Genomic DNA, 121896 nt, shown 5'->3' on the forward strand with positions numbered 1-121896 from the left:
TATTGCTAGCCGAGTTTGCATATAAAAACACCCTCCATGCGTCGAATCAACACACACCATTCTTTTTCAACTACGGGTATCATCCGAAGCTTGATTTATTGAGTCTGTCAACAAATAACAATCCAGCAACTGAAGGATTTGTAAAACAACTATCAGAGCTTCAAAATACATTGAAGCTTCAATTACAATCCGCTCAAAAATCCTACAAGGCGTCTACAGATAGATTTCGAAATCAAGCACCCACTTTCAAAATTGGAGATAAAGTATGGCTTCTTCGACGGAATATCAAGACCAAGCGACCATGTGATAAGTTGGACTATCGAAGATTGGGACCATTTATCATCCAGAAGCAAATCAATCTAGTGGCGTACCATCTGGAATTATCGGCTTCTATGAAGGTACATCCAGTCTTTCATGTTTCTCTGTTGGAGCGTTATCGAGAGTCATCTTTTCTTGGAAGAGTACAATGTCCGCCACCTAGTATTGAGATCAAGAACCACGAGGAATACGAGGTTGAAAAGGTGTTAGATTCACGACGAAGGTGGGACAAGTTGGAGTATCTTGTTCATTGGTGCGGCTATGACATTAATGAGCGAACGTAGGAGCCAGCTGAAAATCTCGCCAATGCGCCGCAAAAGGTACAGGAGTTTTATCAACAACATCCTCATAAACCTAAGCCGGTTCAACGATAGCTTCCTTCTAAAGCTTGCTCATCTAAGAATATAAGAAAGGAAGAGAGCACCACCAAAATTCGTAGTTGATGTAGTTATTTTCTCTAAGATAAAGTAGAATTTTTTCAGTAAGCCATAGTTTGGTCTTCTGATATGGATAGCCAAGAGATAGATACTATGTCAGTCAGATTATCTTAACCAATTAGCTCACGAAGGCGACCCCGACATGAAGAACTGCCTACACCACAATGACGACGGAGGATACCAAGTAACCGATCATTGGTGATTGTATTTGAGTTTGAACCTGCTTACAATGGTCAGCCAGAAGGCATGTTTGCAAGACAATTTCACAATGAGGATATGGAAGTTCATGCTTGGTCAAAAGTCGAAGGCGTGGGCTACTACCGTTGGCTTCAAGGGCCAATGAACCACTTGCCTTGTGAACAACAGTTGGAGTTCATAGCAGACGTTATGCGAAATATCTTCATTTTCTTGCATTGGTACTGATTAATAACAACATTACTTCTTAGAGACCTCAAAGCTAAAAGAAGGGATGATGTTAGGGACATAGTCCTTAGGACCTTCTAGAGACAAGTTTCTAGAACCTTTTAGAAGCTTCCTAGTGGTAGGGACAAAGTCCTTAGAACCTTTTAGAGACAAGTTTCTAAAACCTTCTAGAAGCAAGTCTCTCGAACCTTCTAGAAGCTTCCTAGTTAGTAGAAGTCACTTGAGAAGCTTCCTAAATAGGAGTATATATTAGAATCGAGGTTGAAGAGTTCTTCAGTCTCGACAACACATCTCTTGGAGCTCTAACTCACCTCTTTGGTGTTGTTCTTGTATTCATCTGATTAATCTAGTTCTTGCCAGTTCTTCTTGAACTTCTTATTAGATCTCGAGTCTGTATTTCTGTGTCCCTGACATAGAGGCCTTGGCTATAGAATAATATAATGTGTTTAATAAAGCAACGTAATCAATGTTAGTATTTAAAGGAGGTATAAGAAACTTATTTCTAAGGTCCTTACAAATTCCTATGAGAAGAAAAAGTGGAAGTACCATCCCTATATAAAGTTTATGTTACAAGTATTAATCTTGGATTTAGAAGCCAAAAGAAGAAGAAAAAATTAAATAATATCATGTAATATGGCATTTGGTGCCAAATCATGTCAAATATACTTAATTTGGTTTGATTAGTGATTTTTTATCCATTGATAGTTTTTCTATTAGTTAACTTTGTTCATGTCAATTAGAATTGGAATACTGAAGTAGAGAAAAAAATTTGATTCGACATTCTTGTCTAATCAATTCTTATAAGTGATTTTAAGAGTGAAGAAATTTGTTATAAAGATTTACTTAGCTATGGTGTTTTAATCATTTTAGTAAAGCTTTAGGATTTTTTTTTTTTAATTTCTATATTTGCATTCTTGAATTTTTCTTGTATGGTATGAAAGATAGCTTGATTTAATTTAATATAGATTTCTAATCTTTTACTTCACAAGAATCTCTTTTTTTCTTTAATTTGTGGTATAACAGCTTAGAATGAAGTAAATTAAAAAATAAAATAAATTAAAATAAAATAAAACATGTTATCCAAAATCCTTATATGTCAAGTTTAGAAGCTCACTTCAAGTACATATAAAGTCCAAATTTGATTATTTTTTAGTCAATTTTATATAGAAGAAGTCCAAAGAATACATTGGCATACTCAATTTTTAGAATGGAGGTTACTTGGAGCATTGAAGTGGCATTTATTAAATATTAACTGCTTTTTAAGTGAGTTTTTGATTTTCTGTGACTTCTCCTTAATTTATTTTATTATATTATCTTTTATTGTCATAGATTCTATGATTTTTGACCATCAACTATAGGTAGATGCCAATTTATTTGGTTTACTTTTGATTTTGGCTTATGTGTTGTTAAAAATGAGGATCTAATGTGGATTTTTAGATTTTATTTTTGATACCTTTTTTTAGTTATAGATATTATTTGTAGAGGTTTTCTATGATTATTCCAATTTGTATTTATACTACTTTATGTTGATAGGCATGTTGTAAGAATGAGATTGGATTGATGGCCAGCAAGATCCTTCTATTCATGGATATGTTAGATTTGTAGTGATTTAGAGGTGATTCCTAGTGAACTACAAAGCTTGCTAGTTTTGTAGGCACAAGTTGCCTTTTTAGTTTTAAGATAGTTACAAGTACCCAAGTAGTGCTTTTATGGTACATATTAGGAGTTGATATTATCAATCTCCTTCACTAGAAAACTTAGATAGTGACCATAACAAGAATTTCAGGCTATGAGTGGATACTAACAAGACTTTTCAGTCTATTTTAGTATTAGATACTACTCAAAGGCTTTAGATCCCAAGGATAAATACATTTTATGAAATGGAAGATGATCATCATGATATAATGAAGGATAAATTTTTAAGAAGAGTTGAAGGTATTTCTTTGCCAAATTCAAAACTTAGATTTTAAACATGGATGAAGGATAATTACTAAAGTTCTCTTACTTTCAATGAGTGGTATTCCTTGGACTTTTATTATAATACTTGAAGCATGAGGTACTCCAAATTTATGGAAAATAGAATAAAGAATATTCATTTGATTTGCATGAAATAGACTATTATTAAGAGACTTGCTATCATAGTAGAAAATAGTATAATATATCAAAATAATATAAAATTTTATAAAAGTTTGAATTATAATTAAAAATATAACTTAAAAAATATAAAAATATATAAAAAATAAACTATTTATCTAATTTATTTAAATTTATAGTTTAAATTTATAATTAAAATAAAAATTATAAGATTTATTAATAAAGAATTTTGAAGGACTTTGATATCAAAAGTATAATATTTTGACTCTCAAACCATCTTATGTAGGTAGATAATATAAGCAATGGAGGATTTCATTTTTATTGATTGAATGTTATATCTAATAGGCTTCAAGATTTTGTTTGAGACCACGGTAGAATTTGGGACGATTTTAGGATATTACATTCAAGGCAAAGTACACTATTCAAGGCAAGGTAATTCATCCAAATTTTGAAAGTTGATTTTAGAAAGCTTATGTTGTGGACTAGAAGTTGGGTAAAAAAAATATGATTTGGATTTTTGATGAAAGAGATATAGTTGTTTGTAGATAGGATGTGAATTTGGTACTTATTATCATATAGAGAGTTGTAAGAAGACATTTAATAATTAAAAAATGAGATTTGAAAGCTGACTTAAAGAACTATATTTTATATAAAGAATTTGATACATTTCAATCTAGAATAAAGGAAAAAGAGTTGTTGGAAGTTAATGCTTCAAAACTAAAATTTATAAGTGAGTTTTTTTTCATGGAGCTTTTGATTTGGACCATATCTTGAATTTTTAGCTGAATTTTTGGCTCATAATTAATATCTTTAATACCTTCTAGAAATTAAATAATATTATATTATGTCTATTCTTACTTGAGAATGCACCAAGCACCTAGTTATAGAAGGTAAATAACAATGCAACAACAATTTACTAAGTGTCAAGGACATGAACTAAAAAAAGATGCATAAACTTGAAAAATTTGTGTCAAAAGAAAAGTGGCAAAATATAAATAAAGTAGTATGTATATTAAAAGAAAATTGGAATAGCTATTGCCAAATGACAAGAAAACTAGAGACTCTTATATCTAGATTAGAAGGAAGAAAAAAGTTGACAAGAGTGAAGAGGGCTTCACTTTTGCCTTTATATATATTATCTAACTAAGAGCTAGGAGGTGATATTCTATAGGACTTCTTACATTTGTTGACTTTGCAAGACACATGCCTTAACTTACAAGGCAAGTTTTCTATGTGTAGGCCATATAATTAGCTTGTTCTTCAAGCTACCAACATGTGTGGCACATGGCCAACTTGTTGACCATGTTTCTAACCTAAAAAGTCAATAAAGACATCTATAAAGTCAAAGCAGCATCTATAAAGCTTCTAAGAAACTTCTATAGAAGATAATATGGAATTGAATTACTTTTACCTATTATAATCTAAATCATATAAATAATTATTGATTTACATATATATATTCGTGACATTACCTCCTCTTCTAGGGATAAGTTCCATGAAGAGTAGTCTTCATATGTTGAGAAAATCTAAAATATAACGAATTATATTTGTAATATACCTCAATCTTTATTTTCTTCAAAGATAATTGATGGGCCTTCTCAGTCCTTGATAGTGTCCATATCAGGGCAAGAAGACCACCTTATTATTTACTCATTGTTTAGGCCCCCATAACTTTCTTCAAATAAAATATTTAAAATATTATCAGGAATTGTTTCTACCTCTAATAAAATTATCAAACATCGAGAGTCTCTTCTAAGGTCATGTTACCAAACACATTGTATCTTGTCATCTATTTGAAGAAAGACATGTCATTCTTGAGGATCTTCATCTCGAATTCATTGTCTTGAAGGTTGAAACAATCATAATGTCTCATTTGATAAGTCTGCAAATTAAAGCTCTTGAGTTAAATCTGTTGGTTGTTGATTTTTTATTTCTTCAGCATTACAAATACATAGAAGCTACAATAAAAATAAAAAATTGAATGCAATCTTTCTTGGACCTTGTTTTTTTTACAACAAAGACTTACTATTCTTCATCTTAATTTAAATAGATGTCGTCAATGAAAAGCTTCCATTGCCATTGCTGCATTTGCAAGATTCTTTATTGGCTCTTATGTACATTCACTAATAACATATCTATGCCAATGGATAAGATATTTTAATTTATTTTAACGTTGCCTTGAGTCTAAAACTTCTTCTATTGCAAACTCTTCATTATTATCCACTTCTATAGGAGGAGGTAGAGCTTGTCTTCTTTTTATTATATTCATGGTCATATATGGTTCAAGAAGAGATATGTAGAAGACAAGATAGATCTTCATTGCTTCTTGTAAATGTAATTAATAAGCAACTAGATTCATTTGTCTACAAATAGAAAAAGGTCCAAGCTTGTGGTCGTCAAACTTATCTGGAGGACAAATAGTCTTGATATTATAATGAAGCAACCATATCTTATGACTTACATTGAATTATGATTGTTCCTTTTGATATGCATCCGTATTGTTTTTTTGTCGTTCTTGAGTTTTTTTTTTTAATTGCACCTTCATTGTTGCATGTAGCTCTGACAAACGATTTGCCAAACCTTCTGTCATAGGATTATTAATTTTTAAAAAGTCAAAAGTATCAAGTTATGAATGGTAACCATAATTACCAAAAAAATGTGTTTGTTACATAAAAAAATGCATCGTATTATTATAAGCAAACTCTGTCAATGGTAAGAGGGTTCTCCAATTGTCTTGTTGATAATTGATGGTACACCTTAAGTATTGCTCCAAAACTTGGTTTGCGCACTCTGTTTGTCCATCAATTTGAGGATTAAAGGTCGAAAAAAGCTTAATGTCCATCTTTGAAAGAATTCTCCAAAATCTTGATACAAATTAAGTCCCCCTATCTAATATAGTATCTTTTAGCAATCCATGATATCAATAGATATTGTTAAAGAAAAGCTTGGCAGTTTCTTCACTTGTGATAGATTTTGTATATATTACAAAATGTGCCATTTTGATAAAACGATCTACTATCACAAATATAGAATCACACAATCCTGAGACTGAAAGATCTGTAATAAAATCCATAGAGATAGAAGACCATGGTTGTTTTAGAATAGGTAATAGTTGAAAAAGTCCATAAGGTCGATATTAAGGAGTTTTTGACCTTGAAAAAATGTCAGATGATTGAACCAAGTCTTTTATAGCCTTCTATATTTGTGGCCACCAAAAAAAACTAGATATTAGCTTTAGAGTCTCATTATATCCAAAATGTTCTGCTATTGAAAAGTCATGATATCCTTGAAGAATACATAAACGTGTTTCTCCTTCTAGTACATATAGGCATCTTTCAAAATAAAGTAGGTTGTTCTTGAATTCGAACTTAAAAGTATCACAAGACTTAGAAGAAATATTCTTCATATCATGAACATGAGGATCAAAGAACATACTTGATTGAATTCGTTTGAAAAAAATTGAATCAATAGTCAATGTTGATTTCAATGCTCAAAAATGAAATTATTCTTGCTTCAATAAAATAGTCTTTTGTTGATCAAAAGTTGCATCTTTTTCTTTAGGTACAAGATAAGAACATCTAAAAAGAGCATTAAACAAATCTTGTTGTTTTCTTGATCGATAAGTGATATTGAACTCAAATCTTGACAAAGACATGCTCCAACGAGCTTGGCTATGATTCAAAATACGAGTTGACATGAAATACTTGAGGTTCTTGTCATCCATATATATGGTGATTAGAATAGAAGTAATTTTTAGATAATGATGCTATTTTTAGAAAGAATCTATAATTACAAGAAGCTCTTTGTTACAAATCTCATAATTAATCTCAACTGTTGAAAATTTCTTGAAATAAAAAGCTATTGAGTGAAGTTTATTATTTATTCCCATTTTTAATAATATGGCATCCAAAGCAAAGTCCAATTTTTTTTTTTATAAAAAATATCTTTAAAAAGTCAATACGATATAAGATTGGTACAAAAACAAAGGTTATCTTTAAAGCTTCAGATACTGCTTCCGCTTCTTAATTCCATTGAATTTTGTCTTTGCAAGTCAAACGTGTAAGTAAAACTACAATTTGAAAGAAGTCTTTGATAAAGATCTAATAGTAATTGGCAAATTTCAAAAAACATTGGACATCTCAAACCATTTTAGGAATCTTTTAATCCATAATTGTTTGAATTTTCTTAGGATCTATCATAAGTCCATTGTTTGAAATGGTGTAACATAAGAAGCCAACTTGAGTAGTGTGGAATATATACTTTTCTATCTTTACATAGAATCTTGCATCTCTTAATTTTTGTAAGATACGACGAATATAAAGTTTATGTCTTTTATATTTTTAGTATAGATTAAGATGTCATCTAGATAACAAACAACAAAATTATCCATAAACTCTCAAAAAATATCATTTATAAGATATTGAAAAGCTGTTGGTATATTTGTAAGTCTAAAAGGCATGATATTATATTCAAAATTTCCATACTTAGTTCAAAATGCAGACTTCCATGTATCTCTTTCTTTGATGCGTACTAGATTATATCCTCCTCATAGATCTATTTATGTATAGATCTTAGCTTGATTCAATTGATGAAAAAAATCCATATATTAACAATAGTGGATACTTGTTCTTAATAGTGATTTTGTTGAGTCTTTGATAATCAACACACATTCACAATGATCCATCTTTTTTCTTTACAAATAGATTTGGAACTCTTGGTGGAGATTTGAAATGGCATATGAAGTTCTTGGCTAGATTCTTTTTAATATACTCCTTGAGTTTGGCCAATTTATTTTGTGATAAATTGTAGATTGGTCCAAATATCGATTGTACTCCTTTTTGAAGGTCAATTGAATTGTTATAGAGATGATGTTTTGGAAGACTATGTGCATTTTTTTTCTCAAATACATCTTCAAAATCTTGATATTGACTTAGAATACCACTTGAAGTCTTTGCACCATTAGAAATGAATGTGACATAAATGACACAATGTGATCCTTCTTTTGTAGCATACAAGAAGCTCTTACATGTACAAACATAGGTTTAATTGTACTAGACTTGGAATTTTCTACTTCATTAGTTACACTCTTAGTTATACTTTTAGAAAAATCAAGACTACGAGAAATCCAATCTACTCAAAAATTATATTTTTTAACCACAATAAATGTAAAACGATTGAATTAGAGAGAGATCTAATGATATTAAATATCAATAAGCTATTATGACTATTAATTATTACTTCTATGGAAAGGATTTTGTGAGTAATATCTCTAAAGGACAATGGACGACCATCTATGATTCCTATGTGAATAGGTTTAGTTTTCTTTACTAAAGATATGTTAAGTCTTTTAGCTAATTCTTCATCTAAGAAATACATTGAGGCTTCTAAATCTAACAAAGCAAAGGCTTTGTAATATATAGGTTCTAAAATAATATTTAATATAAAATAAAGAGAGGGTTTTGAGAAGAGATATGGACCTTTATTGGATATTGTATAAGGTTCCAACCACATAATCTTTATTATAGCTGGACGAACTTGGTTTTCAATATATTATCTTCTTTGAAATTTGTATTTGTCATTTTAGAATTACGTCGCTTCTTTGGACAATGTTGAGAAGTGTATTTAGGTTCTCTACAATATATGCTCAATCCTTCTTGATGGCGACGAGTCTTTTCTTACTCAATAAGAAGTTTGAAACATATTGCATCAATTTACATATCCTCTATTTTTAAATATATGTATTGAAGAGGCGTTGGTATTGTCATTGAATTATAGTAATGTTGAGGCCTACTTGTCCAACTCTTAGATCAAAATTTGAAAAATTGATTGTTACACTTCACATCAAAGTCAATTGTTTGACTCAATATTAGAGGATTAGGTAAGTTGAGCATCAATTTTTTTACCTCATACTATAATCCATAGAAAAATTAGCTAATAAATATAGCATCATTCTACTTGATATCAGTTACAAGTTGTCAAAATTGTGAAGAATATAATACTACAGATCAATTGTCTTGTCATAAAATATGAATCTTATTAGTTACAACATGAGATGCATCATGTTCTCCATACATGGATTAAAAATTTCTAAAAAAAACCTCTAAATTATCCAATATTAAATCTCGTCATTCAAAAAAAGATGAAAACCACGATAATGTTGAACCGGAAAGAAGTATATCAATGAATCTAACTTGTGATCTTAGAGTTGGATAACTTTAGAGTTTAAATTCAATCACAAGTTATATTTGATTGATAAATCCTCAAAATTTGGATCTTGTACCATCAAATTTTTTAAATAAGACAACTCTTGGTTCTCTAGTATCAAAAAGATGTTCCAACATAGGAAAAGAGATATGATTAGGTGCAAATATTAAAGCAACTCCAATCATAGCTATGTCTTCACTTCCTACCATTCTTGTTGCTCCTTATGGTTGTAAGCTGAGTTGATGCATCATAAGCATTAATTCTTTCAATTGCTCTTGTATTTGTACCATTGCATTCTTCATTTCAAGAAGCTCTGCCATGATAATACTTAGAAAATAAATATCAAATATTGCTCAAGATAAGCAGAAGAGGGAACTTGAGAACAAAGAAGATAATAAGAAGAATATTAGTTTAAAAGAGGGTAATCCATAACTTCTAATACGCTTATGTCTTATCAAGAATAAGGAGTAATCCACTTTTAATCAAGAGAAGATAAAGCTCTAATATTATAAGTATACTCTTGTTAATCTATCAAAGATATGAAGTAGAAGAAGATGCATAAACTTAGAAAATTAGTGTCAAAAGAAAAGTGGCAAAATAGAAATAAAGTAGTATGTATTTTAAAAGGAAACTGAAATGGCTATTACCAAATAAGAAGGAAATTAGAAACTCTTAAATCTAGACTAGAAGCAACAAAAGAGTTGACAAGAGTGAAGAGGGCTTCACTCTTCCCTCTATACATATTAGCTAATAAGGGGCTATGTGGCGATGTTCTATAGGACTTCTAATATGTGTTGACTTTGCAAGACACATGCCTTAACTTACAAGGCAAGTTTTCTACATGTAGGCCATGTAATTAGCTTGTTCTTCAAGCTACCAACATGTATGGCATATGGTCAACTTGTTTACTACGTTTTTAATCTAAAAAGTCAATTAAAGACACCTATAAAATCAAAACAACATCTGTAAAGCTCCTAAGAAGCTTTTATAGAAGATATTATATCATTGACCTACTTTTAACTATTATAATCTAAATCATGTAAGTAATTATTGATTTACATGTGTATGTCCGTGACACTAAGTCTAATATTATTTTAGATAAACTTCAAGTAATTCCTAATAATCTAATCAAATTTTAACCTATTAAAATAAATTTAAAAGAAATTATAAAAATACAAAAAATATTAAAAATATAAATCTTAATATGATCCTAATTAAAATCCTAATTGAATCTTAATCAAATTTTACGTCAAATCTTAATTAAAATCCTAATCAAATCTTAATCAAATCTAGATCAAATCCTATGAAATCCTAATGAAATCCTAAATTCTAAAGAAATCCTTGAAAAGTTCTAAATCAAATCTTATACCAAATCCTAATCAAATCTTAGATCTTAAACAAACTCTTAAAAAAAATTATTGAAAAATAGAACGTCAACAACAAATAATCAAACTATTAATATCAATTCAAAATTTGCATACTTATTAATGTCTTAGTTGGAAACAAGTATAAGAAAGATGAAATCAATTGCACCTACCAATTGAGAAAATAGAAGATAATCCAATTAGATGTTGAGCGGCCTCCTACTCCAACCTAAATGCTAAACTTTTAATATCAATATCTTCTTTTTGATTCGTTGAATTGCTCTTAAATTTCATTTAAATATTGGAAATTAAGTCTAATATTCATACAAAAAAAAGTTAATCCAATTCAATTGATCAATTATTAAAGATCATAGAAACAAATACTAACTTTCATATTCTAATTTCTAAGATCTCAATCCATAAAAATCTACATATATTTCAATCTAATTATTTGATTGACCTCAAAATTTGCATACACATTCATAACTAGTACAACAATATATTGCTCAAATTTTACTTATACACACACCACAAAACTTAAGAAATCCTCAAATTTTTAGACATATTTTTATTTTTTAAATCCTAATTCCACTCAAAATATTATTAATTTTGAATTTTTTTCAAAACCTCAATATTGATCTAAATGACATGAAATTAATGTCTAAAAATCTTTTTTAAAGTCTACTTTCAAATCTACTTCTTAGATCTACCAAAGAATCCTAGAGTTACTATAGGTGCACGGTTTTGTGCCTCACAATTTGATTTTGACCCAGGTTGACAATCGATCCTCTCTAGGTATCAATTCTTAACTTCTTAAGATAAATTTTACTAAAATATACTCTTAATTTTTTTCCTACACATGCTTATATTATTTAATTTTCTAAAATAATTTTTTTATCTTATTTATGGACTTTCAAAATAAGAAGAAGCTTATTTTATAAAAAGGTAGTATTTGAATTTTTTTTTTTTACTATCTTTTCGACTATTATTTATATTCTAAAGATAATTTTCTATAATATCTTAAAATAAGATCTTCTATTAAATAATATTTTCTTCTCTCTTTTATTTATTAGCTAAGTTATATCATGACAATAATATCCAAAGACTTGTACTAAATTTATGGTTGAACTTTTTTTTTGTAAAGGTAGTTAAAGATATGAGGTAACTTGTAGAGAAGTTTGGATCCAACTGGATAGTTAGATTAGAAGTTATTAAATGATACATATATGGAAGAAATTTCTATAGGAGTAGAAGTGTTTTTAAGATATTTAGTCACATCTTGGAAATTCTTATATATCTTAGACTTTTGTACTTGATATAATTATCTTCTTGAAGATAAGTTATAAATAATATTTGTGTTTTATAAACTTGTAATTTGTTTAAGTGATTAGAAGCAATTAGAGGCTCAATGCTTTTTTGAAGTAAACTCTTCTTACTACTATATTTGATATTTCTATTGAAAGAATCCTATGGCACCAATTTCTCAATAAGTTAAGATGAAGGATATAAAACAAAGAGACTCAAATAATTGAAGTAGTCAAAATCTTACAAATAAATTTTTGAAGGCCATGCAAATATTTATGGGCCAACAAGTTACTAATGCAACTTTGCAAGAGCCACTAAAGTATTGATGGATGTTATTGGTAAGATGGAGAGATTTGATGGGAAATATATCACTAAAGTTTTGAGGGTCTATACTTATAAAATAAAAATCTATTAAATTCTAAAAGATAAGATAATTGAGCTCTTTGATTTAGTAGTTGTCATAAAAATGAAAGAAATGGTGAAATAGCTATATGGAAGCATCGATGTGAACATATGGACTAGATTTGAGGAGAGACTGAGAAGTAAATACTTTGATGAAGATAGTGAAAGGATGACTAAGAGACATTTCCTTGATTTGGTAGAGTAGCAACCAAGCAAACATATGGTACTAAACAAGCTATTGAAGGAGTTTGAAAACGATTTGAACAACTTTCATTATTTGAAAAGTAGCTTCTAGAAGTGAAAAAATTAGAGTTATTTTTATAAGCTATAAATAAATAATTAGAGGATAGATTGTTTTTTTTTCTTCAAGGTAGAGTAAGAGAAGGTGATTTTATCACCAATTGAAGAAGATTGAAAGAAGCAATGAGCCTCATCGCTAAGTAATAATGTGTGAAGTCTAAAAGATTTGGAGCAAGAATAGAAATAATACCAATAATAGCTGTAAAGGCTCTAGCAATAACTTTGCTCACTTCTATTTTATCAAGCTTTTTAAGAAATAAGAATGTAGATGAAGAAATTCTTGATGAATTGATGAGAGACATGAGAGAATTAAAAGTAAAAATGAATTCTTTGAAAAAATGTACAAAGTCAAATACTTCACAATCAATTAAAGAATCAAAGGGGTTTGTAGTGAAATACATTTAGTGTGATGCTTCAAATTACAAATATGGTGACTATGGATTACATAAAGATGCCATTAAGAATAGCATTACTATCTTCAAAAAAGACAAAATCAAAGATGTTAGAATGGATCAACCTCTAAAAACTAACATTAGAAGAAGAGTTATGAAAAAATTGATGGAGAATAGATTCGAGAAGAATAGCTCTTTAGGTAATAAGAAAGTAAAGACTTATACCATTGAAGTTGAGTATATCAAATTATAGAAACCTCTTCATATATATCTAGAGAAGTAATAATAAAGGTAGCTCAAGTTATTAGAAGACTGACTAAATGGAATGATTCAATTTATTTAATTATCATCATGGCCTATTTAGTAAATAAATATGGTATTGTATTACATGCTGTCTTTTTTGGAAATGCATTAGGCACTTGGGTGTAGAAGGTGAAGTCATGTTTTATAAATATTCAAAAAACCCTAATAGATTTTACTCATATAAGAAGAATGTAATTCGAATTTTAATTTAAAAGTCCTTAAAGCTAGTACAAAATGTTCAAAAATACTCTTCTTAATAACTTCAATTATACATAAATCCCAATTGTCTTATTACTTTCATAATTAGATAATTTTTATTTTTTCTTGTAAGCCCTAATTCTAGTCAGTGAGCTTTGGTCAGCTTTAACTTCTAATCTGAATATTCACTTGGTACAAAATCTTGCAAAAAATTCCACTATAAGCCTTCTATATATTTGAAAAAAATTCAATTCAATCCAACTTATAAATTGTGAGAAAAAATCCAAAAACCACATTTATGTCACTTAGCTATAAACTTCAAAGTTGATACAAATGTTCTAGTAGCAATTTCTCTTTCTCCAACTATTAACTTCAATTTCAAATTTATGAATATTTTGATATTAAAGTCTTCTAATACCATGCCAAATTTCACTTTGATCCAACAAGTAGATCTTCAAATATCATAAAAACTCTTTTTAACTCCAAATTGCCAACTTCTAATACCCTCTTGTATCAAAATCCAAATATCTCTCAATTGCACCATTAAATTGACAAAATAATTTATATACACTTAGCACACTCAATTAATTAAGTATTATTAAATTTTGAATTATAGATGTAATACCAATTGCACAAACTAGCTGGGAGTGCTAGTCCTAATTGTATTGCATAAAAACCAAATCACTAAAATAAATTATAAATTTGAACAACAATTGCAAAGTCACTCGAAAATCTATGAAAATAAGCCTTATGTTTTTGCAATTAATCTAAATCTAGCTCACCAATCTTAATTTTTGATCTTCAAATGCCTCCCTATTTTATCCTAGGTAGTCGTTTTAATAGCTGGAGGTCCAATTTTAATCTTGTGGCACAAATTGTCAATTCTTAGGTATCAATCTAATATATCCTAGGAGTTTTTTAGTCCAATCCTATCCTCAATTTAATTCTAATATCAACCATGATAATCATTTATCTCTTTTGATCAAATTTTACTAATTTATGGCTTTTTTAAGACAATAAAAGAATTTCTATAGTCCCAAAGGTGAAATTATTAACCAACTTTAAATCTAGTAGCTATTACGACAAGAAAATAAAATAAGAGGCTTTTATAAAATCCATGTTTAAATATCTTGAATTATTATTGAATTGAGATGATTAAATATTAATTAGAAATTTATTTTTGATTATATTTTCATCATATAGTTGTATTACAATATGACAATGGAGAGAAGGAATCCTATGATGTATCAGTAAAAATCAAAAAAGACACAACTAGTATAGAAAAAGGAGTAGAAGAATCAACTAACAAGAAAAAGGTCCTAAGTGGTAGATATACTACTCTAGAAGAATGATCAATAAACAACTCAAGGCAAAAGCAAGAGGCAAGGCCATTTGCTTTACATCCATGGTTTTTATGAGCTCATCATTGATGTTATTTAGAAGAAGATGAAAATAACAACTAAAATAGTGATGGCAAGAGCATTAAATACTTTGATGACTAAGAAAGAAGAAGAGGAGATTGGATAAGTACTTGCTTTAATACATAATAATGTTGGCAGTGGTGATTAAAGTAAAAAGTATAGAGTCATTTATAATAAGATTATGAACACTAAAATTAAAGTTATGAAAGAAGTTTTATTTGATGAAATTGAAGATATACTATAAATATTTTTATATAATGGAATAGTCAATATTAAGGTGGAAGCCAATACTAGTAAGAATTAAGAAGAAGAAGTTATAATAGAAGCTAAAATATCTCAATGTGATGCTAAAAAGAAATCAATGAGTAAAAGAGAAGCTTTGATAGTTTATAGAAATCCATTTTGAACAAAAGCTAGTATAGAGATATGTGTGAAGGTTAGAAGTATTGAAAAACCAATCCTAGCATTGATAAATTATAGCTCTAAAATCAACATCTTGTTTAAAAAGATTTATAAGAATGGCAAGTAGCTAATTGATATCAACCATGGATGAATGTTGAAAGCTGTTAATGACAAAAGAACTAGCCTTTATAGAGTATGTCCAATATTTGGCATCAAAATTAATAATGTTAAAATAGAGCAAAACTTCTTTGTATAAAAATCAAGAAACTTATTCAATTATTTTGGAACAACCATATATCACTGCAACAAGGATAGAGACTAAGGTGTTGGATGATGGTTCATACTATGCTAAGATTTGTAGCCATGATTGCAAGATGTCAGCCCAATTTCTCACAATAAGACCAAAATCATAAGAGGCATAGAAATCAATTCAAAGAAACTCCTATGGACCATGAGTGTGATGATTTTTTGGATTTTTAGACTATACATGTAGAGCATGGGGTGTTGCAAGTACAAAGAAATCATCTACTATAACATGCCTTAATATATAGAGGAGAAATTGTAAGATTTGAAGATTGACAAGGGATGGATTTATGAAGTTTTAAAAGATTAAAGATATAGATTTTATATATTGGAGGTTAATTAAGAATATTAAAAAAATAAAACAAAATAAAATGAAATAAGTCGATGTGATATTTTACAATGAGTTTGTTTCTAGAATTATTGAAAAAAATAAATAAATAAATAAAATCAAATCAAATCAAATGATATTTTACAAGTTTTAGAGACTTTGTAAATAGAAGATATTTCACTAATTGATATAATAGTGGAGATTCATTCAAGAAAATTATATGAAGAAATATTAAAGATAGTTACTAATATAAAATTGATTGAGAATTATGGTTTAAAGACTAAAAAAAAAGTGAATATCAAGTATAAAATCATAGCAAAGAAGATGATACCAATGGCAATAGAATTGCTTCTAGACTCTATATATCATATTAAAAAGACTAAAAAAAATTTGGACTAAAAGATAAAAGAAAGATTCGACACAATTTCACAAAGGAAAGATTGGCCAAGCTAAAGATTGGAAGGAGTGAGTTCTTGTCAAGGATATGAATCTCAAAGAAAGAAAATCCTCAATACACTCTTGTGTTATTAAAGAGAACTAGAATTGTCACTCAAAAGGTGATGTAATATTAAACTAGAATAGCTATTGCTAAAAACAAAAAGATTGCAAAGTCTTGAAACAAGACTAAAGACTTGAAAGGCATTGACAAGAATAAAGAAGGTTTCACTCTAGCCTTCATATATACTCTTAATTAGGAGCTACGTGGCAATATCCTACAAGACTTGTAAAAGATGTTGATTTTGCTAGCCACATGTCTTAACTTGTAAGACAAGTTATCTATGTATGCGCCACATAGTTAGCTTATTCTACAAGCTATCAATATATGGTTAATTTGTTGGCCAAGTTTTTATCCTATAAATACATTTAAAGTCAAAACGACATTTTTGAAACTTTTAAGAAGCTTCTCTAGAAGACTTTATGAAATTAATTTATATTTACCTAATTCTACCTAATCATATAAGTGACTATTGGGATAAATGTATATGTCCATGACATTACCTCCCCTTCTAGGAATGAGTTCCACAAGGAGCGGTCATCATCTTTCATGGATCTTTGCAATTTTTTATCTTGGTTTTGATAGATGTTGTCAATGAAAGGCCTCAACTTTCTTTATTGCATTTGTAAGATTCTTTGTTGGCTCCCATATATGTTTGTTAATATCATATCTATCCCAATGAATAAGATATTTTAACCAATTTTGACGCTGCCTTGAATCTAAGACTTCTTCCACCTCAAACTCTGGATTATTATCTACTATTATAGGATGAGGTGGCATTTATCTTCTTCTGGAGATATTCATTGTCTTATACAGCTCAAAAAGGGATACGTGAAATACAAGAGGGATCTTCTTAAACTTTAATAGATGTAATTAATAAGCAACAAGATTGATTTGTTCATATATAAGAAAAAGTTTCAACCTACAATAGTTCAACTTATCACAAGGATGAGTAGTCTTGATATTACAATGAAGTAACCATACCTTATTACATACGTTGAATTATGATTGGTCCTTGCGATAGGCATCTGCGTTGGTCTTTTATTGTTCTTAAGCTTTCTTTAATTGTGTCTTCATTCTTGCATATAGCTCTGATAAATGATTTGCTAAGTCTTCCACTTTAGGATTATCAAATTTTCAAAAGCCAAAAGTATCAAGTCATAGATGATAATCATAATTGGCAAAGAAAGATATTTGTTGTGTAGAAGAATGTATTGAATTATTGTATGTAAACTTAGCAATGGCAAAAGAGTTGTCCAATCATCTTGATGATAGTTGATGGTACACCTCAAATATTAATCCAAAATTTGATTCACTTCTTTCATTTGCCTATCAATTTGAAAATGAAAAGCCAAAGAGAGATTTATATCCACTTTTAGAATCTTAAATAGGATTTTCTAAAATCTTGATACAAATTGAGTCTCCTTATCTAATATAATATCCTTTGTCAATCTATATTAGCAATAGATATTATCAATGAAAAGCTTAGTTGTTTCTTCACTTGAAATAGATTTTTTATACAGTACAAAATATACCATTTAGGTGAAGTGATCTACAATTACGAATATAGAGTCATATGAATTTGAACTTGAAAGATCTGTAACAAAATCTATAGAAATGAAAGATCATAATTGTTTGGATATAGAAAATAGTTGGAAAAGTTTATAGGATCAATGATGAAGAGTTTTTGATCTTGAACAAATTTCACATGACTAAACAAAGCCTTTTATTGTCTTCTACATTTGTTGACACCAAAAATCTTTAGATATAAACTCTAAAGTCTTCTTTTATCCAAAATGTCCTACTATTGGAATGTTATGACATGCTTGAAGAACATGTAAATGTCTTCTTCTTTCTAAAACATATAGGCGTCTTTCGAAATAGAGAAGGTTGTTCTTGAACTTGAACTTTGAAACATCATAAGACTTAGAAGAAAGATTCTTGATATCATAAACAAGAAGTTCAGAGGACATACTTGATTGATTTGTTTAACAAAGGTCAAATCAATAATCAATGTTGATTTTATTGCTTGAAGATGAAAATACTCTAATTTCAAGAGGATTATTCTATGTTGATCAAAAGATATGTCTCCTTCTTTTGATCAAGATAAGAGTATCTAAAAAAAGCATCTAATAAATCTTGTTGATTTTTAGGTTGATATGTGATCTTGAAATCAAATCTTGATAATAATATGCTTCAACGGACTTGGCAACAATTCAAAATATGTGCCAACATAAAATACTTGAGGTTCTTGTGATATGTATATACTGTGACTAGATTTTAAGCGCCTTCTAGATAATGGTGCCATTCTTGAAATGAATCCATAATTGCAAGAAGTTCTTTGTCATGGATCTTATAGTTAATTTCAACTACTAAAAATTTTTTAGAATAAAAAGCTACTAGATGGAATTTGTCATCTATTCCCATTTGTGACAATACTGCACCCAAGACAAAGTTTGATGCATGTGTTTCTATAAAGAATACCTTAATAAAGTTGATGCAATGTAAAGTTGGTGCAGAAATAAATTCTTTCTTCAAAGCAATAAATGATGCTTCAGCTACTTTTTTCACTCAAGTTTGTCTTTACAAGTCAAACGTATAAGTAGTGCTCCAACTTGAGAAAAGTTTTTCATAAAGATTCAGTAATAATTGACAAAGTCTAAAAAGTATTGCACATCTTTTATTGTTCATAGCATCTTCCAACCTATGACAATTTGGACCTTCTTTGGATCCAACATAAGGCCTTCATTGGAAATGATGTAATCCAAAAAGTCAACTTAAATAGTGTAGAATATACACTTTTTTATCTTCGTATATAATCTTGCATCTCTTAATTTTTATAACACATGACAAATATGAACTTCATGTTCTTCTGTGTTCTTAGAATAGATTAAAATATTGTCCAAAAAAATAGATGACAAAATCATCAAGAAACTTACAAAAGACATCATTCATTTGATATTAAAAAAGAGTTGGTGCATTTGTGAGTCCAAAAGGCATGACATTATATTCAAAATGTCCATACTTAATTCAAAAAACAACCTTCCATTTATCTCTTTTTTTGATGCGGACCAAGTTATATGTTCCTTGTAGATCTATTTTTGTATAGATCTTTGCTTGATTTAGTTGATCAAGAAGTCCTAAAATCAAAGGTAGAGGATACTTATTCTTGATGGTAATCTTATTAAATCCTCGATAATTCACATACGTCTACAGAGATCCATCTTTTTTCTTCACAAATAAGATAGGTGCCCCAGCTGGAGATTTAAAATGGCATATAAAGTTCTAAGCCAAGTTCGCATCAATATACTCTTTGAGTGCAGCCAACTCATTTTGTGATAGGCTAGGTGTGCATTTGTATTTGATTTAAATTACATACTTTATGATTGACTTGTAGCACTTGATGAATTATTTGTAAAAATCTTTGGTTATATGACAATAATGAAGAAGGATATGGTAGAAAAAATCTAGTACCTCTAAGACTTGGTAGATTCAAAGTTTTATGATAAAGATAAGAAGTTCTAAAGAAATGTATACAAGTGAGACTACCTAAGCTATGCAAAGAAGTATATCCAAATTGTAGTGATCTAAATATATTCTTTATTAAAGATACCAAAAATAAGTACAAAAATTATTAATGCATAATTATAAAAGAAGATAATAGTCTTACAGTAAATAAAGAAGAATGCAATGTTGATCAAGATGTAGAATTATTCTTCAATAATATAGATTTTTATTAAATATGTAAATGAAAAATTTGGCATTTAATATAAAGATTTGATTTGATAATATTTTATAGTCATATTTACCATTATAAGTAATAATGACATGTTTTAATAATGGTTTTTACAAACACACTATCATAGTAATTGCATTTATTTTAATAATAAAACTATTTTAATATATGGTGCTTATAGATAATATTTTATGATTTGAAAAATAATTTAAAAAAAAAAAAAAAAAAAAAAAAAAAAAAAAACTATATAATATTTTATATCAAAATAATATTTTAAAGAGAAAATTAATTAAATATTTTTTAATTTTTAATTAAAATATAATGATAAAAATTTATTATATTTTTTATAAAGCATGAATAAATTAAATATTTATTATAAAAATGAAACAAACCAAAATATAGCTGATCTATTTTTTATTTCTTGTATAAAAAAAATAATCAATATTAAATCCTTGTTTATAAAATATCTACTTTTGAGAAAAAATTAATCAATAAATTTTTTGAATTAGAAAAATTCTTTCTAAAACAAAAGTATCATGTACATTAAGTGTTGTTATATATGCCATCTAAAAATTATTCTTTGAAGCAAGAGTGATGGTTAAAAATTGGAATTCATAAGCAACCTCTAAATAAATGTTATCACTAAGGTGAATGCAAATTCATATAAGCAAGGAGTAGAATATAGATTAGTGTAGATCCAATGAAGAAGCGATTTTGGGTTCCAAACATGCTCTCCTCTAAATTGCTCGCCTTCCAATCTCCTTGCCCTCTTAGTTCTTCTATATTCCCTCCTTCCATTCTCAAAAATCTAATTAACAATTGAAATTAAATCTAAGCATAAACTATGATCCAATAGCCTACAATGGTAGAGCCAATTAATTGAATTGGAAGGTTTCTATGATATAATTCTATAAGAGAGGACAAAGATTGGAAATAATGAATGAGAGATAAAAAGATAGAGATGTTGGAATAGAGAACTGTCGAGAGAGAATAAAAATGGAAAAGTTGGAAATTGGAATATGGAATGGAAATAAGGAATTAATCACGAGATATCAATGGAGATGTGGCATTAATAAAATAGAGATATAGCTTTAATAGCTCTTTATTTATAAACCAAATAATGTATGTAATATTCCTAAATTCTAGACATATAATATAATTGGATATTATATAATACAATAGATTATAAAATTCTTACATTCTAATTTTAAAACATACATTTCTAACATGACTATTATTATTATAATAATAATAGTATTGAATAAAAATAATATTTTAATAAATTGATAAAATTATATATATTAAAAATAAATAATTTTAAATAATTTTAATTATTATCAAATATATTAAAATATATAAATTTTTAAATTTATATATATATCATTTTATTTTGAAAAAGTAATTGTAAATTTTAAAACACAAATAGAATTCTAAAATAATATTTAAAATTTTGTGATATTTTATTAAAAAAAAAAAAAAAAAAAAAAAAAAAAAAAAAAAACTAAACTAAACTTATATTAACAAAAACCTACGTTATTGGAAATTATCTCATTTTGAAGAATTGTTGATAAACTTAAAAACACCAAAGAAATAACATATGTCTTAATTACTTAAATAAACATAAATAAATAAAAGTAAGCAAAGATAAAGAGAATATGTTAGGTACATAATATCTTATTTAAGAAACTTGAAAGAATTTTGCAGATGTAAGTTAGATCTTTAGATTTTTATAGATATACCATGTAACTATCAAAACTTGTCTTGCAAATTTCTTAATTTTAAAAAGCAGCATTGGAAGCAATTTACAACTTGGTTCTTAGACCATAAATTATGTGATCTTTAAGAAACTTCTATAAGGTCCTTAGTAATAGTATATATAAGGATAAACCCAATCCCATTGTTAATCTTGTCAATGCCTTTCTCTTATTCTAATCTTGGTTCAAGACTCTCTAGCTTCTTTGTATTTGACATAGCCATTTTAGTTCTTTTATTTCTTATATCTATTTCTTTTCTCTTTACTTTCTTCCCTCTTTAGTGATACATGAGTGCATTATTTTTTAAGTTTTGTCTAGATTCATATATTTTAAAAATGGTAATAATAACTACAAATAATAATGTGACTTAATTCCTTAAAAAATTTCAAATCTTTAGCGGTACAAAAATTTATTGTAGTTAATTTTTATTGGATAAATGAACAACTTCTTGGTATCTATGTAATGAGCAAAATAAGTTTTTTAGAAGTTTTACTAATTAATAAAATAATAATAATAATAATAATAATTTTTAATATATGTTTATATATATATATATATATATATGCTTTAAAATAAATATTATAATAATCATAATCTACATAAAAGAAAGAAGAAATAAGATATAGATAAAGACTTCAAAAAATAATATAAGAGTGATATTATTAATTTTTGTTCATTTAAATATCCGAAAAAAATCCATTCAAATAAAAATATAATGAGACTATTGTTAAAATATTATTGTTAATGACTTTGACACATGCTCGAAAATAGATGATGATGCAATGTTAATATGGGAATACATTGAGTCTCAATCAACAATGAATAGCAATGGCACGAAAGATGTTTCTAACTTACCTCCATGATTGTATATTTGATTTTAAAACCACCGCACAAAGTTATAAACTATTATTGATGATAAATAACAGAGTAAGAAGATGAGTGGAATTCCACGTCTAATTGTAAGTATGATATGCATTAATATTAAAATATATACATACTTAAATAATATTTTAATAACAATTGATGAAATTAAAATGCTACATAAGCCTTGAATTTACACATGCACATAACAATATTTAAATTACTGATGTGTTGTAAATAAAAGTTGCAAGACTTAAAAACAAATTTGTAAGTAAATGAAATTTTAATTTTTTTTTATTTTCTTAGAAAATGGCATATTCAATGTAATAGAATTACATTTTACAAAAAAATATAATATTTTTTGGTATCCAAGTTATTATTTGTGAATTTCAAACTATATTAACCTTCAACCAAAAAGAATCTTTCAGAATTAATATAAACTCTAACTTGAATATTAAAAACAAACTACATATACATTTGAAGTAAAAGAAGATGCATCCCAAATTGTTTTTATGTAGAGATATTCAATAAAATCTACTCAAAGTAAAAATAATAAGAATAATAATAATAACTTTTTAAAAACGTGTTTTAATGTATTCAGCAAGTCATACAATTATTACTTTTGAAGTGATACATGATTTCTTTGTACTTTTGTAATTATAAGCTTTGCTGATTGACAAAACCATCATCCATGTCACATTCTAAAAATTCAGTAGTACACATATAAAATGACCTCAAGGTCTTAACATACGAAGAAAAGACATAACTGTCCCAGTAAAAATGTTCGATATGAAGGTTGATAGTCACTAAATGCAAAGAAAAATTAAGATTGCACCAATAACCGCCCATTGCAGTTTTTACGTAAATTAAACTGGCAAAGGACTAATACAAGAACTGTGTAATTTGCAATTCCGAGAATAGGCATTGTCTATTCAATTTCTCAAAATGGACTGAACCAGAGAAACTGAGAAAAGAAATATTCAGTCTTACCCACACACATGCACACTCACCGCTATTTTATTTCCGTGGAAAATGACTGATCATTGAGTGGACATTCGTTTGTTTAATTCCATTCATGGATTTAAATAGAAGGAAATCTACCTCAGCTATGCAATGGGTAACCCCATCAAATGCTACACTTCATAATATAAATAAGATTAATTTCTCTCTACTCTTCCAACACAATCTTGAACTAAAATTATCTGTGTAACCTACAAATTCAAGTGAAGAGACTCTAAAGACCTTAGAAATCACAACACATCCATGACCAACTCTCATGATCGTTTCCTAAATCATGATGGCAATGATCTGCATGCAAATTATTACACAAGTAAATTAGAGGAGATGTATTCATTACTCCTACATGGAACTCCACAAAATGAACACTGAAAACAAGTATCCGCTCTACGCTGTTGCCTTTCGCTTATCCTGCTTCCGGAAGCATATTCGCCTAGCAGCCCGAATCACATCATCGATCTGCAGAAACAAGAGCAAAACATGTCATCTAATCCATTCCTGAATCAGAGGGTGCCATTCAGAAAAAAGCCTCATCAAACTAGTCATAGGCGTAAAACTCCTACCAATGGTCAGGATATACACCATTTATATCACCGATGTGTGCTGATAATATATACCATTCATCTCATTCCAAAAAATAATTATGGCACTGGGAGTAATTACCTGAGGCACTGCGAGTCGCTCTAAGTTGGCCGCATACGGCATAGGTACATCAGCACCACATATCCGCTCCACTGGAGCGTCCAAGTAATAAAAGCTTTCCTCGACAACGCTCGCACTGTAAAACATTCCAACCCTCACTGTCATCATGAGTTACAAAATCCACGCTATATTCGCGACAGCTAAGAACCGTGTAAATCTTAAGGACATGCATTCGTGTATAAAACTACGCGAACCATACCAAATCTCAGCGCAAACTCCATGCTGAGGCCATCCTTCCTCAAGACATAACAACCTTGAGGTCTTGCGCACTGATGCGTTGATTGTTTCTCTGTCAAGAGGTCGGATTGACCTCAAGTTGACCACCTACAAAAACAGAAACAAAGAGCCCATTCAACATCCGGCAGAACAATTCATTTCAGGGATTTCCGGAAAATCTGTTGACAATCCTCCGTAAGCTTAATGTGCTCGAACAGTTCCACAGAGAGTCTAACCTCTACGCTTATGCCTTCTTTCGCAAGTTCATCAGCAGCCTGCACATCAGAGTGACCTGTTTGGTTAATCTCTATGTTCCGCAAAGTCTTCATTCGTCAAGGCAGAAATAAAGATAGCAACTCACTCATGAGCATCGGCGAGGCTGATGATTTAACAAAGGCGTATTTAAAATAGTATGTTGGATTCCAAATATTTAAAAATATTTAAAACATCTTTTATGGTAAAAGAGATTAGTAAATTCTTAAAACAATATGTACCCACACCTAAAAACACACAGCTGAGTACGGATATTGAGGACGCACCTTCAAAGCATACCCAACCATCTTCGAGAATGTCACAATGGTAAGGTCACTCCCTTCCCTCATTATCTGCAAAGCACGACAATACGTAGTTGACATACAGTGATCTCCACTCACAGTCAAAGCTGCATTGTTGACCAACTAGGCACATCAGAAAACAACCAACTGTGCACGAGCCGGATGATTAACCATCAAAGTATGGATCTAATCAAGTGCAAACATTTCATTTTGTTAGTTCCAACAGTTCACTTTAGCTGAACCCGAAACAGTGACTTACCTTAGCCTTTCCAATTGGGAGCGTGAAGCTAGGGTCAAGCACCTCCTTCGATACTGGGAAAGATTCTCCATACCTGTCATAAGTCGACAACAAAATGTCAAAATAATCGTTCCATTTGTTCGCATATCACACACATCTTTTTCAGAACGTTCAGGACATCGTGGCTATGTTTCCATCCATTTCAAACAAAACTCTATCACAGAACCATTTCAATGAGTAGGATACAGGACGGAATCCATAACGTCAGAAAACAACCACAAGCCCTAAAACTAGGGCAAACAACTAACAAAGCTAGAGAAAAAGTCGAGGACTCGCACAATAGTTCGTTCTCTAGAAAAACAACGGGATCTGGATCCCGAATAGCAGCCTTCATGAGTCCGCGGGCATCTTCAGCGTCGTAAGGAACCAAGACCTTGAGCCCAGGAACTTGGCCGTACCATGCAGCAAAGCACTGCAAAAATGAACAGGTAAGATTTGATTGAAGACATGTATCGGTTAAAAACAAGGCAGCAGAATGTGCATAATCCTCCAATAGTCACGAGCAAGCAAGCGCGCAAAAGATCAACCAACCCAGTAAATGAAGCTGTCATGTCAAACCAATCCAAATGTAAGAAACTACCTAATTACCTGAGAATGTTGAGCGGCGACACCTGCAGCTGCTCCGTTAGGGCCCCGGAACACTATGGGAACATTAATCGTCCCACCAGACATGTAGTTCGTCTTAGCTGCTGAATTGATGAGATGATCGATGGCCTGTCAACAACCATCCAATAATACATTGTTACTTACAAATCAAGCCAGATCACTTCATTTCAACCAAAACAACGCAACATTCATACGACTTAAGCATCTTCAAAGAAACAATTCTTTTCCCCAAGAATCCACGCACTCATGCCAATATGCACACTGCCTTAAACCACAGCAAGAAGAAAGAACATGAGTATCAACTGACCTGCATGGCGAAGTTAAAGGTCATGAACTCCACGATGGGCTTCAAGCCGTACATTGCAGCTCCAACACCAAGTCCAGTGAAACCAGCCTGTACACAAGACCATAATGCCCAAACCATCAAACCGACTCCTAATACCACAAAAAATCCGACCCCAACCACTCCGGCAAACACTGTGAGTGTGTGTGATAAAAATAAAACCCAAACTATACCGCAGGAGACGGAGCAGAAAAGGAGAATCTCAGGAGGTAGAAGGTAAAAGAGAAGGGGAAGTCGAAAATATACAAACCTCCGTAATAGGAGTATCCAAAACACGGTCTGGTCCAAATTTCTGCAAGAGACCCTTTGTGACCTGCCAACACCCCCAACCAAACATGCTACGTTGAGCTCACCCAAATTGCAAATTGCTTCCACATGAATTGCATTGGCTGCACTCAAGCTTTGCACTCGCACATGAATTCCTATATTATGCACAATGAAAACAATACAAATGAAGAGTACATTTTCATATACAAAAACCATCAAACGTAAAAGCGCATAGTTGTACCTTGTATGCCCCTTGATATTCTCCAACCTAAAAGAAAACAAGCACGCCGTGAGAAAAACTTCTCCAAAGTGGGAAAATAACGAAGTGCTGGCCTAAGCTGTAAGGAATTCCGACTCGTATAACCGCTGCAGACAGCGCAACCGTCACTAACCTCCCTCATTATTGCAATTCTGGTTTACGCCCAGTTTTTTCATAACAACCTATAAGTATGAAACGTCGCTGTCATACGATGATTTCCCACATCCAACGCATTTTCACAGGACCTAACCAGCGCCTAAATTGTAGGAATGAATCTTGCGGGGAGGGATTCCTACCTCTTCACCCATAACAAAGACCTTGGAGTCCGCTGTCATCTCCTCATCGATGGCAGAGTTCAAAGCCTCTCGAACGGTGATCTGTGCAAAATCGAATCAACCTTCGCATTAATTCCGACATTCATACAAAGATCGCAGGTTTATACTCAAAGATGCCGCGGAAGTTTCCACAACACGATTCGAAACACTCCATTCCACTCCAGACTCATCACCCCTGTCCAATCCTTTACCAATGCTGAGAGAACAGACAATTGGGCAAGAAACCATAGTCCCTATCTATGGACATATGTTTTTACATTCGACAGCAAATCGAATCGGTGATCTTGTATCCTCCTTGCTAATCCAACACCTGATTTATCATAGAATTCCTGACGTGCCATATGAATATCACCAAACATGGACGATAGAATATCCTGTTTCTAAGGATGGTAGAAACATCAATGAATGCCCTCAACGATCAGCTAATGGATTTATGAAACAACCGCCAACTTCCGTTACCTACAAGACCAATCATGAACAGGCAACAGACAAAGCCGATGCAATCACGATACACGTCAATCACCAAAAACCATACAGCACGTAATCCTCACTCCATTCCACAACCAAGCAATCCAAAGATCCAGCCCGGGGCACTAACCGAATCTCCCGACGCCGACATGAACCTCTTGGAAACCGCCCAGACCGCAGCCGCGGAAGCTCCATCACCGCCATTACCCCCTCTCTGCACAAAGCACCAATGCCAACAACCACTCAACAAATTTCGATCGCCAAAATTCAGCAAACCCTCTGTATCCACACTCCACCGCTATGAACGCGAATCCAGGCAACAGGTTCCAGGGCTCGTCCGCGAAGCCCCGGCTACTCCAAGACATCACTCCTCTGGCTAACCAATCCGGCTCCACAAATTACACGCAGAACCAAACTAACACCGATTAAAAAGAAAAAGAACAAAAACTCCGCAGAGAGAATCGCCTCACAGACGCACCAAGAGAGAGGAGACAAGCGCGCGATTCTTCCCGAAAGCTGCCAACATGGCTGCAAGCCACAACCACGCTCACACAACAATGCAGCACCACCACCACCACTCTCCCCTTCGTCACCGCAACGAGAGAAAGCTCTGCGGAGATGCGACGGAGAATGGCGATGGAGCATCGCAAAGGTGCACTCCCCATGCCCCCCACCGGCTCTGCGCCGAAGCTGCCCCGAAGCTGCTTCCCCTTGGGCCCAGTCCTAGCCAGGCCCGGCCATGCTCAGCGATGCACGGCCACCCGGCATCACCGAAGGGCCCCACTCTAGGGGGAAGGGCCCCCATGCTAGGGTTTATCGTTTGGCTCCTCTCCCCATAAATATCTAAGGCAGGTCTTGCCCCTTTCCATCCTTTGCCCCCTTTCACTGTTCTCATGTCGAGGGTGCTGCTCTTCATTCATCAATAAATTCATCCTCCATCTCCCTGACTTCATCCAACTGTTTTGTTGTGAAAGGTGAGAACTCAAAGAGTGAGTAAGAATTCAACACAGCAACAGAAACTGGATAGATGAAGATATGGATGTATTCATCCATCCGTTTTGGTGCACAAGGGCGTGGTGTTCGCCATCGCCGTCGAAGCTTTTTGCGAGGATTCCTTTTGGAATTGCTTTCTCTCACTTTTCGCCATAGCTGAGCTGAGCTGAGCTGAGCGGGGTCCATGCCTTCCTTCTGCTGGAAAAGCCCATCTGTGCACACATGCTTGTGAGAGGGAGAGGGTCGATGGCATAGGATTCTAGGTATATAGCGATGTTTTCACGTCAATCGGAACTTCTTTCTGGCGCTCTGTCTCATCTCGTTGGAGTTCTAGCTCAGACCTAGACGGCACCCTGGAATGAGACCGTAGTTCCTTTGAAGCTTCTTCTGCAGTATCTTAATTGCTGCGATAGCTGTAGTTCTTCTTCTTGGTTTCGGAATCCGTTGGGACGAATTGAGATTTTTTTCGGGTCTAGTTTGTGATTATTATTATTATTTCACGGTTTTTTTTTTTTTTTTTTTTTTTTTTTTTTTTTTTTTTTTTTTGTAGTTTTAGTTTTGTAATTCCTAGTAGGCGAGTGTGATTCTCGTAAGGAATCGGCTACTGGATCAGGTTTTCCGAGTTCGACGAAAGATGTTGATGGATTGAGCAGGGATTAGGATTTACGTTTGGAATAAGGTTGCGCCCGCGCTGATCCGTGGAAGCTGTTGGAAGCCGTAGATACATTCTCTCTTGATCGTGTCGAGGAATGTGCACGGGTGTTTGTGATCTAGTGGTGATTGTTTGGAATGAAAGCAGTAGAAGGAGAGGTGTGGAGAGAGTGTATTTAAGGTTGCATAGTTGGAGATCGAAAGGGTACCTACTGCGGTAAAGGTCGTCGTAGGGGGGGACTGTGGCAAGCGGGGGGGGGGGGGGGGGGGGAGATGATGACGAGGAGATTTTGGAGCCCAGGATCCTATGTTTTAATTTTCCTGGTGCTGGTCTTGGGTTCAAGCAGTTTCATGGCACATGCGGTACGTCACCTGCCCCTCTAACATTTTTATTTATTTATTATTTTTTACTGTTTATTTATTTATTTCTCCCAATGATAATCAACTACTTTTTGAGAAATCAAGCTCATAATTGGGTTGATTACCATTGTTATGTCATGTTTATGGTTTTATGGTTGTATGGTTGTATGTATGTTTTTTTTTCTCTCTCGCTTTCTCTCTTTAGGTCAGTCAGGCAAGGTTGTTTCAGTATGTTAGCAACTTAATCCCAACCTTGTCGCAGGGATCATGATTTCTGATTCTGGAAGACATCATCTTTCATGGATCGTCTCAATTAAAGAGAGACGCTCTTTGGTTGTGTTGTCATTACACTGTTTGCATTTGATCCATGCCGAAGAAATTTAGGGTTCTAAGAATTTCGCTCTGCACAATACTGCAAAGATGTCTGTTAATAAAGTCTAACCCAATTTTTGGAATGGCGATCCAGGAAAATAGCAGGGTTTTAGAGGAAAGGTACGTTTTGAGTGCAGTAGTTTTTATTTATATTTTTATGTATTTTTATATATTCTTCTTTTAGCTTTCTTTGTGGTTCACTTTTTGGTAAGTTACTAATGCATATTTCGTTCCTGCCACTTGCAGGCAGCGGGAATTGAGGGAAGAGAAGAACATAGTGCATTGTTCTAGATCACGGAGTAGGACTGTCCGAGAAATTGTTCATGAGGTGTGCATATCTTCGCATGGCTTCTGTAGTTGGTTCTAAATGATCTGTCATGTCTTTCACTGCAATCAGAATCGTATAGAAATTTTCTTAGTCGTAGAAAGTGTTGGTCTAGTATAGACGACGATCATTTAGCAGATGGTATTGAATTTGGTGAGAGCATTAAATATATGTACTAAGATAATTTTTATCTTCAGATTGATCAATTTATGTCCACAAAACTTCAATATTGCACAGAAGTTGAATGTCGTGTAGTGCTGCGTGTGAGTTTGCTAGAATCATGTTCCAAAATTTTACGTATTTAGTATCTTTGGTGGTTAATCTAGAATGAACCTTTTAAAATATTGAGAACACATGTTTTGACGAAGCAATCAACCCTCTTCACGCACACTCGAAACGTGTGGCCTGGAACTTGTGATAGTACCTAACGCCATTTGTGGAGGCCGAAAAGTATACTTTGCCTGAAAGCTGTCGTCTCCACCCTGCCAACGACATCTACCGTGAGCAAGAGGAGAACATGGATGAATTGCGACCTATGCAATGGCAGTGTCGGTATTGCAAGAAAATATTTCGAAATCAAGGGTTCTTGGACACTCATTTTGATAATCGCCATTCTAATTTGCTCGACAAGGTGATGTTTTGTTTGAGGTTTTAGTGGTTTGAAATTTATTTATTGATTTGTTTGCAATTGCTTCTTTATGCGATAGGATTTGTGCAAGAGGGACCCCCTCCTTACATGATAGTGGCCAAGCTCAGTGACGCGAGTGTCCTGGTCTGTATACAAGGTTGTCCTTATCATGGAGATACTCATTTGAGTACATGGTCTGCTTTGCAGAGCTTAAACATGTGTTTAGCGGATGCTTGTGGAGCATTGCATTGTGATTACTATAACAGTTTATCAACATCGAAGTCACAGAAGCAATCAACATGCAAACCAGCTGTTGTGGAGAGGAACCGTCATTCGTGCGAGGTGAGAAAGCTTAATACTTATTGAATGTGCAAGAGCTGTTGAAACTTTTAGCTGTTGAATTCACTTTGCTACGAGTTGCCAGATGTTTGTTTGGTTCATCATGTAAAAGATAAAAAAAATTCCAATTTGCACTCCAGAAAAATGTGAGCACATTTTGAGGAAGTAATTATTATTGAAACATGCTGAAGCTGTTGGTACAGTTTAAGAGTGATGCCCGTATTCTTAAAACTGGCGATTTGAATAGAGCATTGCTGCTCGACTCTGGTGCCCTTGGACGTAGATGTTTGCTTATCTTTGAAAACAACTGGCTTTTATATTTTTCAAAGTATCTTTTTTAAAACAAGAAACTCATGTTTCTGCTGTATACTGGAACAGGTGTTGGCTAACACTTGCTTTCCTGCTGATCATAGCCCCGCTGCTCAAAGATTGAACGGTGCAGATCTTCTTATGCTTTTGCTATTGATTGTGCAATTCCTTTCGAGTCTTTGTTTGTTTGATTTTTAATGTGTTATCATAGTATTAGCTAATGGTCTTTGATCACCAATTTTTCTTCATTTAATTTCTGAACCTGGAATTCTATCTTAGATTTCTTCAAGCGACAGTTTTGTGATGCCCATACCTGCAAGAAGAAGCTGAAGATCTTTCCAAGGGGAAATGGGGTATGCTTCGTTAATTCTTTTCTATCCAGTAGTCATGCTCTGAGATGAATGTAGAACAATATTTGCTCTTCATGTATTACTCCGTGAGCTTGTTTCTGTAAGTCTTCTCTGGCAAATAAATATAGACAACTTGCTCCTTTCTGTCTGTTTTGATTATGTGACAATTTTGATTCATTACTTTCAGACAAATCATATCAGATCTTTTTGTATATTTTCAGGATGGAGTCTTTGTGTTTGTATATCAAATTTCTAATATAAAGAAACTGAAGTGATCCGTGATACACCGACTTTGGGATATTAAGTATGCGTGCATGAACATACTAATTCTGTTTTTATTTTTATTGTTGTTCTCATTGTGTAGATAAACAGGAACAAATCTTTGATCTACGCATTTACATTGTTTACCATTGTGGCGTTGGCGATCTTTTACTTGATAGTATATTTGGTTAGACGGTATGCATTATCACTATACTTGTGCCTTTTGATTAAAACATTTTTGTGGTAATCATGTATTATGCAGCCGATTAATTGGATAATTCGACCGATCCACCCAAGAATCTTTATTTTCTGATAATTAGATCGCTTGGTCATAATTCTAGAACTACTTCGCTAATTTCAGAGATTAGAGCTAGAGGTAGTGATACCACGGTCTCAACTGATTGAATCTTTCCGAGTTGACCTCGCGTACTGATTGATTTCTTTGTAATGGTTTGATCAGGGATACTAATATGTTAAAGAAGGGTATGCGGCGGGCATCACTTAGACCAACCTCTAAAGTCCAGAAGGACTGATCAGGAATTTTGACTAGATGACTAAATATGTTCAACATTCACAAGAGTACGCGATGGCTAATCCTTCTTAGTTACTACTTCTGGTAGATCGACCCCAGATGTGACCGCATCCTGTTGTAGACTTGGCTTGGGATGCATCGATTTGTAAATTATCAGAACCCCGGATGTTCAACCTTATCCGCTTATCCAACGGTATAGCTTTCAGGCAAATTACTCTTGTGCACTTCCACTGTCTATATCTCATAGGACGCAGTTGCAGATCGGTCCCTCATTCGACTTTGGTGGCTGCCAGAGGGACGTAACCGTGCTTCAAGTTGGTTCTAGATGATGATAGCATGTACCGATGCGAATTGGGTGTCGCGTGTTGCTGGGTACATTTTGCATAGTGAACACTCAGGTAGGCTCTTCTTAATTTGTGATGATGTCTGAAAACGTGTTCAGATATTTGTTACACATATGACGTCTTAGTGATATATTGCACAGCAGTGAATCATTGAGCATTCTGATGCTGAGCTTAATCGCTTGCTTCTCATGGCTCTACGGTAACGGTGAGCAATTACCCAGGTCTTTTGAACTTGTAAAATGTGGATTGGATCCCTACATCAAGGCTCATTGTCAAAAAAAATTCAGAAGCCATTTGACCACAGATTTCACCTATGATCCAGCACAGTTGGTTGGCTTGTGCGTCTACAGTCACCCTGGTCTGGACCTCCAATGTATCTAATTCTCTAACAACTCATACCTTAAGAAAGATTTGTGTGGCCATGTAGTATATGCCAGGAACTACTGTGAATGAATTGATTTTGTACTTTTAAAATGATGCTAACCTACATTTCTGTTGCTGCAACAATTTCTTGTATCAAATCAACTAATTTTGACTGATTTCAGAATGGCAATTTTTGTTTATTTATTTATTCCCCCCAAAGTTGAGAAATGTGAAGTTCTTGTTGAGTTTTTTTTCAAGGTTCAATGCAATTTTGTTGAAGCTCTTGGGAAAAAACAAAAAAAAACAAAACAAAACAAAACAAAACAAATTTAATTTTGGTCTAGTTTAAAGCTTACTTAAACCACTTATTTCTTTCTACAATTTAATTTGTTCCAATCTCTTTATTGTTTATGTCCCATGCAAAACTTGTCCTTCCTTATCCGTGTGAAAATGAAATCATTTTTATTTATCTATTTTTTGACACACAAACAAGGTATTTCCAATGCATTACTGAAGTGGTAAAAGTAAACCAAACTAGTTTCTTTACACCCAAAAGCAGGAGACATGGGCACTAAAAAGATGAAACAACTACTAGAGTTAATTCTTAGAGCTAATACTATTAGAGTATTCTAAAGTTCCATTTGATGACCTTCAAATTTGTGTTTCCTATTTATAACTTATCCCGTCTCTTGAGAAGGGTAGTCTTATGGTTCTAATACTTTTTGACAAATTTCCAACTAATATGTCCATATTCATCTATTTCTTTCCAGATGAAGCTTCTAATGTAAAATTTATTGCATATATTATTTTCTAAAACAAATTTATTTCTCTAAATCCAAATGATCCATAAACAAAGTCCCCTTGACAAAGACTATATCTTATAAAAACATTTAAATTGAGAGTATATAGCTTCAAAAAAGCTGACTTATTTCCAAGTAAAGATTTCCACAATCCACGATTCCCAAGATTGTGGATGTTAATTTATACAGACAAGAGGTGACCCAATCACAAATATTGTAAGCTTGATGGCATTCCCAAAATCTATATAGAAGCATTTCCATATTTTAAAATATTTTTATATCACACTATCACAAATAACTTGTAGCATTTTAGTGCATTAAAGTAGGCCCAAGTTATTTCCTTCAGTAGCCATAAGCCTATCTAAACGGAGTAGTAGCGGTGGGATTTCATCCTTCCTGTCTAGTTTATCTAACAGCATAATCATCAACTCTAAAGTTAGTCCAATTTCTAAACTATCATGCCCTAATTCAGATTCTTGAATTCTGAGCACTCTTTGCATCAACGCAAATGCCTCCTCAATCTGATTCAATCCGTTCAAGATAGAAGCCAATGTATTACAAACTTCGGCTGTAATCCAACAGATTCAGGGTAAGAGATGTGGCTTCATAACATGACAACGAATGAATCAATTGAAGCGAAGAAAACAGAAGAATCTAATTTTACTTTTGAATTTTCACTTTTAGTGCCAAACCATTGCTAGCGGATCCTTGATTTACAAGGGTACTCACCAGTAGAAGGATGAAAGGGACCATGGATGGTCTCCCGAATGCTTAAAGCTTGCCTCGCAAGTACCTCTGCTTCATCGTCTTTATCAAGATGGTTTAATACAGAAGCAAGTCTTTCCATCGGTTCTGAAGTTTCCAGTGCATCCGGACCGAAATGATTGAACATTAGCTTGAGACTCCGGCGGAGTAAAGGTTCAGCTAGGTCATATTTCTCAGCCTCTACGAAGGATGAGGCCAATCCTAGCAATGAAGGTGATAATTCAGCATCATTCTCACCTACTTTTTTCTCCTTGTCTACCAAGTTCTTTCTCCAAAGCTCTTGAGCCTCATCGTATCTACATCTCCAAACCAGATCATAATCAAGTTGGTTTACATGCTATGCTATTCCACCAAAATTGCCAAAGGTTGCAAGAAGAACTCCTATGTTCTGAATTAACACACCGTCGACACAACATTCTCCTTCTACTTACAATGACCTCGGTCACTAGAGATTCTTTGCATAATGTTAGGGGGAATAAAATTGTTAGCTAGTAAAGAATCATGTCTGCTAAGCAACTCATTTGAATAACCTGGTATGCTTGTGTAACGCACTTGTGACTCCAATTCGAAACCTCATTGCATAATTTAGCTTTGAATATTTCAGCTGGAAATCCAGGCAACTTACCTCTCCATATCATCTAGAAGCTCTGCGAAATCGCTACGGATGGATTCTTTCGTCATCAAAGTCTCATCTTCATCTTCTGGATAGTCAGTAGCGGTTTCCACAATCTGAAGCCCTTTGCGATATAAGGATTCAGCCTCGTCATAATCTCCTGTATATAATCAAATCACTCGAACACGTCACCACTAATAATAGGATTTCTGAAGCTCAAAGTAATGAAAGGTAATTTCTCTCCCCCTCACCAGAAGCGAATCCTAGTTCAGACAGCGCAACAGGATGAATAGCGCTTTGAACAGTTCATCATTAACCGTCACAAAACTCAGATAAAGCCATTAAATACGTGTTGTCTAGAATTACCTTTCGCTGTCTTTACTCGAGCCACTGAGCATGTAGCACATCCAACTTGCCAGTGTTTTGGTCCCAACGCCTCTTCTATAATCCGTAATGATCTGCAAGATTAGGTCACCATGGTGTGAGAACTACGTTAAGCATATGATAATAGAGTTTCGTGCCGCCTGACCGAAGTTTTTACCGTTAAGGACCCGCACTCTATATTGTTTTTTTTAAATTCTGGTGCCACCTGCCAAGAATTCTTAAATGGAACAAATATACCGATTTGTGTGTACTTCAGAACGTCTGGGTTGCTCAAAAAGAGATCACCGAAGTAACCAGCCACGCACCTGATTGTAGCTATCTCCGCCTCATCAAATCTTCCAGCCTCCAAGAGCGCGTGACCCATTTCAGCAAGGGGTAATGCCAATTGCTCATCATCAGGACCTGAAATTCTTTCAAGGATTGCAACTACTCGTTTATATGTCTCAATGCCCTTATCCTCCTGGCCATCCTCAAGATAGGTGGCGGCTAGTCCCAACAATAATTGAACAATCAACGGACTGTCTTCACCTGTTTCAACAAATACCCACGTGCAAGAAACAAGATTGGTCAGATTCAAGCATATTATCTACGTACTTAAGTACTATTGTTCTTGGTACGCACAGAGAAATTTGAGTCACGAAATAGATACAGACTAGAGATCTCAATAATAGCAGTCACAAGGACATCAAAGCAGGATTCAATTAACTGAATAGATTACAGTCAACTAGCAAGTACATACAAACACGTACATTAACCAATACCAAAAGCAGTATATCGTCTATTCATTAGCTAAAATCAAAGTGACAATAAAACGTGCTTAAAATACCCAGTGTATTCTCTTGAATTTGAAGACTGCTTTCAAGTATAGTTATGGCTTTAGCAGGTTGACCAAGGGCTTTATACATGTTTGCCATGTGAGTAAGTATATTGTCCAGAAGTGCCGTATGTGTATCTCCTCCTAAGTTTTCCAATATGATTTCTATCTGAAGTAGACACAGACCCACGCTTAGTGAGTAAAACAGAGCTATCGCTTCAATATAAACTAAGAAAAAAAAAAATGTATCAAGAAAATGGTGAGTCCACAATCGAAGGAAACAGACAATTTACGTGATGCACATTGATCTAACATCCGAAAAATGAATAGATAACCATAGAAAAATGAACTATGATATCTGGAGACAAGTCTGCGAAACATGAACTACAAACCTGCTCCAGAAGTTTCTCTGTCTCATCAGCATCGCCCAAGCTTAGACGAAGCTGGGCCAGTACATCGAGCATGGCAGCCTGTTCTACACCTGCAGGAACTGAATCCCTAAGTGAATCCAACAACGCTTCATAGTTAGCTTCGACTATTTCTCGTGCAGTTTCGAAATCTCCTTCTTCTATTATATTATTCACTTCAGAATAGAGTTGTTGAAGATTGTCCTCCACTTCAGTCGCATCGTCCATCATAGTCTTCATATCTTTAGCTTTGAATGGATTTCTGCTTCATCACAGCACGCATGACGTTAGATGTCCACAGAAATTCAACCAAAAGAGATGTCCTTTCATTAGCTGCACATTGGCCAGATGCAATTCAAACCTCAATGTCACCAGTCACGTTAACCTTAAATGTTCACCCTTCGAGGATGAGATGCATGGTGAGAAGGAAATAATCAAACCCGAGTTCTCGAAGGACTTTTTCAGCTGCCTCAACGTCATCCGCCGCCATAGCGTTTGCCAATCGCTCAAACTGACTTTTAAATTCTTCCTCGTTGAATTGCCCCTCAACCTCTTCGTCTTCAATGACTTCCACCTCCTGCGGTCTTGATACTACAGCATCTATATCGCTGCAAAAGGCCATGTTTCATGGAGATAATCAGCACGCTAGAGCGAACTCGTGGAACGAAACTTATGTGTCCAAAGTAGCATTCAAATTCTCGTGCAGCACACAAGGAACGGTGGAGATCATACACGATGGGGGCTGAATCAATATCTGAAGTTGAACCATGCTCAGGATGTGAGTACCTCCGATGGCCATTCCCGAACCTACAGAATATATACCACAATATCAGGAATTAACAACAGCAACAACAACAACAACAAAGGAGAAAAAAGAAAAAGAGAGGGAGAGGACGGCATGCGATCGATGCGTGCTGAAAAACGTTACAACAACAATAGGATTGATCAAAATATATGATTTTCTACACCAAAGGATTCAAATACAAGCATTTCAGTGTAGCAGTGAGCCTTTTCTTTTCTTTTCTTTTTTTTCTTCTTTTTTTTATTTTTTATACCGATGTTACAATATCGCCAATCATACCTTATAGCATTCTGTGATGTCATCTCATCATTATTCAATTAAGGAACCATGACTGACCTGCTCACTATGGCCTTGGAAACTGCTGGACTTGGGATAGAGACTCGGCAAGCTTCATACGATGGAGATGACCAACCGCAACCACGCTCTAATCTTCTCGCCGCCCCTCTTACTTGAAGACACTTTAATTCCATTGATCTATTCCAGCAAGCTTGAGATGAAACTTGTATGCTACAGCCAGGCATTCTAGCACGTTGAACCCGCCGATTGGATACAAGTTCTCCCCTGCGAAGTAAAAATCTCTTTGTTTCATGATCGTGATACTAATTGCTTTCTTTCAATCGCTTATCAAGATTACAATTGCAATACAGGGCTGAAGATTTAAAAAGAGAAAAAGTCAATTATCATACATAGAACAGAACCGACCCAAACATTGTACATGCGATTGGAGAAAGTGCTATACCATCACAAAATGACACCTTACCACCGCTACCTCACTGTTTTCATATGACACCATGAACAGTATGATTAAAACTATGAGCATTTTCAGATGCAAAGTCCCGAGACACAAGCGCCCCGCTAAAGGAGCGGCACATGGCCAGAAAGGAGAAACGCAGTTGTGAGCAAGAACTCAGGAAAGAGAAACTAAAACTTCGCTATAGCATTCCTGTGCCACGGACTATCTCATTGAATTGGACTTCAAATCATGTCGATAAAATCCCGAAGAACCAACGATGCCCACCGTAACAGTAAAATACGTAAATGAAATGCGAAGAAAGGTCGCATCCACCGCAGCTTAAAAAAATATTACAAAACAAAATCCCCTAAAAAAACGAATGCGACTTCGCCTCGAATTTTTTCGACGGAGATAAAGAAAAACACCATTCCACGAAAAACCAAAACCAAAAAAGAAATAATGATAAGGCTCTTTAAGACCCTGATTCCAGCTCCTCTCAACTGCAAGAATAGCAATACACACACAAACACTTCTAATTCGGTACACCTGAGATGAGTACCGAAGCGTCCAAAGAATCATCTACCTGAGAGACGCGACAAGTGACAGCGAATTGGAATGGCTCCACAGAGTGTTCGCCATGACGACGACACACTCCAAAATCTATTCAGTCTCAATGAAGAAGGAAACTCCAAATACTTCTCTCTCTCTCTCTCTCTCTCTCTCTCGCTGCGGTAATTCCGTTCAACGTGGTGGCGATGTTAAGGCTCCTTCTACAGTCTCCTTAGAATCAGATGACATTGCGGTGTCGAAGCTCAGCTATGGCGAATGAGAGAATGAGCGATGATAGGGGAAGAAGAATAACAATGCCAGAGAGTGTTGATGGGTTTAAGGTTTGAGCTCAACCAGAGACAGCGTTCCCCTTGTTCCCATTGTTCTACTGTCGTTCCCACGTTCCCTCCGCAAGGTTCTCCATTCTCACCAATCTTGCCTTTCATCGTCTAATGTTGACAAACTTTGTAAAAAGGATTTTATGGTTATTTGTAAAATTGGTATTTGTAATGAATTTGAGGCACTCATTTTAGATTTTAATGCAGTGTAAGACGAGCTAAATATAAACGTGGCAATGATATCAATAAACGCACATGAGTACTATCAAACTTGTTTAATGTGACTACAAAAGGTACAAAAAGTTTTTATTAAATAATTTGTCTATCCTAACCAAGTTCAAATCATGGAAAGAGAAGTTCAGGTAAAAGAGAGATATTCAAATACACATGAGAGCTTTTTAGACTATGTAGTAAGGAAATAAGTTTTTAGTAATAAAAGGGATCAATATGAGATAATTTTGTTTGTTGCATGTTAATAACAAAACACTATACAGAAATGAAAGAAATTCAATCCAATTCAATGCTTGTTTAAGATAATATCGATAGATGCACGACAAAATCTATAATAATTCAAGGACTCTAATTTACCATGAATAAATATATGTCGATTTTCCTTAATTCAATACTCGGAAACACCCAATTGTTTGTTTCCACTTAGATTACTTTTATTTATTTTTTATTGATAATTAGTTTTTTTTAAGCTCTAGTGTCCAAAAAAGAGTACTAAAAATCTTGCAAAAACATGTCAACTATGAATCAGATTATAAATGGAAACTCTAATAATCTACAATCCAATAATATAAAATATCGAACAAGCAATCAAAGTATTCCAAGATTCATTCAAGCAGACAAAATTGCATATGCTTTAGAAACTTTTGTGCAAACATCAACAAAGATTTTTACACAATCCACAACCCACAACCCACAATCCAGTCAAGCTTTCCCAACAGACCCATTCGAGCACTTGCAAGGGATGTTCAAACGAAGCATCAATGAATATCATAGTATTGCAAAAGAAGGTAACAATACAGAGTGTGTTAACCTAAATGCCAAAATCTAATTCTACCCAAACTCTAAAAAGGCCTCACTCTTTTGCAAGGCGAAACTGAAGTCTACCGCAGCATTATCAACAGCGAGCGAGAATCGGAGCATCGGAACATCGAAGAAGAAGTGAGGATTGATATCTTTATTGAAACTAGTATACAAAATATACAAAGCTCATCCACCGCCAAACCCTAAAACCCTAAGGGTCTGGATAGTCGATGGCATGAGCGTCGTTGGTGTTGCCATAAGCATCGTCGTCGTCGCCGGGCAATCCGAACTCGTTCGCCTCGCGCTCCGACGCTTGGATGGCAATCACGGGGAATTCCTCGATAGCCTTGCCGACGCCGACGTAGACACCCGCCGTGTAAAGGTCATACAAGAAATCGTCGAAGTCGGCCGGCTCGATGAGCGCGAGGTGAGGCTCGTCGTCCACCCGCACCACGTCCCAGATCCCTTGCGACTTCGCCGTGACCTCGAATCGAGGCTTCTTAGCCACGGACACGGAGTGCTGCGTCTCACCAATCCCCCGCTTCTTGTTTGTGGCCGGCAGGGAGATGGTTTCAACGTGCGCTAGCTCCTCGACGTGCACTGACGGGTGATGGCGTGTGGTTTTCACCCGGCGGAAAAAGTGTAGCCGCGGAGGCGCCTCCTTCTGGCGCTTCAATGGGGGCTCGGACACCATGAGCTGCAGCCACAGGCTGTCCACGGGCTCCTGTGCCCTCTTCCGCTTCACTACCACCATCGTTCTGGGTGCCATCTCTGGATTGAGTGCACCCTCACGCCCTAAACCACGGTTGCTGTGTGCGCACACAGAAAAAACAAATCCGCTGCAGCTCAATCAATGCACCTAAATCACAGAAAGAGTGCAGTAGCTGCAAGAGTAGACAAATAAGAGTTGGAAATGTATCGTTCGGGAAGACTACGAAGCGGTTCGGGAAAGCATCCAGTGAACTGTTGTCAGTGAATCTGAACGGGATCTTCGCGACTTCTGCAGTGTGAAGATGGGTCGGAAATGATCATTGAGGCCTGGGCGGGCGACAGGAGTAATTCCAGGGGATAGCTTCAAGGCCGGACGTAGTGGGTAGACACGAGGCACCTTGCGAGAGGACGCGAGGGACAGTGACCTAAAGAACGCTACACTTTCTCTTCAAAAGTTTAGAGCAGGACGAAACGGCTCTGTGATATCATGAGGAGGTTTGTAACGATTTTTATGGATATTGGGGGGTTACTGCCGAAAGTGGGATTGATCGGAGAATTAGGCTCACAGCGGGTGCATAGAACCAACCCCTGGTCAGCCAGACCGTTGGTTGTCGTGCAAGAAGCGGGAAGCCGTGCAAACGTGACAATCCAATGGTAGCCTCTATCCTCACTTACATTTTGTGGTTGAAAGTTTCAGTCGGAACTACAGGACAAGTCAGCCGTCAGGGTTTCCTTCTTCGCCGAGGATGCCAACATTCGGAAAGGAGTCGAGGATATTTGCATCAAGTTAATTGGTAGTCTAAGATTTCCTACAATACTGCTGATATCCCGATTAATTTTTTTTTTTTCAGATATCAAAATTGTTGGGATTGTTTTACTTAATCAAGGTATGCTCCAGCGATTGTACTGTTTTCGACACTTCGCACTGTACACAGTTGTACACACTTCGCCTTCATTTCAGGATTGACTTTGGTAGTTTCACTGTTCAGTTGTGCACTAATATATAAGCCGTCATTGGCACGAATCGGACGTTCAGAACAAAGACACTGCTCACCATCCGCAGTAGACGATGAAAAAGAGCCCGGCAATTGTGCACTCAGCATCATCTTGAGAACTCCAATTCTAAAGAGATTTACTTTGCTGTTTATCCCAAGCACGGAAGGACCTTAGTTTTGAGTTTTATTTCCACATTCTTCTTTACCTTTTTCTCTGGTCGGAACCATGGGTTTGAAGCAGGACATGGAAACTAAGTTAACACAATAGCTCATAACTAAGGGCACAATATCTCGAGTACATTCAGCAGGGTGGGTTTCCTTCGGGTATGTAGATCTCCTGTACATACACACAAATTATCTTCTCTGCCCGTTCTCACGGAGCGAATAAATGTTCATATCAATAATTTTCTACAACCAATGCCTCGAGCCACGGATGAAAGGAGTACAAGGGTGAATGGAGACGCTCCAATGTACTGTACAGTGCCAGTATCAGTTTCTACTCAAAGATATGATACAAGTCGCAACCGGAACCCATTAACGGGCCGGAGGCTACTCAACCTGAAAGTTGCGTGAAGTTGTGTAGATATATGAATATGGCATTCATTTTAGCCGCGGTTGCTTTGCAGCACTAATTTCCACATTCGCTTTCTCACGCTCTGCTGGGGGCAAGTTATAAAATAACTGTCCGGTTCTAGCCTCCCACTGCACAAGTGGAACAATATCCTGTGGGTTAAGGGAACTCGATATGAGGCAAAAAGAAACAAATTTTTGGACCAAGCCAACCAGACATTGTGCGTGATGATTAAAGACATACTTGACGTTGAGGTGCTTCAGAGCCAAGAGTTAAAAAAAAAAAAAAAAAGTGGCCATAACCGCAGAAGCAAAAAGATAGTATCATCCACAAATTACCTCCCTGATGTCTTTCACAGAGTGGATTCTAGGCTCATACTTGGTCTTGGGCCGAAATTTGCGGTTGTGCTACACAGAGAACGAGCAACATTTGTGGCGCCCACAGTGAGTACACAGCTCTACATAATGATTCGCCAACGCATCTTATCGTACAGATCTAAGACCACATAGAAGACTCTACACGATGAAGTCAAGAATAGGGACATGAATCAGGAGAGTTATATAAAATGGTAGAAAATGCAATATAGCAAGAACAGAATACCTCTGCTTGTAGACCTGCTAAATCTGTCTCTACGTTGCTCATCTTATTAGATTTCTTCTGTTCATGCTTATGGCACATCCCGGTTTCTGGTACAGGATTACCAGCCTGCTTGACGGAAGACGAAGAAAACACAGGCATACTTGACCGCAATGCTGATTGCCTGGTTTTAGAGGGGGTTTTCTGTATGCAGGGAGAGTACATGTAAAACACCAATCCAACATCGGTACAACAAAACGGGTGGAAAGCCAGGTAACTTGTGAGTGAGCACTACTTATGAGGCTGAGCATACCGAGACTGTAACTGGAGTTGCGACCGTCTTCTTCCGAGATCCGATTTCTGATCCTGATACAGATTTCCTAACGGCAGACGTAGCAGTGGATGTAGCAGCCTTACTGGAATCTAATACATTTGTGTCTAGAACGCCATTGTTGCTAGGTTTGAGATTAGATCCTCCATTTTCTCTCATGGCAGCTCTAGCATGGGCAGCAAACGTCAGGCTCGGCATACTCGTCCTGGTAACGGATTGCCGACTCATCCTGGGCAACAGATTGCTTACTGCTGGTTCTGTCAGGAGAATACAAAAGACAGTACAAGAGAGGCTGATGGTTAAAATCTATTCAAACTGACTGATCACGTATTTTTGTGCGAGGGTTTCTTCGGTCAACTATTAAAATTTCAGATCTACAGCTTCCAGAACTACCTTCCAAGAAACTGATCAAACATCACATTGTTCAAGGACTGAGCAATGTAAATTTTTTCAGTCAAGATGAACAATACTATTAATGTTGTGTTTTTTTGTTGCTTATAGGGGGATTTGAAGAGTACCTGGGTTGAGCTTTGACTTCGATGGAGATTGGATTCTCGTATTCTCTTTGCCTCCTTTCGAGAGGAGACTGACTTTCTCTCCTTTTCTAACCACGCCATTAGTACGAGAGGCCGAAATCGGAGAAGCTCTTGAAGCTTGTTTTTGCTGAAGAAGAGAGCTTCGAGATGGAACGGGGGTCTTGTCCGCCCCCCTACCCGAAGTATGATCAAATGACACAGACCGCCTGAAGTTCTTCTTCGATCCGTTTGCAATAACTCTTGGTGAAGACGATTCTGCATCTTCCCCTTTGCCACTAAAAATTTGTGATCTGCGCTCACCAGCCCGGGCCAGCGCAGGCACTTCGATGTCAGGTAGCTTCTTTTCTACGAGATCAGTTCTGATAGCTTTCAAGTCCACCACTGATGGAAAGTCGATTGCCATTCTATCTAGCTTCAGAGGTGAGCAAGCCTTCGCATCAGAAACTGGAGGCGCTTCAGGAACGTCATGCTTCGCAATTGCGTCTTCAACTGACGAATCGTCACTCACTTCTACCCGTAATGCAGACCCCCAGCTTCTCCTCATTCTACGAATATCATCAAAAGCTTGAACAGAGGAATTAACTCCCAGCTTATTGACCAATCCAAAACCAGAGCTCACGTCACAAGAACGGGCAGCATCAGATCGAGAACTCGCAGTCGAGGCACCATCATAATTCTTGATAGCGGTAAACCCTGTCGCAGAACTGCTGACCGCTGGTTGCACTGCGGAGCTTTGCTCCGCGCTTTGACGGACCAGTCTAGATTTAGGAAGTGTACCTGCAGAGTAGCACCACACGTGTCAAATGATACTTAATGAATGCGGAAACATTGCTTTCAGCGGGCAACGAAGAAACGGGTCACATACACTGTGGGCAAGTGGGTGACGACGACTCCAAGCTAGTGAGACAGCATAAAATTGTACATTTTAACATTCTAAATGCTTCAGGCCAGTCTTCGAGCTTTCGTAAGAAAGCCTAAAGACAATAAATCTGAAAACCACAATACCTGCTCCCTGTTTGTTGACAGAAGCGTCATCAGACCCGTCAGTCCTCCCTCTAACTGCGGAACCGAGGCTCTTTCTCAGACTACTTGTATCATTCAGTCTAGAAAAAATTGCATCTTGCCAAGCTGCTTTAGGCTGGGCTGATGTGTCCTCATCCTCACAAATTCCTGACTGCCCCGCTGATGAATCCGATATGGACCTGTTGTGTCTGCTTTTCACTATCTCTGGCTGACTGTTCCTTACATCAGAATCCCTACTGGTGCAGCCATTGGCAATAAGGCTTTCACGTAAATTGAATCTAGAATTGAAGCTTTGTAGAGCCCCAAGTCCATCAGATGATCTCAGAAAGTCATCTGAGGTAGTAGTTATGAACTTCCGGGAACCGAAGATATTTTCTGGTGATTTACATAGAATTGGTGAAGCGATGCAATCCTTCGGGGATTCAACAAAAGTGTCATGGCACCCTGAGCTATACACAGCTCTTGGACTTTCTTCGTGACGTTCTTCCTTGATGGTATCCTTGGTCTTGGTCACAGTGGCACCATCAAAAGCAAGCTTCCCTTTCGACGTACCATGCTTCTTCTTCCTATCTAATTGAGCTGCTCGGAAGTTGGAATTTAGGTCTTTAATGTCGGCAGCGTTAACGCCGGTAATATCTGTTAGCGGAACCTCGTGATGCCTGCACAGGTCTTAGGTAATTCAGTAAAACACAAATGCCGGGTACCTCAGGAAAGACCAATGTACGGGTGGCACAATCCATTCTGAGTGACGAGAAAGCACGATTGAAAGGGAATCTAAACTTACGAATGGCTACGATAGAACCAAGGGTCGTCTCTGCAGGCAAACGAATGACACAGAGAGGTTAGCTTTTTAACTGCTTCTCAATACCAAAAGCTGATCTATCTCATCAAAGGTGCTGGTGACAGCAAAAGCCCAGCTGAATTGCATGAAGATATTGCCTCAAAGGTACAAGTAGGCGATGAGTGAAAGTGAAAGTGATTTGATTAAGAGAATGTGATACGTTGAGAGACCCGAGTCAAATTCTTGAGATTTAGATACTTCAATCCCCTCTGGAGGTACCTGATCCCATCTTACATTTAATTAGGCTGTTTACAAAAGAAAAAAACCAGGATCATAGCTCCAAGATGCTTACCCAATCGTTCCTGCTTTTGCCAAAGCTTCTTCAACTTTCAGGTCTGCCCATTGAGGCGCATCTATTTCTTCCTGTGAGTCAAGGATCCATGCTAACAATGAGAAAGAGTACGTCCGACACGTGGAGGGTGTCATCCCAGAGACGTGCAAGTGACCAGGGTGTATACATCAGTAGTTTCATCACGTTCAAGGACTAAGAGATATTTCACATGAGCACGGTAAAACATCACGGGAGGAAAACGCACCAGGAAAGCCCAGCGCTTGTCATTCATGGCAGCAGTGGACGCTGGGGACAGTGACAAAGACACAAGCATAGCCTGCCTGTGCATGATGCGCGATGTTTAAGACACCAGAAATCTATTGTGCTGCATCGTCGAGTGAGCCAACATTACTCTACATTGCCATCCGTTGGACCTCCCTAAGATTGACTCAGTCTTCACAACCCCCCTCAAAATCCCGCGCAATTTCCCCTGCTCCGAATGGTCTCATTACGAGATCGAAAATTCCTGGGGAGAAACACCAACAGCCCTCACTGTGTTCTAAAATCGCGCGGCTTCGTGCAGGAGATTGATGAATTAATAGTTCAGGAGGTCCTCAAATTCTCAATTCATGAATATGGAATTCCACAACTCTGGTAGTAGCCGCACGACCGCAGCGATGATCTTCCCGTTAGAGAAGGACGGCGAAGCAAAACCTTGGATGGAGGTGATTATAAAAAGTATGCCTGCAATCCAAGAGGAACCCCTTTCGGGACTCCTAAGCTGAAACCCCTTTCTCAAAGGAACTCGATTATTGGGACATGATCAATTGCACAATAGATCTTCAAAATCACAACGCAACAGGAAAGAAAGTTACAGACAAATGCATGTTCCTGCGAAAATCAGCGATGAGACCGCGTGATGCGAATTTCCCAATCACCAGCGGAACTCTTCACACTGACTTGCCTTCTTCAATTCATTCTTGCAACGTTCAAACGTCCCGGAGCACTGTCCGCATAATCGCAAATCAGAAGACAGAAGACATGAACGTGAATTGGTCCGCGTTACTGGTGGCGCCTACGCAGCGGCCCACTTACCTCACGCCACATTACGCAATCCGATACCCATCATCCACATTTCACCAATCTGGACCACGAAATCTACAGAAGGCACGATTTTGATCTCCTAAACCTGTTGTTGAATCCGGAAACGTGGAAGCCAAGAGATGCCAAGCAAAGCAAAGCCCCCAGGAGTCAAGCTAAGCCAATCCTCCGTTTCACGGAAACCCCGGAATCCGCACCCACAAACGGGAACTCAGACACGCCTTTGTTGAATAAAATCTCGAGAATCCACAAAATTTCATAGTTTCGACCGGTGAAACATCCAGCCGGAAGCTCGTGCGGCGAGAGAAAGCAACGACGCCATCGCTGGGATCATGATTTGCATCAACAACAACAAAAAAAATAATCAATGCTAGCATTCCCACAGCGGAACGACCAAACTGGAGCGCTGGAAAACCGGGTCACTTTGAAATTTTCTGTGTACCCTCGTCTTGGCGCGCACTAACGTTCCAATGCTCGTGTGGCCCAGTCACCTTCAAACACCTCACGCACGGCAGTAAAACCAACCTATCCGTCCAATCCCATCTACAATAACCACTAGGAAATCCCTGTAAAGAGGGCGGAAATCTATTTTCAGAGAATTGGCAATTACAGGAATTTATTTCAATCGCTCACGTCCACTCACCAGGCCCTGTTGCCCCACCATCACGCGTCGCTGGAAATGGAAGGAGTGGGCTGTGACCTCATCTCTGGAAAAGTCAAGCTATAAAATGCCACATGGATAAGCCGAATAAAGTAATTTGACACCGCAGATACCCAACGGCCAATTCGGCATCCCTGGCCCCGATTGGAGCTCCCCACCACTTCCCTCAAATAAAAAACACTCAACCTCAACCTCCAACGATGCATTTCCTATTCTATTACCGCATCCATGAAATGCTTTCCAGTTTCATGCTCAGATTTCACGTAATGATGATTCATTACCACTGTCAGACACCTCCTGGAAATCACAGAAAACTCCTAATAGTGCTGACCGATCACGCGGCTTCACGATCTTGTGTTGATGGTCGATGGCAGTTCGTCTTTCTTCGATTCCGTTAGGCGGAAACCCATCAATCACAGTAGGTACAGGCGTGGGTGAAGCCTTTAGATTGCGTGAGGCTGTCCGAGCCCGATGTGCACTAGAACCTGTATGTGATAAATGCTCGAAGCTAGTGGCAAACAGTCTTCATGGTGAAGAAGAATTTACTCTGACAAAGTCCCCAGATTGAAAATTGGCTTGAAACATACTGATGACGTACTTCGTCAGGAGCTGAGAATGAATTAATTTAGGGCAAATATCACACATGCCCCTGAACTTTCTCGAAATATCAAGAATACCCCTCAAGTTTTGATAATATCACATGTACCCCTGCTTTTTTTGATATTTGCAAAAATGCCCTTTCGGCTGATAACCTCTCTTATTCCTGTTTTATTAAGTTTGAACTGGGTCCCGGAGCAGGCCCCAAGCAGCACTTTCCGCACCAGCCTCACATTGGATGAAATGCTGCGCATACAGGATTGGAAACTTGGATGGGACCCTCTCACCGAAGTCCTCTTCGCACACCCCCAGCGCTCTGGAGGAGTAACAAGTTGAATTGGTATGCTGTCCAGACGAATGGTACAAGAATTTGCCTCTCATTCAACCAGCGATTACACTGGCAATGAGTTCGATGGGCCAAATGTAGGGGTAAAATGTCTTCACTGTGACAGCTCCGATGCAGTGAAATTACTGCAACGGTCTCCGTGAGTCGAGTTGCAATCCCAGGGAAGGGACTCCTCTGTACAGTAAAGATAGAATCCTCATCGCAGCTAGCTAGCTACGTATCTTAACCCAAGTACCCCATTAACCCTCAAAACTATGAAGCACGGCAATGAAAGACTCACAACCATGTCCATCAAATTTAACACTCTTGGAACTAGTGTTACATCCTGTTTAGCTTTAAAGCAGTAACTTCTTTGTGGAAAAACAAAGTACTATTAGAAAAGAAAAGAAAAAAAAAAAAAAGGTGAGTCTCTGCAAAGATTGGCAGCTCCAGTGACAAAAAAGACAAAATTGCGTTCAGGCACCGACTTGCTTGTTACTCGGCAGAGTTCCATCAGTACTACTTCAAACTCAGATGCAGGATTTCTGAATTTGTTGTAGTGTACAACAGCTGTAGCCTAAGCCCACGCTCAAAGGAGCACAAAAAAAAAGGTCTGAACGAGGATCGGTAAATTCTTCCCTAGTGCTAAAAGATCCATTGCCGTGGACTGCGGCTTTAAATTGAAGGTCTGAAATGCGGGCTTCAACTGGTTACTGGCAGTAAAGTTGCGAAGTAATCAGCAAACCCCCTGGAAGAAACACACCTTCAAAACTTTCATACTACGATGACCAATTTTCCTTGTAATGTTTGATTGAGGTGCACATACGCCATGTAAGAGGAACCCTTTTGCTCCTTTTTTTATTTCTCTCGTGCTGAGTCCCTGGGAGCAGACATCCTAAAGATCTCTTCACAGTGCATACAAAAAAGGCAGGAGACGCTTCAACTCCACTAAAGATACCGATCGGGGTGTAGCACTCCGCAGCATGCTGCTGGGAAGAAAGTCTCGTAACCCAATGCTATGTAGACCGAACTACATCTATCTGGAGCGATCCTGCCCCATGATAGTTTCTTCCACGAACTCTGCAGTAGCACCCTCCAGAAACCATAGCAAGTGTTCGAAAACGTCAGGAGTGAAAGCGATGGGCAGGAGATCAAGCCCCTGAGGATTTGCATGATCGATGCGGGTGGGTTCATTGGATCTCATCTTTGTAAGAAACTCATGGAGACGACGAAACACGTTGGCCATTGATATGTGTGGTGTCAAGATCTAGAATTTGCTAACGTTGGGGTAGCCATGGAGCGATCGCATTGAATTACACGAGATCGACATCAAGAGCAACACACGCCTCGAGGGTCTCATCCAAGTTTTCGATCCTATATGCGCAGCATTTCTCCAATGTGAGGCTGGTGCGGAAAGTGCTGCTTGGGGCCTGCTCCGGGACCCAGTTCAAACTAAATAAAAACCAGGAATTAGAGAGGTTATCAGCCCAAAGGGCATTTTTGCAATTATTAAAAAAAGCAGGGGTAGTCTTGATATTTCGAGAAAGTTCAAGGGCCTATAAGATATTTGCCCATTAATTTATGGCGCATGCAAAAGAACTAGCAACTGATGCACTAGAATGTGATTTTCAATTCGGCGTCTACATTTGGCCTACAGTTCTTAGGTCTGATCTCAAAATTCTTTACCTCTTCGTGAAGTGGGTTTTTCCCAGTCGACCACAACTCCTTGAGTGGGCTGCCTAATGTTGCCTAAGCTAAGATTGCTAACACCTTCTGTTATGGCCTCAGTGAGTTTCTGGCAGTGCTGAGTTTGTTCCGGTTGGTATTATACAATATTTGAAGTTTCCCACTCATGTTCAAAAGTAGAGCGAGGAAGAGAATACTTCGAGAACCTTAGAGAGAGGAGTAGAAGAATCGTACATCGAGGCATGCAGATGAGTCATTAGGAACGAGAAAAATCGTTAGATCTAAGCATGTGAATAACTCAATCATCTATTCAAGGCCTCTGCGCGAGAATTATAATACTTGGCATTACTTAGGAACACATCCGTGGCAAAGCCAATGCTCACAAAACAATCCACTGGTAGTTGCTGCACAACTGCTCAACTACCCTGTGCCTGCGCCATTGGAGATGCACAAAACACTCACTGAATCTGATGCAAACTTCTACATCCTTCACAAATATTCAATTCAATCGATTCCAAGACGTGGTACCTCCGGCGCTGCTGTCCTTGGCTCGCGGTTCTCTCGAGAGATCCATGGAGAGATCCGTCCCACGACCTCACATTTGCAGTGAGCAAGCACACACTAGGGTTCCACCACAACTATATGACACTGTCTTGCCGGTGCAGAGTACCTTCTCGGTTTTAGAACTGGTGCTAATGTGCCATAATCGCAGTCTCCTCTGAAACTACAGCGAAATAAGCTGCCCACGAACATCATGGGAGGCTGCGGAGATCGTAGTGGTCTGCTTGCAGATGAACTCAACGTGAGCTCCGAGGGTATGTCATCGAACGAAACCAATACAGAAAGTGAGGGGAATTTTATTGAATCCAAGATGGCCGTCGGCGGTTTGAGGTTTGGTGAAGCGAGACCTGAGAATCGGCCGACATGTCACTTCTCGCGCTCTCCATTCGGATGCTCTCCGACCTCTCAGCCTTGATCCTCTCCTCTTTCTGATGCTCAGCGAGGTAATCTTTCCGAATCTCCCACAGAACTTCTGCTGCCTTCTTCATACTCGGCCTGTCGCCCTTCGTAGGCGCAGAGCATGCGAATGCAAGCTCCGCCAGGCGTTGAATCACGGACACCGCAGCCGGTGACCTCTCGAGCTTGGGATCGAGTATGTCGATGATATTCCCCTCCACGAACTTTCGAAAAGCCCACCGTACGGTTACGCGCTCATCACTAGGCCTGTTGAGTTCTATAGGCCGCCTCCCTGTAAAGATCTCCACAAGCAAAATGCCGAACGAGTACACATCGCTCTTCGTGTTCAATTGGTACGTGTTCAAGTACTCGGGATCCAGATACCCTGCAAAACAACACCCATAGCTGAACAGGTGAGTCTCCAACAATTGCGCGTGAAACCCTAAAACCCTCAACAACGAATAGCATAGGATTGCAAAGTCTTGCATGCATACCTGCAGTTCCTTTTACTTGCGTGGAGACGTGGGTCGCTCCGACGTCCGTGGACGGCCCAACTCGCGAAAACCCAAAATCTGCAACCTTCGCACGGTATGTGGTGGTGAGGAGAATGTTCGACGATTTGATGTCTCTGTGAATGATGGGCCTATCCGCGTAGAGATGGAGGTATGTCAGTGCGTGCGCAATGTCTATGGAAATGTCGAGCCGTGTGCTCATGTCCAGCACTTTGCCGTAAGTACCGTCGAGATGCTCACCAAGGTTACCATTTGAGACAAACTCCACCACGAGGATGCGCTCGCTACCCTCTTCCGTGTAGCCAATAAGCTTGACTAGATTCAAGTGATCCACCTGCACACCAATGAGTATTTGAACTAGTTCAGACAGTAAGCATCGTTACTTTCTTCCGAATGCTTGTGGTTGTGGCGGAATTTACAAGGTCCTTCTAGTTCGAGCTAAGAGAGGGTTCCTCACAAACCTGGGATAACGTCTCAACCTCAGTGCGGAACTCCACCGATAACCTCTGTTCATAGGCATCCTTCTTCCCTCGTTTGATTGCCACCATTCTGCCATCACGGAGCCTACCTTTATAAACTGTCCCAAACCCTCCTTGCCCTATTTTGTTTTGAGGAGAAAAATTAGCAGTAGCATGAGCTAGCTCCACCATGGTGAACGTCTCCGCGCCAGGCGGCTTGGCCTGCAGATCCTGGCTGGAGTAGGAATATCCTCCGATGCTGCTGTGCATAGAACGGGGCCCAATCGACCCGACAGATTGAGCGAAAGAATGACTGGAGTTGGCCCCTTTCTGATAAACTGGATCGTCATCTTCGTCAGTTGTTTTCGGGACAAAACAAACGCACCGCATTGTGGAATTGCTTCTCAACACGACCGTTCGCTCGGCAGTCCTGAAGTGACAACTGTTCTGAAATCGCCCGCCGGTAGTCTACAAATTATGGCAAGAACAACCATAATTCCCTGCACTTCCTTCAAAACTACAGAATCCTGCTCCTTAATCACTACACCAATTGCACTTCACGGCTCAATTCGGCGTTGATTCGAAGCTCCCCTACAACTGAAGCAAGCTTAAGGGTGACAGTCGTTCGGAAGCTGTGGAATCGGGTTGAACTCTCAGAGTACGCTTTCGGAGACGCAAAAGCCTTGAAGCCCGTAAAAACAGTACACTCATGAGGAATGGTTCAATCTACGGAGGTTTTAAAATGACATGCCCTAACAAAGATCTACAACCACTACGAACGCCACTGCAACCGACACCAGCTCCAATCACACAAACCCAAAACTCAAAACACAACACATCGCACAGGAAACGAAATTTCTTCTACTTCGCTTCTTCGAACCCACGCCACAACGCGCTTACAACGACGTCCAACACACACAATCTCTTTTTCAAGACAAATGGGCACTGGTTACAATTTCGCCACACACAACCCTTAACACAACAAAACTAGAGCTGGAAAGGAAAACCCACAAACATGGGGCAGACTCTCAACGAGGTAGAATCTTCCTCATCCCTCCTCTTTCTTTCTCTTCTTCTTCCTCTCCCTCGGCTTACCAGCAACATCACCAACACCAACAAGAGACTCTTCCCGCCCTGCTGCGCGCGACCACCTCCGAATGCTGCTGCTCCTGTAGCTACGCATGAAGAAACAAGATGCCGATGCATCCAAGCTACTATCAGGCGACGTCCCCATTGTCAACAAAAAAAGACCCGGGAGGGAAGGGAGCGAAGACTTTAGCGACACATCCCCCTACCCACTTGCTGCTGCTGCGGAGTGGTAGAGCACAGCACAGCAGAGCAGTAGCATCATGCCAACACGGCCCGCCCTTCCTCGCCCCCCTTTCTTTTGCCTAAAAATTGGGTCCCTGCGGTTGCTTGAACCTTTTAACCACCCAGCATCGCTTCTCAACGGGGCCACACAACTCCTTCTTCCTCCTCCTCCTCCTCCTCCTCGTCGATGTCGTTGTTTCCACTTCCCTCTCTTGCTCCGTTGCCATTCACGGTAATTTCACGGTTTCCCCGAGCGCGCGCTAGTGTCATCTTCCTCAATCAGCGTCGGTCAATGAAATCCCCCCCCCCCCCCCCCGTAAGTCCCCGATTTAGCCCAAGCCCCCCGATTCTTCGTCGCAGAGACGACGAACCCACGCTTTTGTCCCGGGCGGTGAGATTTTGCTCGCAGCAAGAGGACATGGCCCTGCATGAATGTGATTTCATCATCCGTCGCCTGTTTCTATACTTTCATTCTAATGCTTTCATCCCTAGCTGGGCGTCCCCTCCAAGACGTGCCCCCTTCCATTCTCATATATAATAATCCTACAAGCTTGACTACTTTATTAAGAACTAATTTTTGTACTTTTTAAGTAATGTTTTTGGATTTGGTGTGTTTCTTTTGTTTCATTTCGGCGTATGTGTGGTACAGTTTGTTGTATTTGTTTATGTTTATATGCATGTGAGTGTGTTTCATGAGTGGGAAGTTTCCACATGGGGATTGCTTATGGACAAAATAATTGGGTTCATTCATTGGTGTCATTAATAGCTTGCATGTGTTTTGAGCCTGAGACGAGTTTAGTTATCACTGTGAGTGACTGTGTATGTTGTTTATTTAATGTTTTTACTTTTTTATTTATTAGTTGGCTTTTGGATTGTTTGGGATCTAAATTAACAATAATGTTGTGGGATGTGGTGATGTGCAATGATTTTGTTTCTTAAAAGAGTTTAACTAATGTAATATCATGATGGTTGTGCATGTTGTTTGTTTTATACAAACTAGTAAATTCCATCTCTCACAAAATATTTGGTTAGAGAAGTGATGAAACAAATTATCACATGGAGTAATCTTCATCAACCACACACACAAAAAATAAAAATAAAAATAAAATTACAAATCATGGTAAAAAAAACCAAAAACCAAAACAAAACAAACATATAAATGAATTTTATAAAGATGGGTTTGTTGTGACAGCTTCAAGCCAACTCAATCTATCACATTCACATTATTTCAAACAATTGACAACATTTTGTACTAAAAGAAATTACTTTCAAAATTTTGATTGTAATTCATTATAGGAATTGCTTGGTAGACTTTATCCTTTTTTATGTGGACATCCCCATGTCACACATCCCCGCATACACACAGTAAAACTTTAATTTACACTAAAAAGTTATAGGATGAATTTTCAGTAAAGGATTTGTGTGCAGTTGCTCATGGCACTCCTCTTTCATTCTTTTATTTTTTTGTCTATTTTTATTAAATCTAATATAACTTCATAACATATTTACACTTATTTTTTAAAAAAATATATATTTAAATATTTTTTAAGTATTTAATAATGTAACCTTTAATTGTAAATTTATCCTAATTTTTTACTTTTAGTGCAAGTAAGATTTTTACCATGTGTATGCAGAGATGTGTGGCACAAGGGTGTCCATGCAATAAACGCGTGGATATCAATGTTTTGTGGGATATGGATAAAGATTGCAAAATTATATGAAAATAATGACAAAGATTTGGGATTCCCACCAAAGTAATGTATAACTGGAAATTTACACATCACTTATTAAATTGACAATAAAAGAAATATAATTTTGAATGGATTACAAATGAAATATAATTCAGTTTCTAGAAATAAATATGAGTAAGTGCAAGTGTAAATATTACATTCCAATTTTTTTTTATGAAAAACGTGTTGTGTTCTTTAGAGTAATATGTTATAGTGAGTATTGAGAAATAAAGAAAAAAATGATCACTGGAGATAAGATCTTTGAATGTCATATGTATGTATGTATGTGTACACATTTATTTTTATTTTTATTGATACCCTTCAAATATATACACAAGGCAGAATTTGTTTCTCTTTAGCAAACAAAAAAGAATCATGTTTAATCATTAATAATATTGAAGAAAAGAATTTTAAATGTCTTTATTGATAATTTTATCAATAATCAAGAAATTTGAGGTATTATCTAAGATTAAATTTATTTACATTTCCAATTCAAAAATTTATGATACTTTCAATCAAACAATATAAAGTTTCAACCCAAACAGATAGTTGTGAATATTTTATTAATCTTATTTGGAATTTTATTATGTTACATTTTAAAAAATGGTATAATATTATTTAGTTATACATTTTTAATCTCTTTATTTAGTTTTTAGTTTATTTTTCTGAATCTACAAAACAAATAGACCATCTATAAAAGATCCCAAAAAAGGTCAATAAAAATTAATCAATACTTAAGTACAATTTTACTTTCATTTGAAATTTTATCTCACTGCATTCTGGAATAAGAGAAATACAATAATCTTAAATTATGTTGAGCAATATATTAAATTGTACTCTACAACGTTGTTTGCAAAGTGCAGTTTGCAAAGTTTAGGATAAATTAATGTATGATTTAGGATTGCAATTTGACATTGTTTAAAAAAATGTATCATTAGTCAATGTTTTTAAAACCTTTAAATCAATACAATATACCAACGTTGATTTTAAAAATTATATAAAAATACAGTATTGATAATCAACAACTATATATAACTAAATATATATAGTTATGACAGTGGATTATTGTTACTAGTTTGATAAAATGTTAGTCATATAAAAAATTATGTTAAGTAAAAAAAAAAAAAAAAAAAACAAAAAAAAAAAACAAACAAGGACACAAAACATTATGGTATGTGTAAATATGGTAATTTAATACAGTTGATGATATTACATTTAATATGTTGTTTTTTGCAATGAACTCCTAAAAATTGAATCTTATGTATATCATTGTTACAACAAATATTATAATTACCCCAAAATTGAACATATAAATATACAAAAATAAATAACTGCTATGAATTTGAAGGAACAAGGAACTCGTTTGATTATACCCAATACTTTTGGTGTTAAAACGTCTGAGGTGTAGTGAGTTGTATTCTTTCAATTTTAGAATGCAAGTGGATATGTAAGCAAGTGGGTATGTAGTATAAAGACAATGACAAAAGGAAACATGGTGCTTAAAAAACTCAAATATTGAAAGAAAGGTTTTTTATTGGAGTGCGTTGAAATTGGTCAAACTATATGCAGTATTCAGAAGGACAGTGTCGAAAGGTCAGTGGCAACAGGAGAATGTGTTGAAATAGGGTCAAACTGTATTTCTTATGGCATTTAAATTACAATCTTACATTTATAAACCTTTCATTTGTTCCAAAAATTGCTTTCATACTGTAAATGATGATGATGTTGTTTGCCTCATCCACAAATCTCTTGCGTTGAGCACACAATTGTCGAACCCTTTTGAAGAGCTTCGACATCGACGCACTTGAAGTTCATTGCACTAGCAAATATGGTTCCTTGAAAAGAAAAGAATGCAGTCTTTTGCATGCATAGCTCACCACCAGGAGGACTTTTGCCGTGGAATTGTCTGCGCTCCATCGTGCGGACGACCTGCTCACAAATTTCCCACCTTTGACGTCAGGATTACCTAACACGGCGGCGGACCCAAATTCCCACCTGCTGGATTGACAAGATCACCTCTCAAACACCGAACAAATTCGCCGACACAAAGAGCCATGGAGCCAAGCCCTAAAAATCGGATGCTGGTGGACACGTTTGAGCTGCGGAGACAGTGGATTGACAGGAGATGAGATCGTTCGTGCTCGGGTTTGTGAGCTTAACGAAGGCATGTGCTGAGGGATCAATGAGGAAATGAAGGGAGCTTGTGCTTTTTTTTCCCCATTCTTCTTCTTCCTCTTCTTCTTCAAACTGACGAGTCAGTAAGGTGAGGTGTTCGGGGCGATTTCGTTGAGAATGTGCTTCCGATTGTTACTGAGTGTGGTTTTCCTCAGTGTGACCTCATGGTGGCCGTCGGTGCCAGTGAAGTACTCAAACCGCACGAATTCGGCAATTCAGGTGATATCGTGGGTATAGAGCAACAGTGATGGACAGAGGAAGCAGGCGACGAATTGTACATTTTCAGAGCGGGATCGATGCCTCCACGCGGATCCCGGATTGCGCAACAAGTCTCAACACTCTCGACCGGCACCATCGCACTCGATAAAATAACCCGTGCGTGCGTAAATGCGTGCGTGCGTTCGAACAGCAAGCGAGGGCCGCAACTGACCACGGCCGTTATGGGCCACCTAGGCGTCCAAATGGTGATTGCGTAAGTAATTCGTCTCTCTGACGCCGCCACCTCACCCAGAAAAGCCATGACCATGACATTCTGCTTGGTGCCCAATCACGTTTTTCACTGCCATGCAACACCAACTTCCTCCTCGTCGCCCTCCGTTTCCAATTTTCTCGTCATAATTGTGAAACTTTGACTGCACGTCGACTTATAGATAATCGTCACGATTTGAGAGAGAGAGAGAGAGAGAGAGAGAGACCCTATTTTATATAATGGGGATCGTTGGTACGATTCTTGCATTAGTGGGGTTTGGATGGGGCATGAGCATTGGACTAGGGATCGGATACTTCCTCTTCATCTACATGCAGCCTGCTGAAGTGCAAGTGATGTTTCTGTATCGTGTCTACTCTGTGTTTGTGACATATGATGGATGCATGAATTCTTTTGGTTTTCGAGTTTATGGAGTTGGGGAACTTGGAGTTATGGGTTTGAAGGAATGTGTGTTGGTCTTATTGTTGTTGCATTTGGTATTTTTTTGGAGAGAAGGACTTTGTTGCAGGTACTCTACGTGACTTTTGGTTTTCTGTTTTGGATCCACTGACCTTTTGGGTCGGGGCTTGTGGTCGGTGGTGTTTTAATGGGGTTTAGTTTAGAATGGGATGGCAGTAGCCTGAGCTATAGAGTTTTTGGCTTCTGCATCAAAGTTTTCTTGTACATTGCAGACAACAATGGATGGTTACTTGTTGCAAGTTTTCGTCGTCGTGGTATGGTACGGTTTGCGATCTTTCAACCCGATTTGCTTAAGGTGTTGTCGAATGGTTACAGGATCCTATCATTCGTCAACTGGGAGAGTTGGATGCACGGTCCTTGGAAGAGCTGCTTAACGAAATTCCTCTATGGGTGAAGAATCCAGACTACGATCGGGTAAAGGCACCATATTTTTATACTTTTGCAATGTTTTTGATCAGGGTTTCGTTTTTATGTCGATTCAACATAATTCCAATGCTTCAAATGAGTTTTTTATTGGTCATGTTTACCCATTTTATTGCAGTGATCAGAAAACAGTGCAAGCTGTCTTCTGTGGGACTAAAGTCTTTGTTAAGCTATGAAATCTCAGTTGGATTTTAACAGCAGCTCCTGCATAATGCATAGATTGACATGAATGCGTTTACTGTCTGCAGGTCGATTGGTTAAACAAGTTCTTGAAGGACATCTGGCCCTGTCTTGAAAAGGTATTCCTAGTTCATTCTGAAATGTAGGCATTGCAGCGATGCTTGGAACTGAATGTCTTCATGTTGATTACTTGCGAAGTCGGAAAACTCCTTTTGAGTTGTTCAATGCAGGAATATGATAGCTCTGAAAGTACCATGAATTCAGTTTTGGAAACATATGAGCGCATTCTCTTAGTTGATGATTGTACATAAATATTGACAAAATTTGGCAAAATGAGAATAACTGACGCTTTTGATAGCTACACGTTTACGGCAGGCGATTTGTAAGAAGCTTCGAAAGAAAGCACAGCCTTACATTGATAAATATGGTTCGAAGTATATGATGAACTCTATCGACTTCGAGTCGCTTACCTTGGGGACACTTCCTCCTACTTTTGTTGGTAAGAATTATTTTCCGCCAGTGCTCCTGCCTGTAGGTGGGCATTGCATGTTTTGAATGTGGTTTCTTTGAATGATCAACAGCAGCAGGTAGGCTATTTCTCTGATACTTCAGCTACCATTTTGTTTTTCAGGTATGAAAGTTTACGATACCAAGGAAAGGGAGATAATTTTCGAGCCTTCCTTCAAGTTCGCTGGAAATCCAAATATAATTATTGCTGTGAAAGCTTTTGGCTTGAAAGCAACAGTGCAGGTCAGTTCATGACTTCGCTGATTGAGTCTTAAAGCTCAAGAGATTGTTCCTGGTGGTATTTATGTAGTTGAGGGTCAATCTGTCGGTTTTATTTATTTATTTATTTATTTTTCTGAATTCTTTAGTTCGAAGGTTTTCGAATGGTTTGAGAACATCCTGGAACATGACAATGCTTGGATTTGGCCATGTAGCTTGTAGATGTGCAGGCTTTTGCAACAGCGAGAATCACACTAAAGCATTTGGTTCCCATGTTCCCTTGTTTCTCAAAAGTAGTCATCTCTTTAATGGATAAGGTATGTATAGTTCATGAACTTGTAAGCTACTATGGGAGATAATTTTCTTGTCTATCATGGGTATTGGGCATATGTTCATTTGCTCTGGAATTGTGTTAAGATATCCTTATGATTTTAGTAGTTGAATTTATGGCTATTTCTTGTTTTAAAACTTAGATTTCTTTTGTGTCGGCAGCCTCACATAGATTTTGGTCTGAAGCTGTTGGGTGGGGATGTCATGGCAATTCCTGGTCTTTACGGTTTCGTTCAGGTACGTGGTCTTACTGTCGACACATTGACCAATTGCATTTCGATTTTGCAGTAAAGATACTCGGGCTCTGACTGATTTTACACCTCGATGTTTTAGTAACTAGTGTTTGATTGTTCATAGCAGGATACTATCAGAGATCGTGTTGCTGAAATGTACATGTGGCCAAAGACATTAGAAATTCCTATAATTGATGATCACAGGTGCTCAAATCTGTTGCGTTTTACGTGTCCTATGTCGTTCATGTGCTTGGTTTTTCAAGCCGTATCAACTTCAGTATTGCGTCCTTGGCAGTGCTGCGAAGAGGCCAGTGGGAACAGTTGAGGTGAAAATTATTCGAGCTAGGAACCTGTTGAAGACGGACTTCATGGGCAAAGCTGACCCATACGTTAAAATCCGCTTGGTTAACAGTGTGCTTTCGAAGACAACACGCACAAAGGCGAATACATTGAACCCTGAATGGCATGAGATTTTCAAGCTTCCGGTTCAGGACCCCAAATCACAATCTCTTGAGCTGGAAGTTTTTGACTGGGAGAAGGTTTTTATAGCAAAAACTTTCCTTGCTTCGCTGCTCTCTGCCCAATGCTTTCCTGTCTCCGCTATGCTACCAAATACTTTAGAAGAGAAGATGTTTTGGTTGTGACTTTCTTTCTAAAGCAACGCATGTTCACAGCTTTTAGTACAGTTACAGGATTATTCCTATCGCATTGGTCGATAACAACCGCATTCTGTCCAGACCATTTCTTTTGAATCTTGAACATGCTGCTTATGTACGAAACTACATATTTGGCAGTTAGGAGCACACGAGAAAATGGGAATGCAGATCGTGCCATTAAAGGATTTGGTGGACGACGAGCCGAAATCGTTTACTTTGCCTTTGGTTAAGAACGTGGACCCTAACGACGAAGCTAACTCTAAGAAATCCCGAGGCGACATTGTTTTTGAAATGACTTTCAAGGCTTTCAAGGAAGTAAGCTTCTTACTTGCGTAACACTGCTTTGAAGTCGAACCAAAGGAACTTTGTTAGTTATGAATGTGCCAATATTCCGTACCATACCATTGGGAAAGTGTTGAAATTTGCGATTAAGCGTACACAAATTGCTGTAGGATGACAATGAGGCAGATATTGCAGAGGAATCACACAGCGCGTCAGAGAGCGTACCTCATCATGGAGGTGTCCTGTCGGTCACAGTCCATCAGGCTGAGGAAGTGGAAGGCAAGCATCACACCAATCCCTTCGTGGAGTTGCATTTTCGTGGGGATAAAAAGAAAACTTTGGTATGCTCTCAATTTGAATCCTCCAGCTTCAGCCACATGTCTTTCTTTCTTTCTTTCTTTCTGTCTACATTAAATTCTACTTTTAGACTGACGTGTAGCTATGTCTTGAACCAAGTAATTAATCGTGCCAGGCTTGACTGTTCAGGTGATCAAGAAGAGCACAGATCCAAGTTGGGAGCAAGAATTTTCTTGGCAACTGGACGACTCCCCAATTAGTGATAGCCTGCACGTTGAGGTTCTTAGCAAGCGCTCAAGCATGAATCTATTTCATCGTCAGGTAATTCTCTCATCTCTTCGTGCTGTTGATGTAATCTGTATAAATTTTTCTTATGAGCAAATCTGTGATTCTAGTATTCTGAAGTCTTTATCCCCCGGAGGTCCATCCTATGCTCTGGAATTCTTAAGAGTTTAGTGTTCTTAAGTTGATGCTTTAGTGAAATTTGGCATGTTAAACATCCATTTGTAAAAGACTCAAGCTTGTAGAATGTAAGATGGATTTGAGCTCATCTTCATGTCCATCTCGCATGGATAGTTTCCCTAATTTAGGTGCAATTGATTACACGCATGGCGTAAACGCCGTTCACTGTTTCCATGTGTGCAGGAGTCTTTGGGGTATGTAGACATTCCTCTTCAGGACGTAGTGAATAACAAGACCATCAACGAAAAGTTTCAGCTGGTGGACTCTCCTGGAATGATTCAACTGGAGCTAACCTGGAGGATTTCGTAGGACGTTACTGGGAAGTAAATGTAGGAACCCAACCTTTCTAGCTGTAGGTAGTTATTCATCACATGTAGATATTACTGAGTCGAAAACCTCACTAGGTGGTTAAGCTAGCAATTCCTGCGTTGTTCATATCCCCTTGTATTATTGTAGGCCTTAGGACTTGCAATATTGAGAATCATGTTTCGAGGCTCACTATAGTTTGACACGGCGAAAGAATTGGTTGGGATTGTACTGAGATGTATAGGGTAGGTATTGAAAAATTGATTGCTTGTATATTACATGGGGTGAATCATTTCGGTTTGGTATTTCGCTTCTCTTTTGTAGCAGCAACCTTATCCTGCTCGTTCATGCGGTCTTTTAGTAATATCCCTAGCTGGTTGTAGAACGCGGTGACCTTCTTGTTGTGCTTGTATTTGAGCATTGCATCTGGGTTTCCAGCGATTTCTGATACAGCTGCCATAATCTCAGGATCTTCGAGGCCATTCTTTATGTCGGTAGTCTCCATCACATCCTTGACCAGTTCTTGTGTGGGTTCAAGCATGTCTGCATCTCACGTCAGTAGTAGTTTCAGAATTACGTATAAGCTTCTAAGTTCATGTGGTCCAGATGTGGGTATTGCACCCACCGTTTGGTCCAGTTATTCCTACAGGATGACATTCAATCGACTGTGTACATTAGCAATACCTCTTATCTCTTTCTGGAGTGCGATCCTGTCTGAGTCTTGCACGCGCAAAAACTCTGTTACAACCAAAATACATGCACACACACACACAAATAAAATAGAATAAAATAAAAAAATTCCAAGATTTTTCTAGTGTGAAGACGTAAGCGAAAAATTATATTAATACAAGAAGCACCCTGGTATCTCATTTGTCACTTCGTTCGAAATAATACACATCAACTGCTTACCAATAAATTTTTCTTGCACAATCGTAACGCGAACTAGAGATTATTACATGTAAAGTTGGAAGTGGAGATGCAATCAATGATGAGATGATAAGATGAATTTTGCTATGAATCCACAAGAGTCAGGGACACATCCGCAGATGAATGCCTGGAATCATTTACCTGGAATATCACTGTGTTGTCCCTTGGGTTTTGTTGGCCGGATCAAGGGGATTTCCTCTTTCACCGTCTTCTTCTCTTTCAGTTTCGCTTGGTTCAAGGGGGCATTCAGAAATCCCCTCTTGAAAGGTTTCAGAGGCTTGGATGGAGGGGGCGGCTCTGCTTTAGGTATATTTGTGGTGATCAAGACTGGATTACTTGCCTCAATGGCCACTAACGTTGTCTTATCTTCTGTACGCCTTAGGATCTTCTTCGGGACATTGTGCACGTCCTCTTCTGAAGGCTTTTGATGTGATGTGGGGCAAATGGTTCCTGTCTACAATGAGGATGAAGTTGTTGTTAAATATGAATTCTCGAATAGCGACACATCTCCGTGGTAATGAAGGTAAGGCACCTATGATACAGGCATGAACCTCTTAAAACAATGCGAATTTCATCAGATTGTACAGAGAGAAGAATGACAAGAAGCAAATTTACTGTTGATAGTTGTGACTCGGGTATGTTCAAATGTCGACGTAAGGACTGTGGAGAGAGAATGGCGAGGAACTGGAAATTACCAGCAGATCCCTGATTAGTGCCCATGTGCATTTTCTGCAATAGCCCTGTCATATCTTCCAGTGGGGGTGGTTCATCTTCATCCACACCATCGTCACGAAGTTTGTCAATAGAGGCAACACTCAGATCATGCACAGTTTCTTACAATTCCTCACTTCTTGAAGTTTTTACATGACAACATCATTAGAACCGGACCATGCATCATCCGACAGCCATCGCCAAACATAACAATGAGCGTGGAAGTGCGCTAAACAACAAAGCTCTCGGCAGTCTAAAATCCGAACACAAAACCCCGTGACATTGCCAAGGATGATTCTTGTATGTATGTCTCGACATGAGCTGATCGTATTTTCAATTCGCTCACAAGGTGCTCAAACACAACATTTTCATTATACTCAACACATTGCTCCAATCAAGTAAAATAAAATAACTTCTGCGTTCTCCGGCAAGGATGTCAGCATCATTACTATCGTTGATTAAGATATTTGAGTTTCTGCACGAGGATGAACAATCACCACGATAGGAACTCACCATCCCGCATCGTACTTGCTAATCTCAAGTTGATGCAAAATTTGCGTCCGCCAGCTTCAAGAAGTTTGTCTGCCAGCTTCAAATATTCGCCATCTTTTCCTCAACCTTGTATTCTCACCCGAAGTTTCGGGATGCCCTAACTTGGGTAACGTTCGTTGGAGAAGTGGGCTGGGTCGGATCGAGGTGCGACCCTCGCAGACACAATCAGGCTCGGCTTTTTCCCAAAAGACGGCTCGTGTGAAAAGGATCTGCACCAGCGTGGTGTTGAGCCGAAACGTTGCCCTAGACTCTCTACAGCGACGAGCCAAGCGCGCCAGGTTGCTTTCAAAGCTGCAGCATCAATGATTTGAAAAGCTGAAGAAGCTGTTCCATGTTTACATTTGGTTGCTTGGTACCCAACGCATGCAACTTAAGCATTGCTATTCGGCGCGTTATAGGATGTAGAGGTGGCAAAAAGCAGGAGACACAGTTTTATTTGAAGACCAAGCCAAACATGGAAATAGCATTGGTGTAGTAGGAAATCTGGTACGAATCCCTTCACCCACAGATTTCCGGACTCCTGACGTTGCAGGCAAGCTTACTGCAACTGAGCGCACAACCGTAAACCTTAACCAAAACACCATGTAGGATCTGCGATGCTCTTTCAAAGCTGTGATCCTTGGCTCGCAACAATCTCCGAGATTCTCTTTTAACTGTGCAGAAGATGTATGCGGTGCAGTTACCCTTTGGAATACCTGCACACGTAAGAATTCTTCCACATACTCTACCTTGCATGCATTGAGCATCAGCTAGTGTCGTCCAACTACTGGGAGCTTGTAGTGTCCGACGAAACTGTAGCATCTTCGACTCAAGTCCTGCATGCGTGAGAACTTTCTGGTTGCCATCTCTGGAATATACAAAACTTTTCCAGATTTGATTTTTTCAGTATTTATCTTCATTGAAAACGACGAGTGGGCTTTGTACAATATGAAGCCTATCTGACCACACTATGCTGCCATAAACCACTTGGAGATTTGTGGCTTCAATCGGTGTCACAATGACTTCAAACCTTGCCATCTGCTGTAGAGAAAAGTTGAGTGTGGAGGGCTCGATTGAAACTGAAAATCCCTTGGGATGCTCCACCGAAACAGTGTAAATTCCTTACTAGATGCCGCATTCGTCACCAGTCGGATAAATCTCACTGGGGTTTTGTTGGTTATTGTCCGATTGTTGAACACAGTGGTAAAAGATGGAAGGTTAAGGTGCTCTATCAGGAGACGAGGAGGGCAAGTGAATGGGCCGTGTATAAACTTCTGCATCTGTGGAGTGTCATAGCTCAGTGCACACAGAAACTGGAAGTAATCGTCCGGATTTGTGTCGTAGATCAGACCTGGATGCATAGCCTTTTCTGGCTGGATGAACCCGGCGCCGAAATCTAGAGGGGTACCGGCGCTGCTTGTTCTTCCACAGTGATTGTGTTGCCCAGATCATCTTTTGCAGTTGCGGTAGTCATAATTGCTGAGCGAATCGCCCCCGGACTCCAAGTCGGATGTACAGCCTTCAGCATTGCAGCGATCCCACTGACATGCGAGCATGCCATCGAAGTGACAGACATGAATGCGTAGTCCTCCTTTCCGACACCCGCTGCGAGAATATCAACCCCAGGTGCAGCAATGTCAGGCTTCAACCATTGGCTACTTCCTGTGCGAGAAAGGGGTCCTCTGGAAGAAAACCCTGCCACCTTGGGAGAGGGTATAACACAGTTTTAGCAGGAAGGATCTTCGCCATGGCTTCTGGAGTTGCACGAATGTACGTCACGATAGTCAGTTCTGTGTCAATAACGCTGAACTGTATTCATCGATGTTCTCTACCATCTTCAGAACCGAGCGTTTCAATCCATGGAAAAAGGTCAGGGCTGTCAGAACTGTCTGGAAAGAAGAGAGATTACACGTCAGATCAACTCTTGGCGTGAATTGCATAGTTCCCTGCAGTTTTCTTAATCCATTTCTGGCAAATTTTCGAAGGATTGTGAGATGGGCCCCTGGAAGTGAAGACTCATTTACGTTGCCAGTTTCGTCAGCATTTTTCACCAAGAATCGGAGCAAGCTGCCACAGTAGTGCGTCCGCAATATTAAAAAAATAAAATAAAAATAAATGAAGGTTTTAAACTCATTACAGGTCAAGCAGCTCATGATGCCCAGGTTCCAGTGCAACCATCGCCACTATTGCCATCCTTGTCGAGCTTGGGCCAACGGATCTCGCGCTCGTGGTGGAGATTAGGGATGGACCTAACCCATTCGCCGCAGCCACGATTATGGAGCTCATCCCAACCCGCCAGCTGCAGGATTCGGCAAACTTGTGGGGTCAAAACACTGTTGTGAGGTTGAAATCTCTTTCCCAAAGATCGGTTAGACCTGATCTCTAGATTGCGTTCGTGCTTTGACTTCAGGGACACAACAGTAAGAATAATAACGTGAATCTTTTCAATCATGGAGTTAATAATACGGTTGATATGATAATGTTCATATTCCTCGTCACTTTATTACGTGGCTACTCAAGATCACGAATACTCAAGCTTCCACACCATTGACACACCTTCGCCACCCATCACTTCGTTGCTGTCGACATGTTCCAAATTTTCCCAACTAACACATTTTCATTTGCCGACGAACCACAAGATAGTTGGCGTATTTTCAGGTGCATCAAGAGCCGAAACTATTTAACGAATTCAACAGTTGCGTCATAAATTCCCAAGCGGTTTGTGCAATGAGGTCGATTTCTCAGCCGCACTTGTCGCGCATCAATTCAGATTCCACAACGCAACAATGCCTGCCAACAGATTCTCAAGCAAGGCCCAGAGAACAAAGCCGAGGTAAAAGAGCCGATTCATGTGAGGGGGTAAGACCCACTACGCGTGCAGGATCGTCCGCCGCACCAGCACTTCACCGGAATCAGTCACGGGAAACAAGTTACATGTCGGTGGCGAGACGGAAACCAGACAACAAGGCCAGTAAGGTGGAAAAGTAGAACTCGCAAACCAGCACGAATCCTGCAAGCTGACCAGCAACAAAGACCACGGTTATGCACACACACACAATTACACACTCGTTGGAGCATCTAGCGCTGGAGGAACACACTGTTCGAACAAGATAAGATCAGCTCAGCTCAGCTCAGCTTAGGGCGGCGTGCAACAACAAACAGGTCTCGGTGGTGCCTGCACACTCCCCTATAATGACCTACAGTTGAGTTGTTGCCTTTCTCTCTCTCCATCACTCTATCAATTGGAAGTGATAATATATCCGAAAAGCTTACAAAGTGTGTGTAGATCGAACCTTTGTGCACGTTGACAATGTTGTTCGGCGTTGACTGACAGTTGTTTTGTTTTGTTTTTTTTTATGGTTTTGTTGATACTTAGATTTGTGAATAGAGTAGAATGACCATTGTGTGTGTGTGTGTGTGTTAAGAATAGGAGAATGGAATGCATGCAGAATCCATTGAGATAACTTTGTGGGTACCAATGATTGAAGAGTGAATCCAAGGATTATTGACTCCCCTTGTTGATTCTTTGATGGAAATATAGATGAGTTTTTTTTAGTTGGCAATACATATTTGCTCTCATCTTCTTCTATTTTATTTATAATTTAAGATTAACTTTATGTAGAGCCTGCCATTTTTAGATTCACCTTTTATGTCTTCATTGAATATTCTCCTACAATTGTGGTCATCTTCCTCACTCCCTGCTTGAAAGTGGCATTTTTTTATTAAATTCTATATTGGCTCTTTTCAATTAAACTTTAGTAAATTCAATTGACCCTCATTGTTTTGTAATTATTATTACCATGTAGAATCTCTTTTAAGTGGTTTGCTAGTTTCAATTTTTGCCAATTGTAATTTTCCATTTTTTTCATTGATTGTTACAGGACTAACTTTCTTGTTTTATGATGATTTGTACAAATGGGCATGTAAAAGTTCTAAACAATTGGCTAGCATTAAATAGGTTGTTAAGTACATTAAAAAATATATTTATTTATTTTGTATACGAAGGTTGAAAAAAATTACTAAAATTTACTTTTTAAAAAAATTGTAATTTATATAACACACAAGGACATGCAAAAAAAAATTATATTTGACTGCAATATGGAGTATACGACATTTATAAAATTAACTTATATAATTTACAATTCAAACAAACATTGTTGAATCTTATTATGTGTTAGATATTTAAATAAAACACTAAAACACATATGACTGTGTAATTTTATTTTATTTATTATCAATTATTTAAACCAAAAAGAAGTTTAAAGTGTTTTTTAATATGTCGTTTTATTTACCTAAATTTTGATTAATTATTTTAATTTTTGTAAAAAAATAAATATAAGAAAGTAAAACTTCAACTTAAAAACTAATTCCATTTAAATTAGAATTTTAACTTTAGATTTCAGTAATACAGAAGAAAAAAAGAAAAAAAAAAAAAAGGAAAAGGAAAAGGAAATAAAAAAATAAAAACCAAAAACCAAAAACCATAATGAGTTGTAAGTATAATAAAATTTCAAAATGTGAAATTAGTCTCATCAATGAATATTTGGTTTCAATACAATTAAAATTAATAATAATTTTACAATCTTTATTCCAAAATACTTAGACTATTCTTATCGAGATTTTTTGTTTAAAATTTAAACATAAGATTGTACTTAGCATTAAAAATATTTTATATTCAAATTTTAAATTAATAAAAGTTACCCAAAATGATTATGAAAAATAATGAGACTCGTAAAGAATAGAAATTCATATATTTTAACTTTAAAAAAAAAGTTGGTATTGAAGCTTGTTGACCAAGATTTTTATAATTTTGACGTGTGTTTTTTCAAAACTACATTTGATAAACACCCATTATTCATTTATTTTAAAGTTTTTTGTCGTTTTTATATGAGGTAAGATTTTGAAATATATATATATTTCAACAACATTTAATTGCATTCAAATTTTATTAGCATAATTTGTGCTATTTGTATTAATATCTAAAAAAACTAAAATATATAAAAAATCATTTTTAATATATCTATGTATGTTTTATTTTTTGTTCTTTCAATTTGTCATATACTATGACAAGTTTATATTTTTGGTGATTGTAAATTTACATTGTCATAGCTAAAATATTATTTGAATTTCTTGAAGTTAATGCTTATGTATACATTATTATGCATATAATATATAGTTAAACTATATAGTATAAATGTTTTTTTTATTTTTTTTTGTAAATAATATAGCCTATTAAAATAATTGAAAATCAAATAAATAATTGAAAAGCAATTTAAAGCATAAATTTGCGTAAAATATTATTTTTTAAAAATTTATGTATATATTTATTTAATCTAATTTTAATGGCATTAAGTAACAAGTATATTATAATTAATTTTATGAATTGTACAAATATAAAAACATTCAATAATATATTTATTAATACAATAATAATAAATGCATAAATAATTAATTAAATTATTACAAAATAATATAATATTTTTATCAAAATAATATTTTCTAAATAAGATATTTTTAGAAACCTAGCCATTAAGAAATTAATTTAGTATTTGTAACCAAAAAATAAACAACAAGCAATACTTTATTTTATGCATATATATCTTTTATCACTTTTTTTACTATTGTGGTTTTGAATAGCTATTTTACAATTCTTGACATCTTGCCTTAAACTTGAAGATACTAGAAAAAAAAAACTTATATATCAAATATATGAATTCTTTATGGATCTTTTAATTTCCTTTATAGATTCTTTCTATTGTTTGATAAAAAAAATCGTATTTTTATATTTGGTATAAATTCTTGATACTTTTTTAGAAGTTCTTATCATAATCTACCATAATTTTAAATTCAAGTTTTTGATCTAATTTAGCTCAATTTTTTATTTTTTTGTAGGTAAGCAAACAAAAATTACATATTGTAGTTAGTGAAAGAATTAATTTAAAACCATATTATGCTTCAATGAAAATACCTTCAGAATCAGTAACTACAAAATATTTTATGTACTCAAGACACTACAATATCAATTATTTGCTGCATAGATTTTAAAATAAATTAGCTTACATGATTTTTATCTTAATTGTCTTTAATTATATTATATTAAATATTCAGAATTTTAGTTTTATTTTTCTTTAGTTTTATTTTATTATTTATAAAAATTAATGAGCTAATATATTATTTTAATTCTTCAAAAATATGTTTTAAATTTTGCTTATGAATTTATTTTTATTTGCCTCTACACATAGTAATTATTGTTATTCTCATTATTTTTTTATTTTAGCAAAAATTAGATTAATTAAAATCAATAGAATACATTTACAAAATTGATATTTTCAATATGGTAAGTGTAAGACAATATTGAGTGGAAATAGTGAAATTCTACATAGCAATATCAATTTTTAATATTTGATATTTAATTTTTTTGTTTTCAGAAAAATAAAATAAAGGACCATATCATTTTATTGATATTGAACTCATTATTATTATAATTATTATTGTTAACATCTTTTGCAAAAATGTCATCTAAATTATCATATACATGATATGTAGTTTTTGATTTTAAGTACTACTGTAGAGCCAAATATTTAAAACATTTAAGTGACATCTTTTCTTTTAAAAAATTAGCTCTCTGTATGTGTATATATATATATATATATACACACATACATAGAGCTAATTTTATCTATATTTACACATGTAGATATAGACTAATAGTTTTTGCAATTTCAACAAACATAAGCACAAGTATAAGCTATGTAGATGAAGATAAAAAATTAAAAAAATATTTAAATTGCTCTCAAAGCTCTTTTTAATAATTAGAATATTTTTTCAAAAGATGTATATAAATTTTATTTTAAATAATTTTATATTTTTAAAAATTAAAAACATATATATTAAATGATCTTTTATTTATTTATAATTTCCAAAAAAAATAAATAATTTAAATTGTAAAATCTTAGATTTTTTATAAATATTATAAAATAAAAAATTATATTGTTAAAATTTAACATTATATATATATATATATATATATATATATATATATATATAAGTTAATTCAAATTGTTGTGTATGATGTGTACAAAAAATATAGTGTATTGCTAATCAAGTCTATATTTTCTTTTGTTGCAATTCATGTCAATGCATACTTCTACAACTAAAGGTTATTTAATCCTCTTAATTTAGTGTTTTATTATGATGTAAATAATTTTTATTAAGTTATGAGCATGGAAGGAAAAAGAAAAGACAAAGTGAGATTATATTTGAATCTAATAAAGTATAGTGACTCTTGTTTTGATAATACTAGAAAAATGAAAATCTATCTAATTAATTGACCATCTTTAATCTGAATAATATAATTACTTCTATTATTAACCATTAAAGCACTTTCATAATTTTTTTTGTATAAAATTTAACCTAAAATGGAAATAAACATATTAAATATTATAAAAAGTGATTCTTAAAAATTAATTATATAGAAAGTTAATTTAATAACTTTAATTTTAAAAAAGAAAAATAAAAAGAAAATATATATTTGCATATATGTATGTATCTCATGTTTATTATTGTTGTAGTTTCTAGAAATATATCCAATGATATTAGATGCCTTGAATTAGATTGAATACTACTTGCACAATTGCTTAGAAATCTAAAATAATATTTTTAAAATTATATTTATTTTATAGTATAAAATAATAAGACAATGGCAATAAAGGTATAATTCATATTTATTTTACAAAAAATAGAATTAGAAAGAAAGACCATTCATGTTTTACTTTTGTGTATTGTTTTTTTTATTTTTTGCTAAAAGAGAAATTTCTTGGAGCATCAAAAAATAAAATTTGACAATGTAATAGTGGTAATACTATAGCTTAGAAGATTCCTAGAAAAATTAACTTTTTTCCAAACACATTCTACTATAGTATATTTTATTTAGACTTATTTTTCTTATTTTGAATAAAAATTCAAAATAAAAATAGACAAATAAAAAAAATAAATATTCAAAATTACTTTATATAAAAAAATTATTTAAAAATATAAAAATAGTTATAATTCTATTAAAAACATGACTAAGAATATAAAATTTGTTTCTACTATGTGTATATATTTGGCATAATTAATTAGAGAATCTTTAAATATCTACTTTATGATCAACAACATTCAATTTTTTTTAGACTATCATTTCTACCTTGTCACATTTTTGTGAAGGTCTTTTTATCTTAGTTTTTAAATAGATTTAAAGTGGAAGTTACTTGAGCACAATTAATAATGTAATAAATATTTTTAAATCAATGTTATTATTATATTTACTTCTATTTATGTCGAAGTACCAAACATATATTTTAGTTGATATTATTACTATTTTTTATGATTTGATAAAACTTACACATTTTCATGTAATTAATATCATCAATTGTACTAACACTAAGAACAAAAATTAGCATCAAGCACAAAAAACCTCGTAATAAAATAAAAATTATAAGTATTTTATCTTAATGATTTCTTTCTAAAAACTTATATATTATCTCAAAAAAATTTCTCTCTTTTACAAATAATTTTAATGTTCTATTACACAAACTATGATTGTTTTGTAATAAAGTATTTTGGATATTGATTGCTAAACAATATTTACATTAATGAAAACTTTTAAATAGATTACATTATTGTGGTTGTGTGTAAACATGCCACCTTTATGTCTCATACAAATGATCAGTATGCAGTGAATTATTTAAAAAAAAAACATAATGTTTTGTTATGTGAAATTCGTCAAAATGTGTAAGATTTACTAATATTATTATTGTTGCATATTAATAAAAAAAATTATTATAAGTGTCAAGATAGATGCAACAATAGTTAATATTAAACATTCATCATTATTGTAAAAAATCTTATAGAGAAATATATATATATATATATATATATATATATGATGTATATTAACATGTTCACACTAGTAACTTAGAGGATATAATTAGAGAATGTAAGACTCCAGAAGTTTGGACAATAAGGTGCTTATTAATATAAACAAACTCTTGTTACAATAGAACAAAATGAACAATTATTCTTTTATTGTAAGAAGACAATTGACAAAAAGCAACATCCTTTCTACACATCTCCATTCATGTGAAGAACGGAACAAAAAAGCAATGCAATATTTTGATAATGCAGATGTTAAATAGAATAGTATTGATTCGCACGAGGACAAGCATGACGTCGGTGAGCAATCGCAATAGTCGATGTCGAGCTGTGCAAATTGGTCGATGCCACAAAAGTAAACTGATCAATGGCCCACCTGAATGAGTGCCACTGCTATAGTTCCACTTCACCCGGAAACTCAAACAGACCACTCAGATCTTCGCTGAGTAAATCGGGTCTGTCGAAAACTGTGAGGCAAAAACTTCAAAATGATGGATTGATGTGCAGATGCAACCTTCTCGATGGCAGTTGCCGACAGTTTTTTGTGGCCAATATCGATCATCGTGAGACCTTGGGCTGGCCGTGAGCGCCAGGCTTACAAAGTCTGTCGTAACGACTGCAGCAAACTTCCTGAACCATGACACTAGGTTGTGGTTAGATAAAAGTAAACAATGTGGGTACGGATGGTGTTGTATCAATACAAGGATGAATTGGAAATTTTGACGTTCATCTGTCAAATTTGGAAGGATTTTAATCATAGAAAGTGTTTGCACCAATTATATTCACACTTGTCCTTCGAAATGGTGCTTGTTTGATTACGGAAACCTTAGCTAATCATTTTTATATATTATGAATTATGTGTTTGGCGAGTTAACACAGTTGAAATACAGTGAAGATCTAAAGCAGAAACATAATAATTGCGTGCTTGTAAAGCACAAAAGAACTGAGTGTATGCAGAAAGAGTTTCAGTCTTCGAAGGGAAAAAGCACTGCTGATGGATATACCGCCGCTGCTACTGGGGTTTCTTTTTTTTTATTGAGAAAAGAAACCAGGGTTCAGAGCAGACTAACTTTCGCTATGATTCACCGTGAATATCATCTATCTGATTGCGCATCACACATAGCCCAGGTGTTCGGATCAGTCTCCACGCCCCCCAGAACGACGAAAAGAATGCTGGGAAAGCCTTTCAACTTTATCTTCGATCCCGGCAAACAGATGCTCAAAACACTAGTGCCAAAATTAGCCCTAACCTACCGTTACAAAGCTTCAACGGATTCGAAGAGGTCGCCTTGGGTACGAGCGGCAGCGATTTCCGGGAGTGGGCAGAAGTTCATTCAACTAGCGACAGTCGTGATTCAGTAGTTCAGGATTTATGCAGTTCGGTAAGGTCCGGGACAGGTCCATTTCAAATCGGGGACGCACGCCGCATAACGGCACCAGGAGCAACCTTTGTTGACCTTCATATTGATGAAGAGGACAACTGTTCCGGCGGCCAGCAAGCCAATGACTACGATACTTGCGAGGATTTGCATCGATCTTTGTTTCTTGTTGTGCATTTTAACAGGGGGAAGATCAGGGTCCTGGCTGTTAACGATGAAGGCTTCCAGTTGGGACAAGTGGCGCGTGTCCTTGAATCCCCTCTGCGGGCGCATCAAAAGGACAAAGCCCAGACAAAACCCTGTGAAGAAGCCGCCGGCGTTGGCGAAGTTGTCTACTTGTGGCATCAGTCCGAAACCGAGGCTGATGAGAGAGAAGAGCAATAAGTCCGTCAACTTGAGAAGCTTCCACTCCGTCATGTCCCAGTTCGTGAGTACGTCGGCCAGGCTCGCTCCTATCAAACCCATCACTGCCGCCGACGCCGAGACGAATACTTGATCTTGAATGAAGAGGGTGGAGAGCACATTGCCTCCGAAACCAGAAGTGGCGTAAATGATTGCAACTCTAGTGAACCAGAAATAGGTCTCAATACGAAGTCCCACCCCGAGCAACGCAGTCAGATTCGCGATGAGCTGAAAAACTCCGCCATTAAGAGCTATGGAGGAAACAAGTCGCCATCCTTGGCCTTTATCAGTCACGAGGGAGCTTAGCAGTCCGCCCCACTTCAAAATCGCAGCTGCTCGAGGTCCAAGCATGGGATTCTCGTCCCAAGGTTGAAACGACATGGGCTTCATCCACGCACCGACACATTTCCTTCCGGGTTGAATGTGGTCGGGGCAATTGTTGTAGTACATCATCATGATGAAGACGACGATATTCCCTATCATTATCACTGGGACCGCAATGGGGAAGTATCGGTGCTTCTTGGGGTTGAATGGCTGGGGCTTCTGGGGCACCGGAGGCGATGGCTCAAACGTGTGCTCGTCATGGTCGTGGACACGAATCCTAACTTCCTCTTTGTTACCCCGAAGCGGGACATCATCTCGAGTAGACTTTGCGGAGGGCTCAGTACCGGGAGCTTTATCCATCACTGAACAAAACAGCTGAGTAGTCCGATCTGCGGAGATAGTCCACTGGCTCGCCCCTCAGACCTCTGGTGAGTCTGCCTACACGTAGATGAAGATGCCCAATCGTCACGTCAATTCCACAGAGACGAACCAGTGTTCTTGTCGGTAGAAGAAACTTGGTTTTGTCATGGATCGAGGGCTCCAGACCTAGCACATCCGTAGCTTCCAATTAGTCTCCAAAACCACAATTGTCATTGCAACTGTCGAAGTTACAGACAAGCCAAAAGGCTAAAGACGCTAGACACATGTAAGATCGTACAGACACGGACAAAGACACGAAGACTAACACACAAGATTCATGTTGCGAAGGGAGAAGCTGAATAGCGCTGAGATCTGCAAGCTACAACACGAAGACTAGATGCTCAAGTGACTAACACCAACCAAAACATCAAAGTAAAAAAAATTAAAATTAAAAATCAAGACCACGAAAACGCTAGATCACGGCGAAGAAACCAGAGAAAACAAAACAAAACTCGTCCTCACAACACCTGACTTTTAGCACCCCAACCGCTCTCGCAACCAGCCGTTCTAGCGTTCCACACTAATTCAACACCAACAAATGACGCTCATATGAACCACCAACAGACACAAGTTCATCAACACGATCCCCGACACAGTTCTACGCGTCTGCCGGCAAGTAAAATCCTGGCAATCTAGCCCAAGTCCCGGAAACTCATGCAAAGGGTCACCATGAGCACTAGATCAGAGAGACGAATGCGACCAGCTGGTGGCATACCAGGCGCTAGTTCCCGGAGATGGAAGGGCGACGTCGGAGAGCTTGGGTGGAGCAGAGGATTCAAGCCGACACTGGAGCATTCAAACATACGAAAATTCGTAGCAGCGCGCATCGAGATCTGTCCTGGTAGGAGCACGAGATGGTGGTGGAGGAGGTGCCGCGAGGATGCACGACTCCGCCGACGGAGAACGACGAAACCCACGACGAAGACCCACCAGTCTACGACGAATCTGAAGGCGGTGACGAAGACGATGACGAAGACGGCGACGATGGCGTCAGCCGGAGATTCCGTCGCCGATCATCAGCACCAATGACGCACAATTATTGCCCCCCCCCCCCTTGCATCTAGTCTCAAGTATCTCCCCCCCCCCCCCCAACACAGCGATCTCTTTATTCTGCCGTTTCTTTTAATCCCAACATTCGTCCAAACGTTCATCAGCGTATTCATCCATTTTCCATTTGCTAATGGAAGTGTCACGTTCACGGGAATAGCATCTGCGCGGGGGGTCCCACCCGTCATTTTACGTCAGGACCGTTGCTTTTTAAAGGAGGAAAAAACTGTTCCTTCTTTAAAGTTCTACTTAGTTTTTCTGCTTTTACGTTTTGGTAGGAGTGTGAAGGGATTGAGTTTCTTTATGTTTTATTTTAGAAATAAATTGTAACGGTCCTATTTCGACCACGAATTTTTTTCCTCTTATTTTTAGGGTTTGTGTATTCACGTGTGTATGTGTGTTTTTCTTTTTCTTTTTCTTTTTTTTCTTTTTATTTATCAACGTCCGTTTTGGAAAGAATTCTATGAGAGTAGGTACTATAGTTGAAATTTGAGTGTAGTTAGTTTTTAGGGGATAGAAGTTTAAAACCTAAAACTCCACTTGGGCATTTGTTTCCTTTTACTTTTTATTCCTTTGCTCACACAAGAGTGCTTGAACTAAGAACAATGCGTAAAGAGAAATGTTTTCTTCTTCTTCTCCTTTTCTCCTTTGTGAATATATATATATATATATATATATATATATTCTGCATTGAAATTATAATTTAGATACTTTTGTGCTTGTAATAGTATAGTTGGACCCACCATTCACCGATAAAAATAATTAGCAATCCGATACACGAAAATACTATAAAAAATAATAAAATCAACATCCTTTGTCATAGAATTTTAATGCAAAAAGTTTAAAGTACACAAAAAGGATTCAAACTTCAACGAATGATTTGGAAAGTGGACAAAATTTTGAACAAGAGACTGTTGTTCACAGCAAATGCTTCTAATTGAGTTTATCATCTTTTGACATCAACCAAAAGCTTTTAGTAGTATTTCAACTGATACACTCGTACATACAGACATATAATACTTTATTTTAAATGGATGTGTTTGTTTTTATATGTGTTTTAGTACTACATATGATTTATTTTTTCAACACAGTTTTTTCAATAAATCATATGCAATTTGGGGGAGAAAATAAATCATATGTAGATAATCTGTGTTGAAAAAAAAACTTTCATTTTTTCTTTTCTTTCATGACATCGTCTATAATTGCTGTAACCCATTTCAAGCTCAAATTGTATAATTTGAGCAAAAATAGTTTTAGTAATAATTTGATGTGATGATAAACAAAAAAATGAATTCTAAAATATAATGCTTACAAAACTTTTAAAAACTTTAAAATTTTTCCAAATCTAAGTTATAGGAATATAAATAATTTCTGTTTACTATATATTTTTAAAAGGCAGTGCAAAAATTACCTCCGTAGAAACATATATACATAATTTTATGTTATGTTATATTACATGCTAATATTGTGAGTTTTATAGCATACCAGATTTGTGCTAGTTTATATCAGTGTATTACTCAATTTTTTAGGTTTTGTCCTGTTGATATTTGTTATTAGCTTTTTAAAGTTCGTGACCTGTTTGCAAATGCCCTGTAGGCTATATGTACATGATGTTATATTTTTGAAATAATTTTCATAATATTATGTTATTTAATTAATACTCTTACATTTTTATATGAACAACTAATTGTGTCATGTACATATTTACATGGACATGCACATACTTTATGCCTTCTTTATTTGTTTATGACATTTTTATGTATATATATATATATATATATATTTTAAGCAAACCTATATATTTCTCATTTTAAATACAATTAAAATTTATTGTAATGATCAAAAATACAGAAGTTACTAATGTTGCATTGTAGATTCAATTGATGTACATCATTATACATCATGAGAAAAATTTCATACCATTTCTTTGGAGTTTTAATATCTAATATTTTGATATAAATGAAGATTTGATAATATAATAAGACTTTATTAATTTTTACATCTCATCTAAGAGAATTTGGTATATTGCAATTCAATTGGTGTCATTCTTCTCATACATTAACTTCACACTAATACAAAAATAAAGTACTCCAAATCAATGTCACTTAGTTTCAACTAATTAAAATGTATTAGTTATAATAGAAAAAACACATAAATCTCACTTCTTATACCAAATAAAAGAATAAGAATAAGAAAGCATAATTGTTATAAAAGTATTGAGTTTTCATCATAGCACAGAATAAATAAGCATATAGTTGGCATTATTTGATAAAATACAACTATAGATTAAAATTTTATGTCACTCAAAAATAGACCAAATAAATTCCAATTTGATATAATTTTTATTGCTTCCTTCAACCGTTTTTTGAAAAACATGTGAAAGGCATTAAAAATTTATAAAGGTTTTGAGTCATTAACCTTCCAGCTAGCATCTTTGGCATGTTTCAAAGCTTTTTTAAATTTGTTATATTGATAATTAAAATATCTTGACATTGAGAGAGCAATCAACAATTCTCATGGAGTAAATCTAAAATATTATTGGGCTCAAAATATATAAAAATATATACATATAATGTGTGTATATGGCATGCTAGGAATTCATGGTGTATGACAGATACCACAGATTAAAGACAGCATCAAGAAGGTTGAGAATAATTTAGTTTTTGGCTAATTTTTTTGTTGGGTTAATTATTAGTTTTATCTTATAAAACTATAAACAATTTAAAAAGTACTAATGTGAATATAATGTATATTATATTAGTAATTGTTGCAAAAACCTCAAAGGTTGCTGTGATGAAAACTGTGAATACTCCTTCATATTGTTTGATGGTGAATATACCTGTTTGTTTGTTTATTTATTTATTTATTTGAAGAATGAAACTTTGGTCATGTATCTCTTAGAAACTTGTAATGACCTTTGTGTACTCAATTGCAGATATGTTTGAAAGAAAAAGCAGACTCAAATTTACAACTTGATTGTCATCCATAATTTAAAATATTCAATATATTCTGATTTATTATAATCTTCAATATATATATATATATATATATATAGAGAGAGAGAGAGAGAGATAATTTTGGATTTTTTTTCTGTTATCTGTATATGCTCATATATATATATATATATATATATATGAACTTAAACCGTGTTGATATATTATGGGTAATATTAAAAGTTGATCTTATAGACCATTGTGTTAATGTTTTAGCAAATGTATTAACAACACCAATAGAAAAGTATTGCAAAATGATTTTAATTAATTTAATCAAATTGAAAAGAAGCATATTATGTAAGTCAATAAAATTATATATTTTTAATAAATAAATTAATAAAAATAAAACATCATAATGATATATATATATATATATATATATATAAAATTATCATCTACATATGTAACCTTAAATAAGCTCTTTAGATTTTTTTTTATGTATGTAGTAAAAACCATAATTTGTAGTAATTCAATTTGACATTGTCTTACTTCAAATCTATACTATTGAAATATCTTAAACTTGGTATAATTTTTAAAATGAATATATTTATTTTTGCATATTTCATGCATTAAAGCTATAATTTTTTTATTTAACTATTTCTTACAAAAAAAAAACAATAATAGAAAAATAAAATCTATTCATCTTAACATATCTATTTGAATGATTTGTTGTCAAGGACATGAACTAGAAAAGATGCATAAACTTGGAAAACTTGTGTCAAAAGAAAAGTGACAAAATAGAAATAAAGTAGTATGTATATTAAAAAGAAACTAGAATGACTATTGCCAAAAGACAAGAAAACTAGAGACTCTTGAATCTAGAGTAAAAGCAAGAAAGGAATTGATAAGAGTGAAGAAGGCTTCACTCTTGCCTCTATATATACTATCTATTTAAGATCTATATGGCGACATTCTATAAGACCTCTAAAAACGTGTTGACTTTGCATGACATGTATCTTGACTTGCAAAGCAAGTTTTCTATATTGCTACCATATAGTTAGCTTGTTCTACAAGCTATCAACACATGCGGTATATAAGTGGCTTGTTGAGCAAGTTTATAACCTACCAATCAACTACAAACATAAATAAAGTCAAAATAGTGTTTAGGAAGCTTTTAGGAAGCTTTTTTAGAAGGATTTTATGAAATTAATATACTTTTATTTAATTCTACCTACCCAGGTAATGATTATAATAGGTATATATCTGTGACATTCTCCCCTTTTTTAGAAAAGAGTTCTACAAGGAGCAATGAACATATGTTGAGGAAGTCTAAGATGTGACGAATTATATTTGTTACGTACTTTGATCTTTATTGATTTCAATGGTAGTTGATAGGTCCTTTTGGCCATCAATAATGTCCCATTTCAAGGTGGGAAGACCACCATGTAATTGATCATTGTTAAAACCTTCATAACTTCCTTCAAATAAAATATTTTCAATACTATTAGGAGTCATGCCTACCTTCAATAAAATCACCAAACATTGAAAGTCTTTTTCTATGTCATGATACCAAATGTACATTGTATCTCACTATCTATTCAAGGAAAAACATGTTGTTCTTGAAGGTCTTCATCCCTACTATGTTGTCTTGAAGGTTGTAATAATTTCAATGTCTTGTCCGATAAGTCAGCAAATAATGGCTCTTGGATTGAGTCTATCAGTTGTTGATTCTCCATCTCTTTGATGCTACAATTATATGGAAATTACAAACAAAGATAGAAGGTAGAATACAATCTTTCTTGAATTGTGTTTCATTTGTAACAAAGGTTTGCTAACTTTTATCTTGATTTTCATGAATATTGTTAATGAAAAGCCTTCATAGACTTTGTTGCATTTGCAAGATTCTTTGTTGGCTCTCATATGCATTTACTAATATCATATCCATACCAATGGACAAGAAATTTTAATTTATTTTGGCATCGCTTGGAGTCTAAAACTTCTTCTACTTCAAACTCTTAATTATTGTCCACTTCTATAGGAGGAGGTGGAACTTAGCTTCTTCTTGGTATGTTCACAGTTTTGTATGATTTAAGAAGAGATACGTGGAAGACAAGATGGATCTTTATTGATTTTGATAGATATAATTGATAAGCAACTAAATTGATTTGTCTACAAATAAAAAAAGATCTAAGCTTGTGATGGTCCAACTTATCACAAAGACAAGTAGTCTTGATATTACAATGAAGTAACTATACTTTATCACCTACATTGAGTTATGGTTGTTCCTTTCAATAAGCATCTACATTAAACTTTTGTCATTCTTGAGCTTTCTTTAATTGCACCTTCATTATTGCATATACCTTAGATAAACAATTTATCAAATCATTTGCTGTAAGTTTATCAATTTTTAAAAAGTCAAAAGTATAAAGTCATAAATGGTAATCATAATTGGCAAAGAAAGATATTTTTTTTGTAGAAGAATGCATTGCAATATTATAAAAAAATTCTACCAATGACAAGAGGGTTCTATAATTGTCTTGTTGATAATTGATGATACACCTTCAATATTGCTCCAAAATTTATTTACATGTTGTCATATTATAATACGACCACATGGTGAAAGATAATAATATAGACCTTATTATAGAAGAGCCAAGTTAAAAGATAAAGTAGAAAATATGGATAAAAGATAGGAAGGTAATAAAACTTTTAGTAGTAATGATGCCTTTTTAGAAAAAAATAGCTTCTATTTACTTTGTAGGGCCAAAAATAAGACAAAATAAGGTAGATTGGAAAATTAAATGATATAGACATCTTTAGAAAGAAGTTAAGAGTAAATTCTAGTAAAAATTATCTAAAAAGAATAGATATTGATACCCGAGGAAGGCCGGTTATCAATCAAGGTCAAAATCAGACCCTGAGGCTTAAAACCAAGTACCTATGGAAACTCTAAGGTTCTTTTGAAGATCGGAGAGTGGGATTTGATAGCAGACTAGATAGGATTTCTATGAGCATTGGTTTTGGGTGATTTGGAGTTGTTATGACTTTGTAAGAGCTTTACAAAGTCAAGGTTTATTTTAGATGACTTGGAATTTGTGAAATAAAATAGGATTGATGTTTCTAATGATTTCAAGAGTTTTGTAAGGAATCTATGGATGAAATTTTGTGGGTTAATGGTCATAGTTGTGCTTAATGTGTGTTATAAATCTTAACTCGATCTAACTATTGAATTGAGGGTTATTGAGGTTTAAGATGGTCAAGGTCTCAGAAATTAGAATTGTAGGTTTAGTGAGAGTTTTTAAGATTTCTTGCAATCTACTAGTTAGATTGGAGTAAAATTTTTGTGAGAAGATATTAGACTTTTTTTTCTATGTCTATGAGAATTTTGAAATCAATCGAACAATGAAAAAAAGAGATATTGGCTCTAGGAGATTGGCATCAAGGTTAGGAAAGGAAGCCGACCAATACCTGAGGACATTTTTGAGGTTATTGTCTATTTGGTAATTTCGATTCTTTTCAAATTTATTGTATTTTTTTTCAACTTAGTTTTTAAGAAGTATGCAAAATTTATGTTAAGATCAACAATTCATTCATTAGTTATTGAGGTTTAATTCTGTTGTAGAAATTACTAGGGTTTAGTTAGGATTTGATTTAGGATTAGGATTTGATTAGGGTTTGATTTAAGATTAGAGTTTGGTTTAGGATTTGTTTAGGAATTGATTAGAGTTGGATTTAAGATTTAGTTAGGATTTGTTTTAGGCTTTAGAATTTGATTTAGGATTTAGGATTTGGTTTAGGATTTGTTTAGGGTTTGATAAAGTTTGGTTTTGGGATTTGGTTAGGATTTGGTTTAAGGTTTAGAATTTAGTTAGGAATTTATTTAGGATTTAGAGTTTGGTTAGAGTTTGATTTAGAATTTGGTTAGGATTTGGTTTAGGATTTAGGATTTGGTTTAGGGTTTAGAATTTGGTTTAAGGTTTAGAGTTTGGTTATGTTTTAATTTAGGATTAGGATTTGATTAGGGATTGATTTAGGGTTTGATTAGGATTTGGTTTAGGATTTAGGTTTTGGTTTAAGATTTAGGATTTGGTTTAGAATTTAGGATTTGGTTTAGGATTTAAGGTTTAATTAAGGTTTGATTTAAGATTTAGGATTTTATTAGGGTTTGTTTAGAGTTTAAGATTTAATTAGTTTTGGCCTAAAGTTTGAATGAAGTCCAATAGGAGTTTAACTAAGATTAAATTAAGATTGAATTAAGATGTATTTGAGATATATTTGTGATCATTCTAATATTTTTTTAAGATTTATTATTATTTCCTTGAAATTTCTTTGAGGTTTCTTTGAATTTGATTAAAGCTTACTTAACATTATTATGGTCTAATTAGAATTTAATTAATATTCTATTATAATTAGGATTTTTTTGTTGCAATTTCCATTCTACCTTCCACAGCCAAGTATCCGAAACATTCTCAAGTAAGACTTCACACATTACAACAACACTTTATCTATCCATCACTTTGACGATGAAAGGCCAAAAAAAACTTTATATCTATCTTTAAAATCTTAAAAAGAATTATCTAAAATCTTAATACAAATTGAGTTCCCTTATTTGATATAATATCTTTTGGCAATCCATGATATCAATAGATATTATCAAAAAAAAACTTGGAAGTTTCTTCACTTATGATAGATTTTGTGCATGGTACAAAATGTTTCATTTTGATAAAATGATCTACTATCACAAATATAAAATCACACGAACATGAGATTAAAAGATCTATAATTAAATCCATAAAAATATAAGATTGTTGTTGTTTAGAAATAGATAATGGCTGAAGAAGTCCATAAGCTCCATGACAAGGAGTTTATGACCTTGAATAAATGTCACATGATTGAACAAAGTCTTTTACAGCCTTCCATATTTTTGACCACCAAAAATCTCTAGATATTAGCTCGAAATTCTTATTGTATCCAAAATGTCCTACTGCTAGAAAGTCAAGACATGCTTGAAGAACATGTAAATGTGCTTCTCCTTCTAGAACATATAAGTATTCTTTGAAATAAAGTAGATTGTTTTTTAACTTGAATTTAGAAGTATCATGAGACTTATAAGAAGTATTCTTGATATCATGAACAAAAAGATCATAGGACATACTTGATTGAATTTGTTTGAAAAAAATTGAATCAATAGTCAATGTTGATTTTAGTGCTCGAAGATGAAATTATTTTGACTTTAATGAAATTATCCTTTATTAATCAAAAGTTGCATCTCTTTTTTTAGATGTAAGATAAGAATGTCTAGAAAAGACATTAGACAAAACTTATTGTTTTCTTGGCTAATAAGTGATATTAAACTTGAATCTTGCCAAAAACATACTCCAACAAGTCTAGCGATGATTCAAAAAATGTATTGACATAAAGTAGTCAAGGTTCTTCTGATTCGTATATACGGTGATTGGACTAAAAGCACTTTCTAAATAATGAAGCTTTCCTGAAAAAGAATCCACAATTAGAAGAAGTTCTTTGTTGTGGATCTCATAGTTAATCTTAGTTGCTGAGAATTTATTAGAATAAAATGCTACTAAGTAGAGCTTTTCATCTTCTCTTATTTGTAACAAAATATCACCTAAAGCAAAAGCTAATGCATCTATTTCTATAAAAAAAAATGCCTTCAAAAAGTCAATATGATACAAGATTGGTACAAAAATAAATTTTGACTTTAAGGCTTCAAAAGATGCTTTAGCTTCTTTACTCCAATTAAGTTTGTCTTTACATGTAAAACGTATAAGTAGAGTCACAACTTGAAAAAAATTCTTAACAAAGTTCTGATAGTAATTTACAAAGTCCAAAAAGCATTGCACAACTCTTATTATTTTTGAAATCTTCTAATCTATAATAGTTTGAACCTTCTTTGGATCCATTATAAGTCTTTCATTGGAAATGATAAATACTAAGAAGTCAACTTGAATAGGGTCAAATATATACTTTTTCAACTTGATATACAATCCTGCATCTTTAAATTTTTATAACACATGACAAACGTGAACTTCATGCTCTTTTGTGTTTTTAGAATAGATTAAAATGTCATATAAGTAACAAACAATAAAAACATCTAGAAATTAAAAAAAAAAAAAAAAACATCATTTATAAGATGTTGAAAAGCAGCCGGTGCATTTGTGAGTCTAAAAGGCATAACATTATATTCAAATGTCCATAATTTGTTTAAAATAGAGTCTTCTATTCATCTTGTTCTTTAATATAGACCAAATTGTATGCTCCTTGTAGATCTAATTTTGTATAGATCTTAACTTCATTTAGTTGATCAAGAAGTATAAAAATCTAAAATAAAAGATATCTTTTCTTGATGGTAATTTTTTTGAGTCCTCAATAATCTATGCACATTTGCAGTGATCCATCTTTTTTCTTTACAAATAAGATAAGAGCTTGAATAGGAGATTTTGAATGATGTATGAAATTTTTGATTAAGTTTTTATTAATGTACTTCTTGAGTTCAATCAATTTATTTTATAATAAACTATAGATTGGACTAAATGGTGGCTCACTTCCCTCTTTAAGGTTAATTGAACAATTATATGGACAATACTCCAAGAAAATATCTACATTCTTTTTTTCAAAAATATCATAAAAATTTTGATATTGACTTAGAATGCCTCTTAAAGTCTTTCTATCATTAAAAATAGGTGTGGCATAAATAACAAAAGGCAATCCTTCTTTTATAGCATGCAAGAAAGTTTTTGTACTTACAAATATAGATTTGACTACACTAGACTCATGTCTTTTTACAAAAATCTTAATAGTGCTTTGAGAAAAGTCAAATTTATAAGAAATTCAATCTATCAAAAAATTATATTCTTTTAACTACAATAAACTTAAAATAATTAGATTAGAGGGAGACTTAATTATATTAAAAATGAAACAATTATTATAACCATTTATTGCTATATCTATAGGAAGCGTTTCATGAATAATATCTCTAAAAGATAATGGACAGCCATCTATGACTTTTACATGTTTGGATTTAGTTTTTTGTATTAACGATATTTTATAGCTTTTAACAAACTCTTTACCTAAAAAATAAGGTAGGGCTTCTAAATCTATCAAAGCAAAGGCTTTGTAATTATTAAGTCCTAAATACACATCTATTATAAAATAAGGATAAAGTTCTAAGGAGAAGATAGGACCTTCATTTGTATAAGATTTCAATTTCACGATACCTATTGTAGCAAGAAAAATTTATTTTTTGATATTTTTTCATCTTTGATAATTGTATTCCTTATTTTATAGTGGTATTATTATATTATAATTATTTATAGTATATAAAAATTAATTAAATAGATAATATATTTATAAGTATTGATATACCTTAGAGTGATTAGTATGTTAATTTAAAAAGAATTGGTTTAAAAAAAATTATTTTGAGGTTTAGCTATGTTGATTATAATGTTTAAAATATATAAGATATAGATACCTAATATAAAAATTAAGGAAAAGATTGGAGCTCAAAGATGAAGATTCAAATCTCTAAGAAGCTTATTTGGAGGAATGAAGGTAAGGTATGGATGGATGAAGGCTAAAAACAAAGTTCTTTATCTCTATTGGTGGAAGGCCATGCCCAATGGACATTCAGCAGGCTCTCTACAATGATAACAAGGATTTTTGCAACTTCAAAAGAGACATTTGAGAATCAAAAGTAAGAATTATAAGGTTTAGAATTTTGACTATAATTTTTGTGCAAATTTTAGAAGATTTGGAGTTAAGGTGATGAAGGTATAGCCATTTGAAGTTAAGATATATTTTTAAGATATACTATTGTTTTGAGGATATACAGAGTTTTATGATAGATTTTGGAGATTAAGAAGTACAATAGCAAGGATGATTTTAAGATCTGCATCTTTTGTGAAAGAATTTTTGCATTTGGAATTTTTATGAAGATGTTATAGGGCATTGAAGACAAGATATGTAATTCAAAGGCAGTAAGTGAGTCATTTTGTTGATAGTAATGGTTGGAGCCATATCTTGAGTTTTCAGGTGAATTTTTGGTTCAAAATTTTTAAGAGTGTGTGTTATTAGGTTAAAAAGTCATATATCAAAGTTTTATAGTATTTGAGCACTTATTTTGTGTAATATGAAGAAATTTGCATATTGGTGTATATAAATAAGGATTTAAAGCTACTATTAGGATTTTGATGATATCTCAAGATCCATAATGGATTTGCAATTGAAATCTGTTGTGATAGTTGTTAAAATTATATTAGTACTTTACGTAAAATTTGTATTTGTTTGGAAGATCTAATCATAAGATATGAGCTGTTAAAATTTGAAAAAAAATCATCTTAAAGATATACAAGGTCTTATAATATTTTTATTACATTTTTGGTGATCTTTGGTACTTAAGGCTTGTGTATTGATGTAATTGCCCCTATAGGGACAATTTTATATATAGACTTAGTATTTTCTTTATCTTGAGGTTTAATTGAGCATTTAGTGATAGCCAAAAGTCTAGCGCTTTCTTAAGGCAAATTCTCTCTATCACAACAATGTCATTTTTTTAATCAATATTAAACAATGTGCTTAGCTTTTCTACAATATAAACAAAGTCCTTCTTGATGATAATAAGTCTTTTATTGTTTAATAAGAGGTTTAAAACATACCTCATTAATTTGCATGTCATCTATTTTCAAATGTTTAGATTGAGAGGTCATCGGTATTATCATTGAATTGTAGTAATATATAGGTTCTCTTGTGTGATTCTAAGATTGAAACTAAAAAAGCTAATTGCCACACTTCACAGCAAAATCAATTGCTTGACTCAATTTCTAAAGATATGATAAGTTGAACATCAATTGCTTTACTTCATATTGTAATCTATAGAAAAATTGGCTAATAAAGGTAGCATCATTCGACTTGACATCAGTTGCTAGTTATCAAAATTATGAAACATATGATATTACTAATTAATTATCTTATTACAAGATACAAATTTTATTGTTTGCAATACAAATTATATTATATTCTCTATACATGAATCGAAATTCTACCAAAAAATCTTATAGATTATCCAATATTGGATCTTGTTGTTCAAAAAATGATGAAAATCATGATAATGTTGAATTTGAAAGAAGTGTATTAATGAATCTAACTTGTGATCTAGGGATTGGATAATTTTGGGGTTGAACTTCAATTACAAGTTATACTTGATTGATAAATCCTCAAAACTTTGATCTTATGCCATCAAACATCTCGAGTATGACAACTCTAGATTCTTTAATACTAAAATGATATTCTACTATAGGAAAAAGGATGTGATTTGGTGTAGATGTTGAAGTAGCTCCTATTATGTATGTATCTTCACTTCTTGCCATTTTTATTATTCCAGGAGGTGATAAACTGAGTTGATGTATTGCAAGTATCAACTCTCTTAATTGCTCTTACATTTGTGCTATTCCACTCTTTATTTTAAGAAGCTCTACTATAATAATACTTAAAAAAAAAATGTCTAATATTGCTTAAGACAAATAAAAGAGAGGACTTGAGAATAAAGAAGATACTAAGAAAAATATTAGTTTAAAAGAGGATAATCTGTAACTTCTAATATACTTCGGTCTTATCAAGAGAAAGAGATAATCCATTCTTCATTAAGAGAATACAAAGCTCTAATATTGCAAGTATACTCTTATTAATCTGTCAAGAATATGAACTAGAAAAGATGTATAAATTTGAGAAACTTGTATCAAAAGAAAAATGACAAAATAGAAATAAAGTAGTATATATATTAAAAAGAAGCTAGAATGGCTATTGCCAAAAGACAAGGAAACTAAAGACACTTAAATCTAGAGTAGAAGCAAGAAATGAATTGATAAGAGTGAAGAAGGCTTCACTCTTATCTTTATACATATTATCTACTTGAGATCTATGTGGCGATGTTTTATAAGGCCTCTAGAAACATGTTGACTTTGTATGACATATATCTTGACTTGTAAGGTAAGTTTTCTATATGGCTGCCACATAGTTAGCTTGTTCTACAAGCTACCAACACATGTGGCATATAAGTAGCTTATTGACCAAGTTTCTAACCTACCAATCAACTACAAACAAATATAAAGTCAAAACAGCGTTTAAAAAGCTTTTAAGAAGCTTTTTTAAAAGGTATTATGAAATTAATCTACTTTTATCTAATTCTACCTACCTACATAATAATTACAGTAGGTATATATCTATGATATTTGCATAACTATTCAACACAACTTTTATCAATAATTTATAACATATCATATATTTTTGACTTGCCAACATACAATTCTTTCTATAGCAATTTGATTTTGTATACTTGTAGATTGACTAAGTTGCAATTATTAGAAGGCATTCAATCCATCCACATGTTAGGAATTATGATTTTCTTAGACTTTGTTCAAATTTATGATTACTAGAATTTTTAATATAAGTGGCATCTTTTATTTTTAAAATTTTTTTGAACATGTTTATGAAAATTGTGATGATATTATTTGTAATTTGTTTGTTTCTTTGTTTGTTCCATTATGATGATGTTATATTCACATTTTTATTTATATTAATTTAGAAAAATATGCTTATAATGATTAATTCAGAATATATTTTAAAAAATGAGTATTTATTTTTATAAAATCATAAAAAATATATAATATATATATATAAATTTATCAAGTTCAAAATAAATTTTAATCTTGTTAATGAGAAATTAAATTATTTTTTAAGGTTCATTATTTGAAAGCACCAATCAAATGAAATAAAATTAAGTTTTATAAAATATATTATCATCAAAATATGATTTTTTTTCTTATTTATTTAAAAAAAAATTATGGTATCTTCATGGAAGTGATAATGAAAAGGTGTTGCTAATGCCACCACATTTTTTGTTGTTGCCACCACAATCCATGACACACTCAACAAACTTATTTAGTTTTTTTTCATTCCAATAAAAAATTACGATTTTTTTAATATTATATCTTAACATCAGTAATAAATAAAATTAATAAAAACAAAAATAAAAACTTATTCTCATTAATAACATTGACAAAGGGAGTAGGTGACATGTTGTGGATGACGGTTTGTGGTGGCATTAGCAGTATTCTAATTAATTTATATAAAAATATAAATAAAAAAAACAATACAGACAGAGGATATTAATTAATTAACATCATCCAGCGTAATAGGGCCTCAAAACGCAACCTGGAATGATCCGGTGCCCGATTGAGATCCGCCCTGAAGATACCCGCGAAATTTGATACCCTGTCAGAACAATGCCGACTTGGAAGATGACGAATCAAAGGAGTTAGGATGTGCAGGAGACGACACCTAGCAGAGCCCCACTTCAGCTTGTGGGGGGGGGGGGGGGGGTCTTCGTCGTTCCTTATTGAAATTGGGGGGAGGGGGGGGGTGGGTCTTATTGAAGAGGGAGACTTGGGCAATTCGCGTGGGACCCAGGATTGATGACCTAATCGGAGCTCCAAGGTCGTGGAATCGAAGTGAATCCTCGAGAATCGCGTGGTCCATGATGGATGTGCTGAATCTGAAGGAGACCGGACGTTTTCGGGCAGCAGTTGGGAGTCGAATCTGGTGTTTTAGACTGCCCCTACGCTGCGATTCTTCTGAGAGTACCTTGAGCAGGGAGTTGCAATGTCGGTTGTGTTTTTGATGCTTAGATGGTTTGATTGAGCTCGGATTGTTTTATTTTGCTGTTTGCCGATGATCTGTTAGCAATTTGTTGGTTATGCTCGTGAAGCATGGGATCGGTCGGTCGGTGAGTATGTTGGGATGAGCTTCCGAATGCGAGTGTAACGTGGAATGCCTTTGGAGTAAAATGATAGTGAGTTCAAAATTTCTATTTCTCTGTTTTTGGATTAGGTTACTCGTGTTAACGGTTTGTTTGGACTATGTTTAGAAGTTAGTTTGTGCCTTGGGGTAACTTACAATTCGTGTCCATGTTTCATGTTCAAAGCTCCTGTTGCTCCGAAAATTGTAGCTACTTCGCAAGAATTGAAGTCTCTTGGATGTTTTTGCCACCCACGACTTTATATTCCTGAGATATGGAAGTAGTGAGGCTTGCGCTATTTTTTCTTCACAAAATATTACGATCCGAACAGGTTAGGTTCGATTCTCAGACATTTGTAGCATACATGATTGGCAAGTCAATTTAATTTTCACAGGTAAACCTTCAGCGCTAATCATTTCCGTTAAGTCTAAGCGTTAAGTCTAAGCGGGTTATACCATTATGGAACTGCAAAATCCAGTCCAAATTTTAATCTGCTTATATTTCGACAAGCTTTGATGGATAACAAGAGTAGAGGAGCCATGATCTGAAGTTTGAGCTGTGGTTGTTGACAGGGAGGAGCAGAGAGTGACGATGACACGTGTGGGTTAGAGGAAAAATCTGTGCCACCTACTACACATATCGATGAATCAGAGCTTGAGCTGGACAACGAACCTCAGCAGAAGCCAAGCTTTCCCTGCACCCCCACCCTTCTTTTGATCATCATATTCAGAAATGATGTATAGTGTTGCATTTCGTGCCCCGTGGGATCATTCTCCTACAGCCAACTGGTACAACCTTACGAACAATGTCTTAACCTCAACCACCCTCCACAAATACCATCGTATTCTTAGTTGGTTCACAGACCAGCATCCTTCCCCATTTGGCTCTCTCTCCTCTCCTCGGCCATGACAGCGGTACCCGGTTACGAAAGCAAATACAATCAAGCGGATTTGGATCATTACACTCCCTGAACTCTTTTATCCAACTCAATCCCCATTTGCCTTGACTGCAGCTCCTTCCGCAACCTCACCTTCGATCCATAACAATAACAATGGAGCAATGGCTATTTTTGATACGGAGAGATAGCCGTCAATGCTCATAAAAAATCAATCTTTCCGAACACAAATGACAGTTGGTGGCTCTGTTTTCACACGTTTCAAAAAACATACATGAATATAAATAACAAAAAATCATTCTACACATGTTTTGGCACCATCTCACTATCCAGTAAGTTTGAAATTCGACCACCTTCCTCTTTTACAAGGTTCAACCAGCTATTCACACCTAACATCTCATGGTTTACTCTCAACTTCAAGCAAATCCTACTTTAGAAATTTTCCTGAATAAATAAATTAATTTTCAAGCCATTTGCATGAATAAATTTGACTTGCTATTCACAGTTGGTACTTGCAATTGGACCCTTTGGATCTAGCGGAACAACTTTTTTTTTTTTTTCCAATGTCATATGATTGAATGAGAAAGACATGGCTGTGATTATGCTCATGCTTTTAGAGCTTGAACAACATAGTTGTTCGAAAACGTTAAAAAATAATAGTAACTCCCATCACAAGCAGACCCTCCTCACCACTGAATTTCCTAGAATATGGACTACCACAAACTTTTCCATCACAGACAAGGACTCTAGATTCCATGAATCTATGTGCCTCCTAATCTAAAGCCTCATCTACTCACCTCCATGGGATTCTCGCAGCACAGATTGCAAAAAAAGGGATGGCTTTCTACCAGATCACTAATCCTGAAGCATCATCTATCTGCTAGAGAACCGCCGGCAGGCAGGCAGACACCCGGTCGGACTCGACCCTTTCCCGGTTCTCAGTCCAGAAGATGACACCCGAGAGAAGGCACAACCGGGTAAGGGGGCGGGGGAGTGAGTGAGTGAGAGTGGTGGGAACAAGGGAGGGGAACTTCGTCACACACTCTCTCTCTCTCTCTCTCTCTCTCTCTCTCTGTGTGTGTGGTAGGGTAGTAGTGTGAGTCGTGTCCTGCGAGGGGAGGAGGAGGAAGCGGAAGCTCTATCTCTCGCTCTTCGCCTTTCTCCTCCGCGATGGTGAGGCGATGATGAAGAAGAACCAAACACGCTCCTCCTGCACTTTACACCATGCCAGACCCTTCTCTTTTCCACTTGTCAGCTTCTGCTTCTGCTGGTATGACTTTTTTCTTTTCCCTCGCGATTCCTTTCTCTCTCTTTGTGCGCTACGTATGAATGTCCAGGTGCCATGCCATTGAGTCCCGAATCGGCACTTTACGCTCCGATTTCAGTCAGGAGGAGGAGACCGTGAGTGCGCCACTGGATGGTGCTGTTTCAGTGGAGAGAAAGCGAGCGAGAGAGAGAGAGAGAGAGAGAGAGAGAGAGAGCGAGAGAGGGGGGAGAGAGTGAGTTTGGGTTTGTGTCTTTCAATCTGTTTTTTGTGAGCCTGAAAAGGGAGGTTGAGGGATTGGAGAGCGGTCTCGTGTGAATCGTGTTGCTGTGTGGGAGCTTTTCAGCAGGGGAACCCTTAATTAGGTAAGATATAACGGCATCTCCGGGTTTTTACAAGGAAGAGGTGGTGAGTGGTGTAGTTAAATGAGTTTGATTAGTCGGACGAACGGATTAGGTTTCAATAATTTCGTCATTATCTGTGGTTTTAATGTTGGGATGGGAATGAAGCCGTGTTGTGCTTCTTTTTCTTTTTCTTTCGTGTGGTGTTGATTTTGTTCGTTCGCCTTCTTTCGTGATGGTGGTGGAGAGAGTGTTTTTTTGGAGTTTTTGGAGTGTGTTAATTCAGCGACTGTAGGATTCTGACATAGATTAACGTCGTGGAGCTATTATATTTAGGATAGTTGTTTCAATTCAAGTCGGTTGAAAAACTATCGAGAGCAACCTGTAAGTTGAATTTGCCGTGGTGTTATATCGCCCATTCTACACGGGTTATCTCTAAGCTGGGAGACGCATTCACAAGCTTGTCGAAACTTGAAACACGGAGGGGTACCCTGGTTTCTTATTTTTTGGAAGAACTTCATAGCACTTTCAGCTGTGCCAGTTTACCCTTGCAGTTTTTACAGCTTTATTTTCAAAGCCTGTTTCGAGGAGCAAGCTAGAGAAATTTCCGTTTGTTATGAAACTGTTGACTGAGAAGCGAATGCACAAAGGGTATTGTCCATATTGTCATTTGAATTATTTTTCCCCTTTCCAAATGGCTACTGATGTTGTTGCATATGATATTCACCCGGATAATTTGGGCATTGCTCATGCTCAGTAACGTGGTTTTGTGCAAGGTCTTCGTGACATCAAACATAAACTGTGTCGGCGCTTGAATGAACTTGTTCGTGTTTACAGTACCCGATTATGAATTGAACCTCTGTGAAGATTTGTATATCACTACGAGTGTACGCTTGCTACGTTCTTAGCAAATTTCTTTCTGATATTCCAGAAGAGTTGACATGCTATTTCTACACTTGACAGCAATATTAGCTATCACAGCACGTATCATGACAGATGTGATGGATGCTGTGATTCTGCACAGTAGAGATCGGATTCTTACATTGATATGCGGGCCTGGGTTCTGATGGTAATAACAATGTCATTTTTATTCTGTTTTAGTTGAGGAAGACTGACCAACTTCACCCTTAACACTGATGAACTTTATCTGTTGAGATTCTTAGGAAACCTGGGGGACCGTGCAAGGCACAGACGTAGTGGCATGGGCAGGTCCATTGGCGGAGGTTATGATCCAGGGGCAGCATCTGCCTGTGGCCCAAGTAGTAGGTCAGAGCTATTTGGTGCAGATGTAAACGATCTACCTCGTAGGAGGGGGTCAATGGATGAGGCTGGAAGGCAGAGTTATTACGAATCATATTGGGATCGTTCTTATGCAAGCAATCAGAGATCATGGAGCACTGAACAAGACCATCGGCGGAGAGAGGGGCTGCAGGCTGGCTATGGCTTCTTTGCTGCTTTTGCATTTTTATCATTCTTCCGTGAGTATTTTTTTCTCACTAAGTATTTGATCATCCTTAAATCAGTTTTTATTTTTGCATGGTTTATAATCTTGCTAATTTTGGTTACATGTTTCATCTTCTTGTAAAGATTTATCGTATGCATTGCTATGCGACCTTGTATATTAAAGACGAGAAACATAAATGAGATAAATGTTTCTGCCATGTGATGTCTGCAATATTGTTTGTCTTTCTATCTTGTGTTCCACGTTGTTCGTATCTGTTTTCGTCATTAGCAGAGAGTTTCCGTCCATTTCTGTAATTGTTAGCTCGCAAAATTGCATTACAGTACCTGTCAGAAATTAGAGATATCTGGTTCTGGTCGCTCTACATTATGCATGAATTACCATAAATTCTCTATTTCCGAGCTCTATAACATGTATTTTTTAGAATTTCTTGTTGACATTTTGCGATTGTTTTGGTAATGGTGGACCAGTGTCGATGTGGATGTTATTTGGTCTTTATGGAAATCAACATCTAGAGATGGGTATGTTCTATGCACGGGTGGTAAAGGCTAATTCGATTTTTGTGAAGGAAGTAAAGGTAAGATTTTGACTTCTTGTTTGTGCAATATGTGGACAAGTTCGTCTTCAAGCAAAGTCAGTTACTGTGGTTACCAGATGTATTACTACACTTTAAATGTTCTTTTTCTCCTTTTTTTTATATATCTTAATTTTAGGATTAACCGATTCTAGCTTATGCTTCCTTCACATTACTTGTAATGGGAGCCTACATGTCTCAGAGGCAGTCATTTACGTGATGTTTGAAGATCTTGGTGTATGATACTTGATTAAGAAGATGGGCAACTTGAAACTTGCAACTTGCATCGGGAATATCGTTGGATAATGTTCATTGATGATCTTGGATATGAGCAGGATCTGATTCATTTGCCCTTTTTTACACGTGAATAATGTTTTCATGCTAATTCCTGAGCATATACAGATAAATTTCAAGGAAAAAGGGCCAGTTGCTTATATGTTTCTTAACCGGCCTGAACTGGGTCCTTCTGTATCCGATAAAAAAATAGTTGAGGATATTGTTGTAGACCCAAGGTGGCACAAGGTACTTGCTTGACCTGTTGTCCGGAAAGTTTTAAAATCATCTGTTCTTTCTGTTCCTGTCCTTTTTTTGATTCAGTATACCGATGTTATTACAATGATTAACAGACGTGAGTTTTGAATTCGCAGCGTTTTACGTATTGGTTAAATTCAGGCTCGTATCTTGAGGTATCATGCAGCTTGAAAGCTTCTGGGACTGGAACAGACAGCTTAATTGTTGCTATTGTCAAAGGTAAGAGCTCCTGCTACTATCTGTTTATCGACTGCAATTAATGAAGCCCTCATATCTTTTTTCCAACAACAATACTCGCGTATACTCGGAACAAATCCAGTGAACCAGCAGCTTTATAGCTCCGATTTTTACAGCGGATTGTCAAGGTATATTGAGTATCTGAGAATTTGGTTCAATATGACCGAGGATATGTACAAAGCAACAGATCCCTTTAGAACCCCTTTCAACTTGTATCATTTGTACTTCAATATTTATTTTAACTATAAGGTTGTTTATATAAATATAAGAGACTCTTGCATTGAGGTTTTCAATATCCTTCAAAATATTCTTGATGTTGTGCGTACTGTTTGTGGAAACTACACACTTAAACCTACTTTTGTAGTGATGAATTAGCTTATAACATTTGTTTGTACAATTCTTATTTATTTTATTTTATTTTTTTGACGTTTTTAATGCTGATCGTAACGCAATTTGTTGTGCAGGTGAAGATGGTTTTCAAGATTGGAAAGGAGATCCAAGTAATCCCAGCCTGGCGTTGAGGTGGAAACGCGTTCATGGTATGTCATGGAAGAACCTCTAGAGCTGCACCTTCTTGGTTTGGGCCCTCTTTCTGGAGTAAATTATTGTATTTTCGATCGAAACCATTGTTGGTAGGTATTATCATATACCATGGTTGTTTTTTATATAATATTTGGTTGTTTGCATAGGATATGCTGGACAGTTATTATCTTTTTTCTCCATTTTAGTCTCTAGGTGATTTGCAAATAATCCTTCAATTGAATGTGCGTCTGAATACTCAAGGTGGATATCACATTTGATGAGTAGAGAAAGGAGTATTGAGTTTGAAGGTGGAAGAGGATGATGACTATTGCATAGTCTTTGGCAATTTGAACAACCGCAAGATAACTGTGAGTAATTAGTGTTCTTACTTTTATCATGATACCCTAAACCTGGTTGTAAAGATTTATCGTAAATAATCATTCTGATGATCAAAACAGCATTCACTTTCTACGAGTGAAAGAATGAAATCCAGCATAAGTCAATTCTTATGAAGTGAAATTATCGACACACTTTTGAATCCCACCAGTTGTTTTACATTTATTTATTTGATGAGTCTTTTTGGTTCATTCGTTACTCATGAATGATATTTCGAGAAACTGATTCTAGCTATGGTAGGTTTCTCCATGATACTTTTGTGTTATTATTAGAAATGACCAGTTGTAAGTATCTTGGCTTCATTAGAATGATTGGTAGTATTTTATACCATCATTTATAACACTCGTTTATTTAAAAGTAATCGGCTAGTTTCCATATGGCGGTACAAATTGTGATCATTCCATTAATCTTGTTGCATGAATCATTGCCATTTAAAAAGAAAAGATAAAAGAGTTAGTTTTTAAAAATACTAGTGCTTTCAGTTATACAAAATCTATATACGGCCTTATTTTCCTCTTCGTAACTTTTCTCCTCCTTGTTATACAGTTTTCCTTCATGCTAGACTTGCGCTATGTACTTTACTCCAAGGACAATTCAGATTTTGTCTGCTCCTCTCAGCTCACAGATGTTTGCGAGTTTCCTGTTGCACTCGGGCAATCTACATATGTGTTGCTCACCTCTCCAGTGGTTGACATGGTAATATTTGTGCCTTCCTTTTTTTTTTTTCTTTATTAAGAATTGTTCATTTTCTCATTTGGTTCTTTTTGTCTCTCCTGTGTTGAGTCCAAGTCAAATTTGATGATTCTGTACTAGCTCAAATCATTGCACCCTGCAAGTAATAGTAAATAATCATTCTGATGATCAAAACAGCATTCACTTTCTACGATTGAAAGAATGAAATCCAGCTTAAGTCAATTCTTATGAAGTGAAATTATCGACACACTTTTGAATCCTACCAGCATTTGTGGTCTGTAAATTCTTGCAGCAAGGAGTGAAGATATGGTACACTAAATTATCGTACATTCCTCGCTGGATCACATACATTTTTTTTTGGGGTAAGTTATCATTGTATTCCATTTCATGTTAAACTGTGTTCTATGGTACCATAACCTTATTATTATAACCAAGCATGGGTGGAAAGGAATAGAAATGATTCACAAGAGTTTTTGCCTATTTGAAAGATATTTGAAGCTGTTAACATTTACAATTGATACATGTTTTTCAAGCCAAATGATTGCTTGGTTCGGTTAGGATTTGTGTGCATCCAAGCCCTTAAGCTAAAACTGAACACGTGGTTTGGTCCGCAATTCTATCTGCTTCAATAATCTGATGAGATGTCCTTGGTACGTAATTTTCTGAAGGATTCGTACGCATCCAAATGATCAAATGATATGGATACATTGAAACAGAGTAAATTCTTCTTGGAAAAGCTCTTCGTATATGGAAGTACTTACTGGAAGGGTACTGCGTTAGCGATAAGATTGTAACCATTCTCGTTCGTCAAACAGGTCTAGTTGCTGTTGGGCTGCTCTTTACAAGAGCTTTCGAACTAAGGCATGTGAGGTCACAAGTTCCCTTATCTCAGGAGCATGCTCCCACAGTTCCAGAAGATGCTAGCCATTATCCTGCACAAGCCTCAGCGTACTCTTTACTCCAGGCAGACGAAACGAATTCAGAGAAAGCAAGCGTACATGAAAATCGGCACTGCACTATATGTTTGGATGCTCCAAAGGACAGTTTCTTTGATCCATGTGGCCATCGGTGCACCTGTTACTCTTGTGGAATGAGGTGAACCTCCTCCTTGGACCTAATTTGTTTTCCGTCTAAACATTAGATACGCCTTGATGATCACAATAGTTGGTTAGAAGAATTTTGAACAGGTAAACAACGGTGCACGCTGCGTTTTACCTCGTAGATTCAGAGCTTACAATTGTTTGTCGAGATTGATGTCGATGGATTTGCTATGCTGACAGGATACGAGGAGACTCTAATAGATGCCCAATATGTCGACAAACAATCCGCACCGTGCGGAGGATTTATGATGCTTGACTCAGGTGGATGCCTGCCACTTAAATCAAGTGCTTACTGGCCTGTGGTGGCATTGAGTTGATAAATTCGTATCTATGTCAATGAAAGAGAACAAGGCAAGGTAGTATGTTTCTTCAGTCTACATCCACGTTCTTTTGGGTGAGATTGTGCTTGGCGCAATCCACTGCACATCTCGAAGGACGTGAACTTTTTGCAACCCGGACGAAGCTCTGGTGTTATTGGCTCAAGCTGTATTTTAGTTAGGACATTATTCCTTTCACGAAGAAAGTATTTCGCATGAAATTCTGATATTTGTGAAAGGTGAGATGACATAAACTGGCGCATTTCAGGTGATTACGTATCTTTCTGTACACAACCGTGCAAATTCACTTATACTACCAGGTGAAGGATCTCGGTGTAGGAAGGTTTGGAAGTGGAGTGTAGGGGATGGGCATTTTCTCTTCAAGCCAGCAAGTGTTCCTGCGAGAGCCTGCCACAGTGTACTGCGAATGGCAGCTATACCACAGAGCTGAAAAGATGCTTTAGGAGTTGTAGGACTCGAAACATCACGAGACAATCTTGAAATCCCACTCCTTGATATTTGATTCGTCTTTCGTCATGAGCACTACCGTGTGGATACCATGTGCCGATTTATGATGACTCGACGTATAACTGATTCAGACAATTTTCTGAAGAAAATGCCTATTTCTTATAAATAAATCTGATTAATTATGCACTTCTGAAAGAACTAGATAGACTTGATACCTACCATCACATTTTAAAACGATTGCCATAATTTTCTTGTCACGTAAAAATTATCCGAGTAAAGTAATGCCACTAAAGTTTGGCAGTTTTACTTCATGCAGTGCGAATATGAATAGCCCAGAGACAAGCCCAGCTGGGTAATCCTTTCGGATTCGCCGCTACACTGGAAGATCCTCTAATTCATCGATATATCGAGAGTACTGATGTAATGGCACCAACGAAAGATTGGTACCAGATTGCCTAACAGTATAATTTGACATATTACAAAATTAATGTAGATATAACTACCACTAACTGTGAAGCCAGAACTCACATAAGCATGAACAGCAATAACTCCTCCAGAAGCTTTGTAGCGCCCCTGATACAGAAACACTTGCAAGGTTCCTTCACTTGAACTTAATGTTGGCTACACCGTTGGCAGTAGCACATGCATGTAGGAGAGCTTGTCCACTAGTACACGAATCAAGAAATGGAGCATTTTACAACGATTGGGTGTGAGCAATGGGGACAAGAGCCGAACAACACGTCGAAGGACCTGTAAACATGAACCAAGCGATTACCAGCGTTGTGAGTTAAGCTATAATCGTTTCAGTTCAAAAGCAAACAATATTTCCAAATATATCCATGGATAGCAAAAACGTATTGATTAGAATACTAAGTAGATAGAACACGTCCTTCTCAAAGATTACAAGTAAGATCACGAGAGGACTTACTGTCGTGTGGTAGGCAAAGAACGAAGCCACTCAGCTAGACATGAAGTATGGAACGGTCGTCCGCAGCTCCCATTGTCACAAACACGATCTGGTACACTGCCTCTTTCGCTAGCACCCTCTTTTCCTGTATATACAGTTCTAGTTAACGTTTTTCAAACGACTGATGAAACAAGTTATGGAACTGAGGCTACAGTTTCAGCGTTTGAGATACCATAGAACGACATGCAGCTGATTTGCATCATTCATAAGGAAGGTTTTGATGGCTAAGTTAGAGGACTCAGCTTTGACGCCTATCGTATAACCATGAGTTTATTTGAGATGAAACCTAGGCAGCTTATATCACAAGATACTGAAGAGTATGCAAAAGCTTGTTGTTCTAACATATATGAATAGTTCAGTGAAAATAAAAGGATGGATACCATCAAGTAACCGATAGCTGTAGCAGATGATACATTCTGAACTGACATCATCACGGTTAGAATCTTGCGGGGATGGGAATGTCACATCTAATAAATCCTCCAAATTTTCTCTGACGAGCCTCTCCATCCTCCTGCACGGGTGGTTTGTGCAGGTCACAATATCAAATCAAACATAATAATGTGTCCAACTCCTAGAAACCCCAACAGAAATATGAATATGGCAAAGAATATCACAGATGATGTTGTGACGTTGTTCAGTACCAGCAGTCCATATTGCTGGACATTCGTTGTCGAAGAGGGTCAACTGATGTGTCCGATCCAAAAAAACGGTACCTGGTAAACAGCTCGAGCAACAAATTGGAGATAAATAATAAATCTTGATTTTGGAGATATTCGATGCCTCAAAAGTTCTAGTATTTTGAGTTCGAGAAGAGAAGTTCTACTGAATATAGACTGCGAAACATATTCTATACCAACTCTCTTATATATGACTGCAAACTTCATTGTGTTAAACGAAAGCGTGTAGCCTTACTCCGGTAGCACTCGAGGTGACAACGGTTCAACGGTGATGCACAACGAGCAGTGACCACCTGCGAGGATTCTGGCAACATCAGTCATGACCAATGATTGTAGAAACAATCACAGAGTTATGCTAGGCATATTCTATTAAGAAACTGACTTAGGACTTACGAGTGTGATTCGAGAAAGCGATTTTTATGACATTCGTACCGAGAGCAATTCGGCGGAAGCAATTTGAGCGAGAGGGATGTTCTGGCTCCATCACCCACACATGCTTGTCAATATCTTCCATTACAATCCAAAAGTCTTGAAACTTCTCCGCAGCCTACACATACCAATAAACTCCGCACCATTTACTGGATAAAAGCACTTCAGGGGGCTTCAATGAAATCAGTAAGATGGTAATTCACATACACATTTCTGCAAGTACTGTAATATTTTATGAAGGTGGAGTTTAAGTGATTACCTGTTCAAACTGAGAAAGAATGTCTTTCAACCGACCTCCTGCTCGCCACTGTACTTCCACCGCAATGGGGAGGTCCTGCAATCTAGTCACATAGCGATTGATCACCTCTCTGCCATGCTTTCCTATGCGACACTTAAGTCCACACGGATTTTGAGACTGGATCTAGCTGTAGAGCTTTAACGAGATTGCGAACTGGGGGTATGAGGAAGGCAAGAGTAACTGAAGCTAGTTCGAAAGTCACCCTTAGTTAAATTATGAAACTGAATAACTAAAAACATGCGAAGCGATGAAGTTAAACTTCTCGCAAACCGAACATTCTTCATCATGCAATCTGTTGAGGCAACAAGTGTCAGAAACAGACATTTAAGATGAGGGTTGCTGTGAACCCAATATTGATCACTTTGGCTCATACGTATATTGGTAGAACTCACAGCATTGCACGAAGGCTCTCTTTCTGGATAGTCCGACGATAGTTGTATTTGCACGAGATGCTCCCGTTTTGCTTCGTCACTGGAGCCGGAGGAAATAGGAAGTCTCGGGTCAGTTATCTTCTCTCAAGCATAACAGAAACATCAGTGCATAGTCATTCGTTAGGAAACAATAACCCGAACAAAAATGTAGCTATATCAAAAGGCTGGATTCATCAAAATGTCTGATAAAGTTTTACAGAACATAGGTAATGGTGATTATATTCTGTTCGTAAAGAGCGAAATACTTTAATCGAAAAGAAGCTCCAGTAACACCAATGTAACTATCTTGCTCTGCAGAGCGCGATGAAAGGTAACATATGTATGAAGTGCAGTAGCAAGCACAAGTATAAGCACAGTGACACTCATTTGATGATATTTTCTGAGGGACTCACAAGAACCGAAGATGGATGGACATGAAATTTGGAGCGATCCATGCGACGTGTTCCCAACCGATCTCTTCTATCTGCACACATATACGGATCGGATAATCTCTAGGTTCCGAAAAATAAGCACTGACGAGACAGAGCAAATGTAAAGACGAAACGATTCCGAACCGAATAAATAGTGACTCAACACCAATTTTTTGGGGTTCCATGTGCATGCTAGTCTATGAACTCGTGTCACCGTCAGCAACTGAAGCTTTGCACTACATGCATGGTTGATGTGTAATCAAGGAGTTTAGCAGGTATACGAGATAGGGTTCGGTAATTTTCCGATGGGTTTTTTCATGAATTTTGATTGCGAAGGTTAGAAAATAAATTGAAAGCATCCAATGTCTCAAGACACAATACTACATATGCCTGCGGTTGTGTTTTCCAAAATAAATTCAAATGATACCAAGGTGTGCACATAAGAAGAGACGTCTTACCTCAGAATAAATGCGCACGTAAAACTCCGCCAATGGTAACTTCACCTGAGGTTGGGCAATCAAGATATGTTCCTGCACCAGAACTTTGCTTCTTCAGCACCTTCCCTTCTCTAAATGAGACATTTCATCACCAAAAACATGCTGCGAAAGCGATCAAATCATGACGTTACATACCAGAACATCCTTAAGCTCCTCAACAAACGTTGTCACGTCCGAACTCTGTTTCATTCTCTGTAGACACAAAAGGAGCAAACTATTACAGCGTCATCCACAATCTGCATCAGGACCAGCGACTTAATAATTCTTTTCCATCGAACAAAATTAAATCTAGTAATTGCTATTGCAATGAATACAGAAGACACAAGCTGATTAGAAATCACCTCATGTACGATGTGCTCAAATCCAGTAAGCAGTGAGAGGAGATTGCCACAGCAATCTAGATTCGCATTGCACAGGGTCTTCCCAGCCTCCACATTGTGTATTCCTACAACAAATTCTTTATCCTACACACAATCGTACAATCAGAGAATCTGACAACATCCGAATAATTCCTGTACGCGATCAACACCTGCAACGGCACCTATGGCTTTGCATTTCACACAATCGCCCTTACCCAGAACCCTAATTTAAGACTAAGAAAAATGAACAAAGTGTGTTCTCAAGAAAACAGACAGACCTTGACAGGTAACAGTATTCGGTACGCCGTGAAGTCGGCATTTAACGGCAATACAGTCGGTGTCGTGGCCATTGCAATGAGTGTGTCTCAAATGAAACCCTCTCGTAGCACAGTTTCTTCCTTCCTCTTATGCCAGCGTGTAAGCCATCGGAGAAAGAGTACTTTCCAGATGGTAATGAAACCCAGCTCAGGCTAGCAATCGGACATGTGGCTCGTTACGAAGTTCGCCTTTATATGCATACCTTATTTCCGAGTCGTCCGTCAGCTACAATACACAGTACCCTGCGCAGGCTAGAATTTTCGATGACCCTGAGGTTGTGCTTCAGATCCAGAAACAGCCCACGTGAAAGTTGTAAATCAAGCAAGTTCAAAGACTGAGTTCATAAACATGCCTTGTATACGCATGCAAAGCCTGCTTTGAATTCGGAGGCTCCGACTAGGTTGCAGTTGAGACAAGCGTCCGGCAAAAACGCCGTTAGGTTACATTACCACAGTAAAGAGCAAACTCTGGCCAATATACTATAGTCGTTCAACGGACAATGACTGTAAAGTACAAGCCATCCTGCACAAATACCTGCCTCCAATAGGACAGAAACTCACATTACGGTTTAGGTCATTGTCAACTTAATTGGAGTACCAGTGATGCATAGCTCAGGAAATTCCGGGACAGATATAGTCACCGGCATCGGTGTTAATGAGTTCTGTTGACTTTTTGAGTGTTAATGGAGTAGTTCGAGTCTCCAAGAGAGCTCGAGGAATTTAGGTCACCAAATAATCCTGGATCGATGTGTGGCATATGCTGCAAAATAACACAGCTGTAAGGCAAGAAGACGTTGTTGCCTAACTCGTGATAAAGTCAGGTATTCACATGAGGAACAAGGACTGTTACAGGGAGTGGAGGGGATACGCTTGTGCGAACAAGGTGAGTGCGCTTCGTTAACAGAAAGACACAATCCTTGCTTTACGCACATCACCTTAGCCAACCGGCATCCAGCGAAACGGCTAAACGAACTAGACAGCAATAACTTTCAAGATCTCGAAAAGAAGTTAGGGGTTTGCACCAGATTTAGTATCAAATAGCAATGTCACGAGTTATTAGGTGGAAAACAGTTAGATAAAAGAGATAACATTTCACAGGAACATGAGGTGAATAATTCCAGAAAGAGATGTGGTGTTATAAAACACCATTGCAGTGGGAGGTGGATGCCACGCTCAAGATTACGCCCGTTCTCCCCTGATACGGCGAGCAAGCTGGATATCCTTAGGCATGATGGTCACACGCTTAGCGTGGATGGCACATAAATTGGTATCCTCGAACAAACCAACCAAGTAAGCTTCGGAGGCCTCCTGCAGAGCCAAAACGGCAGAACTCTGGAAGCGAAGATCGGTCTTGAAGTCCTGAGCGATCTCACGAACTAATCGCTGGAAGGGAAGTTTACGAATCAAGAGCTCAGTCGACTTCTGATACTTGCGAATCTCCCGGAGGGCGACAGTACCAGGCCTGTAACGGTGAGGTTTCTTCACACCGCCGGTGGCCGGAGCAGACTTGCGCGCAGCTTTAGTAGCAAGCTGCTTGCGGGGAGCCTTACCTCCAGTCGACTTCCTAGCAGTCTGCTTAGTACGCGCCATGATTAGCTAAGTAACAAAAGACGAGCCTACACAGTAGAGATTCTACAGCTCCGAAAAAGGCAATCAACACTGGAAGATGCGAGAGCATGAGCGAGAGAGAAGACCACACAGCCTTCGCATGTCGTTCGGAGAACAATTATAGAGCTCTAGAGAAGGGCTGAGAGGGTGGCGGGAAACAAAGAGCGGTAAAAATTCAAACTTAGGTCTTCCGCGCCATTTTTTTTGGTTCCAGGGTGGGTTCCCGCGCGTGCGCTGGTAACCGCTGGAGTCTCCTACTACCGTGTGATTAATTTAGGATTTGAACGCTTTCGAACAAGTCATAAAATGAATAGGCTCATGCAGAAAAACATATGTGGAAACGAACATAGATGGGATTATAAATGCATTCAGTTGGAGAAATATTAGTGGAATCATGTTTTAAATCTAGTCATTGCTTCAAGTTCTAAAATGAAAAAAGACATGTTTGGTGAATTTTGTACATTTTTGATAAGATTGAATTATGTGTTTGCATGATTTATATTATTTTTATTAATTTGTGAAAAAAATTATGATTTATTTAAATATACATTAAAAATATATGGATGATATATATATAATTGATATAATAATTTTGTATATTATAGGTTATTGTTTGTAATGACAATACTTTGTTTTTTCAATGCTTCAAATGATTTTGAAGTATTAAATTGGTATATATATATTTTTCATTTAATTTTAAATGAATTCAATAATTTATAATTTTTCATGTTAAAAAAACATATAAAGTGAAAAGTTTCAAATTTTTAAATTTCATGTCTCAATTTTGATTTGTATCCTACATGTGTATTGTTTTGTTTTTTTAAAAGTGTTCTTTTATACTTCATCTTTTAAGTACAACATTTTATTTTCACATTGCAATCACCAGAATAATCGTAGGTATTTAATTTTTTATATTAATAATTTATATAAAGAATATCAAAAAAATATATAAATACATAATTATAAACTATTTATTCTATAATATGTATTATCAATTAAATGCAACATATATGTTAAAACAAGGGAAATACTAAATAGATCTAAATTTTTACTAAATTAACTTATATATAATGAAAAATATGATATTCATGATGATGTCAATGACATGAATTTCAAAGAACTAAAAGATCAATATATTCTTGTATTACTCAAAAAGATTAAAAAATCACTCAAAGATAGTATAATATTAAACTAGAATGGCTATTGCTAAAGATACAAAGATTAAAAAAACTTGAAATAAGATTAAAGACTAAAAAGGTATTGAGAAGAATAAAGAAGGCTTCAATCTTGTATCTATATATACTATCCAACTAAGAGCTACGTGATAAAATCCTATATGACCTTTAATACATGTCCAATGTGCAAGACACATGTCTTAACTTGCAAGGCAAATTTCTTATATACAAATTATAATATAAGCTTGTACTACAAGCTATCCACATGTGCAACATAAGGCTAACTTGTTGGCTAAGTTTTTAACCTACCAATCAACTATAAACATGTATAAAGTCAAATATGCATCTACGAAGCTTTTAAGAAGCTTTGCCACAAAATTATATCAAATTTATCTATATTTATCTTTTATCTAATACTTCTTACATAAGTAAATATGAATGTCTATGATCTTACTTCTTCTTCTAAGGGTAAATTCAATGAAAAGCAATCATCATATATTGAAGAGGTCTTAGATATAACAAATTGTGTTTGATATATATTCTAATTTTTATTCCCTTTAAAGATATCAAGGATAAGAATTCAAAAAAGATATGTAAATAAGTGAGAAATGAATGAAAGAAAAATGAAAAAATAGAAATAAGAAAGTAAATATATTTGATAAGAAATTGGAATGGCTATTGCTAAAGATTAAGAAGCTAAAAACTCTTGAAACTAGATTGGTAGGAAGAAAAGAGTTAATAATAGTAAAAAAGGCTTAACTCTTGCCTCTATATATACTATCTACCTAAGAGTTACATGACAATGTTCTTTAAGACCTTCAATATGTATTCAATTTGCAAGATACATGTCTAACTTATTAGACAACTTTCTTATGTGTATACCACAAGTTATTAACACGTGGAGCATGTTGCTAATTTATTGGCAAAGTTTCTAACCTACCAATCACTTATAGACATGCATAAAGTTGAAAACACTTCTATGAAGCTTTTAAGAAGCTTTTCTACAAGATATTATTAATTTAATTTAACCTATTCATATTACTTGGATAACTATGAGAGTAAATAGATCTATGATAGTACTATTTTTTAAAAAATTGAATTCCACAAGGAACAATGATCAAATGTTGATGAAGTTCAAGATGCAACAAATTAAATTTGCTACATTCTTTGATCATTGTTTTGTTTGAGGGTAGTTGATAGGTCCTCTTGGCCATTGATAATATTCCATTCTAAGTAAGAAGACCACTTTATTATTTGATTATTGTTGAGGCCTTCATAACTTCTTTGAAAGAAAACATTGGTTATATTATCAAAAGTTATTTCTATCTCCAATAAAATCACCAAAGCTTAGGAGTCTCTTGCAAAATTGTGATACCAAATATTTTGTTCTTTAGGATCTTCATCTAAATTATGTCATCTTAAAGATTGTGACAATTACAATGTTTCATATAATAAATCAGCAAATGGTGGCTCTTGAGTTGAATCTATTGATTATAAATTCTCCATCTCATTGGCATTGCTAAAATATAAAGAATTTGTAATAAAGGATAGGAGATCAAATGTAATCTTCATTGAAAATCTCTTCCTTTATAGCAAAGAATTGCTTGATTCTTTATCTTGGTTTCATGGATTTCATTGATGAAAAGTTTTAATCTTTTTATTATAATTATAAGATTCTTTGTTGGCTTCTATGTATATTTATTAATATCATATTTATATTAATAAATAAGTTATTTTAATCTATTTTGGTACTACCTTGAATCTAAATTTTTTTCTACTTCAAATCCTTGATAATTATATATTTCTATAGGAGGCGATGGCATTTGTCTTCTTCTTGGAATATTTATTGTCTTTTATGGCTTACGAAAAGACTCATGAAATATAAGATGGAACTTCATTGATTCCAATAGATATAAATAATAAGCAACTGAACTAATTTATTTACAAATAGAAAAAGATTCAAAACTAAAATAATCCAATTTGTAACATAGATGAATAGTTTTAATATTGCAATGAATTAATTATACCTTATCACCCACATCAAATTGTGGTTGTTCCTTGCAATATGTATCCATTGTCATAATAGAGTTATTTGATTCAAGAAAGCATTGAGCCTTTGGCTACCACTAATTGCTCAAATAAGTTGTAAGTTTATAAAACACAAATTTTATCTATAATTGTCTTCATGAAGACATTTATATCAAATATACAAGTCTAAGATGCACAAGAATTCTCAAGATTTGACTAGATATCTTGAAAACCACTTCTATTCTTATGGATTTTTTTTTGAATATATATTAACTTATAACTTTTATTCTAACTATTTAGTTGGATTCAAATTTTTGTACAAGTTACCTAATATCTTTGAATAATTCTATGCAAAAAATCAACCATAAATTCATTATAAATTTATAGATATTTCTTTATTTCTAACAAGTACTAAAAATGTCAATTTCTTAGTACTCTCTCACTAAATCCACCATATCTCAAAAATCCAAAACTCAAATACTATGAATTTTTCATGCATAATTTTTTAACATAATCATCTATAATTATAGAAATTTTAAGCCAAAAATTTGTCCAAAAAAAGATATGGCCCAAATCAAAACCTCCACAAAAAAAAAAAAAAAAAAAAAAAAAAAAAAAAAAAAAAATCACTTTCAAATTTTAATTTTGAGTACTAACTTCCATTTTTAATTACAAAACTTAAATTAAAAACTTAAATAAGTTAGATAAGTATTTATTTTATTTTTATTTTATTTTTAATTATAATTATAATTTAAATTTTAATAGTATTTAATAATATTTTTATATATTATACTACTTTCAACATGATATCATGTTGAACTTTTGTAATTTTTTAGCTTCTTTTATTTGTCCCTATATTTTTGCATATAGCTCTAAAATTCATTTGCAAAATCTTCCATCACAGGATTGTCAAATTTTAAAAAATCAAAGATATTTAATTGTAGATGATAATTATAATTGGTAAAAAAAATGTATTTTTTAAATAAAAGAATATATCAAATTATTATATGTAAATTGTGCCAATGGCCAAAGATTTGTCTAATCATCTTGATGATAATTGATGATACACCTCAAATATTACTCTAAAACTTAATTCACATGTTTTATTTATCTATCAATTTAAGCATAAAAGATTAAAGATAATTTTATATCTACTTTCAATATCTTAAAAAAATAATTTAAAATCTTAATACAAATTATATCTTTCTATCTTATATAATATTCTTTAATAATCCATAATAGCAATAGATGTTGTCAAAGAAAAGTTTAGCTATTTTTTCACTTGAAATAGATTTTTTACATTGTATGAAATGTGCCATTTTGGTAAAATATTCTATAATAATAAATATAAAATCATATGAATTTGAACTTCAAAGATTCGTAATACAATCCATAGAAATAAAAGACCATGGTTGTTCTAATATAGGCAATGGTTAAAAAAATCCATAAGATCAATGAAGAGGAGTTTTTGATTTTAAACAAATATCATATGACTATACAAAGTCTATCACAATCTTCTTCATTTGCAGCCACTAAAAATCTTTAGATATAAGCTTTAAAGTCTTATTGTATCTAAAATATTTTATCATTGGAAAGTCATGATGAGCTTAAAAAATATGTATATATATATATATATATATATATATATATATATAGGCAACCTTTGAAATACAGTAGATTGTTCTTGAACTTGAAGTTAGAAGTATCATGAAACTTAAAAAAAATATTCTTAATATTAAAAGTAAGATAATTAAAGCACACAATTGATTGAATTTCCTTGACAAAGATTGAATTAATAGTCAATGTTGATTTTATTTCTCAAAGATGAAATTACTTGGGCTTCAAGACAACCATTTTTTATTAATCAAAAGTAATTTTTTTTTTGGTGCAAGATAAAAATGTCTAAAAAGTATGTCTGATAAATCTTCTTGTTTTTTAAGTCAATATGTGATCTTGAAATGAAATCTTGATAATAACATGCTCCATCAAACTTGGTGACAATTCAACATATGTATTGATGTAAAATATTCGAGGTTCTTATAATCCATATATATGGTGACTGGACTAGAAGCACCTTCTAAATAGTGATGCTATTCTTAAAAAGAATCCACAATTGTAAAAAATTCTTTATCATGGATTTTATAATTGATCTCTATTTTTGAAAATTTCTTAAAATAAAAAGCTATTGAATAGAGTTTATTATTTGCTCCTATTTATGATAATATTAAATTCAAAGCAAACTCTAATACATCTATTTTTATGAAAAATACCTTAGAAAAATTGATACAATATAAGATTGTTATAGAAATAAATTATTTTTTCAAAGCATCAAATAATGTTTTGATTTCTTTGTTCTATTTAAATTTATCTTTGTAAGTCAAATATAAATAGAGTTATACTTTAAAAAAATATTCTTGATAAAGATCTGGTAGTAATTGAAAAAGTTCAAAAAATATTTCATAATTCTTATTATTCTTCAAATCTTTCAATCTATGATAGTCTAAACTTTCTTGAAATCTATCATGAGGCCTTTGTTAGAAATGATGTATTCTAAGAAGTCAACTTGAATAATATAAAATACATACTTTTTCATCTTAGCATATAATCCCTCATCTCTAAATTTTTATAATACATGATAAATATAAAGGTCATATTCTTTTATATTCTTATAATAGATTAGAATATTGTATAAATAACATGTAAAAAAATCATCAAAAAATTCATAAAAAATATTATTTATAAAATGTTGAAAAGCAATTGGTGTGTTTGTGAGTCTAAAAGTCATGACATTATATTTGAAATGTCCATACCTAGTTTGAAAAGCAATCTTCTCTTCATTTTTTTTTTTTTTTTTGATATAGATCCAATTATATTCTCTTCATAGATTTTTTTTTATAGATCTTTATTTAATTGAATTGATCAAAAAGTCTTGAAATTAGAAATAAAAGATACCTATTTTTGATGGTGGTCTTATTAAATCCTCAATAATCCATATATATATATATATCCATAGAAATCTATCATTTTTCTTTATAAATAAGATAGGAGCTCTTACTAGAAATTTTGAATAGCATATGAAGTTTTTAACAATATTTTTGTCAATATATTTCTTTAGTGGAGCCAATTCATTTTGTGATAAGTTATATATTAGTCCAAATGGTAGTTGAGCTCTTTCTTGAAGATCAATTCAATAATCATAGGATTGATTCTTTTGAAGATAATTTATGTATATATTTTTAAAAAATCTTAAAAATCTTGATATTGACTAGAAATATCACTTAATATCTTTTTTCTATTAGAAATGGATGTGGCATATATAGCAAAAGATGATCCTTTTTCTATTGCATATATAAAAGCTCTTGTATCTATCAATAAGAATTTGGATATATTAGACTTTATATTTCTATTTGGCTAAAGAAATTTTAAATTAAACTATAAGAATAGTCAAGGTTACAAGAAATCCAATTAATTTATGGATCATACTTTTTTAACCATAATAATCTTAAAATAACTAAATTAAAAGGAAATTTTATCACATTAGATATTACTATGCTATTATGAACTTTAATTGATATATCTAAAAGAATAGTTTTATGAGTAACATCTTTAGAAGAGAACAAGTGACTATTTATGACTTCTACATGTATAAATTTAACTTTCCTCACTAAAGATATTTCTTATTTTTTAACAAAGTCTTCATCTATAAAAGAAGCTAAGACTCTTGAATCTAATAAATTAAAGACTTTGTGATTTTTAAGTTCTAAATATATATCTATTGTAAAATAAGGTGATGAATTTAAAAAAAATATAACCTTTATTAGGTTTTTTATATGATTCTAATCATATAATTCGTAATTTAATTGAAATAATTAATTTTTTGATACATTCTCTTCTTTGGCAACCTTATTCTTTATTTTATAATTATGCTATTTCTTTAGGCAATGTTGATCAATGTGCTTAGTTTTTTCCTTAATATAAGTATAGATCCTCTTGAAAACATCAAGTCTTTTCTTACTCAATGAAAGTTTTAAAACATATCATATCAATTTGCATTGATTTTGGCCTAGATGAATAAATTTTTCAAAACATAAGAGATGTCATCATTATTTGATTTATTCTTTTGTAGCCAAATCTTTGTTCTTAATATCTTTCAAATAATTGATTGTTATATACAATAGCTTGAAAAATAAATTATTCTAAAAAATCTAAATTTAGTATTATTAATAAAAAATATTTGATATTATCCTTCAATTCATATCAAAATTGAAGGATAATATTTATGTTAATAAAGGCTTTATTATTCGAATCCATATTATAAATAAGATTTTAGAATTCACCACCATATATGGTAGTTGACTATAATCTTTGTTGTAAAGATAAGAACTTTGTCTCTACTATTGTTAGGGACATGAATCTCAAAGAGAGAGAATCCTCAATATACTCTTGTGTCACTGAAAAAAATTAGAAAGTCACTCAAAAGATAATGTAATATTAATTAGAATGGCTATTGCCAAAAAGAAGAAGACTAGAAAGTCTTGAAACAAGACTAAAGACTAAAACAACATTGACAAGAGTAAAGAAGGCTTCACTCTTGCCTCCATATATACTCTTAACTATGAGCTACATGGCGATGTCCTATAGGACCTCCAAAACATGTTGACTTTCCTAGCCACATGTCTTAATTTGTAAGGCAAGTTATCTATGTATATGCCACATGATTAGCTTGTTCTACAAGCTATTATGCGGAGTTAACTTATTCAATAAGCTACAAACATGTGGTTAACTTGTTGACCAAGTTTTTGACCTATAAATACATCTAAAGTCAAAATTATATCTATGAAGCTTCTAAAAAGCTCTATTAATAGACTTTATAAAATTAATCTATATAAATCTATTTCTATCTAATCATATAAGTAATTATTGAAATAAATGAATATATCCGTGACATTACCTCCCTTTCGAGGGACGAGTTCTACAAGGAGCGATCATCACATGTTAAGAAAATCCAAGATGTCGCAAATTATATTTGCCACAATCTCTAATTTTTGCTCTCTTTGAAGATGATTGATAGGCCTTCTCAGCCATTGATAGTGTCCCATACCAGGGTGAGAATACCACCCTATTATTTGGTTGTTGTTAAGGCCTTCATAACTTCCTTCCAATAAAACATTTGGAATACTATGAGGAGTTGTTTTTACCTCTAATAAAATCACCAAACAGTGAGAGTCTCTTCCAAGGTCGTGATACCAAAGACGTTGTATCTTGCCATCTATTCGAAGAAGGATATGTCATTCTTAAGGATCTTCATCTCGATTTAGTTGTCTTGAAGGTTATGACAATCACAATATTTCATCTAATAAATTTGTAAATGAAAGCTCTTGACTTGAATTTGCTGGTTGTTGATTCTCCATATCCTTAGTGACACAAATATATATAGGCTACAAAAAAAGATAGAACGTAAAATGTTATCTTCCTTTGAAATATGTCTTTCACTGCCTTCTATATTTGATGCCATTAAAAATCTTTTGATATTAGTTCCAAAATCTTCTTATATCCAAAATATTTAGCTGTTAAAAAATTGTAATAAACTTGAAGAATATATAATTATACTTTATCTTTTAAAATATATAATTTCTACTCAAAATAGAATAGATCATTTTTAAACTTAAATCTAGAAGTTTCATGAGACTTAGAAGAATTATTATTATTATCATGATCAAAAAGATTAAAAGATATTCTAAATTGAACTTGCTTAAAAAAGGTTGAATCAACAATTAATATTGATTTCATTGCATGAAGATGAAAATAATCTAATTTCAAGAGAATTATTTGTTATTGATCAAAAGCTATATCTTTTTTTAGGTACAAGATAAAAAAAAATTTAAAAATATTTGACAAATCATGTTATTTTTTAGATTAATAAATGATCTTAAAATCAAAACTTGATAAATACATACTCTAATGGACTTTGCAATGATTTAAAATACATATTAATATGAAGTATATAAGATTTTTGTGATTTGTATATATAGTGATTACACTAAAAGTACCTTTTAGTTAATAATGCCATTCTTGGAATGAATCTTGAATTGTAAGAAGTTTTTTTTATTATAGATTTTGTAATTAATCTCAAATGTTATTTTTTTTAGAATAAAAAGCTATTAGATGGAGCTTATCATCTACTTTTATTTGTGAGAATATTGAAGCTACAATAGAGTTTGATGCATTTGTTTTTGTAAATAATACCTTGAAAAGTCAATACAATACAAGATTGGTGCAAAAATAGATGATATCTTTAGAGCTTTAAAAGATGATTTAATTTCTTTTCTTTACTTAAGTTTGTCTTTACAAATCAAACATGTAAGAAAAATCACAATTTAAGAAAAATTCGTCATAAAGATTTAATAATCAATAGCAAATTCCAAAAAACTTTGTATATATCTAATTGTTTTTGAGATCTTTCAATCTATAATAGTTTAAACATTCTTAGGATCTATTATAAGGCCATTATTTGAAATGATATATCCTAAAAAGTCACAATAATTATAAATTAATTAAATTTAATGGAAATCTAATGACATTAAATATTATAGATGAAAAAACTTATTTTTTAAGACATCATCTTCTTTGGCAACTATGCTCTTCATTTTTTGATTGCATTGCTTCTTTGGAAAATATTGAGCAATGTGTTTAGATTCTCTATAATATTAGCATAAATCTTCTTAATAGCATCAATTTTTTTTATATTAATTAAGAGGCTTGAAACATAATAAGTCAATTTGCATAGGATTTGGTTTTGATAAATAAGCTTCTATGAACTTAGAGATTATTACCATGATTTAACTTGTATATTTTCAACCAAATCTTTTTTCTTGGCATCTTTTAAAGAGTTAATTATTGCATGTAATGGTTTGAGCAATAAATTGATATAATGAGCCTACTTTTGATATGGTAAATAATAAATCTTTGATATTAACTTTTAATCCATATCAAAATTGATTATTAAAGGTGTAAGTCATTAAATTGACTCATTAGTTTTTTTAGAATAATGTTAGAATGCTTAAAATCACAATATATAATAAATAATATAAAAATATTTAGACAAATAGAAAATTAGAATGTTAATTGTAGAAATGGAGTCTTAATAAGACTTGGAAACAATTATCTTAGTTGATTTAGTATTTTTACTTATTATTGAATATTAAGGATTATTTATTAAGACCAATATTTAAATTCTCTTTATATAAATATTTATTATTTATAAAAAAATTATAAATATTAATTAGTAATTAGAATAAATATGAAAAATAATTTCATGTCTTTTTAATTAATTATATAGAAAGTAGGATTTATAGTAGATTTAAATTAATTATATTACTATAAAAAATTATAAAGATAGAAAAATATAGATTTAAATTGATTTTAATATTATAAAAATATTTTCATATTTTTTTAATTTTATTTAGAATTTATTTAGCATTCTTTAGAGTAATTTTCAAGACTTTGGTAAAAATAAGTTTTATCACTTTGGGAGCTATTATGAAGAAATAGAGCAAGACTTGAAGGCCATGCAAGCTTTTTAGGCTAATTGGATGTTTTTAAACACCATGGTGAAGTCAAAAATACAAAAACATTGATTTTATTAATAGAAAATAGGAGGACCAGCAACTAGTATAGTCCTTATAAAAAAAAAGGTGCATAAGTCCTATATGGGTTGTGGCACCTTGAAGGTAGTTAGGAGGATAAGACTAAGGCCTTGTAGCCTCTCTCAAATACCCATATATACTACTTGTGAGCCTTAGTGAGGCTTGAACTATTGATCTCTTAAACAAGTCACCCTTGATATAAAAATTATTTATTTATTATTTTTAAACCTTCATAACTTATTCATAATAATTCGGATTTATATGAATTTTATACCATTAAAAAATAAAAAATATCTATCTAAATATATATATATATATATATATATTTATTATTTTATTTTTTATTAGATAAAAATCTAATAAATAAACTATGACTAGTTTTGTAGTGTATAATTGCTTGATTGCACTTATTCCACATGTTTTGTAGTGTGCTTCTTTTGTTCTTATTCTTGCTACTTTTATATTATACCACTAGTTATAAGTAACTTTTAATTAAAGCAATCTTGTAATTTGAGTTGAAGTATAAAATTTACCTTCACAAAGGTCTTTGTCATTCTAATCTATATCATAAGTGAAATTTTGGAATTTCGCAAATTATATAGTAGCTGAATGTGAGTTAAAATAAACCTCTACTAGTTAAATCTTAGTTAAATCCTAATCAAATCACTCTTAACGTCCTTAAATTACTCATAGAAATAATCTCTATTAACTAGAAATTTTATTTAATTGTAGCTCTTATTTAATCCAATTCAATCTATCCAAAAAAACTCCTTAATTCATCCAAGTAATCAAGCAAATATCTAATAATAATTCATTTTTTTAATAATAAGTTATTTTATAATTTTATATAATCTAAAATATTTAATAATATAATATTTAATAATATATATATATATATATTTAAATATTAATTTATATTAAATTAATATTTATCCATTGGCTATTATTATTTTTGAATAATAATTCATCTATGAATCATAATTCATCTTTAAATTAAATCTCATCCAATATTAGTTTCATTTAAATTCTAACCAATCAAATCCTAATTTAAACTTATTTTAATTTAAAATCCTTTTTTTATAGCTCATCCGACTACAATTCATCCACCTAAGCTAATCTATCATGAACTACTTATTAAAAAGATTGCTAATGAAGGATATTATCAAAGTTGATTCTTGTGACTAATTACACCACTCAAGGCTATTACAAGGGTACTCCAATACATTGCCCATGGCCTTGTAAGCAGTGTCTTCACCATTGATTCATATAATGATCTTTGTATAGTATCATGTTGAGTTTTTCTCTTCTACCTCCTTGTTCTTTTCTATTAATTACACCATCTTCAAATACATTGAATCCAATGATAACATCCAATAGAGATTTTTACAAGTCTACTTTCAACAGTCAGTGAAAGAAATCCAATGGTATTGTAGGCAAATTTAGACATATTGAATTACATTCTTAGGTGCAAACCATAGGTATAGAGTAATCCACACAATCCACATATGGAATCTTTAGCCCACCCTCTAGCGTGTCTTAATCTAGATTGAAGCTATTTATATGGAATTGGTTCATAGAATTGCAATCACAAGCAAGTTTTAAAGTTCACCATCTCTTTGCTATATTTTTTACTCTTCTATACTTGCAAAATCAACCCTCAGATCTTATGCTGTATTTTCATCTTATAATAATAAAAACCTTCTTAAATCATTAATCTAATTAATTTGAAGGATATAATTTTCTACACTCAATAGAGAAGGAAGGCATAGAGCATTAGAGTAACTTCAATCTACCATATCAAAACTTAATCTCAAATTTCATGCTTAGAATTGAATTCAAATCTTCAAATTTGGAACTTGCTTTAATTATTGATAAATCTCTGAGATAATTTTTTGATTAAAAAAAGATACAAATGCTTTCTAAATGGAGCTATAAATTAGAACTTGATGATGACATCCTCTGTAATTGTTGTGCTACTACTTTGCTATATTGTTGTAGCTCTTCCTACAACCTAAAGAAGAAAAGAGTAAAAATATAGCAATGTTGAATTGTAACTACAATAGTACCATAATTTGAAGGTGGATTTTGACCTTCATGCCACACTCTCAAAAAAAAAGAACTTATATCCAATGCACCTAATAAAAGACTTCTACACTCTTAAGCTAAGAAACATAACCATGATCCAAATTGCTATTTAAATTATCAATCACCATGCACTAGCTCTTTAATTATTAGAGAATCTATAACTAATACAATTACAACACCCTTGATATTTAACGCAATCCTTCAACAACACAAGATGAGAAGGAAGAACTAAAAAAACAAAGCAAAGAAGTTTTCATGTACTACCGTATATTAGGCAATGATGATGAGCCAAGTTGAGTATTTGCTACTTTTTGTACTATAAAGATTCATATGTAAGAAAATGCAATTGAAGCTCTACAAGAAGTATAAGATAGTTAAAGTTGCATGCCATCGGAACCAAGTCAAAATTGCACCATGAGACCTAAATTATAGCAAGTTTAGATTGTTATTATACTACCTCAAGAAAAAAAATCAATCAACCACCAAATTTATCAAACTATCATTTTGTGCTAAAGACTCTAGTTTAAAGTGCTACCATGTAGTGAACACTAGGTTGATAAGATAGAAATGGAACTTACATGCAAGCATTGATTACTATTCTTCTAATTGATTTTGTCTGCTTCAACTACATAATTTTAATCAACAAACTGCCAATGATTAAAAAATACCACCTCAAACCACAACAATTTGCTATACTATAATAACAAAAAATATACAATAATATTTTTGCACATAAAAAAAAAATATCCTCCTTAAATATAGATCTTGGACTATATAATCCAAAAAATAATAAGAATAAAAGAAATAAAGAGTCTGGGCAGTCAAACCCCTATCAATGAAGAGGCTGCCACTCTTTAAGAAAGCCTTTAGTTCTACCTTGATCACCTTTTTTATTTTTTTTAATTTTTAATTAAAAATTTTTATCTTTTTTTTTGATTTTTTGATTTGATTTGATTTGATTTGATTTTTAAATTTTTTTTATATATATATATATATATATATATATATATATATATTAAAAACTATGAAATTTTTTCTTTCTTTTTTATCACAAAGAATATTTTTTTGGCCATTATCTAATGTTAGCTACAAAAAACCTATTCATTATGGATATTTGTTTTAATAAATTTTATCTTAATTTACATATCTACTATTAGTAATCTATTTTTTTTTTTTTTTTTTAATTCTACTATTAATTCATATAATCTATGATTTTAAATAAAATAAGTATATTTTTTATACTAAATATCAAAATGAATCAATTCAATGAGACACACTAAATATGATTATTGTCACAATGATACAAATTTGGTCTTTACTATCTTTTCTTGTTTACTTTTTCCAAAAGCAGTTGTAAATACTTCTAAGAATGAATTCAAATCATATAAAAGATG

At 34.7% G+C, this 121896-nt stretch overlaps 12 protein-coding genes, 1 long non-coding RNA gene and 1 pseudogene across 28 annotated transcripts; 4 read left to right on the forward strand and 10 right to left on the reverse strand.

The window, feature by feature from the left end:
• Positions 1-24040: 24040 nt before the first annotated feature.
• Positions 24041-28729, reverse strand: LOC112275926 (pyruvate dehydrogenase E1 component subunit beta-1, mitochondrial). Its single transcript, XM_024506702.2, has 14 exons — positions 28585-28729; positions 28237-28320; positions 27600-27680; positions 27286-27312; positions 27028-27090; positions 26742-26828; positions 26417-26542; positions 26107-26240; positions 25790-25862; positions 25516-25581; positions 25213-25251; positions 24960-25084; positions 24722-24836; positions 24041-24517 (listed from the first exon to the last, which is right to left on the reverse strand). The coding sequence occupies exons 1-14, from the start codon at positions 28630-28632 to the stop codon at positions 24446-24448; spliced, it is 1140 nt and encodes a 379-aa protein (XP_024362470.1). The 5' UTR covers positions 28633-28729; the 3' UTR covers positions 24041-24445.
• A 602-nt stretch (positions 28730-29331) lies between these two features.
• Positions 29332-33873, forward strand: LOC112275927 (uncharacterized). Its single transcript, XM_024506703.3, has 9 exons — positions 29332-30113; positions 30577-30602; positions 30729-30810; positions 31229-31438; positions 31643-31777; positions 32153-32210; positions 32363-32436; positions 32798-32889; positions 33155-33873. Exons 1-9 carry the CDS (start codon positions 30024-30026, stop codon positions 33225-33227), a joined length of 840 nt encoding a protein of 279 aa, XP_024362471.1. The 5' UTR covers positions 29332-30023; the 3' UTR covers positions 33228-33873.
• Positions 33874-34945: 1072 nt separating this feature from the next.
• Positions 34946-40114, reverse strand: LOC112276242 (uncharacterized). Of its 2 annotated transcripts, none has more exons than XM_024507373.3 (11): positions 39835-40114; positions 38855-39079; positions 38449-38523; positions 38157-38324; positions 37702-37978; positions 37322-37478; positions 36801-37023; positions 36478-36569; positions 36124-36271; positions 35463-35794; positions 34946-35301 (listed from the first exon to the last, which is right to left on the reverse strand). In XM_024507373.3, the coding sequence occupies exons 1-11, from the start codon at positions 39888-39890 to the stop codon at positions 35051-35053; spliced, it is 2004 nt and encodes a 667-aa protein (XP_024363141.1). In that variant the 5' UTR covers positions 39891-40114; the 3' UTR covers positions 34946-35050. The 2 variants fall into 2 exon arrangements, with proteins under 2 accessions (XP_024363141.1, XP_024363142.1); XM_024507374.3 differs by having other exon boundaries at positions 34946-35254; positions 39835-40105.
• Positions 40115-43230: 3116 nt separating this feature from the next.
• Positions 43231-48615, reverse strand: LOC112275916 (uncharacterized). Its single transcript, XM_024506677.3, has 9 exons — positions 47291-48615; positions 47047-47117; positions 46698-46727; positions 45896-46572; positions 44873-45667; positions 44337-44611; positions 44048-44227; positions 43786-43854; positions 43231-43578 (listed from the first exon to the last, which is right to left on the reverse strand). Exons 1-9 carry the CDS (start codon positions 47372-47374, stop codon positions 43477-43479), a joined length of 2283 nt encoding a protein of 760 aa, XP_024362445.1. The 5' UTR covers positions 47375-48615; the 3' UTR covers positions 43231-43476.
• Positions 48616-51715: 3100 nt separating this feature from the next.
• LOC112275731 (calmodulin-binding receptor-like cytoplasmic kinase 2) lies at positions 51716-54916 on the reverse strand. Of its 2 annotated transcripts, none has more exons than XM_024506343.3 (4): positions 54418-54916; positions 53326-54004; positions 52847-53198; positions 51716-52737 (listed from the first exon to the last, which is right to left on the reverse strand). In XM_024506343.3, the coding sequence occupies exons 2-4, from the start codon at positions 53710-53712 to the stop codon at positions 52253-52255; spliced, it is 1224 nt and encodes a 407-aa protein (XP_024362111.1). In that variant the 5' UTR covers positions 53713-54004; positions 54418-54916; the 3' UTR covers positions 51716-52252. The 2 variants fall into 2 exon arrangements, with proteins under 2 accessions (XP_024362111.1, XP_024362112.1); XM_024506344.3 differs by having other exon boundaries at positions 54334-54781.
• A 3122-nt stretch (positions 54917-58038) lies between these two features.
• On the reverse strand, positions 58039-59094 carry LOC141044827 (uncharacterized). The gene is made up of 2 exons (XM_073530571.2): positions 58817-59094; positions 58039-58292 (listed from the first exon to the last, which is right to left on the reverse strand). Exons 1-2 carry the CDS (start codon positions 59062-59064, stop codon positions 58175-58177), a joined length of 366 nt encoding a protein of 121 aa, XP_073386672.1. The 5' UTR covers positions 59065-59094; the 3' UTR covers positions 58039-58174.
• A 15-nt stretch (positions 59095-59109) lies between these two features.
• LOC112275730 (synaptotagmin-1) lies at positions 59110-63684 on the forward strand. 7 transcript variants are annotated; one of them, XM_024506342.3, is made up of 13 exons: positions 59110-59357; positions 59800-59898; positions 60156-60206; positions 60463-60586; positions 60719-60837; positions 61029-61130; positions 61306-61380; positions 61504-61580; positions 61672-61915; positions 62171-62347; positions 62485-62655; positions 62801-62932; positions 63257-63571. In XM_024506342.3, the coding sequence occupies exons 1-13, from the start codon at positions 59247-59249 to the stop codon at positions 63380-63382; spliced, it is 1608 nt and encodes a 535-aa protein (XP_024362110.1). In that variant the 5' UTR covers positions 59110-59246; the 3' UTR covers positions 63383-63571. The 7 variants fall into 7 exon arrangements, 4 of the variants coding, with proteins under 4 accessions (XP_024362110.1, XP_073386667.1, XP_073386668.1 ...); XR_016500419.1 differs by having other exon boundaries at positions 59266-59533; positions 62510-62655; positions 63257-63684; XR_012216550.2 differs by having other exon boundaries at positions 59266-59533; positions 62485-62593.
• LOC112275733 (uncharacterized) lies at positions 63606-65671 on the reverse strand. Of its 2 annotated transcripts, none has more exons than XM_073530570.2 (5): positions 65531-65671; positions 65002-65076; positions 64448-64756; positions 64064-64093; positions 63606-63922 (listed from the first exon to the last, which is right to left on the reverse strand). In XM_073530570.2, the coding sequence occupies exons 1-5, from the start codon at positions 65538-65540 to the stop codon at positions 63669-63671; spliced, it is 678 nt and encodes a 225-aa protein (XP_073386671.1). In that variant the 5' UTR covers positions 65541-65671; the 3' UTR covers positions 63606-63668. The 2 variants fall into 2 exon arrangements, with proteins under 2 accessions (XP_073386671.1, XP_024362113.1); XM_024506345.3 differs by having other exon boundaries at positions 64064-64117.
• A 751-nt stretch (positions 65672-66422) lies between these two features.
• On the reverse strand, positions 66423-67273 carry LOC112275734 (subtilisin-like protease SBT1.6; annotated as a pseudogene).
• Positions 67274-75374: 8101 nt separating this feature from the next.
• LOC112275497 (RHOMBOID-like protein 2) lies at positions 75375-77839 on the reverse strand. Of its 3 annotated transcripts, none has more exons than XM_024505885.3 (2): positions 77702-77839; positions 75375-77112 (listed from the first exon to the last, which is right to left on the reverse strand). In XM_024505885.3, the coding sequence occupies exon 2, from the start codon at positions 76924-76926 to the stop codon at positions 75832-75834; it is 1095 nt and encodes a 364-aa protein (XP_024361653.1). In that variant the 5' UTR covers positions 76927-77112; positions 77702-77839; the 3' UTR covers positions 75375-75831. The 3 variants fall into 3 exon arrangements, with proteins under 3 accessions (XP_024361653.1, XP_024361654.1, XP_024361652.1); XM_024505886.3 differs by having other exon boundaries at positions 77655-77703; XM_024505884.3 differs by lacking the exon at positions 77702-77839 and adding an exon at positions 77454-77681.
• Positions 77840-92445: 14606 nt separating this feature from the next.
• LOC149986528 (uncharacterized) lies at positions 92446-93776 on the forward strand. 2 transcript variants are annotated; one of them, XR_016500425.1, is made up of 3 exons: positions 92446-92579; positions 92962-93106; positions 93348-93776. It is a non-coding gene; the product is annotated as an uncharacterized LOC149986528 (long non-coding RNA). The 2 variants fall into 2 exon arrangements; XR_016500424.1 differs by lacking the exon at positions 92446-92579 and adding an exon at positions 92688-92829.
• A 764-nt stretch (positions 93777-94540) lies between these two features.
• On the forward strand, positions 94541-101644 carry LOC112275809 (E3 ubiquitin-protein ligase APD2). 4 transcript variants are annotated; one of them, XM_024506466.3, is made up of 11 exons: positions 94541-94940; positions 96439-96753; positions 97208-97314; positions 97714-97833; positions 97959-98061; positions 98544-98618; positions 98887-98969; positions 99544-99693; positions 99983-100052; positions 100506-100785; positions 100971-101644. In XM_024506466.3, the coding sequence occupies exons 1-11, from the start codon at positions 94895-94897 to the stop codon at positions 101044-101046; spliced, it is 1425 nt and encodes a 474-aa protein (XP_024362234.1). In that variant the 5' UTR covers positions 94541-94894; the 3' UTR covers positions 101047-101644. The 4 variants fall into 4 exon arrangements, 3 of the variants coding, with proteins under 3 accessions (XP_024362234.1, XP_024362237.1, XP_024362235.1); XR_016500423.1 differs by having other exon boundaries at positions 94717-94940; positions 100407-100785; XM_024506467.3 differs by having other exon boundaries at positions 94743-95299.
• Positions 101645-101840: 196 nt separating this feature from the next.
• Positions 101841-106565, reverse strand: LOC112275811 (uncharacterized). The gene is made up of 14 exons (XM_024506472.2): positions 106314-106565; positions 105922-106203; positions 105626-105748; positions 105420-105476; positions 105246-105317; positions 104770-104840; positions 104339-104417; positions 103908-103982; positions 103652-103766; positions 103455-103512; positions 103184-103255; positions 102923-103053; positions 102504-102627; positions 101841-102325 (listed from the first exon to the last, which is right to left on the reverse strand). The coding sequence occupies exons 2-14, from the start codon at positions 105991-105993 to the stop codon at positions 102253-102255; spliced, it is 1122 nt and encodes a 373-aa protein (XP_024362240.1). The 5' UTR covers positions 105994-106203; positions 106314-106565; the 3' UTR covers positions 101841-102252.
• Positions 106566-107088: 523 nt separating this feature from the next.
• Positions 107089-107662, reverse strand: LOC112275812 (uncharacterized). Its single transcript, XM_024506473.3, has one exon. It carries the CDS (start codon positions 107548-107550, stop codon positions 107140-107142), a length of 411 nt encoding a protein of 136 aa, XP_024362241.1. The 5' UTR covers positions 107551-107662; the 3' UTR covers positions 107089-107139.
• Between the last annotated feature and the right edge of the window lie 14234 nt (positions 107663-121896).

Source organism: Physcomitrium patens, chromosome 23, assembly GCF_059467195.1.
Source record: "Physcomitrium patens ecotype Gransden chromosome 23, ASM5946719v1, whole genome shotgun sequence".
NCBI lineage: Eukaryota > Viridiplantae > Streptophyta > Bryopsida > Funariales > Funariaceae > Physcomitrium > Physcomitrium patens.

Excerpts from the sequence above, each read along its gene's own strand:
- LOC112275811 (XM_024506472.2), bottom strand. The coding sequence starts at position 105,993 with ATGGCCACGACACCGACTGTATTGCCGTTAAATGCCGACTTCACGGCG. Across the intron at positions 105,318-105,419 it reads AGGAGCTTAAGGATGTTCTG|GAACATATCTTGATTGCCCA; the intron begins GTATGTAACGTC and ends GTTCTGGTGCAG. Across the intron at positions 103,513-103,651 it reads CTTCCGCCGAATTGCTCTCG|GTGGTCACTGCTCGTTGTGC; the intron begins GTACGAATGTCA and ends GAATCCTCGCAG.
- LOC112275497 (XM_024505885.3), bottom strand. The coding sequence starts at position 76,926 with ATGGATAAAGCTCCCGGTACTGAGCCCTCCGCAAAGTCTACTCGAGAT.
- LOC112275730 (XM_024506341.3), top strand. The coding sequence starts at position 59,405 with ATGCATGAATTCTTTTGGTTTTCGAGTTTATGGAGTTGGGGAACTTGG. Across the intron at positions 60,838-61,028 it reads GCTTGAAAGCAACAGTGCAG|CTTGTAGATGTGCAGGCTTT; the intron begins GTCAGTTCATGA and ends TTGGCCATGTAG. Across the intron at positions 61,131-61,305 it reads TCATCTCTTTAATGGATAAG|CCTCACATAGATTTTGGTCT; the intron begins GTATGTATAGTT and ends TTGTGTCGGCAG.
- LOC141044827 (XM_073530571.2), bottom strand. The coding sequence starts at position 59,064 with ATGGTCATGGCTTTTCTGGGTGAGGTGGCGGCGTCAGAGAGACGAATT. Across the intron at positions 58,293-58,816 it reads ATCGATCCCGCTCTGAAAAT|GTCGTCCGCACGATGGAGCG; the intron begins GTACAATTCGTC and ends ATTTGTGAGCAG.
- LOC112275926 (XM_024506702.2), bottom strand. The coding sequence starts at position 28,632 with ATGTTGGCAGCTTTCGGGAAGAATCGCGCGCTTGTCTCCTCTCTCTTG. Across the intron at positions 27,313-27,599 it reads TCTTTGTTATGGGTGAAGAG|GTTGGAGAATATCAAGGGGC; the intron begins GTAGGAATCCCT and ends GTTTTCTTTTAG. Across the intron at positions 26,543-26,741 it reads CCTTTAACTTCGCCATGCAG|GCCATCGATCATCTCATCAA; the intron begins GTCAGTTGATAC and ends GGTTGTTGACAG.
- LOC112275809 (XM_024506466.3), top strand. The coding sequence starts at position 94,895 with ATGCCAGACCCTTCTCTTTTCCACTTGTCAGCTTCTGCTTCTGCTG. Across the intron at positions 99,694-99,982 it reads CCTCTCCAGTGGTTGACATG|CAAGGAGTGAAGATATGGTA; the intron begins GTAATATTTGTG and ends AAATTCTTGCAG. Across the intron at positions 100,786-100,970 it reads TGTTACTCTTGTGGAATGAG|GATACGAGGAGACTCTAATA; the intron begins GTGAACCTCCTC and ends CTATGCTGACAG.
- LOC112275731 (XM_024506343.3), bottom strand. The coding sequence starts at position 53,712 with ATGCGGTGCGTTTGTTTTGTCCCGAAAACAACTGACGAAGATGACGAT. Across the intron at positions 53,199-53,325 it reads AGGTTGAGACGTTATCCCAG|GTGGATCACTTGAATCTAGT; the intron begins GTTTGTGAGGAA and ends ATTGGTGTGCAG. Across the intron at positions 52,738-52,846 it reads GCAAGTAAAAGGAACTGCAG|GGTATCTGGATCCCGAGTAC; the intron begins GTATGCATGCAA and ends GTTGTTTTGCAG.
- LOC112275916 (XM_024506677.3), bottom strand. The coding sequence starts at position 47,374 with ATGCACAGGCAGGCTATGCTTGTGTCTTTGTCACTGTCCCCAGCGTCC. Across the intron at positions 43,855-44,047 it reads TAGCAGGTCTACAAGCAGAG|CACAACCGCAAATTTCGGCC; the intron begins GTATTCTGTTCT and ends TTCTCTGTGTAG. Across the intron at positions 43,579-43,785 it reads CTGTGAAAGACATCAGGGAG|TGGGAGGCTAGAACCGGACA; the intron begins GTAATTTGTGGA and ends CCACTTGTGCAG.
- LOC112276242 (XM_024507373.3), bottom strand. The coding sequence starts at position 39,890 with ATGGCGAACACTCTGTGGAGCCATTCCAATTCGCTGTCACTTGTCGCG. Across the intron at positions 36,570-36,800 it reads GCGGAGATAGCTACAATCAG|ATCATTACGGATTATAGAAG; the intron begins GTGCGTGGCTGG and ends CTAATCTTGCAG. Across the intron at positions 35,795-36,123 it reads CTTCTAGATGATATGGAGAG|ATACGATGAGGCTCAAGAGC; the intron begins GTAAGTTGCCTG and ends TTGGAGATGTAG.
- LOC112275733 (XM_024506345.3), bottom strand. Across the intron at positions 64,118-64,447 it reads ACAACACAGTGATATTCCAG|AGTTTTTGCGCGTGCAAGAC; the intron begins GTAAATGATTCC and ends TGGTTGTAACAG. Across the intron at positions 63,923-64,063 it reads ACTCCAGAAAGAGATAAGAG|ACATGCTTGAACCCACACAA; the intron begins GTATTGCTAATG and ends CGTGAGATGCAG.
- LOC112275927 (XM_024506703.3), top strand. The coding sequence starts at position 30,024 with ATGATGACGAGGAGATTTTGGAGCCCAGGATCCTATGTTTTAATTTTC. Across the intron at positions 30,603-30,728 it reads AGCAGGGTTTTAGAGGAAAG|GCAGCGGGAATTGAGGGAAG; the intron begins GTACGTTTTGAG and ends TGCCACTTGCAG. Across the intron at positions 32,211-32,362 it reads CGCTGCTCAAAGATTGAACG|ATTTCTTCAAGCGACAGTTT; the intron begins GTGCAGATCTTC and ends ATTCTATCTTAG.
- LOC112275812 (XM_024506473.3), bottom strand. The coding sequence starts at position 107,550 with ATGGCGCGTACTAAGCAGACTGCTAGGAAGTCGACTGGAGGTAAGGCT.